This window comes from Phaseolus vulgaris, chromosome 4, assembly GCF_051622355.1.
Source record: "Phaseolus vulgaris cultivar YP4 chromosome 4, ASM5162235v1, whole genome shotgun sequence".
Taxonomy (NCBI): Eukaryota; Viridiplantae; Streptophyta; class Magnoliopsida; order Fabales; family Fabaceae; genus Phaseolus; species Phaseolus vulgaris.
Window position 1 is genome coordinate 10,030,260 of NC_143501.1, and position 144,179 is coordinate 10,174,438.

The 144,179-nt window shown below is 30.5% G+C and overlaps 10 protein-coding genes and 1 pseudogene across 15 annotated transcripts in view; 4 read left to right on the forward strand and 7 right to left on the reverse strand.

Moving 5' to 3' along the window:
• The window catches only part of LOC137837173 (uncharacterized), an 80,594-nt gene extending 76,578 nt beyond the window's left edge, over positions 1-4,016 (forward strand). For 2 of the 4 annotated variants that reach the window (XR_016520456.1, XR_016520458.1), the window contains exons 8-9: positions 3,275-3,342; positions 3,668-4,016. The gene's annotated coding sequence lies outside the window, so the exon portion shown is untranslated. Of the gene's footprint in view, positions 156-3,274; positions 3,343-3,667 lie in introns of those variants that run through there. The other 2 variants (XR_016520457.1, XM_090301395.1) reach the window with 1 other exon arrangement.
• LOC137837174 (uncharacterized) lies at positions 289-2,077 on the reverse strand. The gene has a single exon (XM_068646062.2). It carries the CDS (start codon positions 2,068-2,070, stop codon positions 1,180-1,182), a length of 891 nt encoding a protein of 296 aa, XP_068502163.2. The 5' UTR covers positions 2,071-2,077; the 3' UTR covers positions 289-1,179.
• A 10,487-nt stretch (positions 4,017-14,503) lies between the features above and the next one.
• LOC137838255 (uncharacterized) lies at positions 14,504-15,266 on the reverse strand. Its single transcript, XM_068647507.2, has one exon. It carries the CDS (start codon positions 15,104-15,106, stop codon positions 14,744-14,746), a length of 363 nt encoding a protein of 120 aa, XP_068503608.2. The 5' UTR covers positions 15,107-15,266; the 3' UTR covers positions 14,504-14,743.
• Positions 15,267-29,060: 13,794 nt separating this feature from the next.
• Positions 29,061-33,814, reverse strand: LOC137837177 (E3 ubiquitin-protein ligase RGLG2). Of its 2 annotated transcripts, XM_068646066.2 has the most exons (13): positions 33,362-33,622; positions 32,597-32,633; positions 32,138-32,461; positions 31,791-31,875; positions 31,556-31,696; positions 31,350-31,463; positions 31,145-31,242; positions 30,820-30,899; positions 30,636-30,741; positions 30,400-30,527; positions 29,978-30,296; positions 29,457-29,513; positions 29,061-29,364 (listed from the first exon to the last, which is right to left on the reverse strand). In XM_068646066.2, exons 3-13 carry the CDS (start codon positions 32,447-32,449, stop codon positions 29,284-29,286), a joined length of 1,521 nt encoding a protein of 506 aa, XP_068502167.1. In that variant the 5' UTR covers positions 32,450-32,461; positions 32,597-32,633; positions 33,362-33,622; the 3' UTR covers positions 29,061-29,283. The 2 variants fall into 2 exon arrangements, with proteins under 2 accessions (XP_068502167.1, XP_068502166.1); XM_068646065.2 differs by lacking the exon at positions 32,597-32,633 and having other exon boundaries at positions 33,362-33,814.
• Positions 33,815-42,008: 8,194 nt separating this feature from the next.
• On the forward strand, positions 42,009-43,079 carry LOC150027892 (uncharacterized). Its single transcript, XM_090300939.1, has 2 exons — positions 42,009-42,468; positions 42,847-43,079. Exons 1-2 carry the CDS (start codon positions 42,009-42,011, stop codon positions 43,077-43,079), a joined length of 693 nt encoding a protein of 230 aa, XP_090157065.1.
• A 15,685-nt stretch (positions 43,080-58,764) lies between these two features.
• Positions 58,765-70,903, forward strand: LOC137837179 (plastidic glucose transporter 4). Of its 2 annotated transcripts, none has more exons than XM_068646070.2 (14): positions 58,765-59,118; positions 59,292-59,555; positions 60,728-60,842; positions 61,012-61,079; positions 61,571-61,703; positions 61,786-61,885; positions 61,970-62,082; positions 63,245-63,338; positions 65,659-65,812; positions 66,769-66,915; positions 67,026-67,099; positions 69,486-69,574; positions 69,705-69,819; positions 70,440-70,903. In XM_068646070.2, the coding sequence occupies exons 2-14, from the start codon at positions 59,297-59,299 to the stop codon at positions 70,620-70,622; spliced, it is 1,644 nt and encodes a 547-aa protein (XP_068502171.1). In that variant the 5' UTR covers positions 58,765-59,118; positions 59,292-59,296; the 3' UTR covers positions 70,623-70,903. The 2 variants fall into 2 exon arrangements, 1 of the variants encoding a protein (XP_068502171.1); XR_016520501.1 differs by having other exon boundaries at positions 58,833-59,118; positions 65,625-65,812.
• Positions 70,904-76,054: 5,151 nt separating this feature from the next.
• Positions 76,055-77,627, reverse strand: LOC137837178 (uncharacterized). Its single transcript, XM_068646069.2, has 4 exons — positions 77,454-77,627; positions 77,217-77,277; positions 76,949-77,135; positions 76,055-76,443 (listed from the first exon to the last, which is right to left on the reverse strand). The coding sequence occupies exons 1-4, from the start codon at positions 77,589-77,591 to the stop codon at positions 76,401-76,403; spliced, it is 429 nt and encodes a 142-aa protein (XP_068502170.1). The 5' UTR covers positions 77,592-77,627; the 3' UTR covers positions 76,055-76,400.
• A 3,406-nt stretch (positions 77,628-81,033) lies between these two features.
• On the reverse strand, positions 81,034-85,290 carry LOC137838256 (protein PUTATIVE RECOMBINATION INITIATION DEFECT 1-like; annotated as a pseudogene).
• Positions 85,291-89,478: 4,188 nt separating this feature from the next.
• Positions 89,479-90,624, reverse strand: LOC137838257 (uncharacterized). The gene has a single exon (XM_068647508.2). It carries the CDS (start codon positions 90,622-90,624, stop codon positions 89,479-89,481), a length of 1,146 nt encoding a protein of 381 aa, XP_068503609.2.
• Positions 90,625-93,901: 3,277 nt separating this feature from the next.
• On the forward strand, positions 93,902-94,915 carry LOC137838258 (uncharacterized). The gene has a single exon (XM_068647509.2). The coding sequence runs from the start codon at positions 93,902-93,904 to the stop codon at positions 94,913-94,915; it is 1,014 nt and encodes a 337-aa protein (XP_068503610.2).
• A 24,201-nt stretch (positions 94,916-119,116) lies between these two features.
• Positions 119,117-120,823, reverse strand: LOC137837180 (xyloglucan endotransglucosylase/hydrolase protein A). The gene is made up of 4 exons (XM_068646071.2): positions 120,539-120,823; positions 120,322-120,422; positions 120,039-120,232; positions 119,117-119,757 (listed from the first exon to the last, which is right to left on the reverse strand). Exons 1-4 carry the CDS (start codon positions 120,720-120,722, stop codon positions 119,358-119,360), a joined length of 879 nt encoding a protein of 292 aa, XP_068502172.1. The 5' UTR covers positions 120,723-120,823; the 3' UTR covers positions 119,117-119,357.
• Positions 120,824-144,179: the final 23,356 nt, after the last annotated feature.

Below are 144,179 nucleotides of genomic sequence, written 5' to 3' on the forward strand. Positions count from 1 at the left end.
TGTCATGCCCAAATGTGACCACACTTTTCATCTTTCTTGTATTGATATATGTTCTTTTGTTCTATATATATTTTTTAAATTTCAATTATTGAGTCTTTCACCAAATATCCACCCCTTATGAAAGGGTAATGTAATAAAAGTTGTTCTCTTTTCAAGTGCCAAGTAGTACACATCATTGTTCATTGTAGCATAGTGAGATTGTGAAATTTTATAGCTTTTGAGGGTAGACTACACACCTGTATGACAGTCTTATTTACTTTTTCTTTGCTTCGAAAAGTTCTATTTCCAGATGTTTAACTGTGTGAGTAACCTTTTCTCCCTTTCTTTAGAGCTAAGACTCAGAATTTTCAGTTTATATCAGAGTGACATTTAATCAATGAAATGAGTTATTGCTTGTGAAATTAGATTTTTACTGCTGAATCTGATATTTGTAACTACTTTTATAGTCTGCAAATTTGAACTACTTTTATTAGGAAATATGACAGTTTAATCTTTAGATCCTAAGGTACAAAAAAAATATAATTTTAAATATTTTTGAAGTTCACATTAAAAGAATTCACACAATTTAAAGTCCATTAATATAAGTCACAAAAATAAAAAGCTTAGGAGTAAATATTTTGGATAATTTTGAAAAGATAATCTTTATAAGTAATTCTATATAGTATATAAAAAATATATACGAACATTTTGATTTAGTAAATAATAATTTACGATAAATGTTAATAATTAGTTTGTTTATATTAAACACAAATCTTGCATATTTTGATTTTAAAACACTAAAGAATGAAACCTATTCTCCTTTAAGGTAAAGATGCACACAGTGAAGAAAAAGAACATCAAGTTCTTCTTCTAACCATATTATTCACATTTTCACAAAATTTTGCACTCTTTACTGTAAGATCAAACCTACATTACCATCAATTTAATAATCATAAAATAGTATAATCTTTAAACCATGAGTTAGAAAAAATAATATTGCAAAAAGAAAACTGCTCTAAATCCATATATGGAACCAAAATTCTGCACTTTTTATTGCAAGATGAAACCTAGATTACCTAAACAAATCAGCATCAAGAAATGAAGCAAATTAACGTCAAAAACTAATTTATTGTTGAAGAAACACAAGAACACATATAGTGTAACAATAAGATAGAACCAAGTTTACTCAAAATTAAACATTCAGAAATACATGTTATAGTAATTTGTTTGAAATACATCTAGTGGTGGTGGCAAGGCATGCAAATCTCCTCCTCCTTGCTGCTCATTTGGATATTCAACACAAATATTTGGCAAGACATATTCATCAGCTTCACTGCTACAACCCACAGGATCATCACATGCTTGATAAGGCCAATCACAACTACTAAGTCCCATAATCAATTCCTCAAACTCCAAGTCACTAAGTTCATTGGTTGAATTTAGTGGCACATCAACTGTATTACTAAAATCTGCCATTCCATAATTCTTATCATTAAGTTGATTCAAGAAATCATCTAGAAGGACTTCGCTTTGAGAGATGCTTTGCAAGTAATTGACTTGGTTTGGATGTGAGGTGGTAGCAGTAGTATTTTCTTGAGACATGTTTGGCACAAAACCCAAAGGCTTATTCTTCAACAATTGAATTCCCTTATCACAAGCTTCAATTTTGGCTTCTACATGAGCACAAAAGGCCCTCAATTGATCCTCTTCCATGTTTTTCATACTTGGATCCCAAGTGGGATACTTGATGTTGCTAATCTGTTTATCCACTCTAGAAATCTCAACCTCAATCATGTTTTTCCTATTCTCAAGAAACTCATCAATACCATAAGTCTTGTGAGGTCTCTCATTTTTTAATTGACTTTCATAATACTTTTGAATCATGGAATGTATCTCTACCGGGTTTTGGGGTGAAGTCATTGGCCCAAGATCACCATTATCATCATCAAACACAATCAAACAGTGCTCACCACCACACTTCTTGGATAATTCAGAGATCTTCTTCATTAGTCCTCTTTTTCTTCGCAAGAAAGTTGTCTTGCGAGATCTTTCATTTGAGATGTGTTTTAAGGTTATTCTTGCACGACCCATTTTCTAAGAAAACAAAATATGACAAAAAAAAGTTCAAGAAGAAACAATAAACAAAAAAATTCAACTTAGTCATGTATAGTACAAAGTATACCTTGGAAGAACAAACACGTGAGAAAAGGAAGGAGAACAAACAAAAAGGAGAGAGTGAAATGGAAAAGCCAGAAAAAAGTTAAAGAGGAAGAGAGAGTTAGTTTTGACACTTGTTTCCTTTTGTTGTCTTTTAAAGGGCAATGAAACTTTCTCAAGAAATGAAATCTTTTGAGATATTTAATGCATAAAAACCAATATCATAACTCTCTTTAAATTAATTTTAATTTGATCAAATATATCATTAATAAACTTGTTAATTTAATCTAAATTTGATTATAATCAATAAATATATACTACCTTCAATATTAAAAATTAATCTGTATTAATTGAAATTCAAATGTTACCTTGACTGTGTAATAATGATAATTTTGGATGAAAAGTTATGCAGTCTAAATAAAATATTTTACAATGATTGACATATTTAATTAAAATTAATTCAAATGTACAATTGTTGTGGCATGGGACCAAGAAAAGGTTTGGTAAATGTGTTTTAAAATAAATAGATTAGATTTGTGTTTGATACTAAATCAAATCAATTTGTTATTACAGTGATTTTATATTAACTTCGTCAAATTACGTATAAAGATTGTTTCTTTATCAAAATAAACGAAATATCTTTTTTATCTTTCTCCACAGTAAATCAATATTAAGTTTCATTATAAATTAAATTTGGGTATATTATTATAATTTAATCTGATTATATTACAAGAGTCTTAAATTTTTCTAAAATTATTAATCATAAAAAAATCGATTAAAAGTTAAAATAAACTAAATAATTGGAATTTTTTATAATTTTAGAAAAAAAATTTATTATACAGAATATTAATTTATTTAAAATTTAACATTGAATCTAATATTAATTTCAATGAAGTAACGAAATTTGAGTATTTTACACTGGGAGTGTAAAAAAGTGACTCGTGTGAAACTGTTGAATCATCAATCATCGGCATCCTCTGCAACAATGAAAACTGCATCCTCTTGTATTCTCTCTGCATTCACGACACAAATTTTAGATTTCGTCATTTTTCTCATATCTCTTTTGATCCTCTACTTTTTAACTTCAATACATTTTTTTACTAATAAATTTGTGATTTTTTCGTATTGGCTCAAATAGGTGAAGGAATTGCAAATTAGGAGGTGTTCTTTGCGTTTCTAGTTCCTAGTTTCTGGTTCGTGGTGAAGGTGAGTTATTAAATGTCAAAAGAAGTAGTAATCTGTTTTCTCATATAATTATTCTGCTCATGTTCCTCAGTCTGTTTTCTCTGTTTAATTTGCCTGAGCCGTTATAGTAATACTTGCAATATTATAGTAAATGATCTTTATATCCTACAAGTTGCCAAGTATGTTACTTCTCAACAAGATAAATTGATGTCGTCGGGGTTGCATACTCACCTGGGGAAACTGCAGTTATACATCACTACCTTTTCTGCATTTTGATGTCTAATAGTTATGGAAAATTTTGTTTCATATAGCACTTTAGGAAATTACTATTTAACCTATGTTGCAGAAATTTTTTTGTTGGCTCTTTGTGAAAGTGGACGGTAAGAGGAGATTTTGAAGCTCTTGGAAATCATAGACATAAAAAACCTTTCATCTGTTGAATTTGTAGCAATTGTATATCAGGCATTAATACTGGAACCTGTGGCAGAGAAGTTACTTTCTTACTTCAAAAATAGTGGTAATTTGATATTTATATTTTTTCACTGTGGTGTACTTAATTAAAGATTTTTCTTACATTATACCCATTTGTATTTGAAGTATTATTGTAGTCATATAGTGAGATTAGGTATTGCTTCCTCTATATCTTTATCTCCTGTATATATACAGACTGAGGTTTTCTTTCATCATTTTGCTTCCAACTGTGTTATATGTGCCATTCTCCCTATTCATAGGCTTTATTGTTCCAAAAGTACATGTCATATGAAATTGTTTTGTTGAATATTTATACATAGGTAATATGTGTGTGGTAGGTAAGTAAATATCGTTCTTTGCATACCACGTTTTCGATTATCAAGCACGTAGTGGTTAGAACATCCTTCATGCCAAAAAAAAAAGTTAGGTATTTTTTATTTTGGTCGTTGTATTTTTTTTTGTGATTTTTTTTGTGTTCATGATTCATGGTTTAGGAGATATAGTTTATTTGAAAGTAGTTAAGAAAGAAAGAGACGAACTTTGAATGAAAATTGTAAATATTGAGAAGCTTTCTAAAGAAAACAATGCAATAATTCAACGATGATGGATGCATGTGATAAGTCGTCAATCCATACCACCAGGCTTTGAGGAAACCGAGGCTTTGAGGAAACCGAAGATGAAGATGCACCCAGTCGACCCCTTGGTTCTCTAATTTTTTTACACTATTCTATATATCTCTCTATGCTCTTGTATGTTCCCCCACCAGCCTCCTTTGAATCACACCAAAACCACTGTGATTCCATTCCATCTCTTATATTTTCATCTGAATACTTCTAAAGTTTCCATTCATTTTTCTTCTCTTTTCTGTTTTGACTTGTCAAGTGTGGACATTGTCTGGGTGCCGTCATGCGTTTGGGTTAAACAATCTGTGAAATGGGGGTTTGACATGAGGGCCACTTTCATTGTGTTTGTCATGCCCAAATGTGACCACACTTTTCATCTTTCTTGCATTGATATATGTTCAATTGTTCTATATATATTTTTTAAATTTCAATTATTGAGTCTTTCATCAAATATCCACTGCTTATGAAAAGGTAATGTAATAAAAGTTATTCTCTTTTCAAGTGCCAACTTGTAGCACACATCATTTTTCATTGTGGCATAGTAAGACTGAAATTTTATAGCTTTTGAGGGTAGACTGCATACCTGTATGACAGTCTTATTTTTTTCCCTTTGCTTCAACAAATGTTCTATATCCAGATGTTTAACTGTGTGAGGAGCCTTTTCTCCCTTTCTTTAGAACTAAGACTTAGAATTTTCAGTTTATACAGTCACATTTAATCAATGAAATGAGTTAATGCTTGTGAAATTAGATTTGTACTGCTGAATCTGATATTTGAACTACTTTTATAGTCTGCAAATTTGAACTACTTTTATTGTGAAATATGACAGTTTAATCTTTCGATCCTTAAGTTGCAAAATTAACATATTAGAGCTTCCTCAACCTAGTCACTATTTCTTATTTTCCTTGCTTATATATATGTATATGATTAGTGCTACTACCTTGCTACCCCTGTTCTCCACCCTGCAGATCAATTTGGGAGGAACAGTGAGTGAGTGAGAGAAATGGCGATGCATGGTGTGGGATTTTAGAGAGAAAGAGAAAGGACAATAGATGTTCATTAAAAAAGACGAAATAAAAATAAAAATAGAAATAGAGACTTTGTAATATAACGTATAAAAAGATTGTTATTATCATGATTTTATATTCGTATAAAGATTGTTTCTTTATCAAAATAAATGAAATATCTTTTTGTTCCTAACTGAGATATCTTTTTCTTCTAAAATGTTTTCGACAGTTAATCAATATTAAGTCTCATTATAAATTAAATTTGTGTATATTATTATAATTTAAACCCATTATATTACAAAAGTTATCCTAAATTCTTCCAAAATTAAATAATTGCATTTTTTATAATCCTACAATAAAAAACTTTTATTTTGAAGAATATTAATTTATTTAAAAGTTAATATTGAATGTAATATTGATTTCAACTTAGTAATAGACTTTGGATATTTTGCAGAGGGAGGGGAAAAAATAGAAGTGAGAGATTTGATAAAGATGTAATTGGTAAAAATAAAATTTTAATAGAAGAGACGCATAAAATAGATATTAAAGAAAAACATAAATAAAGATTTAGATGAGGAGTGAGAAGTGATAAAAGTTGGAGAATTTATTACATTTGATATGATATCTTAAAATAAATTGAAATAATTAATGCAGTAGGAAGAGAAAAGTTTAATAATGTATAAAAAAAATACTTGTCTTATTACATTAATGATGTATATTAACCTAAATTTGATTTCAATTAGCCAATTTTAAAAATTAGTCGTTATTCTTTTAAAATTGATTTACATTGATTGATGGGCTATAATAAGATATTTGCATTGGAATTTATATGATCTAATTAAAAATAATTTATAAAAAATTACTATATTTGTTTTTATGTATTAAATATCTTAAATTTTTTTTTTTTTTTTTGGAAAGCTTAATTGCACTTTAAAAGACAAGAAAAGAAAATAAGAGTCAAAATTAACTTTCTTTTTCTCCTAAACCTGAAATGTGGATCCCTAGAACATAAGGGAGGTTCAGTAGCTTATACGGCGTCTTAACGCCCTCTCTAAGTTTGTCTCCCGACTGGCCGAGAGAACCAGGTCGATGGTGTAGTTGCTCCGCAAAGCAACCAAGTTGAGTTGGAACGAGAAGTGTGAAGAAATCTTCCAACAGTTGAAGAACTTCTTGTCATCGTCATAAGTCATCCAGAAGTCGAGACCCGACCAACCCATTGTGGTGTACCTGGCGGTCTATGAGGAAGCGATCAATACCACACTAGTTCAAAAGGTGGAGAATGAAAAACGGCCGGTATACTTCGTCAATCAGACGCTCCATGCAGCCAAGACGAGATACTAGATGATCGAGAAGGTGACCCTCGCCCTAGTCCTAACGACCAGGTAGATGCGCCTATACTTCTAAAACTATTCCATCATGATAAGAACTGACAACCCAATTTTTAAAATTTTGTCTAAACCCGACCTTGCAGGACGAATGATAGAGTGGTCAGTTGAGCTCTCAGAGTTCGACATCTGGTATGAGCTAAGAGGTGCCATAAAATCCTAATGCTTGGTCGACTTCTCTGCCAAGCTCACACCTCTACAAGACTTCTCGGCCGGATGGACGCTGTACGTGGACGACTCCTCAAACAAGACAACATGTGGAGCAGAAGTCGTCCTTGAGGGACCTGGTGACCTCCTCTTAGAGCAAGCCCTCCAGTTTGGGTTCAAGACCACCAATAACCAAGTTGAGTACAAAGCTCTTCTTGTCAGGCTGAACCTGGTGTATGACATGGGAGCTCGTGAGGTAATTTTTAAAAGCAACTCCCAAGTTATGATCGGCTAGATCAAAGGGGAATTTGAAGTGAAGGAGCCTTTGCTCCAAAGGTGCTATCACACGGTCTGCAACAACATCGCTCGGTTCCAGAAGGCAACACTAGAGCACATCCACCGACAAGAGAACAAACGTTCCAATGCGCTGTCTTGGCTATCAACAACCAAGAAGAAAAGCCACCATAGGTCAGTCATGCATATTTGGCTAAGACAGCCTAGCATGGCAGAGGCCGAATGCCTAGCAGTCACAAACGCTAAGACTGAGACCTGGATGACCCCGATCGTCCAATGCCTTGAACACGACACGTGCAAGCCCAAAGAGGAGAAAGCCATGAACCAGCAGTGTTCAAGGTACACCATGATCAATCAAGACCTGTACCGAAGGGGCTACTCGACGCCATTGTTGAAGTGCATCACCAAAGACCGAGTCGAGTATGTCCTCAAGGAGATCCACGAGGGGGTATGTGGCAGTCACTTGGGCGCTTGGACAATGGCTTCCAAAGTCCTCAGGGCTGGTTATTAATGATCGACCCTCTAGGGGGACTGCACAAAATATGTGAAGAAATGCGCCAAATGTCAAGAGTTACCCCCTACACCACCTAAAGCCAAAAGTGTTACACAACATGACATCTCGATGGTCATTCGCCATCTGGGGATGGACATCATCGGTCCCTTTACTCCAGGAAAGGGACAAACAAAATTCCTCATAGTCGGAGTCATTTATTTCATCAAATGGATCGAGGTCGAGCCACTCGCATCCATCTCCGCCAAGAACGTGCAAAACTTCGTATGGCGAAGTATCGTGTGTCAGTTTGGCATGCCACAATAATAACCGACAACGGTCGACAATTCATGAGCATTCCAATCCTTCTACTTTGACCTCAATATCAAGTCCATAACAGCCTCGGTCGAACCCCTCAGACCAACGGACATGCCGAGGCTACCAACAAGGTCATCTTGAATGAATTGAAGAAGCAGCTCGGAAAAGCAAAGAGTCGATGGACTGAAGAACTATTAGAAGTCCTGTGGGCATATCGCTGCACCCCCCAAACGTCCACCCAAGAGACACCGTACAACCTAACATACGGGACTGAAGCAATGATCCCGGTCGAAGTAGGCGAGCCTACCGTCCGAAGGCAGATGTACCCTAAACCCTAAACCACCTAGAGTGGTTATCGGGAAAAACTGTATCAAGGACGTGAAATGCCACGCACATCAAATTTTACTATAATTAATAATTAAAATCCATGCACTATTTCATCATTCGATCGTTTTCGGTCGAACTGGTTTTAACGAGGCATTTTTCTCCAACTGTTTGCAATTTAAAGTTCACGCATCCTTCAAAGATCGATTCGATCTGGATGAAGCCTTAACCGGCATACCCTACCAACACCGTACAAAGTTTGGTTCAGTCTGGATGAAGCCTTAACTGGCATACTCTGCTGTCGCACAAAGCTCGGTTTGGTCTGGATGAAGCCTTAACCGGTATACCCTGTCGACACTGCACAAAGCTCGATTCAGTCTTGGATGGAGTCTTAACCGACATTCCTTGTTGATACCGCATAACCTTGGGTCGGTCTAGACGAAACCTTAGCCGACATACCCTACTGATACCCAAATACATGGTGCGGTCAAATATAAAGCCTTAACCGACATACCTACTGACATCCTGAAGACGAAGCCTAAGCCAACATACCCTGCCAAAAACTTGAAATGCATTACAAGCACAACCAATTCTCTTATTCAATTAAGTCATCTGATTGCTCACTTAACTTGTTCTATTCTCTATGTTCAATTAAGTCATCCGACTGCTCACTTAAATTGTTCAATTCTCTTTGTTCAATTAAGTTATCTGACCACTCATTTAACTTGTTGAATTCTCTTTGTTCAAATAATTATCCGACCGACTATTCGACTTAATCAAAAAGCCATAATATGCAAAGAAGCGACCATTATATTCATGAAGAAAGATAGGTGGAGGCCACACCCCAGCCTCAGAGGAAACGCGATAAAAGGCCACATCCCAGCTGAAGAAAACAAAATACTAAAAGCCTAAGACCTACTGATCTTTGCCTTCGGCACCTTCGGTCGTCGCAGGTTGAGTTATGGTTTCCAAGGCCCTCACCTCGGCCCTCGGTAAGATCCGACCCTCAAACACTTCACCTTCAGGGTCGAATTCACCGGACGGTGGTGGACCATTGTAGAGGACGTGAGCCTGTCGGACGGCCTGGAAGAAACTTTGGTTGAGCAACTCCAAAGTGTCATCAATGTTCCTATCCAGCTCCGCCTCGACCGCTCCCTTCTCGGCCTTCAACTTAGAATTCTCGGTATGCAGCACCGAGTTCTTGTTGTCTGCCTCCTCCACAACTTTCTTCATGCAGGCATTCTCGACCGCCATCTCCGCGACCTGCTGCCAAGGACTCAATGCTTGGCCTGTCCTTGCGTTGGGCGACCCTCTCCTTGAAGGCATTCAACAATCCCTTTGCCCAAGGAGCGTCTTGGTCCATGATTTCTGCAAAGAAAAAACTAAGTTAGTATAAGAAAAAGCTATCGACCAAAGCTAGAAAAAACCAACATACCCTTGAAGGCCGCCCAACGAGCTGTTTTCGTGTACACAGTTATCAGCTTCCGTGTAGGGGGTTTCCTCGGGAACCGCCGAAGAGAGAGAGAATCTCTAACTCCTCGACACTCATGATCAGACGAGGCCACTCCTTAAACTTATGAGGCTTCCTAGTCCAAGGCATAAGAACCTCGACCGACCAAATTCGTCAAAGTAGTACGACATGGCTCCCGGGCAGACGGAGACTTTTGAAAAATCGCTCTTTGAATTTTTTGTATGAGGTGGTGAAAGAGTTGAAGAGTATGTTGCCCAACCGACTAATCAGTGAATGCCATAGAACAAGCTTGGTTGGGTGGGAGGTATAATAACTTAAAAAACAAGAGGGGGTAGGATGAAAGTGCAAAACATCGCATATCAAGCGAAAGGCCCGAATGGATGCCCGAGTATTGGGGTAAAGCTGAGTAGGAGCTACGTTGAGCGCCTAAAGGTTGTCCATCGTAAAGTTATCAAACTACAGGGAAACATGCAGGTCTAAAAAAAGGAACGAGTACATACAGAAGAAGGGCGACTCGGTGGGAGATCGACAAAGACATATAGTCTCGGTCGGTGAGCACGGCTCGACCCCTAAAAAAGTCACAACTGGCATCTGCCCTCAAAACCAGAAACTTGTCCAAAAAATCGGCGACAAAGGTCTCGGTCGTAAAGGTAGACGTGATCCTAGTTACCTTAGGATCCACCCAGTCAATCTACAGTGGGGAGACGACCTGCTCAAGGGAATCGAACCGGTCGACAACATCGCCCGGGTTGTCCCCTCTAGCCACCTCTACAGGGTGCAACACTTGGATTGCACCGATCAACAAAGGCTCGGTCGTGGAGGATTTAAAAGCGAAAGAGGATGATGTAGACGAAGACAAAGACGAAGAAGGACGCACAGGACGAGGGGAATGGGGAGCTGAAGAAGAGGGAGAGGAGGTCGGCTGAGACAGAGAAGACATGACTAACCTTATGAAAGTCGAAACCTAGCAACTTAGGAGGATGATAACCGTTTAGGCCTTAGAGCAAATGTCTGAGTAATAACGCAGTGTTTCGACACTGTTGGGACCACTATTTATAACCCCCTAGGGTCTCGGGAGGCGAAACATCGCAACCATCTCAACCATTAGATCTTTTTGATCCAACGGTCCTCGTCAGCTCCCTTCCAAAAAAACCCTCATCAATGCGGATAACGTCACGTCAGACATCGAGAACCCCAATCGTCACACCAAGCTCAAAAGCCCGACCGACACATCACTCTCAAAAGACTCTTTGGATTAACCATCCTCGAGCCTGGGGGCAAGTGTACTGGTAAGGGTCGTACGACTAATGTAATGTCTCAGACCCCATCATTGGATCAACCGAATGTAGTCAAGGCTCACGTCCGTTGGGTCAACTGATAACTCAAGTCTAATTACGCTCAACCAAGGTTAGTAAAGCTAATCCATGATTAGGAGCTAGGTAATGTAGCCTTAAGCACAATCCAACTCTTTAACTTGACCCAATAAGGAAAGTCCATCAAAGGTAATATAAATAGCACATATTTCAAGAATCAGGTACGTCATCATATACAAAGCTCTGAGAACCAAGTATTGAACATTTTTGTTGAATTGAGTGTCGGAGTGCCTTCTGCAGGTACCCTTTGAGTTTGGATTACGAGAAGACCGAGAGTCGAGGTCAAGAAGGAAGAGCGAAGGAAAGAAGCTTGTAGACAGTACGATCGATCAATAGAAGAATCCTCTCAATAGTTCTCCTGCCCCAATCCTCACACGAGAACACATGGTTTAAAGTTTATACTATTTTATGATTATTAAAAATGTAGGTTTCTTCTTGGAGTAAAAAGTGCATAATTTTATTGAAATGTGGTTAAAAGAACTTAATGTTCTTTGTCTTTACAGCGCCCGTCCTTTATTGAAGGGAATTTTGTTATGTAGTGTTTGAAAATCAAAATATGCAATATTTATGTTTAATGGTTTTTTTTAAAGTAGTGTAATTTTTTTTTCGAAATTTTCAAAATGGATCATTTTTCTTTTCTTGAATTGGATAAATTATCAAGGTAAAGTACGTTTATTGAATACTAAAATCGTCAATCAATGTTATGATTTAAATAAAATCATATATGTGATATACAATTTCAATTAAAAATTATATATCTCTTTTAATTTTATAATATATGAAATTAAAAAAAATTAAAAGTATTGAAAACTAAAATTCGTATATAATACGATTTCTAGTTAAAATCGTATATGCAATACACTTTATAATCTTTTAATATATAATAAATTTAATATATGCTTATTAATATTTAAAATTAAAAAAATAAAAATAATAGGAAGTTAGATAAGTTTAATTTACTGTTTATAATTGTTTAATATATAATTAAAGAAAATTAGTTTTTCATAAAATAGTTTTTTAACTGAATAAGTTTTTATAAAATATTTTTTAATTATATATAATTAAAGAATGACTTAATTTTTAGAAAATAATTTCTAATTATATATAATTAAAAAATTAAATATATTAAAATTATTTTGAATTCTTAATAAAATTAATAATGTTATACTTTAATAATATAAAATAATATAAGATCATTATATTAAAAAAATGATTAAAGTAAATTTAATCCATAATAAAAAAATTAAGTTGGTAAAATCCTAAATTCAAATCGCTCAAAAATAAATAAAAAACTTTAATGTAAAAACTAAAAATGTTAATCGAAAACTTTAAAGACAGCGACTACCACTAATAGTCGCTTTTGTAGATCAAGTGTTTTGATCTAAAATGACGAATTTACCTCAAAGCGTTTTACACTCATTTTATTATCCTAATTCGTAGCACGTCACTTATGCTTTTGTATTTTCTTTGTTTTCCTTTTTTGCTTCGTGCTCTGTTTCTTCTTCATCTTTGAGCTCTTTGCCATTGTGTAAGTTTCTTTCATTCACTCACCATTTCTTATTTTTTTTTCTCTTATTCGTTTTTGGTCTCCATTGTTGGTGAAGGTTTTCATTGCCTACTATTCATTGCCTTCCACCACCGTTGTCTACATTGGTTGTTTTCTGTGCATTGGTTCTTCGTCGCTGCTAGCCATCACTACTACCGTTCGTCGCCGCTACTCTTCACCACCACCGTGCTGAGATTAGGACACCATGTTTTTTCTCATTCAAAACATGAATAACTTTAATTTTTTAAAGGTTGTTAATTGAAGGAAATAAAAGGGCAACTTTTACCATAATCGCCGATTTAGACAGAATGTAACACGACGACTAAATAACCGTCTTCTTTACTTGAAGAGAATAGATTACGCGCTGAAAAACAGCGATTAAAAAGTCGCCGTTTTAATGCTTAAATAACCGTCATTTTTCACCTTTTCTACTCCAATATGATGAGTTGATCAAGATTTTTCCAACTTATTAAGGTTCATATCATTTATTCATAAAACATATATAAAATTATTTAAAATCATATAATAATAATAATAATAATAATAATAATAATAATTTTAAACAGTGTATTGAAAGAGTATTATTTTACAAATTTGGAATGTTTCAGGGGGAGTTCTTTGGAGGATGTACATTCTATTTGGACAGTAAAACCTCCATTTTTGCTGAGTCAATGATTGTCATTCTTCCTATTGAGATATCTAAAGAAAAATAAAATTATATACGCATATGACTTGACTGTGACTCTTCTCTGGTTTGTCTTGGTTTCCAAAACTTTAGTGATGATCCTTGCAAGTTGAAGACTCACTGGCAGAGGACTCTTTAAGGAAGGAAATAGATGTGTTGATACTGTTAATAGAAAAGAGTTTTTATGGTATGATTTTTCACCTGTAAATATTAGGTTTGATTTCTTCATAAATCGTTTAAATCTCTCTAAGTTCAGATTTTATTAGTGCTTAGGTTGTTTTTCTCTTGCATGATTTTTGGTCATGATCTCCTATTTTATCTTTTTATTTTTCTTTATATGGAGTTTTCAAGTAGTGACATATGATGCCTCACATAATTTTATGAAAAAAGTTAAGAAATTTCCTAAACCTAGGTTGAACTTGTTTGTTAGGGTATCATGCCATTTCCATGACATGAAGTTATAATTTTTGTAGTAGTTAAAATGGTCATATTTTTGTTATTATTCCAATCAAGTGGAATTATAAAGCTTGCACTTGGAAATAAGATTAGGTGGTAGTGGTGATCTTAATTGTTTATTGCTTGTTGGCTATATATAAAACATTTAATATAACATGCCTAATTTTTGTACTATGTTTAGACATAAGAGTGCACCTTCCTCTTTCTCCTCTTCTGCACAAGGACCACATATTATGATGCAAGAGGAAATGTTTCTGACATAATATTAACAACAACCTATAATGCTGACAGATCACCCTGTTTCTATGCAGTTACCTTAGTCTTTGCAAAATGGTGTTTTATCTCATTCTCTCATAATATATTTAGCACAAATTGTGTTCTTTTGTATCTACCCTTTTGTTCATAAAACTTAAAAGAGTGCATCATTTCATCAAAACAGAACAAAAATATTAATTTTGTAATTTATTGGTTAATAATCCACCATGGACCTCTGGACTTAACATTTGAAAATATAAAAAGTATATGTATGCAAACCAAATTAAAGTGCCTGGGGAGATCTACTATTGTGGCATTTCATTCACAACACAACTCATATCTAAAGCATTTTTTATTGATTGATTCCTAAAAAATTTCACATAATGTAAACTAAAAGCTTTGTACCTATCTTAATGTTAACAAATGAGAGGCTAAAAAGCTTATACAGGGAGAATCAGGAAGCACTTGCATTTGCATATGAATCAAAAGAAAACAGAAAAAAATGAACAAAAACAAGACTTAGCTGGAAGAAGAACCCAGTCATTATAGGAATCATGACTATGAATAATAATAGACATCAAGAAACTTTTGCTTGAGCCAACTTCTTTTCAAGATACTTGAGTGATGTTGGGTTGATTTGAGTGAAGACATAGTTCCCAGCAAAGAGTTCACCAAAATGACCATGTCCCTCTTTGAACCTTTTCTTCACCTTAGCACACACAAGCATCAGTTTCTTTATCATCCACACTCTCCTCCAACTTCCCACTTTCACCCTGAACCTTCTCCTCAAGGGCACCCCTCTAGGCCTGCCCCACTTCTTAGGCCTTTGGTTCACCCTTTCATCTCTCTCACCATCAGATAAAGGGTCATCATGCCCTAGAATTTGGTAAGGTACCTTAAAATTGATGGCACTAGCAGAAACCATTTGTACAGATGACATGGTGAGAGTGGAAAGCAATGGAGACAAGTTGGAGTGTGCTTGTGATTGTGACAAGAATGAGGAAGAGGGTATCCCTCCAGAAAGGTCGTTTGGTGAAAGAGTTTGAGGTGGTGTTGGTAACTACATGGTGGTGTGTTATTACAAGAGGAAGGAAACTACAGTACTGGTAGTTGAAGTAGCATTGTATTTATTGTATTTTGGAAACTTTTCTATGCATTTATTGGCCCTTTACGTACACATTTCTTTATTAGCCAACAAGAATAAAATATTTTCTGCACCATTCATTTACGTCTCTTTACAGTTGGGAAGAAGGAGAAATAGTACACTTTTTTAGAACAAAAAAAGTTACGTTATAATTTAATTATGGATTACTCGACATCATACTATTATTGATTTTTGACATAATTACTCTAAATTTTCATTGTTCAGAGTAAAAGTAATTTTAATAAAAATATATAAATTACTACAAGTAAATTATTGAGTAGAAATTAATTATATATATATAAAATAATTATTTACTGTATTAACTAGATTAGATACTATTTTAGACACTAAAAAAGTTATTGATATTTAAAATAGTTTTTATTAATAATAAAATTTATAATAAGCTATCATTGTTTTAGCTACCATCTATTTTAGATTTTAAAGTTAGTAACTAATTAAATACTAATTTAAAAATTATTTATTAATAATATAAACTACTTTAAATAGTCTCTAAAATAGGAATGACAATACATGATGGATCATGTGGGTCGACTCTAGGCCTCTATAAAAAGTACGGGATAAGCTCGTTAATCTAGCCTGCTGAACCACTTAGGCACACCCTGCATAATCTGCAGCCCGCACGGGCCAACTGCGGGACGGGGAGGGTTGGCCCGTTGACCCGCATAAATAAAAAAATAATTATTTTGTTTCTTCTGAAAAAAAAAATCATATCTTGCTCATTATTGCAATGTGACATTTATTTTATTTTATTTTAAAAAAATGAATTTAATGTACTAAAAAATGTAATATTTTATTTTGATCATCTAAAATTAATATTAAGAGTGACATTGGATCTAGTTTTAAGTAAAGTCTTATATTTAAAATTTGTTAATAAAAAATAATATAAAGAAGAGATCTCAATAAAATACTTTTTAAAAATTAGTCATCTTTATTAAAATATTTGTAGCAAAACTTTGTTTTGATAAGATATTTTGATACATTTACATACATACAGAGAAAAAATATATGCAAAACAAAACTTTAATTATTTTTAATCAAACATTCTAACAACCATCATACTTGAATTCAATAGAAGAAATAAGTTTTTTTATAATGAATGAAATTTTAATTATTTTTAAAAAGATATTTTCCTTATACAGGCTAGCCCATGGGCTACCTCTTATGCGGGACGGGACAGTAAAATGAGGTCGCATTCCTTGCGCGGGACAACCAACTCAACCTGCATTTTACGGGCCAAACATAGGACGCGTCTATGCGGGGCAGGTCAATCTGCATTGTCATCTCTACTCTAAAATAATATATAATTTAGTCAATATAATAACTAATTATTTTTTTTTAAAGTTGACTTTTATTTAATGTATTTAATGTTTTTGTTGTAATGAATTATGCTCATAATAAATATTAGATTAAATTACTTCGTAATCCTTTCAATTACTTGACTATTTTTTTATTTTTTTTCCTTTAGCAAGTTTTGTTCAATTTTTTCATGGTAATATAATTTTTATATAAACTTTTACATTGAATCCATTATAAATGTATCTTTACAATCTAACATTCCACTTTATTTAGAGTGGAAAATGAGATAATAGACACATAACAAATAAGTACAAAATGGAAAAAGAAATGGGATATATTTTTTTTCCTTTTTTAATATTTTTTTTCATGGTAATATAATTATTATATAAACTTTTACATTGAATCCATTATAATTGTATCTTTACAATCTAACATTTCACTTTATTTAGAGTGGAAAGTGAGATAATAGACACAGAACAAATAAGTACAAAATGGAAAAAGAAATGGGATGTTAATTAGTAATTTAATTGACGTGATAATCAATACAAGAAAAAAGAGTTTTAACTTTTAGTGGAGATTAATATAATCTTAAGAATTGTTTTAATTAATGGAGGTTTTTTTAACCTTCATTAAATTCTAAAGGTTTATTTTAAAATCTTGACAAAATAATGAAGATTTTTTTTAACCTTCGTTAAATCCAAAGGTTTATTTTAAAATATCAGTAAAATAATGAAAGTTTTTTTAACCTTCGTTAAATTTCAAAGATTAGTAGAACTTCAATAAAACACTCCAGATTTTTCAAACTTCAATAAATAAATAAAATTAAATCTATTTATAAATAAATAATTAAAAACTATATAGTTTTAATATATTTTATAACTAAATTTTCTAAAATTTTGAAAGTGTAACTCTATATTACAAATATGTTTTCTAAAGTTTCAAAAATTTATTTTAAAAACTCACAAAAATAACTTTGGATAATAAGAATTTCAACAACTAATCTTGGATAATAAGTATTTCAACAGTATTTGATGGTAGTTGGTTTATATAATTCCTAGTTTTTTTTGTTACGATCTCATTCTTCAAAACGTCTGACTTATTTTATTTTAGCTTTTGATGTACATATATTTTATGTTCAATTTTGTTTTAGTTATAATTTTTAATATTTAATTCTCATAATGTTGAAATGCTTTAAATTTTAAGACCTTTATTTTAAAATGCATCCAATAATTAATTCACTGTGAAAGTGAGAATTGATAAAGTTAATTTCTCTTTGCAATATGTTTTTGCAATTTTTGAAGCCCTCGAAGCCAAGAACACACGTGACTTTGAAACCCACATCAGATAAATAATACAATTATTTAGGATATATAAAGTAGTGATAAACACCAATTGTTGCCAAGCTAGGTAACAGTGACTTGTGACCCGAGTCGGGGCAGTAAGGTGATGGAAGAAGCAATGATAGTGTCTTATTTGGTTTTTTTACTATGATGGGTTTTTTTTTTTTTACCAAAATGGGGTCCGTTTAAAAAAAATTACAAATTTAGACAAGTCGTGCCAATTCGGCACGACTTCATATGCAAAAGTCGTCCCAATTAGGCACGACTTCTGCCATGTCATACTAAAGTCGTGCCAACTTGGCACGACTTCTGCCCTGCCATACTGAAGTCGTGCCAACTTGGCACGATTTATGCCCTGTCATATTGAAGTCGTGCCAACTTGGCATGACTTCTGCCCTGTCATACTGAAGTCGTGCCAACTTGACACGACTTCTGCCACGTCATAATTTTTTTTTTAATTTTATTGTTTATATATTGGGTAGTAAGTTATGTAATGTTAAAAATTAATTTGATACATAATTTTCTAAGAGTGTTAGTTTTAAGGAACAAAAAATTGGATAATTGTGTATGGATCATGTTTGAATTGAATGAATAAATACATAGATAAAGAAAATGAATGTTCTAAGAGTGTTATGAATGAATAAATACATAGATAAAGAAAATGAGGAAATTAATAATCAAACTTGAATTGAATTTTATTATTAAGAAAATGAATGTTCTAATAGTGTTATGAATGAATAAATACATAGATAAAGAAAATGAGGAAATTAATAATCAAACTTGAATTGAATTTTATTATTAAGCTTGTCTGTGCGGACAATTATGACGTGGCAGAAGTCGTGCCAAGTTGGCACGACTTTAGTTTGACATGGTAGAAGTCGTGTCTAATTGAGATGACTTCTGCATATGAAGTCGTACTGAATTGGCACGACTTGCCTAAATTTGTAATTTTTTTTAAACGGACCCCATTTTGGTAAAAACAAAAAAAAAACCCATCATGGTCAAAAAACCGTCTTATTTAGTGTTTCTTCTCCTTAGATATAATAAACATAAGTGTGGATGAATTATGATTCCTTGCGAGACTATCGTTGGCGGCCATTGAGCTTGCGTTGGAGAGTAGTATGTCTATGGTGGAAGAAAGAAGTCGGGATGATCACTAGAGATGGTGGAAGATGAGGTTGAGGTTATTTCAGACGGCAAATCAATTTACGGAAATTTTAAAACTCATAATATTTTACAAAGGTTCTTAAACTCATGGTATTTAACGGAAGTTTTAAAACTCATGGTATTTTACAGTGGTTTTTAAATCTATAGTATTTTATAGAGATTTTAAATTCATGATATTTAACAGAGGTTTTTAAACCTATAATAATAATAATAATATTAATAATAATATATTATTATTGTTATTATAATAATAGGTCTACTGAAAAGTTAGTCACATAACACAAGTTGTTCATGCAAATGCAAAGATGAATAAAAGTAGAAAGTAATGAGCTTTATTAAATGTGCAGTGTAAATATTACCGACAATTTGTGGTATTAGTTGTACATTCACACTCCATACAGATATAGCAATCTTATTATATGCTTCACTCTCCAACCTTACCTGCCAATTTAATTATTGTGAACAGTACTGATAATGACACAACATTTAACACGGTTACTATGTTATATAATATAGGTATAACAGTTACCCTTTTTCTGATGAATAACCTTTGTTAGGTTAAGTCGTTATTTGAGTTTATGTTTTTCCGAAAAAAATTCTTTTGTCTAATCAAATATGGGACAATTTTATATACTTACTTTTAAAATGTGAAATGGATTGGAATAAAGGAAAACTTTAAAATATTTATTACTTTTTTAGTTTTAGATTTATTAATTTTACTTACCAAAAATCTACTCAATATTCATTCATGGTGTTTTTACTTGGTGGAAATGCAAATTTCATCCAACATGTTATTTTAGTTGAAAAGAATTGATTAATTTATGGACAACTGCACTTAACGAGATATTTTTGTTTAATGAAATTCTCCTAAATAAAAACAGGTGCTTTCTTTTTTTTATCTAACATAGTACTGATTTAAAACATTATTCATTAAAAGAATCATTTTTGTATAAAAAAATAAAATTGTTTGTTCTTCTCACAATTGGCTTATGAACTATATATGCACAAATCTTAATACACAACTATAAAAACGTTTCTGTACATTTTGGATGTTTGTTCGTGTTTTTGTACTTGGTGTTCATCCTCTTCAAAGTTTTTATATAGTTTTTGGTATATTAACCATTAAAACTAAGCATTATTCTTTATTCCATAGTCGTTCGATACTCAATACAAAAAAAATTCTCATTAATTTTGCACATCTTTGACATGTGAGCCATTTCGATAAATAAATATTTTATCAAAATTAAAATGACTAGATAAATTTCCTTTAAAGAACCATTCTAAAATTGAAATAAAATAGTAAACATATTTTCGCCACGAGTTCACTATTTTGATATGTTGATCCGTTTAGATCCGTTTCGCATAATTTGTACGAGTCAAAGACGGAACGAGTCAACCTGCAAGTCCGCATAATAATAAAAAGGGTGTTTTTTTTCTGCATCCTCTCAAATCTCTTATTGCACTCCATTAATTTCAGAAATCAAATTCTAAAAGTCAAAATAGTTGTTCTAGATTTTGGAAGGTAAAATAACTGTTCCATAAAGATTACTTTGAAAAAAAAAATTCTCTTCTAAATTTTCATTTTCAGAATTAAATTTTATGTAATGAAAATTAAATTTTAAAATTAATGAGGAAAAAAAATTTAATTTTTATGTGAACTGGTTCACAGATCCACGTTTCATCTCTGGTGTGATTGAACCATTTTATGACTGTAATAATATCTCTCAAAAAGCAACACAAAACAAACCCTTTGAATGCTGATGGGTTGAATCTCGAAAAGTTGGTCCATAAAAAATAGTAACCGAATTGGATATTAAAATTTAGGCTGATTCTCTCTGCACCATATCAATTCAAACCTGCACCCAACACACTCACATGAAATGTTCATTTTATTCTTAATAATTTTAAATTTTTGCCTTCTGGATATTCATATCCGTAAGTCAAATTACAAAGTTCCGGATATACAAATCCATAACTAATATGTCACTTCCAAATTTCACCATCCGAAAGCTTATTTGGACAACATAAATGACCTTCCGGATATCAAGATCCGTAAGCAAACATAAATGAGTTTCGAATCTCAATCCTCAGCACCATTTATAGTACACCATCCTGGATACAAAAATCCAGAACTTATAACTCACTTCCAGATATGACCATCCGAAAGCTTAAATGAAATATGAAAATAACCTTCTGGATTTCGAAATCCGAAATGTATAAAAATGACTTTCGGATATTGAAATCCATAAGCAAATGTGTGAAAAAGGGTAGAATGGAATTTTAAAATTTTTGTTGGGTGCGAGTCAAAATTGATTGGGTGCAAGAAGCAATTGCCTAAAATTTATCAATATAGACTGAGGTGAGTAGGCCTACTGGACCAATTTAATGCTAAACAAAATCCTTTCAATATCATTTACATTCATTTATTTATTCATCTAAGTTTTTACTTTACTTTATAAAATTAACTTATTATGAAAATTTATTTTCAAATATATTTTAGGAATTTTTATTAACTTGTGGATTTGAGTTAACGTCTTTAAATACGAATTTTGAATTTTTTTCTTTAAATAAGAGTTTTGAATTTTGAGTTAACAAACACTGCATAAAACATAAAACGAGACAGGCATGTTTTTTCAATTTGTCCATAGAAGTCGAGTCAACTCATTCAAATCTTATTCATAATAAAACATATTAATGTATAAGAAAGTTATTAAATAAAGACTAGTTTTAAAAGATAAAAATAATTACTTGTTATATTTATTAAATTAAATATTATTTTTAAAATTAAAATATTTTTTATTGTTGATAAATAATTTTAAATTTAGTATCTAATTAGTTACCAAAATTTAACTCTCAATTTTAAAATATAATTAGTTAGTAGTTAAAACTTTTGTAATTAATTAAATATTAATTTATAAATTATTTATTAATAATATAAAATACTTTAGATATCAATATTTTTTATAATTTTAAAATAATATCTAATTTAATTAATATAGTAATTAATTATTTTATACTTTTAAAATTAATTTTTATTTAATTATATTTTTGTCCATGGCTAGAGTAACTCAACTACTCCCCCTTAGTTTCTAACCACACACTCCCCTCATTTCCTTTTTCATTTCGAAGTTAAGTATAAGAAAATAAGGTGAATGATAATTAGTTGGTATAAGAGAAACTAAATAAACACAAAATCAAAGGAAAACGATAAGGGTCTAATAGTTTACATCATTGAAGCTCTATTGTATAATTTTTAATAGTTAAAACTTGAAAATAGAAAAAATAATTTGAATTTTTTTTAATGAAAGATAATACTCTTTTATGTAAAAGAAAATAAAAAAAATATTATTGTATGTCGGGAAAGTTTCACATCAATTAGAGCTTAGACCAATAACTTTTTTTTTTCTTTTAACTCACTACAACACCTTTTAACGACAATTAGTGTAGCAAATACGTGACAGATAAAAGAGAACTTGTCCTTTTTCATTATTTAGACTAAAAAAATGGAATTAGTTTTAACTTATTTATATATTTTTTCCAAATTTTTTTATGTAGAAATTCGTTCAAATAGATTCACTTCATAAAAATAAAGAATAAATAAGTATTGAAATGAAAAGATTGATAAAAATATGTGACTAATAGAATAAAAATAGGCTAATAAATTTTACTACTTTTAAAAATGTATCTCTCTTAAATCTTCATCACCAAATATTATTTATTTCCATCATCATCCACTTTATTCAATGTGAGAAGAGAAATCATATATCAACATAATCTTATTTCAGTTCTTACTTTTTTTTGTTGTAAAAGAGACACAATACTCTCTTACTAATATATACCAAAATCTTTTCTTTTTCTCTCCTTACTTTAGTATTTAGGAGGAAAGTTAAGAAAGGAAAAAATTATTTCTCTTTTAAGTTTCTCTCAATAGTTTTATTTCCTTAATAAGAAGGTGTGATTATTTTGTCCTTAAATTTTAAGAAAAATGTATCATATTTTTTTTCTTTAATAAAATTATATTATTACCTATTATAAGTTTTGTTCTCTTTTCAGATATTGGAAGTAATGGTTAAGATCCGATATAAGTAAAATAAAAACAATATTTTAGTTATTTGATTTAGATGAAGGTGTGATAAAGTAAAATAGTTTTATTTTTATATTCTTGAAAATAAATGATAAAATTATTAAGTGAAGAACAATTTAGTTAGATTTAACCAATGGAAGAATCTTAATTCACTTTATATTCACTGAATTTGGTTAAGAGAAGGAAATCGAGTGCATTGTCTAACTAATCGACATTAACAAAATAAAGTCTTCCACAAAATTACATCCTAAATTTGAATAAGAAAAAAATAGCAATTATTTATTATTTGGCTTTTGATCTAAATTGTAATAAATTATAAAATAATCAAATCTAATTCAAATATGTATTAAGTATCCGACTTATTAATGAGTACTTATGTTTATGGCAGTTGATTATGGGAGCTTAATCTTTGTCATTAGAGTTAGACCGTCTACGTTTTTTTTTTCTTTTCTTATTGATGAATAGATTCAATGGTTGGTTTGTATGAGAATGATCTTATGAGATATTTACTTAGTATATTAAGTGACTTTCTCTGGGTTAAGTTATGAGTGTTTTGTATAGACATATGAATATGTCTACTTAGAGTGATTAAGGTTGTCATTATGTATAAGGGTTGAACCACTCCTAAAATAACTCATATTTATTCATTTTTTATTATCGATAAAAAAATAGAGTTAGACATGAATTTAATTGCATCCATTTAAATTTGTACTTTATGTAAATTTGTCTAAAAAAAGTGTGTTTATACAGTTCATGTTAGGAAAAAAATAACAAACTTAGGATTATCTTTAGTGATTTTGATTAAGCATTTTTTACAATAAAGTATAAAACATAAAAAAGTATATAACAAATTTAAATCGTATCTGTTATATAATATTGTATATTAAATTGATGGGTGGTGCTTTGATTGAAATTAATGCAGGGTATTAAATTGATGGGTGATGCTTTGATTCAATGTGACATGAAAAAGGGAAGATTAAGTGTGACTATTAAAGAAGATGAATGGTGTTATTTAACCTTCGACTTCAACTTCTAAGCACGACCCTTCAAGTTTGCAAGAACTGTGTGAAGTGAAGAAGAAGATAATAGACAAGTGGCATATGATAATCAATAAGAACACTGCGCATGAATAATTTAAGGAACTTTTTTTTTTAAAATTAAAAATATATATATGAAACAAGTTAAAAAGTAAATAATTTTTTTTAATGTTGCATACTATACATGCTTTATCTTAGTGAAATATTTTTAATGTATTTATTGTTAATATTCTTTATATTATTATTTATTATTTATTATATAAATTATTAAAGTTAATATTAATAATTTACAAATCGAACCATGTCTACTAAAAGTACATGAGAGAATATACTAAAATTTATATATTTTTTATTTTCTTTCACTTTATGTTACTCAAAATAATATTTATATATTCTTTCACTTTATTCGCTACACAATTTACCGAGTTTTCTATTAACAATTTTCTCTCTCTCATTATTTTGGATACTTTTGCTAATATTTTAGTCTCCATGAGAAGTTAACTTGTACAATATACTATAAATAAATGCTTAAAAAAGTGTTTTTTTTGGTACTCAACTGATATATATATATATATATATATATATATATATATATATATATATATATATATATATATATATATATATATGGAAGGAAGTGATCAATGTAACATCTAATTTTGTATGTTTTGCTTAGAGTTTTTGAAAATTTTTCTAATATACATCAATAAAGCTTATAGAAACAATATAAATATTTACAATTCATAACTCAAAATAAATTCTAATGTCTTTCAGGCTCTCATGAACTTGTATGATCATTTGTTCGTGAGTCATCGCATTTCAAACACAACAAAAAAAAGTAAGGTAAACTGGTAAAAAATAAAATTTTATAATATACACAATTAAACCAAAAGAGAAAACCAAATTATATGGATCAATTTCTTAATTATTAAATCTTTTTCAAATCCTAATATAAAAATCACATAGATCTCACATGGATCTACACATCTAGGATATTCAACAAACAAAATAACAATTGACGTCTTCCGGAAGACCCGTATTAAGTAAGTCCTACCAGAGACTAACACCTGATCCAAATATTACCAGCGAAACCAACAAAAAGGATCAGGGTAAGTTCAATACAACTCAAGTCGTGCATATCATATGTCACAATGTGCATGAACTCCCCCATCAGCTTCTCACCACTTGATATCTTAGTCTATGTGACTTAGATCATCAGTGAAGCTCAAAGATATTTGTTACCACGTAGGCATCAATACTTAATACACAAACAAACATTAGTCCATACATTATCCCAAATGTATGAATTCAATTCCATACAATTTTCATCATACAATATCATTCAAGATGCAATTCACGATACTTAAAATCTTATTTAACATAAAAAAATAACACTTAAATACTAAACCATCAAAATCTCATATTTTTACAAGTTTAAACAATATATAAACAAACAACATCCATGCAAGATAAATTGAACATTGAGACCACGTCCCCTCCACATCCAGATCTTCTAGCATTATTAAAAATTAAAGTTAGCTTCCCTTACCTGAAATTCCACTGATGAAAATTCTACTTCAAACAGGGGACCACTCCAACATTTAGGAACCTAGAGCAAGTTATCCCAATATTACCAAATTTTAGTATGAGCTCAATCCAGTAGAGAGAAACAATTTTCTCAACTGACCCCACTAAGATTGATAACTAAATCATTGAGAAAAACATAGAATAAAAGATCTTTAGAGTAAAAATGAACTTACTCTATTTGAAAATTTGATCGAGTAGAAATGTACCCTAACTCCTTATCTATAACATGACGTGATTAGATTTTAAAATAGATAAAGTATGGGAGAGAAATTAAAGAAAGAAGGGAGAGATAACGAGTGAGAAAAAAAAAAGGAATGACGAAGTGGGGACACTGACGGTGTTACAATCAAGCTGAAAATTCCTTATCCTCTAACTTAGAAATGATTAATTTATGGCACATGTATAATTTAGAGGAAAATTAATAATATTTAAAAATTAGATGGGTTAAAAAAATTAAATTAAAAATAGTTAATAAACATTCATTATGAATTCTTAAAATTACAAAAAATTTAAGGTGAGTTTTCAATTATGAACTATAATTAAATCTAAGATGTAAAAGTTGTTAGGATGGTAAAATGGACTGGAATTGGAATTGATCAATTGACAAAGTTAGGTGTTTCAACTCTTAGATTGCCAATATGATTGGTCATGGTGCATGGTGGACAAGTTCTTTTACATTTTGTAAAAATATTATAAAAGAAAATAACTCCTCTCTTTGTGAAAATAAAAAACTTATTTGTTTTAGTACATAAAATAAGTCTTTTGTTTGGTTACAAAAATAGAAAGAAACACATTTAAACATTAGGATAATAGTACGCAAAATAGGAATGTTTGGATATACACTATAAAAAAGTTATTAAATAACAACTAATTTAAAGATAAAAAATAATAAATTATCATATTAATTAAGTTAAATATCATAATAATGATTAATATAAAAACTTTTATAAAAAAATTAAGTTAAATATTATTTTATAAATTAAAAGACTATTGATATATTATTAACAAAAAAATTATAAAGTTATTTTTAAATTAATATCTAATATTAGTTATCAAAATTTTAATTACTTTAAATTTTAAATTAATATTTAATTAAATTAGTGATTAATTTATAATTTAAAATAATTACTTGGTAGTTAATATTAGATATAATTTAAAAATTATTTTAAAATTTTTAATTATCAATAAAAAATATTTTAGATATTAATAATTTTTAAGTTTATAAAATAATATATAATTTAATTAATAATAATTAATTATTTTTATTTTGAAATTAATTATTATGTAATAATTTTTTTAGTGATAAAATAGAAATACGAGTATTCGACATACTAGAAGATAAGTTAAACTTTATCTTAGACTATCTCCAGAGGTGGTTACGTAATGAGTTTCTTATATTAGAAATGATTCCTTGTGTTTCTTAAAATGGTGTAAGAGTGTGGGACCACAAAAAATACTATGAAAACCACAAAAAATTTTAAAAAAATTATTGGAAAGAGTCTTATTAGAGATGCACTTAGAAGCTTAGATTAATTAGTTATTACTTAGCTTCTTGGGTTGTCAATAAATCACACAAAAATATATAAAAACCAAATGTTTTGTAGTATTGAGTGTTTTAAGAATTGGATTTTGCTAAGATTTTTATTTGGGTGAGTTTTTTCAGCTGACTAATCAAAGTTTCAACCTATCATTTCAATCTTCAAAGATAACGTGATTATTTTATATATATATATATATATATATATATATATATATATATATATATATATCCTTGTCATATTAGTATCTATCTCTGGTTATAGACACTTTAAATCCTTTAAAAGATTCTTATTGTGAAGAAGAATATATACAATAATAAAAAAAAACGCATAATAAAAGAGAGAAGTTAATTTTGTAATATTATACAAAAATATTTAAAGTGTCGCATCTGCACGTACATATTTTCTATACATTATCTTATTTTAATGTAATAATTTGTCTCTTCTAATTTACTTGACAACATATTTTTTTTATATTCATTGTGAGTTTTACGTATTAGTGGTGGTATTAAGCTTAGTTACTATGAAAAGTTTTATTTTGCCTATTCTGTAGTGAAATAAGTTAAGATAAACATTCGATAACTTTTTGTATCCAAAAAACTCAATCCAATATCTTATTTAAAGAAAGACTCGACTCTACTCAAACCAATGACATTGATATAATATTATTTTAATTATACATGGCAAACTTTTTTATGTTCTATGAAAAATGAATATTAGAAATTAATGTTAAAGGAATGTATTTTTAAGAAAATGCAATGTTATTAAATACAATGTTCTGCCTTATTAAATGGACGTATCTGTGTCGGACACACGTATCGGTGTCGACACTCGTACGACACTCATAGGACACTTATCAGTGAAGTGTTCAATTCAAAAAATATTTGTTGGATTTTTGAAAATTCTAACACGGTTCTAACACAATTTTAAAAGGTATAAATACAATAATTTTCTAAAAACTCAAATTTATTGTATAAATTTTTATTATGATTATAAAAATAAGGAACAAATTCTTTTGAACCAGTCATGAAAAATATTTTCCTGCTCCCAAAAGAATCTAAAACATACTTTTACACATAAATATTTATTTTCAATTTATATAATTTAAAATTATATAATATATAGATCCGTGTTCTCCTGTCCTACATTTTAGAGATTATACGTATATCCGTGTGTGCTACATAGGTTTCTTCCCTATACTTTTAAAAATATCCAAATTACTCTAATATTTTTTAAATCCAGAAGCTTCTCAAATTATAAAATTCAAAGTTAAAATTTGTGACTTATTATATTTTAGATTGTACAACTAAATTTTTTTATTAAACATTTATTTTAATTTTAAGATGTAAAATCCAGAAACTTATAGAACTCAAATTAAAATTTATAATTTTATTTATTTATTTATTTTATTGTAGAATCCAAAATACAATATATTTAAGATTTTTACTATTCAAAATACAAATTTTATATTTCATTCTATATTCTAAAATTCAAATTTTTTTATTCCAAATTAAAAATCCAAATTATAAAAATTTATATTCCAAATTGAATTGTAAAATCTGAAATAAATATTTTTGGAAATTTTGAATTTATGGGATGCAATAAGAAATCGTCCTATATTCGATAAAAGAAATTAGAATGAAAATGTAAACATTTCTCTTCCTTTGGACAACCCTGAACTAAGCAGAACCAATCCGCTTTTAATTTAGATTTCAGTTTGGATTTGAAGAACTTTTTTTTTACAAATCCAAACCAAATAAAATTAACTGGTTGGGATTTTTTTTTACTGTATTATTTGTCAACAGAAACTGAGAGATGATTTAACGTTGTATACAACCAGAAACATAAAAAAATCAAAGAATTTTTGTTCACACCACAAAATTACTTCACAATGAAAGAGGCCCTAGTAAAGCTTAATTCTGGTATTAATGGGGCTTCTACAGATAGGACACGTCTGAAGATCTGGTCCACACTCACAGCATGTCTGTCATTTAACATAAACAAATATATCATTCATAAGCACTTATGTCATTTTTCCTTAAATGGTATTGTAAGAAATTTAAAATATTGTTTTACCTGATGCCCACATCCAAAGGCCATGTCTTTTGAATTGGTCAGACATATGGGGCAAAGCTGAAAAATACCAATTGAATTCGTTAATTGTGCAGTATGACAAGGACAAATTCATAACACATCCCTTTCAAATTTAGTCCCTATATTGCATATATAAAATGCAAAACAGGAAACAAGACAATAAAACTATGTAACTATAACCTGGATTCAGGACAATCACAATTTCAGACACTGGGCATAGAAGATAGAGAGTATGAAAATATTCATCAAAATTAAGCAGGTAAATTGATACCATTAATCTCCCCCCATTAGACCAGGAAGAATCACCTATGTAATATCATTTCTCAACTAAGGCACGTAAAAATGACGCCAAAAATAACAGCAAGATTGGAACAGGGAAAAAACAATGTATATTCCCGTAAGCAATGCCCTTTAATTTGCATTTGCATTTGCTCCAAAAAGACTTGATCAAGAACATGACACATATCTCTATTAGAGCACTTTGTACTTTGTAGGGGTCGTACCTGATTGTCATATGTGGAACTTGAGACAGGAGGAGCTGTGCCACCTACGTTGTTGTTGTCATAATAAGAAGGGGTACTTGTCTCAAAGCTAGTACCATGAGAAGGTTTAGAACTGCCAGAAGATGCTGAACCATATGGTTTTGAGGTGTCAAAAGATGCTGAACCGTAAGGTTTTGAGGTTTCAAAAGATGCTGAACCATAAGGTTTTGAAGCACCAAAAGATGCTGCAGAACCATAAGGTTTTGAAGCGGCCATAGATGGTGAACCATATGTTGGAGTTGGAAGGGCAACTCTCTGAGGAGCATTGGCATTTCGACGACTATTTAATAAAAATAAACAGAGCAACCGAAATTTTGTCATAAAATTAACTGAAGGCTTATTTTAGAAAAGAAAATTATGAATGGTATAGAACAAAAGTTTACCCCAACAGATTAAGCTCTATTGCTGCCTTATACTGAGAAGGAATTTCCATCAGTGCTGCAAGAGCAAATGCTGCCTCTTTTCGAGAAGGAGGAATGTTCTTTGACATAATTTCTGTAAAATTCACAAACTAAAGAAGCACAGAGAAATCACAATAAATCAGTCAATGAAATCCCACTGATTAGAACATTTTAACAGTTATTAATCAACATTATTATGTATGCTCCTCATCAATTACCTGAAAATTATCGAAGGCCCTAGACGGAATATTGTCGTCAAACTCCTTCATCATGTCCCAAGGACCATCTCCAACTCCAACCAATATGATTGAAAGAGGAAATTTACTGTAACAGCGCAGGTCAATAAGAAAAGATATTCAAAAAAGATAAAACATCATTGAACAAAACCTACAGGATACTCACCTCGCCTCAACAATGGCATCCACAGTCTTCTGCTCCTGTGGACTCAGCCTCCCATGTTCAGTGTCAATACTTCTTGTTACCTGAGGAAAATATCGATGTAGGTGGGATTACACAAAGCTAAGTACCATTATAACAATCGAAAGTCAGACAAACTACTTTAAATTGCATTGTAGCAACCATGACTTCAAATAAAAGTTACAAGATTGGAGTTTCATGAATGACAAATATATATTTCCTCTCCATTTAAAGTCTATGTCTCATGGATCAGAAAAATTGTTTAATTGAAGACAACTCTACATTCTGGATATACAAAAGAATAGAATACCTGGCCATCTGCTATTATCACCAAAACATGGTACTGGCCTCCACTCTGCTCAACGATTGTCATGGCCATTTCAACTATTGGTGCAAATGAGGTAGGACCTGACATAAAACCACTAGTCCAAATTAGTAAGTCAGTACTACAATAACTACAACAGGAATAATTAGAATTTGCAAATTAAGAACAGCACAAGTAGTAAAAATATAACCTGCAAGTCGAATATTAGGAACAATTTCCCTATAACGACCCAACACTTCTTCAAATCCATTGCAAAATCGTTCATCTGGATAAAAACTGAAGACATCCTGATCATGTGTTGATGCTGCCATGATATCACAGTAATGCCCATTACCACATTTAAACAACAAACAGAACATCTATAAAATAGAAAGTTATCAGAACTCAGAAAAATACCATCCCCAAATCCAAAACAAGGAATCAAGTTATCCTCATCAAATGCAGCCAAGGTTTTCCCAATAATAGATATTGCTTGTTCGTAGGGATTTGGACCATTCCCAATGTGATGCAAACTTTTTCTGTTAAATGAATGCTTTCCTGAAAGGGGCATCAAGTTCAGCACACATTTCACAAAACACTGAATAAATTCCAATTTTATCTAAAATTTAAATGTATATCAATAAGGCCTAACCTGTCCATTCATTGCTCTTAGTGCAATCAATACCCATAATAAGATTTGATGACTCAAGGCCTGCACGTGCAAGAGCCTCAGTCACCTGTAATAAACATAAGCAACAAATGTGAAAACATAAGAATTAAATTGATGACAAAGTATACAAATATTTCCCAAAATATGAAAATGAATAGCAAATTGGAAGACAGTCTCATGACCAGGTAAGTCATGCCTGATCACACAACAATACACTTAACAGTAGTCATCATAAACATGCAGAGTCTCAGCCTTTCATTTAAGTGAATTCAGTTCTGTACAGTAAGTTAAACACGAGTGTACATCAACTATATTAAAACATTTCTTACCTCATCTATGGAATTGTAGTTATCTGCGATTCTTGAGTACTTCCTGTCCAACTGCTTCTCATTTCTATGGCTGGCCACTCTACCACTATCATGAGGCTGAGGTTCATACCCATAGTTTTGCTGCGGAGGTGGAGGGGCATAATAGTTCTGCTGTGTAGGGTAAGAAGGCTGTTGCGGCTCATAGGCGTAGCCCCCCTGACCATAACCCGAGTGGGGGTCAGGATATGCACCCCAAGAAGAAGAAGAGGGCCTTGAACGCACAGATGAATTCTGCCTCCAATTATTATCCTCCTTAGAATTGTTACCCCCCATCAACTCAATTCTCTAAAAAGTAAAAAATAATATCAATAAATAATAACAAAACTCCAAACACCTCAACAAAACTGAGAAGAACACAATCCAAAATCAAAATCCCAACAAACAGCAAATACTCCAAAGCCAATTCCAGATGCTATATACCGTGTTTACAAACCCGTAGAGAAGGAACAGATCACGTCTGCAATGTGAAAGCTAGAATGAATAACTAGAATGTGGAACTTCAGATGCAAAAGCTATAACAATTGTCCTCCTATAAGAAGCGAAAAAACTACGTCTGGATGTCTGAAACGTGAAACCAAACACTCTAGAAATAAAAAATAACAAAATTTCCAAACCCCGGTTATCTCCTTAACAAAACTAAGAGGAAACACAGTCCAAATTCAAAAACCCAGCATGCAGTACAAGAACTTGAAAGTCAATTTCAGGTGCTATAAATGGAGACAGAGAACTCTCCTCCAACGTTGAATCTTCAAAATTTCGAGGCAAGTGCTCAATGTAAGAGACAAGGACCAATTCATAAAACTGTCACCGACTCAAAGAAACACAGCCTTGTTAAGTAACCAACTTAAATAGCAAGAAAAACCCTGTAGCCGTCATGTGTCTTCAAACACAATCAAAACACGGAACCTCTGTTTGGCCGCACACCGAAAGCAATAACGTGACAAAATCCCGTTCAACGGTAAATGGAAACTGAACAATTCAAAATCGAAAATAAAAAACAAAAAAATTTCCTTAACTATCCATTCAATTTCCTCACGAACACTATCGATTACCACAGGATTGCAAAAAAACCCCTATATTAACTCGTGAACATAAAAAATCTATGGCGTAATTAGTCAAAAACATGGATACAGAAGGATAACGAAACGACATGGGCGAAGAGTGGAGGTTGCGTTTGGGAGATACCTGGATCTGGACGGCGACGAAACATGGCGTTGGGAATATTCTGGAATCGGTGTGGGACTTTGATTAATAGCGAAATGGAGAGTGTGTGAGTGAGAGAGAGATTACGGAAAAGTTATGGAGTCTTGTGAAGGAGAAAAGTGGATAGCAGAAGAGACACACTTTCTCTCTGTTTGTTACGTTTTTTTTAATTTGTTAATATTTGTTTTGTAGCGTTGAAGATGAAGGTTGCAGAAGAAGATGCACATGGAGGAATAGACGTGTGAGCAATGACATGGTTAACTCTGGTTTACAACAAAGCTGAAAAACCAAAACTAATGAATGTGCTTAATTGCCTAATTAAGTTTTAAATAATTTTAATTGAAGTACTTAATTTTTTTAATTAAACTTTGTTATTAATTTTGGTTTGTGTGTTATCTTATCTCATAAATAGAAAAAAATAATAATTAAAAATATCTAAATTTATAAAAAGAATTGAAATTTAATGAAGTGATTAATGTATAGAATATTATTTAAATTTGTTTCAACAATAACTTTTAAGTCATTAAATAACTTATCTCACTTGTTTCCTCTCCCATAGGGAAGTGCAGGAGTTAGAAAACTGAAGTAAAACTTGAACTGAAAGACAAACATGCGTTGACCGTAAAATAATTAATAAAAATAAAAATTATCTTGAACCTTAATAAATAAAATAAAAGCTTTTAATAAAAAAATTAATTAAAAATATTCAAGTTTATAACGTATTAAGACTTAATTCAGTTTTTCTTATTATCTTTTATATTATACTTACATTTCCAAAATTTAAATAGTTTATTAAGACTAGCGGAAAAAGAGGTGTGTGTATCCACATTTTTCTCAGTTACTCAATTTTCACGATAATAGAAATTTAACATACATACAAAAATAATTTTATATGAGTCAAAATTGAAAAGCAAAAAATGAATAGTGATTAAAAATGGAGATTATTTTATTTGATAAGTGAGATTTGGTATGGAAATGTGTGTGAGAGTATATTCTCTCTTTCTTCTTGTTGTTGCCTTAAAATAATGAATTAAAAAAAAGTGGGAGAGTCATATAAAAACGGTACATTAATATTAATTTAAAAATAATTTTATTTTTTAAGTAATTCATATGAAATGACAAAATATTTCATTGTATTAATAAAATGAGATATATTAAATAAGGTAGAATCAGAAAAAAATTGTATACACAAAAAAGGAGAATAATTTCTTTTATATATAGGATATTATATAAAATATAAATATAAATAAGATATTAATGTAACGTATTTATGATACACTATTAATATATAATTTATAACTAAAAATTAAATATATAATAAAAACATCATAAATGCACATATTTTATTTTCCCTTATTAATATGATTATGACTTTATATGAAATTTTTAATGGAAGAACAATAAATTAAAATAAATGTTTTATTATATCTAAATTTAAATAATTAAAAGTTTAGAAAATGTACATATTAATATATATATATATATATATATATATATATTATCTGTTAATCTTTTGAGAAAGTAATGATTTTTTTTTATCAAATTTGATATTAAATTTTATTTGCTGTTACCGTGATGTTGTAATAATCAATGGAATAAATTTACAAACCACAAATTTAAAGTAAAGAATGTAATTCATATAACTAAAAAAATGTTATTGTCGTCGTTATTAAATCATTAAAATTTGAAACTCTTATTCTATATATAAAAATAATTTTTTAAACTATTTTTGTGATTTATGGTTTTCTGGTTTCCATTATTTCATTTTATATATATTTAATTTTTAATGATAAAAATTCATATTTTAATATTTTCTATTTTTAATTAATTATGTTTTAAATAAGTTTTAGTTAAAAGAATTAATTTAGAAAGAAGAATAATTTCTTACAAATAAGAATTTTTTTTATTGGAGTTAAGCTAATTCTATTTTATATAGGAGTTGAAGTGTGAGTACACCTATTTATAATAAGGTATGTTGGTAGAACTTCATATTAAATAGATGGAATGATCTACATTTACTTTTATTATTTTGTTTTTGATATACTGGGATGTAAGTGGGGATGTTACAATTTAATGTTCTATTTAAATATTTTAAATTAAAAAAAAGAGAGATAAATAATTTTTAATGATAGTTTTTAAATATTTTTATTTCTTTTAAGTATCTAAAAAATATATATTTCTATTATAATAAATAAGAATTATTTATTTTTTATTGTCAATTTATTAACTCAATTATACTTTAGGTTTGTATGGTTTAATATGCATAATTTTAATCATTCAAATTTAGTTCATAATTTTTATTTTATAGTTGTTATAGTTCTATTTTAAGTGTAATAAATTGACAATAAAAAATAAACAATTCTTATTTATTATAATAGAAATATATATATTTTTAGATACTTAAAAGAAATAAAAATATTGTAGAGTTGTTATAGTTCTATTTTAAGTGGATTTGGTTTCTCTTAAGTGAGGAAAATCAATTTTAGAAAATAAAACACAATAATAGTAATACTAATTATCGTACACTAGTGAAATTTCATGTATTTGTATCCACATTTTTTTTATCAAAATAAAGTTATTTTAAAAATTTTAAAATAAATAAATTTGTAAAAAAATGAGAACTAGACTGTTATTTTTAAGTAGATATTATCCATTTATTTCTAGGTAAAGAGTATTTTATCACATAATAAAATTATTTACTTTAATAAAAGGTAAATTATATTTTTGAAAATAATTAAAAGTAGTTATAAAAAAGCAATATCCGGTAGAAATTATATAATTATTTAATTCATCAATTCATCACATAATAAAATTATTTTAATCTAATAAAAAAAATTATGTTTTTGAAAAAGGACACTAAAAATAGTTAATAAAAAAAGTTACATTCTCTTTTATATAAAGATATAAAGCTACATTTCTATTATAATAAAAGACATAAATATTAATGACATGTTCAATAATTTAATTAAATTTAATATAAAATATATATTTGTGAAAGGTAGAAATAATTGAGCAACATTTTTGGTTTTTTATTGAAAAGATGTTCTTAAAAAGATTCTTTTGTTTTAGTACAATGGTAACACTCAACCAAACTTAGTGGGTCTTACTTAAAGAAGAGTTAACAATTTAATATTACTTTAATAACCACAAAAGTTAAATGTAAAGTTCTTTTTGTTGACTTTTGTGACCCTTATCCCTTTCCTCACAAACAATCATAAGTTCTCCTCAAAATAAGTATTCGAGATCAAGACTTTAATATCTTTTTTCTTATAATCATTACACGTGAATCATTCAATTTTTTTTCTAAATTAAATATAGTTTGCACAGGGAATAAGAAAAGTTGAGAAATAAAAGTAGAATGGTAAGAAAAAGTGTAAAACCTTTCTTTTCAATTGCATGCCACCCGTCCTTCCTTTTATCTAGTTTTTCTTTTCTCTAATATTGTCACCTTTTGGTGAACAAATTCTGCCCTTAAATAGTTTCTGAGTTTATCAGAAGAGAAGTTGAATTAAAATAAGTGTATATTTATCCTTAAATGTTGTGTTTAGATTTTGAAATCCGAGTTTTTTTAATTCTTTCTTTCTTGTGGTCTTTTAAGTTTAAGCAATTTTTTAATATAGATGTACTATACCAGAGTGTTTGGTGATCAGATCTCAGCATATGTTATAAACACGTCAGTTTGGTTCTTGGGTCAATCTAGTGGGTTATGTGATGGGGCCTCGGATGTATGTATTAGTTCCTTTTTCGTATAAACTCTTTGTGCATAAGGCCTAAGCGACTAGCGAAGGGTAGTTTTGGACCTAGGGATGTGCTTAGTGCGTTGGGGGTCTAGCTTAAGTAAATATTTTCTTTTAAACCTAAGTCCATGTGTGCTAGGGCACGTAGAGGTTAGGTTGCATGTGTTCAAAAGACAGTGTAGCGCCACATTGAGGATGGCTACATAAACATATTGGACCCCTAATGCTGGTACATGAGTTAGTAACTTGGTGGTTATTTTGTTATTATTTTATGCACTCCATGAAGGAAAGATTTTGTTCTGTTGCAACACCGTGAGGCTGTGCCCTTAAGCAAAATATTTGTCGTTGAGTATGCTTTCAGTTGAGATTATATTCTCGTGATATAAAGTTGTTACAAAAGGTAAACTATAAAAGGGACTTGAGATCCCAGGTTAAGGTATGTTGTTTCTAAGATTGAAACTAATTGTTTCTTGTTTCTTATAAGCTTTGTACTGACTTGATCGTCGGAGTGCAATCAACAGGTAGGGCCCATTTGTCTCAACGGAGCCACTTTCCAACGTAACAAAGGGAATAGCAGATTCCAATAGAGATAGACGGAGTCAGAGCTTGTCGCTAGAGTCAACCGGCAAGCAGGTCAACTGGTAAAAACAATAGATAAAGACACTATCATTATTTTCTAATCAATAAGAATTAAATGTTTAAGTTAGTATATGATTATTGAAAGTTTAACTTTTAGTTGAGATTGAACGTGGAAGACATGTGGAACATTAAGGTTTGGAAGAAATTTTGATTAGATATTTTTGGAGTTGAATTTTGTATCCTAGTTGAATTGATTGGCCAATTATGCATGTGTTATGAAAATCGATGTTGTTAAGGATGAAAATTATGACAAAAATATTAGATTGTCATGAATGTTGATTTGTATTATAAAAATTGTAACTCAATGTGACAAGTTCATCTTGAAAATTTATTATTTTATTTACATTGTAAAATTGAGTTTGATATGGTTAACTTTAGTTATGTTGATATAAGTTTGGAAATAGCGTTTTAGTTAATTGGTGTTGACCGATTTAAGCAATTTAGGTAGTTGATGTTGGCCTATTTAGTATGGTTGTAATGTATTACAAGAATGTAAAAGTTAAGTATCGATACTCTCTAATATAGCAGACTATCTAATGTGTAGAAGGCGTGATGATCATCTGTTGTGTGCGTATTTTAGATACCTTCTAATGAGATTATGAAGTACTGCATGGTTGAGTTTTCACGCACTTTGAGTTCGTCCAACTAGTAGTACCTTTTAAGATCATCGAACAAGATCTTCTGATGTATCCATGAGTAATAGGATCATCTAACGAGACCTTCTAGCGAGAAAGTTTGATCTAGTCCTATGAGACTGTCTGATACGTCTCTTCATCTTTTAACTATCTTTTTGGGTAGCATTCCTCGATTCTAATTTTCTCCTTATGTCAAATAAACACTTAGAGATTTGTTCAATGTTAAGACAAAAACTTGAACCATTTGATACGTCTTTACTATATTGTTTAATGGATCTTTTTATAATAAGATTGTCTAGTGAGACTTGATCATCTTCTTTTAGTAAGATTGTATAATATTATATTATACATTAGTGAACTTCATTATAGAATATAACACTTTCTAATATTTTTTATCATCAAAACATTTAGACGTTTATATAACAAGACTGATAGAACATTTAGTATCTTAACATACCTACTACCTTTTATATTTCCCTTAAACCTTTTCTCTTAATTTCTAAATCACTTTTTCTTACATGACTCTTTAACATAAATCGACTTTCTTAGGAGACATTTTTTTTACTGCAACTATTAAATTTGTTTACTTTTCTTCTATTGGAAAATGATTTTTTTAGCTGATTTCTATTAAGTGTGGATAAAAATTCAAATTACAAAATTCAATCCATAATTATTCAAATCCATATTAGTTTTAATCAATTTAAATGGATTTATCTCAAATCCAATCCATTTAATTGGATATGGATTAGATATAGATTGGATACATTTTTGGATTATCCAATTTGTAATTTGGGTTGGAATTTGACTTGGCCCGATCCAAGTTGATCCAAGACAATCCGGGCCTAGGTTGAGTAAAGTCGACCCAAATCCACGTCGAACCAAGTCGTCCGGAGTCGATATCGAGCCGAGTTGGCCTAGGTCAATTTCTAGTTGAGTCGGTCCAGGCCCATGTCGAGTTGAGTCTTTCAGGTCCGATATCGAGTCGAGCGGGTCCGGGTCGATATCCAGACGACCGAGCCAGGCTGATGTCGAGCCCAGCGGGCCAAGGCTAATGTCGAGTCGAGCAGGTCCAGGTCAATGTCGAGCCGAGCAAGCCAAGGCCGATATTGAGCTGAGTGGGCCCAGGCCGATGTCGAGCTGAGCAGGCTCAGGCTGATGTCCAACCGAGCAGTGTCGGGCCCATGTCGAGTCGAGCATGCCCTGACCCATGTCAAGCCGAGCAGTCCCGGATTGATGTCAAGCCAAGCGGGCCCGGGCTGATGTCCAGTCGCCCGGGCCTGGGCCCATGTCGAGCTGAGCGAGCCCAGGCCGATGTCGAGTCGAGCGGGTCCAGATCGATGTCGAGCCGTCCAGACCTAGTCAGATGTCGAGTTGTTTGGGCATGGACCGATGTTTAGTCGTCCGAGTCCGGGCTGATGTTGAGCCACTCGGGCCCGGGTCGATGTCAAGTTGTCTGGCCCGGGCCGATCTCGAGTCGTTCGGGCCCGTGTCAATATCGAGTCGAGCCCGTGCCAATATCGAGTCGGGCCCATGACGTTGTCGAGTCGTCTAGGCTCAAGTCGATGTCAATTCGTCTGGTCCCAGGCCGATGTCGAGCCAAACAGTCTCAGGCCAATGTCCAACCGAACAGTGCCCGGCTGATGTCGAGCCGAGCGGTCCCGAGCCGATTTCGAGTCATTCGAGCCCGGACCGGTGTCGAGTGGTCCTGGCTCGAGCCGATGTCGAGCTGAGCGGACCTGGACCGATGTCGAGTCGAATTGGTCCACGTACAGGTTGAGTCGGTTTAGGCCCGGTTCTAACCAAGTTAGTGTGTCAATATCAAAAAGTATTTAATGTAATTGATAAAGTGAATTTAATCTAATTAACAAAGTGGATTTAATTTAGATTTAATCCACTTCAAATAATTTTAAAAAAAAATCTAAATAAATTAGATCTAGTTAAAATGGATATGAATTTTAAGTCCAATCCATTTATTTGGATTTGGATTGGATCCAATAATTTCTATATAGAAATTTACCATTTTTCCATTTGTTATGTGATAACATGAATAAAAGTTTTGAAAATAAAATATATTTAATTAATAAATTTTTAAGATTAGTAAAAAATTTAATTTAATATAATAAAATATAAATGCTATTAAAAAATATTTAATATATTTTTATAATGTAAAAAGTTATTATAAAATTTAAAATATTATAAATTCTTCATAATATTACCAAATATTTTGAATTTATGAATAATATAAAAAATATATAAATACAATTAATAATAATAAATTTATAATTTATAATTATTTGAAAGGTATGTTAATATAAAATTAATAAAAATTATTAAAATATTACAGGTATAATTAATGATTTTTAATATTTAATTTAAACTTTGTAATAAATATAACATAATAATTAATAATTATTTTAACATATGTCAACATAAAAATAAAAATAATAATTAACATTGATAATTAATGTGAATATAAAAATAATTTAATATAAAATTGAAATTTAATAAGTTAAATTATTAGTACAAAATTAATAAATTTATTATTATTTTATATTAAAAATACTAATTTAATACTTAATCATTATTAATTTCAAAATATTTGTAATTAATCAATATTATTAATTTAAATTAATTTTTTGAAAAATAATATTTAAAAATAATATATTAACAATATAAATATATTACGACATTATAAATTCATTGTTATCATTCAGTTTAGTTTATTAATATAAATTAGTATAATAATTTATTTTAATTACATTTATTAGAAAAATTAAATATGTCCTTCTTAAATTTGAGTTACATTATTAAATTAAATTTAGTCCATTGAGAATCCAATCTTGGTCAAGGCAAGGTATGCTTTCTTTGAAAACACATCCTCAAAAATTTCTAGTGATAGAGATATCCTCTATTTTAGTTTTCACTTTAATTTTGAGAAAAACATTAAAAAGAAAAATTTATTTCCCCTATGATTCTTTGATAAACTTTTAGAAAATGAGATTGTGAGATTTTTGACACAATAAATTGAAATGAAAGAATGAGATTTCCCAGAGTTTTGTATATTATATAAACTAGTTTATTGTTTTGAAAACTTTTACCTTGAGCCAAATTATCTATTATTTTTGCTTATTCTCCACTTAGGGTGAAAAGCCTTGCCTTTGGCTTGGGTATTTAGTGTAAGTGTTAGTTAGCATATTTTTTTTATTATTTTGGGTTGTTTGGGCTTTGGGATCTTGGACCTTCTTTTATTTTTGTCACCATGTATCTTAGGTTTAGTGGGTTTTTACTTTACAGATTGTAACTTTTGTAATTATGTACTCTCTCTTAATTGAATTTCACAATACGATTCATGTTTTTTTCCCTTTTTCTTTGGTCAGATCCTTTCAACCCTTTTAGGGTTTATCTTCCCTTCATCTCTACATCATTCTCATCACAGGTTTTTTTCATCATTCACGGAGTTCTTCCACATAATCAACACAGAGGATTTATTTCTATTATGGTATCAAAGCTCTTCTTTGAAGAGCTCTACTGTGCACTCTGAATTTCGTTTTCTTCTATGAATTTCGTTCTTCGCGGTTTCTTGTTCCAAATCTTGAATTTTTTGTTTCTCTTTCAGATATGGCTGAAACCGCTGGAACTGAAGAAACCGCAGTGCAATTGTCTCAGCCGAATGCAACAAATCAATCGGTGGAACAATTGAACTTGATGAACAACTACCTTTATCTCCATCCCAGTGAGAACCCTGTTGTCTCTTTGGTCTCGCCGGCGTTGGACTCTACAAATTATCACTCTTGGAGTAAGTCAATTATAACGGCGTTGAGCGCGAAAAATAAGGTGGAGTTTGTCCTTGGCACGTGCCCATGTCCGCTCAAGAACCATCCCACTTACTCGGTTTGGTACAGATGCAACAATATGGTCGTCTCATGGTTAGTCCATTCTGTATCTATTTCCATTAGACAAAACATCGTATGGATGAATATAGCTTTAGATATATGGAATGATTTGAAGAGTAGATATTCTCAGGGGGATTTATCTAGAATTTCAGATTTACAACTGGGAGTTGCTTCTTTACATCAAGGTGAATTGACTGTAACTGACTATTTCACTAAGCTGAGAATAATTTGGGATGAACTAGAAAACTTTAGACTTAATCTTGTATGCATTTGTGAGACAAAATGTTCTTGCTTTGTTGCTTTTACTTCTCTTATCAATCAAAGAAAATGTGAAGACCAGGCCATGTAGTTTCTAAGGGGGTTAAATGAACAATATCATAACATAAAATCTCATGTACTTCTTATGGAGTCTATACCTCCTATAACAACAAAATTTTCTTTTGTGGTGCAACAAGAACGTCAACTGGCCAGCAACTTTTTTGTCTCAAATATTAATAATGCTAATTCTAATCGCATCTCTTCTTCTGTGATATGAACCTTTTGTGGTAAAAATGGCCATACAGAGAACGTTTGTTTTCGGAAGGTTGGGTTTCCTAATCAAGAAAATAAGTCCTTCAAAAATAACGGGAATAAGAAAATATGTACCCATTGTGGAAGAAATGGTCACACCATAGAAAATTGCTACAAGAAACACGGGTATCCTCCTGGATACAAGTTTTATGGTAGTAAAACCAATCAGGTTAATAATATTGTTATATCTGATGATGTGTTTTCTGAGCCTTGCCAAAAAGAATAGGAAAAAGGGGAATATCACCTCACAACACAGCAATATCAAGTTTTGTCATATTTGTTTAGACAAAGCACCAACAATAACACTACAACCAATATTCAAGTAAATCAGGTGGGCTCTTTCACTGCGGACACCAATCATAAAATGGCAGAGAGGTCTCTAACTGGTGATATTCTTACCTTAAATAATTTACAACATGGTAGAAATTATTGGATTCTAGATTCAGGAGCAACTGATCATGTGTGTTCTTCTTTATCTGAGTTTACTTCGTACAAAAGCATTAAACCTATTCCTATTAGTCTACCTAATGGCCATCACGTGTTTGCAAAATATTCTGGAACTGTGATTTTTAATCACAAGTTTTACCTCATTGATGTCTTATATGTTCCTCAGCTTTCCTTTAATCTTGTATCTACTTCTAAACTTTCTTTAAATATGAACTGCAGTTTAATTTTCTCCTCCAATAATTGTATGATACAGGACAATACAACCAAATAGAGGATTGGTATAGTTAGTGTCAAAGCTGGCTTGTATGCTTTTGAATCTTCTTTTTTTCGTAATACTGCTACACACATTATTGCTCATTCTTTCAATTGTACTGTCAAAGACATTAATCTGTGGCACTATAGAATGGGGCATCTTTCAGATGAAAGATTAAATGTTTTGAGAACTAAATACTCTTATATTCCTGCTGAAAAACCGCATGTATGTGATGTATGTCATTGTGCCAAACAAAAGAAACTCTCTTTTACTTTAAGTAAATCTCATACTGCTAACATCTTTGAATTACTGCATATGGACATTTGAGGTCCTTCTTCTATCATTTCAATGCACGGTTTTAGATATTTTTTAACCATTGTGGATGATTTTTCATGTTTTACTTGGGTTATTTCTTTACACACAAAATCTGAAGTTAGAAATCATATTGTTAATTTCATTGCTTACATTGAAAATCAGTTTAAAACTACCGTTAAAACTATTCGCACTGACAATGGTACTGAATTTTCCATGAAAAATTTCTTTTCTTCTAAAGGCATTGTTCATCAAACCACATGTGTAGAAACGCCTGAACAAAATGGTATTGTTGAAAGAAAACATCAACACATTTTAAATGTTACTCGTGCCTTGCTTTTTCAAGCAAATTTACCTCATTTATTCTGGATTTTTGTTGTACAACATGTTGTTTTTTAATCAATTGCACTCTCACTCCTTTGTTGCACAACATTGCACCCTATGAAAAATTGAATGGTAGACTATATGATCTTTCTTCTTTATGCGTATTTGGATGTTTGTGTTACTCTAGTACGGTCACTGCACATAGAAAGAAACTTGATGATCGTTTTGTGCATGGTATCTTTCTCGGTTTGTCTTCCAACCCAAAGGGATATATTTTTCTAAATCTTAAAAATCATAGTATTGAGGTATCAAGGAATATTATCTTTTATGAAAACCATTTTCCATATCATTTGAACAAAGATTCCTATGTGAATTCCAACAACCTTTCTTTGCCTATTCCTCACAATTATGATTCAAGTTGTGATATTAGTTTTCAAAATGTTTGTTATCCTCATGAGACTATGGGTACTGCACAAATTGATGTGGACATGGATCCTAACCAAAATGGAGAGACCCTGGATGATACACAAATTGATGATTTGAAAATACCACTGAGGAGATCAAATAGACAAAGAAAGGCACCAGTATACCTTGCAGATTTTCAAACTGATTTGACCACCACAAACAGTGTAAGTACTAAATATCCCATTAATAATTTTGTTTCTTATAAATCTTTATCTCCTGCTTTTAAATGCACTATTCTTTCTATCTCTTCCCATTCGGAGCCTCACACTTACAGGGAAGCTTCAAAACATGTCTGCTAGAAACAAGCTATGCAAGAGGAGTTGACGACACTTGACGCCAATCACACTTGGCGGACTACCACACTTCCGCTTGGGAAGACGACTATTGGTTGTCGTTGGGTTTACAAGATAAAGCACAAATCAGAAGGGGTCTATTGACCGGTACAAGGCACGCTTAGTTGCCAAAGGGTACACACAATTAGAAGGCCTTGACTTCATAGATACTTTTGCCCCTATTGCAAAATTGACAACATTGTGTCTACTACTTGCTGTTGCTGCTTCCAATGATTGGATTCTCAAACAACTTGGTGTTAATAACGCATTTTTACATGGAGATCTCCTTGAGGAAGTGTATATGCAACCACCACCCGGTCTCACTCTCCCCTCATCAAACCACGTTTGCAAACTCCAAAGATCTCTCTATGGTCTTCGTCAAGCTAGCCGACAATGGTATGCCAAATTATCTAATTTCTTGCTTTCACATAATTACACATTATCATCTGCTGATCATTCATTATTTTTAAAACGCACTCATACTAAACTCTCTGCTCTTCTTGTATATGTGGATGATATTGTACTTGCTGGAAACGATGATGAGGAAATCACTCATATCACTAAGTTGTTGGATCAATAATTCATAATTAAAAATTTAGGGGACCTCACATATTTCTTGGGATTGGAAGTAGCTCGCAACAAATCTGGTTTACATATCAGTCAAAAAAAGTACACACTAGATCTTCTTCATGAAAGGAGAATGCTGGATTGTGCCCCCATGCCTACACCCATGTTTCATTCCTCCCGCCTTTCTTCCACGGACAACGTCCAACTAAATGAAGAAGAATCATCTACCTACCGCTGACTTATTTGACGGCTGATCTATCTCACCAACACACGGCCTGACATAGCCTTCAGTGTCAACAACTTAAGTCAGTTCGTCTCTTCTCCTACAAAGCACCATGAATAAGTTATTTTTCGCATCCTAAGGTACCTTAAGGGTAATCCTGGCTTGGGAATTTTTCTCCACAAGAACAGTAACAACCAACTTCGAGGCTATAGTGATTCTGATTGGGCCACATGTTCTGAAACCAGAAAATTTGTTACTAGCTTTGCCATTTTCTTGGGTGAGTCTCTTATATCATGGAAGTCCAAGAAACAACCTACTATCTCAAGAAGTTCTTCAGAAACCGAGTATAGAGCTCTTGCAGCAACCACTTGTGAAATTCAGTGGCTGACTTACATTCTTAAGGATCTTGGTATCCCTTACATTGAACCTACAATTATATTCTGTGACAATCAGTCAGTAATTCATATTGCCTCAAATCAGGTTTTTCATGAACGGACGAAGCACATAGAGATTGACTGTCATATTGTCCGAGAGAAAATTAATGTTGGTCTTCTCAAGCTGCTTCCAATCACTTCCTCCATGCAAACTACTGACATCCTCACTAAACCACTAGCTGTTTCCACCTTTACTGCTCTCAAGTCCAAACTGGGAATGCAAAATATCTATACCCAGCTTGAGGGGGGGTGTTAGTTAGCATATTTCATCATTCATGGAGTTCTTTCGCATAATCAACACAGAGGATTTATTTCTATTAGTAAGTGCCTACAAATTAGTAGGTGCCTACAACCCCTATAGGCTAATTCTTCCCATACCAGTTATGACATACATCCAACACTGAAAAAAAAATTGTCTGTTTTACCCTTACTTTTTTAATATTTATATTCACAACATAAGTAAGACAGTTCCGAATATATAAATCTGGAACTGAGATTTGTCTTCCGGATATGACAATCCGTAGAATAATAATGTCTTCCGAATGTTAAATTTGGAAGTTTTTTTTTTATTCTAAATGTAAAAGCCTGAAAAAGATGACAATGATAATTTGAAGTTTTAAAATAAATGATGGGTGTAAATCAAAATTGATGTGGTGCAAGAAGAACTAGCCTCACTTATATAATGGCCTAACTGCGGCTACCCAATCTACACTCTCTAATCATTTTTCTTTGAAATTATCCATCTTAACTTTCTAGTTGGAGAAAAATTGATAAGGTGAAAATATTCTTTTGGTACTACTTGCAGTTCTAATTCAATATTCTTCATTTAAATATTATTTTTTTCAAGTTTCCTTATACTATCAAGCTCTTTTCATTAGTTGGAAGAACTCTGTAATTTTCAAAGTTTCCACTAAACTCTTAATAGTTAGTCATCTTAATATTTAGTCATATCAATCGTAGTTGTTTTTACAATTTATGAGATCGAATATCCACTATCAAAGCACTTTGAGTCTTCCGTCTTTTTTTCTCCTTCAACCATCTTTTCTATATGTGAAGTATCTGCATTTACGGACACTCACATTCAAGTCAATTGAGATGTTTATATGATTAATCAGATCAAAAATAGAAAGTCTTCCTCTATTTATACTGTTTTATTTGATTTTATATTTTACAAATAATTCCTTAATATACTTTATAATTCTTAATTAGGATTAACTCAGCTAATCAAGAGACTTTGTGATGAATAAGTTGATCAAGAAGCCGAGTTTTCATATATATGTATGTGAGCAACTCGGTCTCACGGTTCCGGATAGAACAATAGCAATTAGATTTTTTTTTCTTTAACACTTTCAAAATGTATTAACTATATATATATATATATACATATATATATATATACATACATATATATATATATATAATTTTTAAAACTTAAGTTTATATGTTATTATATTAAATTTGTTAAATATTAAAAGAACCTCGGTTCAAGGGTATCAGATTTCCAACACCACAAAACCAAAAAAAAAATGCAGATTTCTGTTGATGTAGAGTGAAAGAATCCATTATTGTAAATAAATTGGGTGGTTTGAATAGAGTATCTCTCTTATTGCGTTTATTAAAATCTATGAATATATTCGAAATAAAAAAAGAAGAAGAAAGACTTTAAGTTTAGTTGAAAAGTAAATCAAATTAGAGTTATTGGGTTTACTTGAATGGGTAGTTTTCCTTTTAAAAAAGAGAGTTTGTGTAATATATTGAGAATGGAAGATGATTGAATTTAGTGGATAGACATGAACAGGTGACAGAGTGGAAAGCAAAATGATAAGGATTTCCATGGCATCCACCACGCCCTTCTTGTCAACTCATGCTTCTTCACAAACCTACCTTCATTCTTAGTTTTGCGTCACTTTCCCGCCAAACCCGCACCACACATACTATTATGTGTATATGCGGAGTGGTCTTAGATTTCTGCAAAATTTCGCACTGTTTCGGTTTTTTTTTTTATGTTGGTGTTTGAAATTTTTGAAATGTATGTGTTTGGTTATTTGGTGTTTTTTAGGTTTTTAGGTTTTTAGAGTGGACTGTGCATTTGCCTGTTTGGTTTGGAGAGTACTCTTAAACGTTGAATTATGTATTTATTGTATAAATGTTGATCTACCTCTGAAGTGGTTCACATTTATATATCTGTTATTGTTGATAAAAAAATGTATAAATACGAATAAATACACATATTTTTAAAATAGGAACTTTACTCATTTAAACGTACTTTTTTCCATTTTTTTTATCAAAATAGATAATTTTATAAGCTAATTATTAAAATAACACAAATTTTAAAAGATTATAGAAAGTTGTGACAAGTTCACACGACTTTACCGTAAAGAAGATATGTTAAGTTAGCACGAATTCAATATATTTCAATTGGAATTGTGATAAGATGACACGACTTTAATGTTATAGTGAAGTCGTATTAAGATAACATAATTACAGTGTATTTGATTCGAAATTGTGCTAAGGTGACATGATCACAGTGTAATTGTATCTCAACTAAAAATATCAATTGAAGTCGTGTTACCGACTTCAATAATAAATAAAATTTGATTACTCTAAAATTGTATCAAAATAATATGACTTACCAATTTTAATATTTTTTAAATTTTTATTATTTTAGTAATTAACCATAAAATTATCCTAGTTGAATAAAAAACTATTTTTACTTAATTTTCTTCTCATTAAATATTAAACAATAAAACAATATATGATAAGTTACATCATTAGATACGTCTTAGGTGTTTGCATAAATGTTTGTCAACAATTATAAGGGTGTTCATGACCAATTCAAAAATCTAAAATAAACTAACTTAATTAATTAAGCTAGTTTACTTTCTACGTCAAATAATTTAATATGAACCAAATTAATTAAATTAAATAGAGATTGAATTGGGTGTAAATTTGTAATGCTAATTACACATGAAATCAATCATTTAACTTTTTTAATGCTAATTACACATGAAATTTTATAAAATAATTATGTATTTTTTTATAATTTTTGTTATTATTTACGTGATGTAAGTCAATATAATACAAAAGTGTTGTTTTTTTTAATACGTAACTATGTATGAATTTTTTAATCAAATTATTTATTTTTATTCTTTATCTCAAAATATAATTTAGTTTATAATTAAATCCCGTAAAATATTTAATGGGTCATTTTAATAAAATTTCTCTTAATTTACCTCTAATTTAGTTTAGTTTGATTTAATGAAATATTAACCCAGAAGTAAATCAAACTAATTTTGCATTAACCAGTTGTGTGTTTGTGAGTCGTATACATCTTGTAATTGTAGAATTTGTTCATGGTTTTTTGAGCTTTAAGATTACAACAAATTAAACTAAAATTGGATTTTGATTTATAAGTTATTTTCATTCTTAATATTTAATACATGGTTTGATTTCAAAATTACTTTTAGGAAACCAAAAATCAAATTATTAATGTAGGATGAAGATGTACTAAGATGTCAAATGTGTACGTGGTCGAGATGTTCTTGAAATATTATTTGCACAGTCTAATTACTAGTAATATTAATTTATAAAGAAAGGGATTAGTCTAATTATTAGAAAATTTAATTTATAAAGAAAGGAGTCTACACAAAAGAAGTTTATCATCTATAATAAAACAAATAGAATTTATTGTCCGAGTAACTTTTCTCAAAAAAAAATTCAAAACAAAAAACAATTAAAACTTTACCAAAAGTAGAAAAGAATTGGGCGAATGACTTATTTTGTGTACGACATGTGACACACTGGAAGCACGTTTTCTCACATGGCTTCTTCACACATCACGTTGTCTTCTCACATGCATTCTTCACATACATGCTAATTGTTTTAGCAAAAATGTGCTACATAGTGTGTAAATTCTGAGCGGAATTCAAAGCCAAGTGTCTTTCACCAAAGAAATTTTAATCACTAGACAATTTTTTTTAATATAAATATTATTAATATTATTAATATCATTTATATTATTAGTATTATTTATATTGTTAATTATTCATAATATATACTGAATTAAATATATATGTAAAATATCTGTATGTAATATTCACTTTATATACGAATTTAGATCCGTATATAATAATCGGTATGTAAATGGACAATTTTTTTTTATAGTATTTGGTGTCATGAGATTTTTTTACGGTTTTTAATTGTATTTAAGTATGATTAACTTTTCTTATTTCAAATCTTAGTGACATCAAATTTTTATTAGGATTTTTAACTTCATTTCTATATGATTATCTTTTACCTTTGATTAAATTCTTTTATTTTCTCATGGTCTAGGTTGAGGACATGATGTTGATGCTACTTCTGAGAGAAATCCTAAAATTGTAATGTAACATTTCATAAATTTGTCAATTGTGCACATGTCGAATACTAAAAATTTGTTACAGATTTTCCCTAATACATGTTATAAACTTTTATTGGATACTTTTGTTAAAGCTTTTTCGTACATTGTTCCTTTCGGTTATGGTTATATTGGCGGGTACATTTGAATTTCAATTTGAAATTTGAAATGGTAAAGTCATTAGTGTCATAATTAAGTAATATTACATATAAAAAGATAGACACTTATGAATTTTAATTCATAAAATAGTTATAATTCAAACCCTAATTTAGGAATTTGAACATTTTTACATATTTTTTATTATAAGATGAGTGTGAACGATTTATTCCTAAATTTCTGTTAATTTCAGAATTCTAAGGAAAAATGAAGATAAAAGGGCTAAAGGAGGGTGGATAAGATGAAAAGACAAAGTTGGAACATCCAAAACTCGCTCAAACTCGCCTAAGTAAGATCACTCTAGAGGAACTTGCCCAATACTCGCCTAAGCGAGTTCACTCCAGTGAAGTTGACCTTTTTCTCGTCAAACTCGCTTAAGGGAGATGTCACTTAGCCCAAGCCCAATTAGGTTAAATAAAAGGCGTAAGAGATAACCCTAAACATCATTGGGAGAATATAGAGAGATAGAAAATTCTAGAGGAGGTAGTTGTCAAGGAGAAATATCTTGGATCTTCTTTACTTTCTTTCCATGTTTGTAATGACCAAATTGAGTGGTTAATTCTTCCCTTAGGGATTGAGGGTAATTTGGTCAAACTCTTATGTATTGAGGTGATATTTATTTATAATATTATGTTTTTGATTGATGATTGATATTGTCATTTTATTATTAAAGTTTGAATCTTTATTCATGATTTTGATCTTTGTAACATTTGTTCATAATGATAATGAGTTTTTATAAACATGCGAAGAATTGATATTTAGGAGACTATCTTAATAATTTTGTATGTGAGGAATTAATATGAATGATTTTTATATGAGTATCAATGTCAATCAAGATGAAATGTTATATGTTTTTATTCATTGAAAATACAAATAAGTGAGAAGGATGAACCTCAATCCCAATTTTCCTAATTGACTAATCCAAATCATTTACTTTGCTTGTATTTAATTTCTTACAAATTCATTATACAGAATCTTTCAACAAACTTTTACATATTGTCTTATATTTAGTGAATGTTATACTTGAGATTTTAGAATTGTTCCTTGTGAGTTTGATATCTGTCCTTAGAGACAAATTATTACTTCTTACTCGATACACGTACTGCAAAATAGTCACCATAAAGACATATATTTATTAATTTTTTATTTATTTATTTTTTCTTTAACAAGTAATAATTTTTTTATTGTTGTTTAACCACTTTCTTTCGCAACTACTGATTTGAGTGTACTTTAATGACTTGAACACAATTTTGTCATTGGGAGAACTACAAAACGTTATGACTAATATCGAATTTGTGAAAGTCAAGGTTTTTCAGGGTAGGTAATTTTAAAAAAGAATTATGTTTTCTTTGTTAGTTATACATAAATTTTCCATCATTTCAATTCAATTATATGTTATTTTAAGTTTAGATTAGGTATGTCTCCAAATTGTTTGGACTATACCAAAATTGTTTATAACATGGACTCCAAAGAGAAAGCAAAACTTAAGAAAATGTGAGTTCAAAAAATTATTTATTTACAAAATTTATTATGATAATTATTATAGTATAAATGGGTGACGTAATATAACCAGATGTTTAAACTATGTAGGATGATTCAATCTACTAACCATCCTTCATAGGGATTGAGTCAGTTGTCTGAAGGTGGTAAATATAACCTCGAAGATGAGTTCCTGCACTTGAGTCCTTAAAATACTATTCAAGGACTAAAAGATTGCAAGGAGGTACGACTATATTGTTGTGTCATTCAAATCGAAAAGGATTATGTACGTTTTAAGGTGATAACTATTTTTATTTTGTCAGAGGAAACACTTTTGTGGTTATGGATACTATGCAACATATTGTAGATCATGATGATTGGTGGTAGACAACTTTTATGCAATAAAGTAGTGTATCCAGATTCTAAGATGTTCTTTTGTCAAAAGTGTAACAAACATGTAATCAAAGTTCAATTAAAGTATTCTTCATATCTATTTTTTACTTTTATTTTTTATTGATATTTTAGTTTGTAATGAGTTTTTAATTGTTAATTGTCTATTTCAGGTATAAGATCAAGGTGCATGTTATTGATGATACAAATTCAACTACTTTTGTTCTTTTTGCAGGAATGCTACAACCCTGATAAAAAAGCTTGTGCGTAAATATTTGAATCTCATGGTAAAGTTAAGTTTTAAACATTTTTTGTCTATTGATGTAGTTATATAATGTTTATCTATTGAATTACTTAATCACTTTATGGATTTATTTGTATGAATTCAGAACATTGCATCTGGTGTTATATCCAAAGAGTTTGTTGTATTGATGATAAAGTTATTTTGTTTAAAGTTCACTACACAAAGGAACAATCTTTCAAATTTGATCATTCATTTTGACTAAAGAAAGTTTGTACTGATAATTCTATCATACAAAACTTCTATGATAGTGGTGTGGAAATTGTGGTACGAACGTTATTATTGTTAGCTTATTTTAGTATGTATTTGGATATTGATATTGGTATTTTATCTTTTGAAGGATATATATTCACATCATATTTCAGATGTTCAATTTTGTCATAGATTATGCTTTCATTTGTATAACTGATTTTTTCTAACTTTTTGTAACTACGTTGAGGTAATAAGTTCATTTGGTCAAAACTCAAATTCTGACACTTACAAAAATAAACATTTATATATTTTTATTATTATTTTTGTGTGATTGTTTTTGTTGCTTTCGTTATGTTTTGCCATCGTTGGCAAACTTACATGTACCTTATTGTTTTAAGTTCCATACTTTAGTTTGACAATTTTTTGTTGTTGTCTTTTCTAAAATGTGTTGGTATAATAATGTTATATGCATAACACACAAAAATTTATAGCAACACAAAGACACCTCAACACAAATTATTTTTGTTCATATGCACCAAATGAGCAAGTTATCGACTTCCTACTAGCACACTATGAATCAATCTGAAAACCACGTACTGACTTATAATCAATAAAAGAGAGTTTCATAGGTGGAGGTTTGCATTCTGAAGCTAAGAATTTGCAGGTGAAGTTAGGGGTTCAAGTCTTACATTATATAAGGCGAAAATTGATTTCCTAGAATTGATTCATGATATGCTTGGACCTTGATTTATGTTGTTTTTATTATGTTTCGCACTTTTAATAATAACTTGCATAATTCATTTTTTACTTTTATTTTTTAAGACATCACATGCTCTCTTATTTAAAATGTGTTAAATTATAAACTCATGTGTTTAACACAAAAATAATGGTAGTTAGAACAAAACCTCATTCATATTTCATGTTTTATTGTTCATCTTTTTTCTATTATGTATCATCATTTTGCTTTGTAGGTTTGAGTTTATTATGTATGTTATTGTAATAACTTGCATAATTCTTTTGTTCAGTTTTATTCTTTAAGTCATGATGTGCTGCCTTATTTATAATGTGTTGAATTATAAACTCACGTGTTCAACACAAAAATAATGGCAACTACACCTTAAACACAAAAATATTTCATGTTTTATTCTTCCTGTTTCTTTTTTTATGTTTCACACTTTGATTTGTAGTTGTGTGTTTATTTGTTGTCACTATTAGATGTATGTTATTATAATGTTTTGTAGGTGTGTGTTTATTGATTGTCACAGTTAGATATATGTTATTGTAATAACTTGCATAATTTTCTTTTTGACTTTTATTTTTTAAGTTATCATGAGTTGCCTTATTTTAATTGTGTTGAATTATAAATTATAAATATAAATTTGTGTGCTCAACATAAAAATAGTGGCAACTACAAAAAAAAAATCATATTTCAAAGCACATTCATTTTTCATGTTTATTGTTCCTGTTTGTCTTGTTGTGTTTTGGCACTTTGCTTTGTAGTTATGTGTTTATTCATTGTCAGTGTTAGATGTATATTATTGTAATAACTTGCATAATTCACTTTTATTTGTAAAGTCATCTTGTGATGCCTTATTTAAAATGTGTTGAGTTACAGGCTTGTGTTTTATCCGGAGATACATTATTTTCATTGTAGTTTATGCTTACGCTATGCAGAACATTTAAAATGACATAACCCATTTTTCAGTTTTTTCCAATACATATAAAAAGAGTGTCTTAGCTTTCAGAGTCGTGGAAAAATAATCTTTTAGAGTGATAAATAATTTATGCATGATTTAATAATATATCAATTCAATATTAATGTTAGTACATTAGTATATTAAATATGTTATTAAAAGAAAATATAATTATATTAGATGCATATATATATATATATATATATATATATATATATATATATATAACATCTTGAAAGTTGTTTCATGCAAACAAATTTTATGGAAAATGTGGTATGTTAATGTTACTGAGTCAACCAACTAAATCATATCTTTGCTTTTCGTTGAAGAGGAAAAAAGCAACTTGTGAAGGCTTGTTTAACTTTATTGTGTTTAGGAGGATTTGTTAAAGAAGTCACACACATTTAATACTAAAGAGAAGAACATTTAATGCATCTCAAAGCTTCAAGCACGGTCAGACACAAGAAGAAGTAGAAGTAGAAGAAGACCCTCACAACAAATCCTATTCAAAGGATTTACAACGATTCTTTTCTTCACAACTCTATATATAGAATATCTTTGTGAAGAATGAAGGTTGAAAAAAGTCTTTCAACAAAAATGAGAACAAACTCTTGAATTTCTTGATTAATCCTTAGTCTTGTAGTTGTGAGGAAGAACATTGTTTGTATTCCTAACTATCTAGAAGAGTGAATAATCTTTGCATTTTTTGTAGGAGTAACCTCTCTTTCTAGTAACAACACTATAATTTTTTAGATCACTTTTAGTGTAAACCTTTGTGTTTTAACCAATAGTATTCATGTTCTAAACAATACTTGCTGGTTTAGTTATGAGAGTTTGTGTTCTAAAGAATATTCAATTTTAGTCATGAGTGACTATGTTCCAAAAAATATTTAGTTTTAGTCATGAGTGACTATGTTCCAATATTTAGTTTTATCCAAAAGTGACCATGTTCTAAATAATACTTAGTGGTTTAGTTAGGAGTGGTTGGATTCCAAATAATACCCGTCTTAGCTAGGAATGATTATGCTCCAAAAATATTGAGGGTTGTTATCCCAAAATGGTTTAATGTCCAAAAAATACTTAGGTTGTTTTAGCCAAGAGTGATTGAGGTCCAAACAATACTTACTTGTATCTTCGTAGTATTAGTTTGCTTAATAAAACTTGTATTAACTAAAAAGAGATAATTTGGATTATTAGGTATAAAAATATTGTGTAAATCTCTTTAATTCCTTATTTTTTAGATTAGATATTATTAATATACTTCTAACCTAAAAAAAATAGTTTTAAACGATTTTTAAAAATGTGTCTATCAAACTTGATGTTGTGTTTGGCATTAAACACGTTTAAGAAAAAAAACTACTTAATAATACATTTGTAAAGTATAAAGTTCACACTGATGTATCCATTAAACAAAACTTTACAAAAAATCTTCAAAATTCTTAAAACACAGTTTAACCTTATTATATTTTAACCTAATATTTAAATTTTTACCACAAAATCATTATATTTAAGTAGAACTTATTCTTTATTCTTAATTTTAACTCCAATTGAACTTTGCATTAATTGGCAACATATAATATTTATAATAAAATAATATTAATTATGTAACTATTTTGTATTATCCAAATACAACTTAATTTCTTATTTTAAAAAAAAAATTGCAGTAAAATTTATTTATATAATGTAACATTTCAAAATGACAATTTTAAAAAAGGTAAAAAATAATAAAAGAAACTCTCATGCTTCCTTTGATAAAGAGAAAACGAAAAGAAATGAAAAAAAGTGCTTATTTAGTTGAAAATAATAAGTAAAAATTGATTTTGTTTATTATTTTTAAAAGTATTTTTAATCATGCATACGCAACTTTATATAATAGAAAATTTTCCTACCATATTTAATATTTCTATTTTATTTTTAATTATATTTAAAAGTATAAAAAAAAGAAAACATATCCTAAGGGTGTGTTGTTAGAGATCACATCGACTAAAAATTAAAGTCTTTCATTGTATATAAGTGGGTGCAAACCTCACTCCATTGAATCATGGAGTTGAGTTAGACTTAAAGTTCACTTTATAACATGCGTCTTTTCTACTAGTTAAAATAATTATAATAAAAATATTTTTACAATAAATTGTAAACGTGCTAAATTATTATATATATATAACATTAAAAAATAATTATATTTTTAAGAAGGTAGTCCTTTATTTCTTGACCCACCAGGAAGATCTTTTAAATGCATGAAAAAAATAACTGCTTTTTCCCGTGAATAGCTTCTGACACCATATTTCTTAAAATTCCAAAAATAACAAATAGTACACACAAAATTGTAACTAGGACCACTCCTTGCAGGCGCCGCCACAAAAAGACAGTATTCAAACAGAAACAAAAGTGCGACACGTGCACTCTCGCCGCCACGCCAACGCAACTCCTCATTCGGTAATCTAATCCTAAAATTACCACGTAAGATAATCCTCTGTTTTTATTTTGTCTTTTTTCTTTCTAGAACCCAACAAATTCAGATCAATAATCACAAGTATATGTTTTGTTCTTTTTGAAAATACCCAATCAATCAATTTTTTATATGTTTATCGGGTTGTTTTTAATTAAAATTAATCTTTTTATTGAGAAGTTAAATTTTATATGATTTTTTTTTTTTTATATTTTGAGTAACAGTTAGTCATTTTAATTTAAGTAATACTACAAATTAACAACTTTTACATAAAATGAATAATTTTATTAAACAATTTGAATAAAACATGTTAACTCTATATGTCAATTCAAGATTAAAATAATTCTTTAACAAAAAATTTCGAGAGAAATAATGAGAGTAGATGGTTTAAGAATTTTGTTTTTAAATTATAGTTTTCGAATGGTCATACATTTGAAAAATGGAGACAATTTATAATAGTTTACTACAATTGAAGTATATTTAAATCTTCTTCAAGACTTAAATTGTTTCACTATATTTTAAAACATTATATAAATATTTTTAGTATCATTTTGTTTCATGATAAATATATAAAATTATTCTTAACTATTGTTTTTATCTCTTAAAGATTATAAATATACTTGGACCTTCAATCATTTTTAGTTTTCACAAATATTTTATCACTATCATTGCTTTTTAAAACAAAAAACAAAAAAACATGATATAAGAATAACTCTCTATAAGATGATATAAAACTAAAAACATAAAACTTTACTAAAGTTAAAGATTTAAAGAAAAATATCATTCTCTATTTCATGTTTATTAGACAATTTAAAATAATTTACCCAAAGAGAAGCTTAATAAGAATTAAAGACCTAGTGTAATTCACATAAGAGTGAGTTATGTATGCATTGTTTAATTTCTATTTATAAATGTTCTAAATAAAAATGATTGAAGGTTGTATAAAAATATTTTGTTCACTTTTTGAACTTTAAAACAATTTTGTAATTTTTTAGTTGACACCATTCTTCTAGGACTCAACTTCCCAGTACAAATTATTTTTAGTATTAAACATTTCTTTATTGCACTAATAACACCAAATCTACGATAAATTTTCAAAATGGTTTAATGTAATGTGTTTAAATTTTCATCAGTATTCAAAAAGTAGGTATTTAGAGCTTATTAGATAAATTAACAAATTCAAAAATAAATTAGTGTCGTTTTTTAGATGATTTGTCCTAATTATTGTCTAATTAATTACTCATGTCCTTCTTAATTCAAATATGATTTTAAAGTAATTATAAAGTTAAGAGTTTATCGTAAAAAAATAATTTCTGCTGACAACGTTAGACTTTGGAGTTTAATAGATATATATTGTAATATAAATTTTTTATATTGGTAATTATTAAGAAATATTTTTGATATAGTTTTTAAAATTCTGATAAAAACAATAAAAAAAAGTTATTAGATTTTTTTATAGGAGATTATAGACATTCCAGAAACAATGTTACTTGAATTCGGATAAAACTAATATTTGTAAGAAATCAAATTCTTTAAATATTTAACATAATTATTTAATCAAAACTGAATCTGATGATGAATCGAAAGAACACGTACTGATGAGTCATCACTTATTTATAATTGGATGGATAATTTATCTAAGTATTTTTTTATAATACATAAATAGTTGAAATCTTCATCAGCTTCATCTTAGTGTTTGGTTTCACTCAAGCGATTCTTTCAAAGTTCCTTCCTTCAGAAAACGCAAATCCCGAAAAAAACATTGCTTGATCTCTTCATAGTGAACGTGAGCACTCTAAAGTACAAAACTTTAATCACCCTTTTCTTATTTCTGTGTCACCCTTTTACAAGGTAATCCATCTGTTACTTTATTTTCTTTCACGATTCCATCTTAGTTCATTTGCATTAGCGGTGGCATTTTTTTTTTTATTTCTCCGCACCATTTCAACATATTTTGTACATTTACATATAATTGTTCAAAAATTCTATGTTTTGATTTAATGGGTGTTTGAATTTTCTATCAGATAGCATGCATGCATCAACTTTTGGTGTTAAAGGAGTCACTTTGGGGGTTCCAAAACGAAGGGGGTTGGTGGATTTTGTGGAGTTCAGAAATGGGAGTGTTTTGAGACATAGTAGAGTGTCCATGGCAAAGAGTAACACCGATCTCTGCGGGTTAAGGCTTGGTTCTGCCACTATGGAAACTAAGCTAATTGGTACTAGCGTTGGTTTTGGTGGCATTTTTGGGTCATCCGTTAAGCCCAGATCAGTGAGGGTTATGACTTCGGGTTTGTATGCAGTTGCTGATGGTTTTGATTTTGTTTGGTTTATTAGCTATTGTGAATTATTTTCGGATTGCATTTGTCTTGCCTGTGATGTGTATATAATGTACTTGATTCATGTAGATGGACCGAGTGTTGTTTTGCTTAATGATGCCATTTTAGCTTTCTGTTGAATTGCATTGATGTTTTATTTCTAGCAAGGCTATACTTGTCTATGTGTGTTAACTATCGTTTTTGTTGTTGCTATTGTTTGTTGACTGAGGTAGTTAAGTCTGTTGCTCGATTTCCCCAACATGAAATCTGCATGATGAATGATGTGAATCTTGTGGTTTGTAATCCAGTTCATACATGAATGTTTAATTTGAACATGAGGGAATTCAAATTTTATGGATAATACTCCTTTGTAGAATATCTTAAAAGTTTATACTGTGGAATTCATCTTTTAGAATTGCGTTTTTTTTTTCTTGTTGGCTCTTAGTTTCATATGTGATGATTCTGAAAACACAGAATTTTTAGTGCTAAAGTTTCAAAATCTATGAACAACTTTTGCTACTTTTGTCAGCTTACAGTGTAAATCTCACTTGTATTTGTGATTTGAATCACTCAATATGGTACTATTCAGCTGGCCAGTGATACATATCATGTGATGCATAGCAGTTGATTTTGGATTGTGCAATATGTGAATGGATCAGTGGGATTCTGTATCATTAATACAAATTACATCTTTTTATTACCTCTTTTCTTTTTTACTTTTCTTTAGCCATTTCTCATAAGGAAACGATGGAGCACAACTCAATGCACTTGATTATTTTTCTGCTTTGACTTTGTTCAATGCATTATATTTGGTTTTTCCATTGCTTCATTTTTAGTTTTATGAAATAGAAGCTTCACACACTCACTTGTGACTTCTGATTTTGTTGTGAGATTTTTATGGTTAATATGTTATTATCAATTTCTAGTTTAAACCTAATACATTGAGAACTAAAAAAGATATGCCATTCATACATATATTTCAGTTTTTTTTTGCATTGCCTCTTAGAATTCTATATAATTTTATGATTCACAATGCAAAAGTTAGCTTGACAATTCAGATTTGAATTGCAATTTGATAACTTTCTAGCTGTTACATATATTTATATGTTCTTACAGATACTCATAGCAAGTAAATTGAGTTGCAGATGGAAACACCGAGGATGTTGTCCCAGCTACCATTCAAAGCAGATCTTCTGGAACTGTTCTACCCTATGTTGGTGTTGCTTGCCTTGGAGCCATTTTATTTGGCTACCATCTTGGGTATGTATAAAATCTTCCTATTTGCATGTGGGTCAATAGACTATAATGCATCAAGTCATTTCTTTGTGCTGCTATCTATGTTATAATATTTTCATGTATAACTGTGACTAATTTTCATTCAATAATATCTCTGTGTTGGATAACTCTGACAATGTGATGTTTGATGTAGGGTGGTAAATGGTGCTCTTGAATACCTCGCAAAGGATCTAGGAATAACTGAAAATACTGTTCTACAAGGTTCATGTTTTATATATGTGTGTGTATAGATCTATCTATCTACCTATGTAAATTACTTTGAAGTTTTTTATTGATTTAATAAGTAACAAAAATTTATATATGAAAATGCAATTTGTTTTGGCACTCATAAAGGGAAGATTTTCAGTATCGATGACTGTAGTGTACATGCTAATGGTACTGTCAACATAAGTAGAAAATTAACCTAGCTTTGTTGGAAAAAACGCAAGTCCCACATTGACTTGAGATAATGCAAAAATATAGCATATAAGTGGGGTCAATCATCACCCTACAAGATAATTTTGTACAGTTGAGTTAGGCCTAGACCACTTTGTAATAAGCTGTATGAAACAGGTTTGAATGAATATTTTATGAAAGTTCCAGCTTACAAGTCCCACTCTGTTACTGTTAACTTTTTAGAAGTTCTAACTTGACTTGCATATGCTCCATCAATAATTTTCTCTTGATTATCATGAGTGAAAATCCCTGAACAGGCTGGATTGTCAGCACACTTCTTGCTGGTGCCACTGCTGGTTCATTTACTGGTGGATCATTGGCTGACAAATTTGGAAGAACTAGGACTTTTCAATTAGCTGCAATCCCTCTAGCAATTGGAGCATTTCTTAGGTCTGTCAGTTAGTATTTAGGACAGGGTTTTGTCTTTCTATACTTTTGAAATCTGACATTATAAGCTATGATAAATTTACAGTGCTACAGCCCAGAGTGTTCAGCCAATGATCATTGGTCGGTTACTTGCTGGTGTAGGAATTGGTGTTACATCTGCTATAGTACCACTATACATATCTGAGGTGCTTTATTAATTATTCTTATCTTTGTGATCATGTCTACATAAGATAATAAGATATCGATCTACATGTCCTTCTTATGGGCAGATTTCACCAACCGAAGTCCGTGGTGCACTAGGTTCTGTTAATCAACTTTTTATATGTATTGGGATTCTTCTGGCACTGGTAGCTGGGCTGCCTCTGGCTGGAAACCCTTCATGGTATTTACTTGTTTCACCTTACTGCTTTTTTTCCTCTTTTAAGTGGGGATAGGGTGTGTAAGTTTTCACCTAACCTCTTTTTTGAGCTGTTTATTTCTTCTGGTGATTAATATCATATAGAGATGGTAAAATGCTACAAGAAAGTAGAGATATTTTTTTGTGGGAAATAAATGAAGTGATAGAAGGAAACATGATCATAGAAGAGAGAAATTTGTCAAGATTTTAAGGACATTCCTCTGTCCGTATCTATATCCCAAGTATTTTCTCAATAAGAATTGATGTCAGGGATTTTATTGGAGCTAAACATTAGTTATTTTCTAGTAGTTTGATTTCCTTAGTTTATAATATTAGACTTAGAAAAGATGCAGATCACAAGTCTCTGTTCTTCTCTGGAGAAATAAACAGCTCAAAAAGAGGTTAGGTGAAAACTTACACACCCCATCCCCACTTAAATAGTGATGATACAATCTGAGTTTTAGCCCTAAAACTTGCTATTATAAATGCTATCTTGCAGATCTGCTAACTACTTATGGAGACAATTACATAATTATAGCAGTACAAGATTTGTAACCAACAAATTTGCACCAATAATAACAAATATTCTGCAGTGTACACCAATTGATATAAAATATTCTGCAATATTTTTCAATCTACACCAAAGTAAATGTTATGCTAATCAATTCCCCTGACAGAAATATGAAGTCCTAATGTTAGTGGCAATTTGCAAACACGTGCTTTGCGATAAAAGTGCAGTTACTGATTCATACTTTAGATATTGAAATTTGGACACTACAATGAAGGATAGCGAAGTATTCATCAATCAAGCAATATGAAAATTTGGTGCACACAAAAATCTAGTTAATCCAATATAGGGCTTAAATATCAATATTTGAAATTAGACCTGGTATTTTCACATTACAGAAGTAATAGCTTTGACCCAATATGTATGGATTCACCGGAAAGTTTTACACCTCTGCACATATTTCTTTTAAAAAATTATTTCTTTTAAATAATTGATTGTGTTAGTTTTGAAGTTAAATTCATATTTCCATGGTGTCTTCATGGTTTACTATATAGTTTCATCTTATGGGATCCAGATAAATTTGCTGGTTAGTTTTCTATTTCCTCTAGCTCATTTGATTTTTTAATTATATTTTATCAGGTGGAGGACAATGTTTGGCATTGCAGTAGTTCCATCTGTTCTGTTAGCACTAGGAATGGCTATTTCTCCAGAAAGTCCACGCTGGCTTTTTCAGGTTTTCCTGCAATTCTGTAGTATCCTTTAAATTCATAATGACAGTTAAACTACAGTAAACAATACTTTTAGACACATCAATACTTTTTTATTAAGTCTTACAATTCACAAAGATAGTTTCTTAATTTGGTTCACAAGATACCAATTCAAGAAGCTCAAAACCATTATGTGAATATATCTCCACTATTATCCCGCAACCTGGTCTCTTTTTTTTTCCATACAATAATACCTCCCATTTCTAGACATAAGTTGAAAGTAATGTACGTAAACCAAATATTCAACCCTTTTTGGATCTAATTTGTTTCTCTTCAAAGAACAAATGAAGGACTATTCATTCCAATTCCTCTTATAGCATGAGGAAGACTATTGCTGCTCAAGCTACTATAAGACATGCTTACTATTTGGAAGTATTGATGACTACTCTAGTTGCTTAAGTGCATCAAACAAGATTTTACAATTAATATAGTGTTAAGGATTAACCTAGATCGAGTTCACAAGGTGTATTGGTGTTTAGTCTTATTTTCAATTTTAATTTTAGAATTATGTTTGGGGATTTTTTGTTGTTTCCATTATTCTAAAATCTAGGAAAACCAATGGTTAATTCTCTATTTTTCTTCTTAGTTCATCGTCTAATGATGAATTTTAGGACTATTTGGAACCACAAAACAGTACTTATATGAATTCCTAAACATTCATATTTCAAATTGCTAATACGAATTGATTCACTCTATTCAATTCAAATTAGACTTATGAATTCAATTGAAAAAAGAAGTAGTCATATAATTGAAAGAGTTTCACCGAACAAAATCAATTACACTTCAAGAACATTGAAATCTAAACATTTAGAACTATAGAAAACCAAATCTCAGCCAATGAACCAAGAATCAGATCAGAAAATTAACCTAGAAATCTAGAAAGCCATAAAGAGAACAGTTAACTGCAGAAAATTAACTTGCATGATTAGAAAGTAAAGAGAATAAAGAGAATGAATTGGTTTGGTTCCCATGTTGTTTTTCTTTTTGTTTCTTTTTTAATAATACTTTATCCATCTTAACAGCAAGTGATTGTTGAGCTGCCAACCTACTTGGGATCTCATACTTCATAGTGATGCTTTCAGGTGGGTAGCCTTTAGAGAGAAAAAAATTGATTAAAAATTGCAAAACATGAACTGAATTAAATTATTAAATCTGAAAGTGCTCCAAATGTAGAAGAAAGCTTGTAAAGAACAATGGAAACTAGAGAGAAACTTCGAATTCTAAAAGGAAAAATTTGGAAAGTGTTTAAAGAGAATGAAAACTAGATGAACTATCTAAAACAAGTCTCCCTCTAAAGTGACTTTACAAACACCTATATATAGTGTTCAATACTGCAAAAAGTCACACAAGGCCTATGTAGAAAGCCGGCTCAATTTTGAGTTGATTCTTGACTTGCTGACCTTTTCCAGATCTGCACAAATTCACTCAGTGAAATGTAATTTGTTGAGTGGATTATTCGTTAGATCTATCATTGCGCTCTGAAGTGATTTTGCTGGGCGAAGCTATATTGCTGAGTGAGTGGCAGTTAAAACAGTTATTTGCAACTTTGTTGATCTGCGCTGGGGGGGGTTCTTGTTTTGAAAGTTCTTTGCCTAGGTTTATGTATTCATACACCTATTCAAAGAAGATTAATCAATATCAATGCAAATATACATAATTAAGGTCTTTTCTTACTAATCTTTCTTTTATGACTCATTTACAAAACAAAACAAAGCTAAAAATGAATATTTATGCACTAAAAGGGGTAAACAGTCCAATTAACTATGCTAAAAGTGTGCATAAAACACATTCATCAAGTATCCAAGCCAATTCTTAGAAAAAATAAAAATAAAACATTGGATACATTTCCAATACGTATTTGGAAGCATTCTAAAAGTATCTTTGAAAAAAGTCATTTTTGAAGTATTCAGGCTCCAAAGCTAAACACCCTCTTGGTTGGGGCTGCAATGTAGGTAATCTCCAACGAGAACACAATTACACAAGCTAGGATTGATTGCAATTAAGGCAAATTTATTTTCCAACATAATCCGACAAGTCATATATATTATATATAAATGATGTGTCTTATATGTATGTTAAGATATACTTAGAGGCTTAAAAACACTATCAGTTTCCTTAATGCTCAAACTGAATTGAAACTTAAGTGTTGTGATACTAATATTTTGGTATAAAAGTCAACATAGTACATACATATTGTGCATAGATAACTAATGTGTATTTGTCAAGAGTTTAATGCCGTAATTTTATTGTAGGTTTTCTGAGAATATTCCATGTATTATTTTACAGCAAGGAAAACTCGCTGAAGCTGAAAAGGCTATTAAAACACTTTATGGAAAAGAAAGAGTTGCCACAGTTATGCTTGACTTATCAACAGCAAGTCAAGGTTCATCTGAGCCTGAAGCAGGGTGGTTTGATCTGTTTAGTAGCCGATATTGGAAAGGTATCCTAAAATTCAGTTCTGATTCTGACTGATTATAGTTTTGATAACACTTGACAAAAAATGATAATACTAACCTAAATATCTTGAAGGCCATTTCATAGAAAAATCTTTTCTTTAAGCTTGTTGGTGTAAAGGAAGTTCAATGTAAAAACCACATTGATTGTAATAGTTATCCAGCTTGATGCTTCATGCAAATCCGTTATCTTGTTTCAATGTAAACCACATTGATCAGACCTGATAATCCTTAGACTTCCCGTTGATGTTTGATTTTCTTGAGGCCCTTCTTACATTTGTATGAAGAGTTATTATTTAATCTAATATATTTGTGTGAAGAATTATTATTAAATGATAATACTATTTGTAAAAGATTTGATTTGATCTTTAGTGATTAGGGAAATATTTACAACTGATAATTAGGAATATTCTTCATTATTAGGTTTACCTATATTATACTTGGAATGATTATAAATAAAGTATTTACATGTGTGATTAAACACACAATTCATAATAAGAGTGACACTCCTTGTGGTATCATAGAGCTAGGTTTCTCATATAAAAAATTGATTCTCATTTTGTGAGAGAGAAGGTGCTCTATGGACAAATTATCACTAACTTTGTCAACTCATGTAACCAACTTGCAAACATGCTCTCCAAAGCCCTGAAGAGCTCTTGAATTTATCACATTTGTAAACAGCTTGACTCATGACATTAAGTATAGCTGATAATTAGGAATGTTCAGTATTATTAGTCTTTTATTAGGTTTCCCTATATTATACTTTGAATGATTATAAATAAAGGATTCACAAATATGATTAAACACACAATTCAGAACAACAGAGAAACTTTTATTATCATGGTTTATGTTTTAATTTCACTGACCAACTAACTTTTTAGTCTACTTTATGCATTCTTATATGAAATAGTATAGCACTTCCTTAAAATGTGCCTTGTTGCAGTTGTCAGTGTAGGGGCAGCACTTTTTTTGTTCCAGCAACTGGCTGGAATAAATGCTGTAGTGTATTATTCAACTTCTGTTTTCCGTAGTGCTGGAATTGCGTCTGATGTTGCAGCAAGTGCCTTGGTTGGTGCATCAAATGTTTTTGGTTAGTATTATTTAATCATAAAATGTTTATTCCACATATAATAAAAAAAGGTTATTGTACATGTTGTGCACGCAAATTACTGTTTCTGATTTATGTTTTGTTTGTTGCAGGAACTGCTATCGCTTCCTCCTTAATGGACAAACAAGGAAGGAAAAGTCTCCTTATCATAAGCTTTAGTGGGATGGTAATAATTACTTTCCTCACACATCTGTTTGAGGCAAAGCTCAAAAATGTTAGATATACATGATAGATTCGTGATATCCCTGAAACATCACAAGTAAAATTGTCAAAAGTTAAGCTTTGAGGGCCTAATGCCTTACCTGGCTAAACTTGTTCAGAGCAAAGGAAGTAATCTTCCATTAGTGCAGTGGCATAATGCATGGTCGGCTTTTGTGTTCAAATATATCTTTTCACCTCAAATATAATTTTGGGCACATGAGCATGTTGATAAGTTAGAAACTATATCCTGTTAGCCTTCAACACTATCGAAAAATAGAAAAAGAGTAAAATGATTTATTGATTAGATCTGAAAATGTACAAAAGGCAGTGAGTATATGTGTATAAGAGCAGAGTATAGTCCCTAACTGACAGGTGTTCAGTTGTAAACAACTACAACTGACAGCTGTTCAGTTGTAACCTACTAACAAACCACTAACTTGCAGCTGTTCAGTTGTAACTAACTAACAAACTACTAACTGGCAGCTGTTAGATGTATCAAACAAATAGAAACTTAACGAGATATTACAAGGTCAGAGAAAAGTATATCTCTAACATCCCTTGCAAGCTCAAAGTGGGTGAGACAGTGGCAACTCCACCAACTTGAGCTGGGACCTAAGAAAAAGAATGTTGTTGGTGAGGTATAGCTGAAGAGAGATGTTGAATGCCTAGATAGATCACAGCCAAGAGGTTGAATGCCTATCAGTAGCATCACAAAAGGCACTGATAGGGTGGAGGCTGGTGAGGTATAGCTGAAGAGAGATGTAAGCCACATTGTAAAGTACCTTTGAGAAATCTTAGGTTTCATTTGACCGAAATCCAATGAGATTCCAAGGTGCAGACATAAATTGGCATACTTTGTTGACAGAAAAATGAATCTCTGGCCTGGTAATGGTGAGAGACGTATTGGAGTGTACGTGTACCAACAACTGACCTATAGAACGATGGATGAGGACAAAAATTTGAACCTTGGTTAGAGAGTTTAGAACCAGAAAACATAGGAGAGGAGACCGGTCTGGCCTCAACCATATTTATTTTAGATAGTAGGTCCTTTGTATATTTGGTATGCATTAGAACAAGTGGCACCAGACTGTTGGCATACTTTAATACCAATAAAATAAGAGGCACCTAATTATTTGGGAGAAAAGACAAAGTGTAGTTTGTGAATGAGATGCTAAACCATGGAGGTGGATCTTTTAGTTATTATGATGTCATCCACATAAACTAATAAATAAACTGTGCAGTTTTTCTGATGATAGACGAATAGAGAAGGATCACACTTGCTATCTTTTTAATCAAGCTGCTGTAAGGTGATGTTGAGTCTCTCAAACCAGGCTTGTAGAGTTTGTTTCGGACCTTAAATGGCTTTTTGAAGCCTGCAAAGCCAAGAAGTATGTTTGGCTTCAAATCTTGGAGGTTGAGACATGTAAACTTCGTCATCAAGAAGCCCATTGCTAAAATCTAGCTGAAACAAAGACCACTTATAAGTAAAAGCAAGGGTTAATATCATCATCCAGATGGAGACAGGTTTGTTGACTGGAGAAAGGGTCTCATTGAAGTCAAAGCCATGTTGATTTTCTTATGAACAGTATCATCAGGGTTTTCGCTAACATGAAACAACCATTTACAAACAATTGCATGTCTGTAAGGAGAAAAGATGAACTACTGACCAGATTCCCTTGTAATGAAGAGCAAGAAACTCTTTTTGCATAGCTAGCAGCAAACCACTTTGGATCTTACAAAGCAGTTTCTTTGACACTTTGGTTCTGCAAGAGCAAGGAGAAGTGTTGGGTTAATTAACAAAGTGTCAAGGAGAATTTTGAGAAGTTGATGTAAGGAGTTACACTTTATTCTTTCCACTTCTCTCACTTCCCCTTTCTCATGATGCTTATACTTTCTATTCTTGAAGGAAGGAAAGGCAGTTTTCAAGCATTGTGATGTTTGATTTCATTTTATGCTTACATGTTAGAAGCATAATTAGGTTGGTAGGTTTGGGTCTATTCTTTGTTGCTTAAATGAACACATATATAACTCAATTCTTTTATAGTTCAAACTATTTGTTGGAGATCCCATATCAACTAGAGATAAGGACATTTCTTAAGCCGATTTTATAAGGTTGAGTTAAGCTTAAAGTCCACTTCTTAATATTATTTTAGAGAGTCACTCACTCCGGGATAAGATGATGTTTTTTGAATTTATGTTTCTGTTTGGTGTAATCAAACTAAATCTTCATCCTAATGGGTTAGTTTAATTTCTGCTGTTTTATAATTTATTTGACTTATTGAGAGCTGTGTAAATAAATTATCCTGCATTTTTCATTCATATAATTGACAGACTTTTAATCTCTGCCCCAGGCTGCTTCTATGTTGCTTCTTTCTCTGTCTTTTACTTGGAAGGTTCTTGTACCATACTCTGGCCCCCTTGCTGTCCTTGGGACTGTTCTGTAAGTCATTTAATTCTTTAAACGATAGTGATTCCATTCACTGAAAGACTTGAACTTCAATGAACTTTTAGGTTCTTTTATTAATTAAGCTTTTCATTTCTGATGACTATGATTTATGAATCTTAACCAGCTATGTCCTATCCTTCTCTCTTGGTGCTGGACCTGTACCTGCCCTTCTTCTACCGGAAATCTTTGCTTCTAGAATTAGAGCAAAAGCAGTTTCTTTGTCATTAGGCACACATTGGGTGAGTAACTTCATTGTGGAATCTAATATTTTACCTGTGGTTTATACCTTTATCTTGCCATAAATTTTTGAAATTATACTAAACTAACAAACTAAATTTTGGTAGTGTCTAAATGTAGCTGCCTGTGATCTTACCAAACATAAAAACAAACAAAGAAACACTGTTTTGCCTTCCAAATTGATTTTCAGAATGCTATGGTTGAAGAATCATTCCCCTAGAAAATAGCTTCATTATGAATTTCCTCATCCAATATTTTGCCCCAGAAGTTCCTTGGATCTTTCTCATCCAATATTTAGTTATGATGTATACTGGCATTATACTTAGGGTTTGTTTGGAGAGATCTGTGGAATTACTTATAGGAGAGAAAAATAAGAAGAAAAAAATAAAACAAGTTTCTTCATAAACTAAAATTAACTGATCCCCTAAAGTTAAAAAATAAAAATTTAGAAAAACTATAAGAGAATTTATAAAGAAATTCATTTCATTTTTCCTTGTTACTTTTATTCTAGAAGTGCTTATGAAGAAGCTAGGCTAAACATATATTCATTGCAATACTGGTTTTATTAGTTGCGTAGATAGTAATTTGACAATGAAACTATGAATGTGTTTGGTCTTAACAGATCTCCAACTTTGTCATTGGCCTCTACTTCTTGAGTGTTGTAAACAAGTTTGGTATCAGCACCGTTTACTTGGGTTTCTCGGCTGTTTGTGTTCTTGCTGTTTTATACATAGCTGGAAATGTTGTGGAAACAAAGGGTCGATCATTGGAGGAAATAGAAAGAGCTCTGAGTTCTTCAGCATGAAAATCTCCCAAAAAATGCATGTGTTCATAGTTCCTTCTCACAGAATGCTTTATGCTCTTGCCACCACTTACACTGATTGACTGGTTTACTTTAACCAAATTTTGCTCATGTGCAATATTGGAACAAAATTGTGAGCTTTGGTTAATCATCTGTATTCAGTACTATCTTTTGGAACTTACAGTTTTTGTCACCATGTATGGTAGATAACTGCAAGAACATGTCAAATTGAATAAAGTAGACATCCTCTCTTCAAAACTGAGAGTGATAATTTTCTGGATCTACTGATATAGCAAGCAAGTAATATTGCCATTAATTGGTATACTTCGAAGGAAATTTCCAATGAAACTTTTTTTCATGTTTTCCTTATTTATGAAAACAATATTTCAATGAGTTTCAACAAACATACTTAAAATAGAAATTGTTTTTATGGAAGTAAAATTTCAATTTTAAAGAACTCGTGTTTGAAGAATTTATTTAAAAATATTATTTTCATTATAAGGAATTCGTGAAATTTATCAGAGATGTTCTAAGATTTTTTTGGAATAATGAAGGAAATTACTTACACTCACATTCTTTACTTGCTTTTTGGACTTTATTCAATACTCCTCTTTTTCTTTTAGGATCTAAAAAAAATTCCTTTGCTTTACTAACATTACACCAATTTCTTTGACAGGTTACATTTATACTCTTTTTGTTTAGAATATATCACAACCTTTATTTTTTATTGTATATATTATTTTTCAAATAAGGATTGATGTGCTAAAGTATCATGTTATGGGGCAGGTAGAAGGGAAAGGTAAAATAATAAAAGACAAGAAAAAAAAAATCAAAATTTACTCTCGTTATTCTTGTTAGAAGGATAAGGTTTTATAAAAAAAGCTTGAATTATGCTTTTGTGAGTCAATCCTCAGGGATATTAGTTTCTTGTTCTATTTTATTTTTTTTAAGTTTCACAACTAAGAATTATGTAATTTGGAATGTACTTTTTCAAAAAAAAAAAAAAAAAAAATTCTACTAATTTGAAAAAAGGGATTTAAATCATAAATTGTCTTTTAAATTATGTAATTCAGAATATATTTTAAAAAAACCATTTCAAATTATACAATTTAAAATATAAATTTACATTATGAATTAATTAATTTAAAATTATGAATTAGTTAATTTAAAAGATTTTACTAGATTTAGAAACAATTTTTAAATTATCTAATCCGGAAGGAAGGTAGACAAGGTACACAGACATATCAACTAATTTTAGATTATGTCTGAATTACACAAGACGTAACCAAACTCTTAAACATTTTAAGCTTTTTTACAATATGAATTGACTCTATGTCCTATGTGAACAATGTAGTTAATGCTATAAAGTTGTCCCAATTTTCTTATGAACTATTCATCATCTTCAGGATCCATCGTCAAATGGACAATTTGTATGGAATTTGAAAGAGACATAGTTAAAATTTTGGGAAAATATTCAGTTCCATGGATATATAAGGATTAATATACCTATAAATCTAAGCAAATCAATTTTCTCTTATACTGAAATTTTCATAATTATTTTCTAAAATTTAGGATTTCATACTAGAAAACAGAGAATATCTCCCTATAAATAGGCAACTAAGAGGATCTTCCTATAGATAGAACTAAGAGGATCTATATTCCTATAGATAGGTAACATAAGGAATAAACATAAATTCATGCTCAATACCCTTAAATCTACTTTATTTGGTTAAACTTAATCCTAAACCAAAATATTTGACATAGGGTTTCGTAAAACTTACCTACCATACATACATTATGAGAAATCCACGACACACTCACTTTAGCTAGAAGAAGATGATGACATTCCCACCTTATAGTAAATCATGGATTCTATTCAAGCACTACAACGAGAAAACAAAGAGAATTAAAGATAGACAGAAGAATTCTATCTAACCTTATACAACCAATGAGCTCCTTATACAACCAAACATAACCTTTTTCTCAGCAAATTATGGATGAACTGGTGTCACCTCATTAAATGGTGTCAAATCCTCTCCATTCTTGAGGAGATCCCGAGAGTCATCTTAAAACTTTATGAGCCTAGATGTTAATTTTAAGGAGAGCGAATGTTATACAATGCAAGATGTTTGTAGGTAGGTACATTCTCAATAATCACCTTACAATGGTTTAGTAGAGTTTCTGATGGGGTCATCACTTCTCTCCCTCACTTCTCTTACATGTTCATTCAACAATTTGCTGCCAACAAGGTCAAAGCTTCAAAGACGGTCGACTTATTTAACGTCAAGAAATAAGAGAGTGAGTCACTAAAGGATTATCTTAATCGATTTTTTAGGATCACGATACACATCTACCAACCAAATGAAGAGATGTTTATGGACGTTTTCATCAAAGGTCCATGGGTTAATCCCCTTAACGAATCTTTAATTTGAAATAAGTTTTATGGTCGAAATCCCATATAAAGCCTCTTCTCATATTGAAGTCGAGGAAGTAATTTAAAAAAAAGAAAGTAGAAGAAATGAAGAGGAAGAAAGACGTCAACCTTGGGATGATTGAAAGGAATGGAGATTATGGAAAGATAGGTACACACAGACAGATCGACATGCAGAAAAGTGATATATGTCTTATGTTGCTCGAAGATCGTAGGATTGAGTTGTTTGTCCTCCCCTCACAATTTCATGCAAAGAAATCCCCACAGATGAAAAGGTGACCAACAAACTTCAATTCATCGCCTAAACACATTGAGTTCTCAGACCTAGCTGCCATGCTTTTTGCAAATTTCATCAAACTCATGGCCATGACACTGAAAAGTGTTACACTCTAACATCACAACTCGCTCGACTAGCCTTGCAAGGTGACTTGCGTCACTATGAATGAATAACGCAAGAGGGGAGATCATCCCCAAAACAACGCTAGAAGATTAACCCCTACTAAGAAACCCTATAAGAAACACCTATTGATGGAGTTCACGCTCTCCTTCTTTAAGTTCTTCAATTGTAGATGGTTGACATTGATGGAAAAGACATGACAACAAAAGATTTTATTAAAAAATGGGTAAGAATGTGAATGAGTTTGGGTTTGGAGAATGGTGCTAGGAAGAAGGTTATGCCAACCTTCTAGCTTTTTTTAAGCTTTTACACTTAGAGAGTGAGAGTAAAAGAAAAGTGAGACTTGATAAAAATTATGAAAATCATTTAGGCAAAAACTCATTACTCAATTCAAGTCTTATTTTTACAATAGAAAAGCTCTTTATTTATAGAGCTAAAAGTGACTAATGAAACTTAAAAACTCTCCAATGTGGCGCCGAAAATACTCTTTATGCATGAGTTTCCATGTGGAAATCAATGCAACCCCAAGCTCTTCATTCAGGATGTGACAAGTAGCATCAAGGAAGAGGAGAAGGAAAGTAGGAGACATCTCTTGCTCCATGTGGAAAAAGACTAGTCACTTTGGGAAAAGGAAGGAAAAATGCTCCATGTAGGTGTCCATGTGGCATCTTTGTGGATGCCATTTAAACTTTCCTTCAAGCTCTTTTATTCTAATCTAAAATTTGGCCCATATAAAAGGACTAAAAATTCTAATACATGATTTTAAAAATTGAATTAGAAAATCTTAATTATTTTATAAAAATTTACAAGGCTTCAGAAAGAGAATCTTTTATTCAACACTTCTTCTCTTCTTAGCATGATGATGATTTAGGTGGCTGGGATGGTCTTCCATCATCTATTCTTGGGGATTTTAACACCATATCCAGCGGGGAATCCACGAGCTCTAGCAGAAAACGATATTCCCAAGCTGAGCTATCTTTGGAGACAAGGTGACCATGATCCACATTTGTGAGTTCTTTCTTTGACATGGAACTTGAAGATATAGCTCCTCACGAGGATGATCTAATAGTAATATCAATTTTAATGATGAGCAAAATTGTGCATCGTGTCCTTGTTGACCAATGAACCTCAACCGATGTTATGTTTTTGGACAAGTTTGTAGGGTTGTAGATCCCAAAGGTTCAATTAAAATTTTTCCATGGATTGTTAGTCGAATTTTTGGGTGAGCAGGTTTTGGTCTATGAACAACATTTACGGACAATCAAGAGGCAAACACCATAGTAATTCAATATAATGTGGTTAATGCTCCTTCATCATATATTTTACTCCTTGGTCGGCCATCTCTCAACGAACTAGGGGTTATGATTCAGTCCATTTGAAACTTAGATTTCCAATCGCCAGTGGAAAAGTTGTGACCATAATAGTTGATCAAAAGATGACTTGAAAATGTTATGAGAATATTTTTTGCACTCACCAAAGCTTGTATCATAATCACCCAAAATTCGATGTCAATGTGTTATACATTGACCCCTGAATTATTTATGACGATAGGTGACCACAACCCCTTGGCGATTTCAAAGAGACAAAAATAAACAAGGAATGGATGATCAAAATAGGAGTCGTTTTGTTCGAACAAATAGAACACGAGTTGACAGGGTTGATAAAAGCCAACATGCATGTATTTGCATGGACAACCTCCGAGATAGCGATAATTGCTCTTGATTTCATATGCCATCAACTTAAAATTTTCCTTAAGGCAAACCTTGTCATACAAAAGAGAAGGAAATTTAAAGAAGAAAAGTGAAAAGCGACCATCCACAAACTTGCAAGCTTTTAGTGGCTGATCATATACATAAAATCCAATATCCTGAATGGTTTGCCAACATAGTTATGGTGAAAAAGACAAGTAGGAAGTGGTGTATGTGTATTGATTTCATGGACCTAAATAACGCCTGTATGAAGGACTCTTATCCCCAATCCAATATAGGCGACTCAATTAGAGATATACTTAAGGGCATCAAAACAAGGGAGAATAAGATTGAAAGCTTCACATGGGTCAAAGAATATTATCTGAATTTGAAGATCAAATGACATAAGAATATTATCTGAATTGAAGTGTTGTATTATTTTAACATGGCAATTGCTGACTTCTTAAATTGCTAAAAAAGGAGAAGTATTATTCTATTGGTTGACTCAATAGAATGGTAACAATTAAAGTATGGGTTGTTTTGGCTTTTAACAGATCTCCAACTTTTTTACAAGTCTCTTATTGAGTGTTGTAAACAACTTTGGGATCAGCTCTATGTACTTGGGTTTCTCAGCTGTGTTCTTGCTGTTATGTAGCAGAAAACATTGTGGAAAATAAGGGTCGACAATTGTGTTTTAAAACTTTATTAAATAAAAAAATTAGAATAATATAGTGTCTTTTACACAAGTTCGCGGTGGTAATTGCTTTTGCACGAATTATAAATTTTATTCAACTTAATACAGGCCAACATGTATCCTGAATCCTCCAAATTTCCTGCACTTAATTTGAAAAGTGTATATTGGTGCAATAGGAACGAACAGAGAAGAACAGATATAAAACAAACAAAATAAGAATCTTCATGCAAAAATTCTAAGTTTCTTTTTCAGTAAAGATCAAAAAACTTTTTTTAAGGATGAACTGTTTACAATGCTAATCTATTAAATATAACATTAGTTCTTTATCTAACAAAATTATTTACTACAAATAACCACAGCAGAGCTATTTACTGTCTTACTGATATCCATGATGTTACGTGACAGCGTTTAAGGCCCAACAAGAATAACTGATCTTCTCTTAGCATTCTCTACATTTTGCAACACAATGTCTCAGAGCACTCCCGTGGTCTTTTGATCAAGAGTAGTACCTCTTCTCATAATCATTTTCACCAAAATTCATGAATTTCCCACTTCAGTTCAACAATGATATCTACATGTTGGATTTCCTCTCCCACCTGTTCTTGGTGTCAAGCCTACAAAATATTATTAACACATCAAATGATTGTGAACTGCTCACATGGCAAAACAAACAAGCAAAATAGCTATATATAAGCAGAATTGCAATACTACAAACAACAACCAGTGATATGCGATGTCAAAACAGAGATTAACCACAGCTACCAATGTGTGATATGTTAACAACCCAATAGGTGTGATTCAGCTGGCAACACAAACAGAGTTTATGGGGAAGAACTTGAGATCAATTATAACAAAACACATTTATGGGAGGGTCCAGGAGTCTTGACTATAACCAAACTCCACCAAAATTGCATATTAGTTTCATAATCAATCCTAAGTGCTTGTGAAAATACCTCAAGCTGCCAACAGGAAGTTAAATGCCCTAATTACGGTTGTTAACAAAAAAAGTGACTAAATCTCAACAACTAGTCTCATAACCGACCAAAGAATCAAAGAAAAACAAGGATTAACTATTGCAAACTAAGATCTATCAACTAAAGTGTAGTTATATATATATACCCCCAATGCAATTTTTGCTTATTTGGTGCAGAAATCACAGGTATATCATCCTTTGCGTCTTCATTTCTAGAATCAAACCCTTCGCAATCATTCCAGAGGCCTGATTCCTTGTGATCAACTTTTGAAGTTTGAGCTACACTGTCTTGGCTAGATAAATCACCACTGTGTGACTTTTTGTTGGCCCCGTCTGCAGAACCATAAACGGAATTAGAACAATATGAATAAATGAACCATCATTACAATTAAGTGGGGAATAAAAGAAAGAAACCTTTGGATTTTATTTTGAACTTTGATTTTGACTTCACTTGCAAGCGCCTCTTGTGTAGTTCCTATCACAATCAAATGTTCAAACAACGTTAACACAGAAGAACACCAACAACCAAAAGTAGTAAAATCCACATACCCAAGTTTCAAAATGTTGAAAAAATCTAAAATTTTCAATGTTTTTGAACGTGGAAAATGTAAAGAATGACGAAAAGTGAATTGAATTGAAGAGGGTACTCACACGAAATTTTTGGAGCTGGTGTTGGGTGACGCCTTTAGGGTTGAAATTAGGTCGGAGGCAGGGTGTGGATGCGATTGCAGCTTCTCTTCTACGATCCTCTTCTTCCTTTTCCATTCTCTCTTTCGTTTTCACTTTCATCTCCTTTCGTATGTTCTTATTGTTATGAACATAGCTATAAAATATTATTCATACAAATTTCAAAAATAAAAGATTTTAAAAAGATTATTTCAATATAAGAATTTCATACAAATTTCTTAAGATAACACATCAAGAATAAGAATGTAAGGATTTTTCCTGGAATAAAAATAAGAATGTAACGATTTATAATATTTTAAAAAAACAATTTTAATAGATTTATGTTTGTACTGCAAACCTTTTAAAATTTTGAAAAGATTCGTGTGAAACGATTATTATATTGATTTTTTTTATTAGATTTCTATATTTCATTTTAAGAGTTTGAAAAAAAAAAAATTATAACCATTAAAAAGATATAATTTTTTTAAGTTACCTTGAAAGGAAATTATAAATGGATAAATGATAAGGAAATTATTCTAATTTGTTTTTCGCATATTCTTTACTTTAAATTTATATTTTATTAAATGTTATTGTACTCAAAAGTTCATATTTTCTACTTTATGTAATAAGGATGAATATGTGAGTTTCTTTGATAGTCTATGAATAGGGGTGGCAAAGCGGGCCAGCCCGCCCCGTATTGGTCCGTCTCGCGTTTGGCCTGCAAAAATGCGGGTCAGGTTAGCCCGCAAAGTTATTGTGGGTTAGAATTTTCGACCCGTCCCACATAAGAGCTGATTCGCTGGTTTGTGGGTCAGTCCGCGTTCTTTTTTATTTTTTTTACATTTTGTTTTTAAAAAATTGTCAAATTAAACCTATATATTTGTTATTATCAAATCCAATTTTTTTTTTCTTTTTCAAACATAGACAAACATCAAAAAATTAAACATTAAGATAAATATCAAATATCACTATTCTTCCACTTCTAAAACATTAAAAATACCTAATTCCAAAACATTAATTCAAAAATATTAAACATAAATATTATTGACATTCTTCCCTTTCAATAACATTGGATGCCGTCTCAAAAAAACTTTCATCCATTTTTTCATAATTATAATCTTCCCCGTCATTTGCACACATTAAAACAATGACAATTTTTTGTTTCTTGTGGGTTAGCGGACCAGCCCGCCCCGCCCCGCTGTTGGCTCGCACGGGCCGCGGGCTAATGCGGGACGGGCTAATGCGGGTTAGCGGGTTGAAAAGGTAAGTCCGCCCCGCGTTTTTTACTTGCGGGCCGGCCTGCAACCCGCATGGCTCGCCCCACTTTGCCATCCCTATCTATGAACTCTTATGATGAATAAAAAGTTTTAGATTAGCATGTGTGTTGGGAAAGAAATTGAGACTAACGTACAATAAGATGGTGGTGAATTGGTTTTAAAATTTTATTGAAAAAAATAAATTTTTTTAAAATTGGTTTTAAAATTTTATTGAAAAAAATATTTTTTTTTAAAATTCTTTGAAAATAAATCTAATTAAAAATTGAATGTAATTAATTGAAGATTTAAGATTGATAAATATTGCATACAATTTACAAATAGATAGAAAAATAATATATAAAGATTGAGAAATGACATTATTAGAAAATCATTAAATATAACAACTAATTATTTTTTATTTTTAAAATTAGTTTCTATTTAATGATTTTCTAATAGTGGGATGAGAAATATTACACAAATTTATACTAGTTTAGATCAAAACAAATCATATAGTTAGTCTTAGTTATGTAATCTTAGAACAATTGAAATTCACTATCTTTATATGCCTATTACAAGCACTTAATACATGCAAAACATATACAAGTTAGAAAGCAAGCAAATTATCTCCAGAACACACTCAAGAAGGAGAATATGTTCTATCCACTGGTTTCCACAATCCTTCTCGAGGTTTCAAAATTTTGCATGCATAATCTGAAGACCAATCAGTTGGGGTTTCAAAATGAACGACCATGTAATCATCAAACTCATCATAACACTCCAACAACATGATCATCACATGCACCATGTGCATTCAAATTTTCATCATGGGTGGGTTTAGAAATTGGCAACCGAGACTTTGTAGTTGGGTTGCAAGATTTTGAAACCTCGAGAAGGATTGTGGAAACCAATGGAAAAGGATTTCTGTGCAGGTGGTAGAAACATGAAGTTTAACATGTCTGTGCATGAGAATGGAGTCATCCACTTCATTTCAAATTGTCCAAAATTGTTAGAAAGATCTCTACTGATGAGAAGTGTGACATGAGCATTTTCAACTAGGGCAATGTGTCAATGGCAAGTTACTCCATTTGCTTGGTAAGACTTGAAAGATCTACTTTCAAAGTTTTGAAAGATAACAATGATAGATGTCAAATAAAAAAATTTAAATGACATTTTATAGTTGATATTGAATTAAAAAAACATCAACTTAAAAAACTACTTTATTGGTTTAGGGTTTAGGCTTTCTAATAATGTTGTTTCTAATATAGAACTAATACATAATTACTAATACAAGATAATTATTTTCTATGGCTGGGTCCTTCTTAACAAATCCACTTGTTTCTTGTTCCATCACAGAACATGTCCAATAACTAACGATTTTGTTGGAGATCCCACATCGATTCAAAATCAGTACCATACACTCCCTCATGCTAAGGCTACCAACTTGTATGTGCGGGGGATATATTAGATATCTCATGTCGACTACAGATTATGACATTTTATTATTTATAAATGAATACTAATCTCACCTTATAAATCAATTTTACGAGGTTAAGTTAAACTTAAAGTCTATTCTTACAGCTAGTTGTGAACCAAACATTTATACACGTACACAACTTGTGACATACCTCACTCTTTTTAGAGAAGCTACCCTAGCCATTACAACTGCTGCGGTTTCTTGGTCAAATCCTTGAACCAATTCCTGAAGAGAAAAATGATATAAGTAATTAAAAACCTTGTATTTATCAATTTAGTTGTCAATAAATAATTATCCTACACGAAAAATAATGCATATTAGGAACTAAACTAATTCAATTCAGTTTATTACATAGATATACACAATGAACACCCATAAATGAAAATAGATTTGAATAGATATCAGCATATTAATGGAAGGGGAGGAAAAGTAACTGTAACAGTTAATGAAGACAAATAACACTCAAACTGGTCTTAAAACCTGTGAAGAAGTGTACTCTTCCCTTCACCCTGAGGACAGAGAAAGGAAAAATGGACTTACAATGATCTCATTGCTTTATTGACATAAAACATACTGGTAGCATGACTGTATGAAACCAAGATAGGTAGTTATACCATCTTTGCCAAATTCAAATGTACCATGGATGAGATGAAAAACTGAAGCTACCTACAACCACCATCATTCTACAGACAAGGAATGCACCCACTTATATACACTCCCCTTACTCAAAATGGCTCTGATACCATATTACATAGTGGACTTTAAGCCTAACTCAACCCCATAAAACCGACTCATAGGATTGAGGTTTCCACCCACTTATATACAATAAAAAGCTCTAATCTCTAGTCGATGTGGGATTTCCAACAAGAAACTCACAAATGTCTCCCATATCATACGATGCCGTGAGGACCTTCTTTATCTCCTCATTTGGGAGACCCTCTTGAGCATTGTTAGTGTAAATGCACTTTCTGCATTCCTGTAAATATCAGAATGGCATAACTACGGGGTATATACAATTTAAATAACCTTAAGTTTTTCACATTCTAACTTCTATACCCATTTTAAACTTTATTTCTTTCTCTGTATCCTTCCTATCTCTCTTCTCCTCCCTACGGAAGTATACACATTCCAATGAGTGTAAAAAGAACCTTTTCACATTATTCTTTTGCTGAATAACCTTATAAAATGGATACGCTACGCATGAAAGAATTGTATTGTATGAGCTTTACAAATACAAGGAAATAATGGTATGTATGGTGCAAACACGGATAAAGCATAAAGTAACCGTGGAAACCTAATAGAAGACAAGGAAGGAGTTACCTGGAGAATTTTATTTATAGTTGCAATTTGCTCTGTAGTTAAGAAGTTACATTTCAGTAGTTCTCGAAATAAAACCAAAATCTCCGAACTCAAGTTACTTGCAGTAAGGTTATCCAGTATGCCAGATATACTTGAACTATCAAACACAGATCTCATCCACTGAGGGATTTTACGCAGTTTTAGCACAGCTATAGCTATGAGTACTTGAGGGCTTTGTTTGTTCATGAATGATTGTGATGCTAAAGCAGGAGCTGCAAAAGATATTGTCATCTCCTCAATAATCAATCTACACCAGCTACTCCCTTCCAAGAGTTTTGTTTCTTTTGTCAGATTTTCCCATCCCAGAATCATTGACAGGCAGAAGCAACAATTTGTAGCCACTCTCAGATCATTATAGAAAACCAGCCCTTCCAATATGCTTCTTATGGACATTAAGTACCCAACAGTACATCTCAACTCTTCATGATTACTGTTTATTTGATCTGATATTCTGTTAAATAACTCCAACAGACTATAAAAAACAGCAATCTTGATTACAGGAGAACCAAAATGCAGAAGTCTGCACAAGTCATTGCAACAGATGCCAATGAAGGCTAGTGGCTCCAATGGTTTCGATGAAACAAGGAAGCTTTGCCAATCCACAAACCCTGGTAGGATAGCATGCAAGCTAGAATAGAAGATTTAGGATTTAAAACTCATTGTTTTAAATATTTAGAAAAGACCATTAAGGGGTACAAAATATAATTTTCTTACTTTAATATGCTACAATTTATTTGCCAGAAGTGGAGAAGATAAAATATACTTTTTTTTTTCTTTTTGTTACTGATGTGAACAGCTTACCTTTTAACCGCGAAGTAATGAAGCAGAAGCACAAATATTAAAGTTTCTCCAGTGCTTGTTCCCTCGTCGTGTTCTACCAAAGCAGGTCCCTTCAAAGAAGCAGCAGAGACTACGGTGTTGACCATTGAGATTATAGAAGTATTAAAAAGAACGGCCTTTGAAGTCTCTTCAAGTGTTTTCTTGGTGGAAAGATGCAAAATTAAGGAAAGAATGTCAATAACGAAGAGACTTTGGTCACTTAAGATAACAACCTTTTCGGATGGAATTGAATACTCCATTATCTGCAGTAGTGGACGTGGTGTGAGAACAATCATTAACTGAGTCATTGTGTTTTCTAGTATGTTTAGGGATAGTTTGTCGGTTATAGAATTTTTGTAATGCTATATTTTTCCACCTCATCTGTAACAATGGTGGTTTTGCTCTACTTCCGTTTGGTGCTTATACTTGTATCTATTTATTTCTAATATTTCGTAATAATTATTGTAACACATCTCCAAATAGTTGTTGGTGGCCTGTTATGCATTATAATGTACTACAGATGTTTTTGCATGCATGGGCATTGTATTACTCAATCCTCACATCAGTTATTTTTAGCCATACAGAGTACAACTCTGCTCTGCCTAAAATGCTTGTAACTAACGTCCTCTGGCATATTCAAATTTGAAAATCGGGCTAAATGACAACGTATTAACAAAACTCAATAATGTGTCATGTCATCATTACGGATAAAGATTATGCATGAATGGGTTCGAATTTGATATTACGGGAGCAATATGAATAAATATAAGTTCAGCTACTCAAACCTTCATAGTTACCGCAACCCAATTTTGATCAGCAGACAGTGTTTCAGGATTCACTGAACTCAAAGTGTTAAAAACCAAAATCAAGATGGACATGTAAGTTGCTGTCAACAAGGAATTACTCAAATAAAACCAACTCCTGATTGTTGTCGCCATTCCATGCAGAGATAATTGCTCACAAGCAGTTGGGCAGACATGGACCATAGTTGCCATGACATTGAGAACACATACTACGTCACATTCACGCCTTTCTTCCTCCAAGAGCTGTGCTAATAGGCACACGAAAACTCTAGCTCCGTTGTTATCCTCTGTTGATACTAACTCTGATAGTGTCTGGACGTTAACCGTTTGATTATTGTTTCCGAGAATTATGTCAGTCTCTTCGAAGTTATAGCTTCTGCAAAATTTCAAAATCTGATGGCATAATGAGTTGATTATGTTATCTTGTTGAAACAACCACTTCAATGATACTGTGTGAATTCTTGCTGAAAGTAAGTCCCGTTCATCATTGTTTATGAGCTGGAATATTATCTCCTCCGCTTCTCCACTGTAGTGAATTTGGTAGTTCGTATTGTCAAGACCCCTTAATAAACTGTAAAGATTCACCAGTCGTGTCACGTTCATACTATCGGAGGTCCGACAATGAAAATCGCTCCTATTGAGAAGAATATATTGTTCAAGAGAAGCTAAAATCAACTTCTCATCTGCAAGTCTGGTAATTAAAGTCAGAAAACTGTCAGGGAAAACAGTTGCGATGAATTGCTAATCAGGGCAACAGGAGTACGAATTTTGGCAACGTAAGTACCTTTCATCATATAGCGAACTGGTGTACAAAATCAGCAAAACTGCAGATTGACAAGAAGGCAAATCCAAACTGTTAGTACTCCTTTGACCAAGCAAAAAGAGTAAATCGATAGGATCGTGAGACAGGTGTAAAACGGCCTCTCTAATTGGTTGTCCAGAATAATTTCCTAGTAGAGAATCCGTGAGTGAACTTAGCAACAAATATATTCTATTTTTCATCCTATCTCCTGTAAACAAACCCAGGCATTCATATGAAAAACTGAACCAACCGACTGAAATCAAAGTCTCCGCATATTCCGTGGCATTAATACTAGACTGCAGAAGCAGTATCGAATGAAAAGTTTCCAGCAATCCCAGGGCAATGTCCTCTTCCATTTCATTGATGCCCATTACAAGCCAAGGCAGTAAATGGGCTCTGCATGTATCTAGAATACTGCTTTTAAGTTCCAGCTTACTAGAGTTACTGGAGTTTCCATCATGACTGTATGCATATGCCTCTTTAAGTAGGTACAAGCATTGCAAAATTTGGTTGATATTCCTTTCAGAAACAGAGAGACAAGCTAAAATGGCATGTCTTGTTGCTTCCGCGATTGATTTTGACAGATCCAGAGCTCCATTACAAGATGGATAATGGATATCTTATAAGAGCCACAAAGACGGAGCAGACCATTATAAAGGTCTCGGGAATCATACCCATTTCTCCATCAGAATACTTTCTGAGGATACTTATCAAAACAAGAATCAGTTCCTCTAGTTGAGAAATTGATACAGATCCAGGGCACTCAGAAATGCATTCATAAATGAGCTTCAATGTCGCACACTGGACAGGGTGAAAAGGAATGTCCGACGAAAGTAATGGGCCTTTGATGGCTTCAGCAAACAGATTTACCAGAGATGTGCCCTTGGTTCCATCTTCAGTTTCTTTAGAGTTAACTCCTACATTGGAAGAGATGTTACAAGCATCATATGCACATTCTTCCCTGAGCAAACGTCTTCGAGCCAGAATGGTCAAAAGTGTTAATTAACAAAAATGTAAACTGTCATTCAAAAAAGAAACAAAAATGACAATTATGTTGTAAACTATAGCATCTTACAGTTGCTGGTATCTATTCTGTGAACTATGGCCATACATACTACTGACTTTTAACCATCCCTGGAATTTTAACGTTAACCACTCGTTCATTAAGCCAGCAACTTTGGTAATTCGGATGATGTAGGATATGGATGCAAACTCTTGGAGAGAAAGATACAAACAGGTAATCAACCTTTCCATTGAGATTCATGATATCAGATGTAATGCATGGCATGCCAGTGTTTTTTGTCTTCATATTGTTCTATACCACCTTTATATCTATTACTATGAGTAGTTATGTAGTTGAGTATACAAGAGACAAAATAACAAAATCCGTTTGAGACAACGTCCTAATGTCAATCTCTAGTCTACCCATCCAAAATAGGCTTCACGAAAAAGACAAAAGTTAAAACAAACAAGACAACCAAAAAGAAGTTTGGAGTTGAAGGCTCGTAACAAGAACAGAAATGAGGCTACAAATGTCTTTTATGTGTTTATGGAGATCATCATCCTTCTCACAATTCAGAAGAGCCCCAAGGCAGTGAACCTGTCCATTCAGAAATAGAAACAATCCATAAAAAAATTCCATTTATTTTAGAATTTAAAGACTACAAAATTACGTATAATAAGATTATTAACTTCTCTAATAATAACCTTAAGGTACGGTTTGCTTCTAGGATGGTACTATTTGCGTCGCCCCGTGTGGCGACATGGATGGGTGAAAAAAAGGGGTTTTTTTTATTATGATGGAGTTATTTTTTTTTTTTTACCAAATTGGGGTCTGTTTAAAAAAAATTACAAATTTAGGCAAGTTGTGCCTAATTGGGACGACTTCATATGCATAAGTCGTCCCAATTAGGCACTTAGGCACGACTTCTGTCATGTCATACTAAAGTCGTGCCAACTTGGTACGACTTCTGTCCTGTCATACTGAAGTCGTGCCAACTTAGCACGACACGTCATAATTTTTTTGTTTTATTTTTAATTTTATTGTTTATATATTGGGTAGTAAGTTATGTAATGTTAAAAATTAATTTCTTCTCATCATTACGTGTTCTGTAAAATCATTACTTCTCAAGCTATTTATTTTGCAAATTCACAACAATAATTCTCTATTTATTTTCTAAATATAATAATTTTTCATTTATCTATTTATTTCCAAATTCAATAACAATTTTCTTCATTTTTTAATTAATCAAGTTATTGTATTACATTACCGTCAAACATGATTCATACACGATTATCCAATTTTTTGTTCCTTAAAACTAACACTCTTACAAAGTTATGTATCAAATTAATTTTTAACATTACATAACTTACTATCCAATATATAAACAATAAAATTAAAGAAATAATATATATATATATATATATATATATATATATATATGACGTGGCAGAAGTCGTGCCAAGTTGGCACGACTTCAATATGACGGGGCAGAAGTCGTGCCAAGTTGGCACGACTTCAGTATGACAGGGCAGAAGTCGTGCCAAGTTGACACGACTTCTGTATGACATGGCAGAAATTATGCCTAATTGAAACGATTTCTGCATATGAAGTCGTGCCGAATTGGCACGACTTGCCTAAATTTATAATTTTTTAAAAACGGATCCCATTTTGGTAAAAACAAAAAAAAAACCTCATCATGGTCAAAAAACCGAAAAAAGGAGCTCCTATCAACTTGTTCCGACCTAGGATAATAAGCTCATGAGTTTAGTTTTACTTTCACCAGCGAGAAACGAAAGAAGACTTCCATCTCCAAATTTGATTCAGACATAACTCGCTTCTTTTTGGGTGAGAAGCAGTGTCAAACTACCCAACAAGCATTAGCTCTCCCTGAAAAGGAGGTGATCCAGCCGCACCTTCTAGTGTGACGGGCGGTGTGTACAAGGCCCGAGAACGAATTCACCGCCGTATGGCTGTCCGACGATTACTAGCGATTTCGGCTTCATGTAGGCGAGTTGCAACCTACAATCCGAACTGACGACGAAAGTCACAGTACCATCCCGTTTGCTTCCAGTTATGTATGTGGGTGAGGGAGAGACTGCAGGTAAAGTGGAGGGCATATTGCATCTTTTCCAAAATGAAGAGAAAGGAAAGAGTGCCACATCAGATGTAAAATATTACTTTTCTACCCTTCTTTTCACTTTTCTCCTACATGCCACCATAAATCACAGGACCTCCATTCTCTTCAGGTTTTTTAATTATTTATTTATTTATTTTAATGTTATAGTAATTTAAAAAGGCAAAAAAGTTTAGAGAAAAAAATTTGAATTTCTAATAATAAATGTAGATAGTTATTAGTTTTTAAAAATTAAATTGTTTTATAAAAATAACTTTTTATTTCTAAATAATATTTTTACAGAATGGAATTCAAAATTTATAATGTTTAGGATTTTTATTTTTGTAGATTTAACATAATTTATTAATGTTAAAATTAAAAAATTATAAAAAAATATTGTAATAATTTGCATAATTTCAAATTGACATGCATTTATCTCTCTCTACATCAAATTTATCTCTCTCTACATCAAATGTAATAACTTTATATATTTTTGCAACTAATTAATGTTCATGACATATTTTCTTAAATTATATTAATGTTATTATTAATAGTAATCAAAATCATAATTAATAAAAATTATATATTTATATAACATAAAATTTATTAAATAATCATTAATAATATTAAAATTATCTACTAACAAAAATTTAACATTAATATTTTATTTTCCTATTTGATAAATTTGTAATCTTACAATTTACACTATTCAAAATATATTAAAATACTTTCACAACTATCACATCATTCACACTTTTTAATAAACTTTCTTCATATATCAATTCTAACATCTCTCAATCCAAACACCCTCAACTTTCTCCACATTTTCTTCACACTTTCACTCACCCACACCCTCAACTTTCTACTCACCCACAACCTCTAATCCAAACAAAACCTAAAGACAATCATATTAGGGTGAATCTTAAGTTATGTTTAGATAAACTAGTCTATTCCATAAGTATAAACACTTCTAAAAAATGAATTGAATGTTTTAATAAAATTAAAATAAACTCAAACACTTCAGTTCATGAAATAGTTAATTATATAAATTGATTTTAGCTATCGAAGAAAGCTAAATTTATCTTACTTCCTACTTATAAAAGGTTACTACAAAATTTATTCAAACAGTTAATTGACAAGTTAAAAAAATCTTCATTATGATGGTGCTAGTGTATAAACATAGCGACGAGGTGAAAGTAAATTGAAATCACCATGTGCAGGTGAGGGAAGACCAACCTCTATAATCCGAAATATTATAGAGGAGCATTTTTGGAAATTCAAAAATTTGTGGAGGTGAAAGAAGAAGGTATGGAGGTACAGGAAGAAGGAAGAAACAGTCTCTGTTGAGCTGCGTTGTACGTGTGTGATTCGGCAAAATTGGGCCTATTGAAGGCAGAACTTCTGAAAAATTAGTAGTATTTGTTTCCTGCGCCTCCCCAATTTCGACCTGCACTCCCCTAAGTTGGGTGAAATGACCATATTACCTTCATGGTTAGTAAGCTCTTTCTGTTAAAAGCCTTTTTTTTTTTCACTTGAATAGAAAGTAGGAGTTCCTAAAAACGATTATTTTATATTTTTTTTTTAACATTAGTGATTTGTAGGGAAATTCATAACTGAATAGAAAATCTGGCCAAAATTGAAAATTAATTAAGTTGAAAGCTAAAATATTTTAACTTTTTTTTATTGTGGTTTTGTATAGATGATTTTGTTCACGTGGTTACTATTTTGAAAAATAAATTTGAAATATTTTATAATAGTAAAGAATTTTAAATGTTTTATAATACTGTGTTATTTGGATAAGAAAGTGTAAAATAAATTGAAATTATAAAAAATTATCAAAGTAAATTAATGAATTCCAAATTTTATGTACGGATTTATATTTTTTTTTATTGATTTTTCTTTTTACTGTTTCTGTCTATTTTATTCTTATTTTTTTATGGACGTCATTTTGACTAGAATATTTATTACTTTGATATTGTTAAGAATTACTAACTTTTTTTGTGATAAATTTGGTTATTGGTAACTTTCTTTTTTCACTGTAATCGGTAGTTAAATTTTCTTCAACACTATGTTTTCTCAGTACCTTAAATTGAATACTTACGTCACATACAAGATATTCTCATTTTAATAATAAAAATAAACAAAAATATGAATCTAGTAAATATTCAATAGATTTAAAAAAATTAAGATCCTTATAAAATATTTTGTAAATTTTACTTAAATTTAAAATATCAATTAAATGGAAAGAAGAAAAAAAATTAACACTGTTTTGTAGAAACAATTAGTATGAAATTTATCATAACAATATAACAAAGTATGATAAAAAAAAACATAAAAGAGTTATATTTATTTCTTCTACAAATCAAACATTTATAAGAATCCTAACATGACAAAGATGTAGCTCCAGGTCCACATGGACGAAGAGTATCCATGTATGAAGTAAGAGAAACATAGTATTTACATTTGTTTTCACATAATTCCTCAATCTTCATGTAGTTTTCACCCGTCAAACCAAAACTGTAGATATATTTTTCAGTAGCAAAAATGAGAAGTTCACCATTCATAACCATAAATCCTGTGATTGTAGGGTATTTTTCCTTCAAACCCATTTCTTTTGTTTTTATCTTCATAATTCTCCTCCACCTACTTGTTTTATAATCTTTCAGAATCCAAACTTTGAAAGTAGATCTTTTAAGTCTTACCAAGCAAATGGATGAACTTGGCATTGACACCTTGCCCCAGTTGAAAATGCTCATGTCACACTTCTGATCAGTTGAGCTCTTTCTAGCAGTTTTGGACAACTTGAGCATTGTGGATGTGCCATTCTTGAGATTGTAGGACATTATATAGGGTTCAAAATAAGGGCTCCCTTTAGTGATGTAAGAGCCACAATCTGAAATGAAGTGGATGACTCCATTGTCATACACAGGCATGTTAAACTTCATGTTTCTACCACCTGCACAAAAACATTTTTTCATTGTTTTCCACAATCCTTCCCGAGGCTTCAAAACTTTGCATGCATAATCTGAAGACCAATCAGTTGGGGTTTCAAAATGAACCACCATGTAATCATCAAACTCATCATAACACTCCAACAACATGATCATCACATGTGCATTCAAATTTTCATCATGGGTGGGTAAAGAAATTGGTAATCGAGACTTTGTAGCCGGGTTGCAAATGTAAAACTCAGAAGGTGTCTTATCTGTTGCACGGCAAAGTATCAATCCCTTGATTGAAGCTAAGATCTGACTGGATTTTGACAAGAACTCGAGAACCTCGCTAGACACACCTGATCCTTGTTGCGAAGGTAATGGGTGCAACCTAACTTCTTCGTTGAACGACCTCTCTAGTTGTAAGAAGAAACATGTATCATCTTTTTTGAACGAGTTATGAACATGATTCACTAGGAAAAAACCTTCTTCTAGAAGATTGCAAAACCCCTTATTCACAACTTTAAATCTGTAAAGAGACTTTGCTGGCAAATAAGTACAAATAGGAAATATCTCGCTTGAAATCATAGCCATGGCAGTGTGAGATTAGTGTGAGAAGCAAAGAAAAAAAGTGAGAAGTAGAGAAAAGTGTGTAGGCAAATGAAAAAAAGAGATGATAGGATGTATGTAAAACTCAATTTTATAGTTGGATGAATATATAGAAATAGATAAAAAAAACTTGTTAACAAGATAAGATAAGATAAGATAAATTTTTTTATCTATATGCACACAATTAAAAAAATATTAACAGAGAATCTTGATTTTTTTTAATTAATATGTTCTTTTATTTGCACATTTTAAAACAGAAAATAAAACGACAATATCAAAATTTCATCATTAACAAAATCTCTTCCAAGAAAATATTATATAATACATCCTAAAAGATTTCAAATTTTGGTCAAATAAAGTTATTTTTATATTCTAGTTTTGATATCAATGATAATCAACTTTTTATTCTTAACTAATATTTTGTATATTTTAAGATTATATTTACAAAAAAATATTTTTCTATTGACTAGAATAAAAACATTGGTAGCTAAATACTAATTTAGAAACTATTTAACAAATAGAAACTAATTTAGTAACCAAAATATTTTTTAGTTTTTAAAATATCTCTAATTTAGTCACTATAACAATTAATTATATTTTGTCTTTAAAAATTAGTTTTTATTTCGTGATTTTCTTGTAGTGATTTGTGTTCCAATAATTTTTTTTTAAAAGTTACTAAATTAATCAATTTTAAAATTAACTCTGAACTCCAATAATATTTATATTTATAAAAAGATTTAATTACCTCATTCGTCCCTACATTTATAGTCAATATTCAATTTAGTACCATGGTTTTTAAAAAAATAATTTGATCCTATGTTTTTTTAAAAAGTATTCAAATTGGTCCTTGGATTAAGTTTTCACCAACCAACAGTGTTAATTATTGATCACGTTTGTTAATATTTATTATTATCACCATATACTAGGGATGTTTGTTAATATTTGCGATAATAATTATCTTTTAAATATTTAGCAATGAGTTTTCAACTTTTGATTGGTTCAAAATTATTGGATAGAAAAATAAGTACTTAAAAAAGAAAATTCTATTAAAACTAGTAATTAGTTTTAAAAAAAAAATAGTTATTAATAAACTTGATTGAAAATTTAAAGATAAAATTAAATATATTTTTACCTTTTAAAATATTTGTAATAAAGAATTATTGATATAAATGTTATATTATTATAACACTCAACACTAAAAATTTATTGATTGTATAAAAAATTACTTGTAAAGATTCAGTTTTATAATTTTTTTATCACAACTAAAGAGGAGGTATAAAGTTTTGAATTAAAAATAAAAACCAAATTCAGTTATAATTACATTACAATGATAAAAAAAAACATTTAATCTTTGAAAATAAGGTTACTAAAAAATTAGTACAAATAAATATTATTATATATAAATTGTTTTAAATTAATTAGAAAATTCAAATTTAACTTCAAATCAGACAGCTGCGTTAAATATTTTAGTATATCTATTATGTATAAAATAATTCATTTTACATAAGTTGAATAAATTATTAATTTATCAATCATATGCTATATGCTGAAAAGTATGTGTGAATTTGTAAATAAAACTTAGTTACGTAAAACAAGTGAAAATATATATAGTTTTAAAAATAAAATAAAATTATAATCTTTTTAATGTCCAATAATTTTTTTTATTTTAATCCTTGATATAATTATATGATTATTGTTAATTTGACTAAATTTCAAATAATTAATTTTTATATTTCATTGAGATTTTTTCATTTTGCCAATTAATAAAAACAGTTTTAGAGAGAGGTTGGAATATATTTGAAGGACCGAAACTAATAAAAAAAAAATATATATATATATATATTTTATTATGGCTATGAATTCTATTAAAAAATTATGAAGAAATAATTTGCTAAAAAATTATTATATTGTAAAATACTAACTAAATACTTTTGGTATATTTATTATTTTTAAATTGATAGATAATTGCTTGCGCTAGATATTAGTTCTTTAAAATATTTCAAATTAAATATAAAATAATCTTAAAATATACAATATATTACTTAAGAATAAAAAGTTGAATCTAAAATAATTATGAGATTGTAATCAACTACATATTTTAATTAAAATATTTAGTTACTAAATTTGCACGATTTTCATAATGGATGAATTTATCTATATCTCTGTCTATATATATTGTAATGGATATTAAATTTATTGATAATATTCATAGAATAAAAAGTTATGAATAAATAACAAATTATTAATAACTAAATACTTTGTATATATTTACTGTTTTTAAATTAATAGGTTGTTTACACTTTACACTCCAATAAAATCATTAAATATAAAGAGAAAAAATAATTAGTCATGATTAAATTATATATTATTTTAGAAATTTAAAAATTATTGGTATATAAAATATTTCTATTATTAATAAAAATTTATAAAATAATTTCTAAATTGATATTTAAATTAGTTATTAAGGATTTAGCTACTCATATTTTATACTAAGAAAGTAATATTGACTAATTTAAAATATAAAATAGTTAGTTAGATATCAATTTAAAAATTATTTTATAATTTTTTAATAATAATAAAAACTAATTTATAAAATAGTATCTAATTTAATCAAGTAACAAATTATTTTAATCTTTAAAGTTAGTTTTTATTTAATAAGTTTTTTTTAGTGTTAATTCCTTAAAATATCTTCAATAAATATAAAATAATCTTAAAATATACAAAATATTAGTTAAGAATAAAAAGTTGATTATCATTGATATCAAAACTAGAATATAAAATAACTTTATTTGACTAAAATTTGAAATCTTTTTAGGATGTATTATATAATATTTTTTTTGGAATCAAAATTTGAAGAGATTTTATTAATGATGAAATTTTGATATTGTCGCTTTTAATTAAAAAAAAATCAAGATTTTCTGTTAATATTTTTTTAATTGTATGTATATAGATAAAATTTTCTTATCTTATCTTGGTTAACAAGGTTTTTTTTTTTTTTTTATCTATTTCTATAAATTCATCAAACTATAAAGCTGAGTTTTACAGACATTATATCATCTTTTTTTGAATTTGCCTACACACTTTCCTCTATTTCTCACTTTTTTTCTTTGCTTCTCACACTAACTTCACTCAATCATGGCTATGATTTCAAGCGAGATATTTCCTATTTGTACTTATTTGCCAGCAAAATCTCTTTATAGATTTAAAGCTGTGAACAAGGGGTTCTGCAATCTTCAAGAAGAAGGCTTTTTCTTAGTGAATCATGTTCAAAAGAGATGATACATCTTTCTTCTTACAACTAGAGAGGCCGTGTAACGAAGAAGTTAGGTTGCACCCATTACCTTCGCAACAAGGATCAGGTGTGTTTGGCGAGGTTCTCGAGTTTTTGTCAAAATCCAGTCAAATCTTAGCTTCAATCAAGGGATTGATACTTTGTCGTGCAACAGATAAGACACCTTCTGAGTTTTACATTTGCAACCCAGCTACAAAGTCTCGGTTACCAATTTCTTTACCCACCCATGATGAAAACCTGAATGCACGTACACATGTTATGATCATGTTGTTGGAGTGTTATGATGAGTTTGATGATTACATGGTGGTTCATTTTGAAACCCCAACTGATTGGTCTTCAGATTATGCATGCAAAATTTTGAAGCATCGGGAAGGATTGTGGAAAACAATGGAAAAAGGTTTTTGTGCAGGTGGTAGAAACATGAAGTTTAACATGCCTGTGCATGATAATGGAGTTATCCACTTCATTTCAGATTGTGGCTCTTACATCACTAAAGGGAGCCCTTATTTTGAACCCTATATAATGTCCTACAATCTCAAGAATGGCATCTCCACAATGCTCAAGTTGTCCAAAACCGCTAGAAAGAGCTCAACTAATAAGAAGTGTGACTTGAGCATTTTCAACTGGGGTAAGGTGTCAATGGCAAGTTCCTCCATTTGCTTGGTAAGACTTAAAAGATCTACTTTCAAAGTTTGGATTATGAAAGATTATAAAACAAGTAGGTGGAAGAGAATTATGAAGATAAAAATAAAAGAAAAGTGTTTGAAGGATGAACATCCTACAATCACAGGGTTCACGATTATGAATGGTGAACTTCTCATTTTTGCTACTGAAAAATATATCTACAGTTGTGGCTTGACCGGAGAAAACTACATGAAGATTGAGGAAATATGTGAAAACAAATGTAAATACTATGTTTCTCTTACTTCATACATGGATACTCTTCGTCCATGTGGACCTGGAGCTACACCTTTGCCATGTTAAGATTCTTATAGATGTTTGATTTGTAGAAGAAATAAATGTAACTCTTTTATGTGTTTTTATCATACTTTGTTATTATAATTTCTTTTTACTAATAGTAATATTGTTATGATAAATTTCGTAATAATTGTTTCTACAAAATAGTGCTTATTTGTTTGCTTCTTTCCATTTAATTGATATTTTAAATTTAAATAAAATCTATAAAATATTTTATTAGGATCTTAATTTTTTTAAAATCTATTGAATATTTTACTATATTCATATTTTTGTTTATTTTTATTATTAAAATGAGAATATCTTGTTTGTGGTGTGAGTATTCAATTTAAAGTATTGAGAAAACATAGTGTTGAAGAAAATTTAACTACCAATTACACTGAAAAAAGAAAGTTACCAATAACCAAAGTTATCATACAAAATAGTTAATAATTCTTAATCAAAATCAAGGTAATAAATGTTCCAGTCAAAATGACACCCATAAAAAAATAAGAATAAAATAAACATATCAGTAAAAAAAAATCAATAAAAAATTCCAAATCCTTACATAAAATTTGGAATTCAATAATTTACTATAATAACTTTTTATAACTTCAATTTATTTTGCACTTTATTATCCAAACAACACAAAATTATAAAACATTTAAAATTATTTACTATTAAAAAATATTTCAAATTTATTTTTCAAAATAGTAAATGCCACGTGAAAAAAATCATCTATACAAAACCGCAATAAAAAAAAGTTAAAATATTTTAGCCTTCGACTTAATTAATTTCAATTTTGGCCAGATTTACTATGCAGTTATGAGCTTCCCTACAAATCACTCATGTTAAAAAAAAAATTATAAAATAATCTTTTTTAGGAACTCCTACTTTCTATTCAAGTAAAAAAAAAAGCTTTCAACAGAAAGAGTTTACTAACTAACTACCTTTCAATTTAAAGATAAGCTTGGCGCCAAAAAAAACGAAAGCAGTAGCAGAAGCGTTGCGGTGATTGGTGAGTAGAGAGAAGAGAATGTACTGGTGCAGCGATTCACGCGATGTGGACGTTGTTGTCGCCGACGAGGAGGGATTTTTAGTTTCTTATTCTCATGTCATCAATTCTTTGTTTTTTATCAGTAATAAAAAATGAATAAATAGAAATTATTTTAGGAGTGGTTCAATCTTTATGTAAAAAACACCAAAATCAACTTCTGACAAACACCACAAAGCTATCAAACAAACATCCTATCCATAAAATAACCTCTTACACACCAGAGGTTCCAAACACCAATTAGAATAGGAAAGTCCAACGAGACGAGTTTTTGTCGAAATCCAAGACCAAATCTTTATTTGCATCAAAAGTAAACACTTCCAACTCGTCCGCCACGCTCCTATTAAAAATGACAGTTTCTGGAAATTCTTAAGCAGAGTGTCAAGTCAAAAGCAACGTCCCACATTGAATTCTCCCCATCAATGATCCAAAATGAACCTACACAAAGCATGAGCCCTGACTGCCATATTATTTTCTAAACAAGGCACATTGAGTAAAGTGTCAATCCTAAATTAACATTACTAATTGAATATGACCCATAAATGTTCTAAAGTGAACCACAAAAAAAGTACAAAACACTTTTCACCCACATTATTTTTTGAACAAGCCACAAATTCTTGAGCAAAGTGTCAAGCCAAAAGCAACATCTCAAATTGAATCTTTCCAGATCAATGGTTCACAATGAACATGTTGGGTTTATTAGTGTATAAGTTTAAGAGGGGGGAAGGGGTAAATTGAGCTTATAAGATTTTCGCAAATAATACAGTTTTCAGCGAAAACTGACAAAAAGAACAGATTGATTCAGAGTCAAACAAATATATTTTTCTGATTACACAAGCACTTCCAGAAATTAAACAAATTATTCTTAGAAATGTGTTTAATTTCTAACTTTACAAATTTGAGCACCAACAGTTCAATTAAACACAACAATAGGAATGGTTGAAAAAGATCTTAAATAAAAAAATACAATTTCAAATCTTTGACATTAGTGTTTAAAAGAAACTAAATCCCAAAACCAATTTTAAAAGATCTTATCACTTGATTTATCCAGCTAGTATTCACATATCCAATATTCTTTAAGCAAACAAGAATTCTTTCCAGAATCTTAAAGAACAATATTCAAATCAGCCCAGTTATGAAAAATAACAGATTCAATTTAAAATCAACATATTGATTTTATCACAACATATCAGATTTTCCAGAATTGTTTGCAGAGATCAATGAGAGAGAAGCATACACAGGTTTTATATTGGTTCACTCAATAAGAGCTACATCCAGTTTCACCTTATCCCAAGCTGAATTCCACTAAAACAATCCAATCTTTTACAAAACCTCTAGATTCTTGAACCCTCCAAGAACAAAGAGAAAAACAATGCTGAAAAACTCTATTTTAGAAACAATCCCACTCCAAGAAACCCTATCAAGAAGTGCAATACAAACACCCTTACACAAGAAAATAATAGGAATGAAAACACCTAAATTACAGATGCAAGAACACAAAAAACAGATCTCCCTTTCTGCAGTACATTGTGACAAAATCTAATATCTTTCACCAAGAGTCACTTAGCACAAGAACACTTGAAGATTTTGAGAGAAACTTTCAAAAAACAAGAAAGAATTTCAAACCAACACTGAAAGCTTTTAAAACTGTACTAAAAAAATGTAATTTTCTAAGTGTTATCTGGTATGAAATACACTTCTCCTTTTATAACTTTTATATTAAAACAATTTTTTTGAAAAACAGTTAAAAGTTGTTATAAAATAACGAATTGAAGTCTCAATAAACAGATTGTTTTTTGAAGAAATTGTTAGAAAGTATGGCTTTAAACTAGAGGGGGGGGGGGGGGGGGGGGGGGGGGAATGGTTTAAATAGGGTTTTCAAAAACTTTTAAACCAAGAATGAATTTACTTCGAGAATCACTTGATTTAGAAATCAGTTTTGCCAAAACACAAAGCAAAAAACACAGCACTAGAAAAACAATCAGTTGTTTTGCAAAAACAATCGGTATTTTATACCAGTTCACAAATATCAAAACTGAAATTAAAGAGTTAAGGATAGAGAAAAAAGTACACAGAGGTTTATACTGGTTCACTCTAAACTCAGAGCTACATCCAGTCTTCCCAGAAACCACTGAGGAATCCACTAAGCAATCAACCCTAAATCACTTACAACACAACCAAAGAAGTGACCTTGATCCCCTCAAGACACACACTTCCCTTGGTCCAACACAACCACACTAAGAATGCTGATCTTGATCCCTTCAAGAACACACAACACTTCTCAGCAAACACAGAAAGTTTCTTTCAACAGTACAAAGGATTACACTTGTTACAGAACAAATCTGAAATCAATACAAGATGAAAAATCCTATCTCACACTCTTTAATCAAACTCAATCTCTAAGCAATTCTCAAATTTTCAAAATCTCAATCTCTTGAAAACCACAAATATGTTTTTCAGTATATATTCAAAGATGTTGTTTGTTATCAAATCTTAACAAACTATTCATTGCATTTAAAGATTAGTCAAAACATTAAAAACTGGAGCGTAAACAGTTAGAAAATCATTTAATGCTCAGTCAAAGCACAAAACAGTTTTCTGTTATGGTACCAAAACAAACAATCGGTTGTTTCCACGAATCAATCAGTTGTTTTGGTTTTGACAACAAGTCAACCATTGAAAACAGTTTTCAACATTTCTAAAAACTCCTAAGTATAAAACAATCGGTTGCTTCGACAAAACAACAGGTTGTTTTTCACTTAGTTTGAAAAACACTTTTCTTTTAAAAGGATTGAGAATGCTTATGCTTTGGATTCAATCAAGAGTGGATTATACATAAAATCTACCCCAGATCCTAACTAAAAGACAACTCAACAACAACAAGCATAACTAGCCTTTCATCATCCTTCAAAGGGTTTGGATTCTTCAAAGCTTGAACATACTTGGTTCAACAAAAATAGTTGGTGGTTACATAACCACTTTCATATCAGTTTATAACGGTAACAAAGAGCTCAACGGATTTTGGTCCCAAAACAGAATTTTGAAAAGGCTTATCAGATTTGTACTAGTACAAAAGAATCTATTGTTTTATGAAATAAGATTTATTTTTTGCGCAGTAAGTTAGTTTTTTGGAAAACTTAAAACAACTTTTGTTAAAAAAAACTTTGTAAGTAATCCTTGTGCCTGAGCTCATCATCTTGATTATGAGTTATAAGATAGATCACAATGCAAAAGGCATATTTAAACAACCTCTAACTTAATATAGACCATGAATTACATAACAACAAACTTCAAAGCGATTTTCTACATCAAACACACTCTTTGACATCTTGTGAAGAATCTTCATCTATCTTCAACAATCTCCCCCTGTTTGATGGAGACAAATCCCCATTGCTCCAGTGCTTTGAAGGAAGACTCATGATCAATGTAATAACATTTGCACTTTGATGTTAATTTTTTTTTTTTGAAAAACAGAATAGACATTCCTGCAACACTGCAACTAGTACCTATATACTTGTGTGAGCTTTTCTTCTCCCCCTTTGTATTCATCAAACAGAATTGGAGCACATAATAGAGAGAAACAAGTAGTAGCCATGCATAATAGTTCAAAATAAAGTGCTTAGAGTGTTAGAGCACATTACAAGCCAGAAATAAAACCCAAACAACGTAGGAAATAAAAATAAATTGTTCAATAGGACAAAAGATATGAAGCATAAGAAAAGAGATCACATGTGCTTGTAGTACAACTCTGAAAGCTGATATTGAACACCTTCAATTTGATATTCTAGGTGTTGAAACCTAGCCCGAGTCATGTCAAAGTAAGTCCTCTGGTTAGTGGAGAGAGTTTCCATGCGATGAAGAACTTCTCTTTCAAAGCTAGAGAGTGGTTCACCACGGTACTCTGGTGCTTGATATGCAACAAGTGCATTAAAATTGTTGGCAGCAACATCCTCATGCATTGATGGGGCTGGAGAATTCTCCCTGTGAGAAGGTGAATTATGCATCTCATAGCATGATGCCTCAACAGCTTCTATAGTTTCATCCTCCATGTGATGAGCAACCTCATCCTCATCTGCATGATCACAGTTAGATGCACCATATTCCATTCTGGGAGCAGGATTTCTCCTGATACCCATGTGTTGTCCACCTTGTGAAAGCCCATCTTGATGAGAGTTGAGTTATCTATTTCACTTGCTGCCTTGATAGTTTCATTCCTCTCATTTGTAGTGTTAACCTGCATGAAATCTATTCACAGGTTCAGCTGGATTCCTTACACAACTTTGGTAAAACTGAATCTTGTTGAATTCATGGATTCCAACCGTGTGTCCTTTGCTCACTTTCAGTCCTGAGTATTTGATCCCAGTAATATTTTTCCAAAATTCAATTGTGATTGTTATCTTTACTCCCATCACATAAGAGACAAGTTTCCTGCCATCTTGAGTGAGATTAGTATAAAACACTTTTACTAGATCTGGATAGACATTTTAAAGTAGTCAGAAAATTGTTGGTCAATAACCACCATAAAGAGCAGTCAATGGTCAAAGGAAAAATAATTTATTTCTCTTTCCTAGTTATGCATGTGATCCTAAGCCAAAAAAAAACATGTTAAAATTTTACTGCTAAGAGCAACTTATTCTTATTATACCTAATTCATTTAGCAAAAAGTTGAACCTATCTTTAACAATAGGTTTTGTCAAAAGATTAGCTGATTGTGGTTCAGTTCCAATGAATTTTATTTCACAATTCCCATTAGCAATATGTTCACATAGAAAATGATGCTTTATCTCAATATGCTTAGTTCTAGAATGCATAATAGGATTTTTGTCAAATTAATGGCACTGGTGTTGTCACATAGGATAGGTATTCTACTTAGCATGATACCAAAATCACTTAGTTTTTGTTTTAACCATAAGGTTTAAGCACAACAACTTCCAACAACAATATACTCTGCCTCAGCTATAGAAAGAGCAACACATGCTTATTTTTTTGCAGTGCCAAGAGATTAAGCTTGATCCAAACATATGGCAAGTTCCACTTGCGCTTTTCCTATCAATTTTGCAACTGCAAAGTCTGAATCAGAAAAAACCAGTTAAGTTTAGAGATACATTACATGGATACCATAGGTCAACTTCTTTGGTTCTTGTAAGTATTTCAGAATCCTTTTAGCAACATTGAAGTGTGATTCCTTTAGAGCAGATTGGAACCTGGCACACATACATACAAAAACATGATATCAGGTCTACTAGCTGTTAAATATAGCAAAGAACCTATTGAACCTCTATATTTGGTTTGATCAACAGGTTTTCCAATAGGGTTTTGATCAAGGTGACAACTTGTTGAAATTGGTGTGCTGATTGCCTTGCACTGGTCCATCTCAAACTTTCTCACAAATCCTTGCAACATTTGACTTGATTTAGAGTAAACGGTCCGGAGGAAGTGTCTACCTTTGCGAATGGGCCAAATATGCAAAAGTTCAAGTTGCTTCTTTGAATTAAAACAGAAAACAAAATCTAAGGAGAAGAATAAGAGAATAAAATCTACAACATCTCAAAAATAGAATTGGAAGCAAATCTTCTATGAAATATCTCAGAAACTGAACTGGAAACAATTCTTATCAAAATAAAAGGAAACAGAATCCAAGAATTTTGGAAGGTTGGAAACTGAGAAAATGTTAACAAAATGTAAACCAAAATATTTTCCCGAGATCCTTAAAGTAGAAAAACCTATTAAAAGACTCAAGCCTCAAAGAGAAAGAATGAGATTTCACTGGATTTTCTTGGTTTCTTTTCTTCTTTGTAATTATTTTTTTTTGCATATGCATGGAAGGCTAAAACTTTTTTTGGGACTGATTCTCTTGTAATTCCCCATTGAGTTCTGAGATTTTGAGCAATAAAAATTATGTTTTTCAATTTTCTGTAACAGTTGTATAAATCCTCTAATCTCCTTGAAAACTAGTTTTTGTAAGAGATTGTACATGAACACATGATTGAGTCTTCCTTGTCTTAAACTTTGGGTTCTTAGTTAGTTTGCGTTGTTCGGATTGATTTCTTGTGTGCATGATCTAAGAGAAAGGAGAGAAACATCACATGAGTACACACATGAATACAAGTGGGTATTAAATACATTAGACACATGTTTTGCTAATAATTCAGTTGAATTGGGTTAACACATGTTTGATTTAGTTTCACCCTGTGAGAATTGAAGGGTGTTAATCTTTAGATAACTTATGAACAAGTTATTGGTAGAGGAACTTGAGAGTCAACCTGCATTTTTTACTATTTTATAATATCTTTTATTTTTCTGCACAACCATTTCAACCCCCCATTTATCTTTATTGTTACTATTAACTTTTCTTGTTTGCAGATAGATGTTGAACATTGATTTACTAATTAACTATTGGATTCATTATGAGACAATTTGGGGTCATCTGAACACAATTATACTATCATCTTTCTAGTGTTAGATAGTCTAGCACTGGTTAGATGGTATACGTTGAAATAATTTTAATTTAATTACTAAACGACAACTTTCAATATGCATCCAACACACTTGTACAATGAAGCAGAAAGTTCTCCCACTGCATTTTAAATGAATACACCACCCCCACAATTTGAATCCAGTGACCAACCACAACTACAACAAGCACAATCACCGCGATGCAACCTACCACGTAACAAACATCACCATAATAAAATATAAAGACTAACATATTTTCATGTGATTAAAATTGTTATTTAAAAAAAAACTTAAGTTATTAATAAAAAATTCAACGTCTCATGCCAATATTATCCATATGTCTAATACTCGTTCAAAATAATTTTCAAGTAGTAAACAATCAAATTAATTTTATAACACCTAATTACATTGACATAAATTTTTCGCTTAATATGATTTTAGTAATTAGCTTTGCTTTTTAAAAATTATTACTGTATTTTTTTCCATGAAATTAACATTAGATCATTAATAATAATGAAAATAAATTTACTCACACCTACTTATATTAACTTTAGATTTTAAAGATTTAATTTTGTGTGTGTTTAATTTAGCTTTAGCATTATTTACTCTCTTTATTTAATTTCAGTTCCATATACACCCGTTTTTTATCCTTAATTTATGTTTATAAATTAAAATTTATCTTATTGTAAGTTTTAAAATTCCTATGATAACTTAGTGTCAACAATAATAATAACATTATTATTATTTATATTTCAATAATAAAATTAATAGTTTTTAATTATTTTTTCTTCATTGTCAAACTAATTAAATTTTAAACTAAATCATTTCTTTTTTCAATAATTTTTTTTTTTAACTATGATAAATAACTTTTTTTAGAACGAATACATTTAATTCTTAATGCATCAAACTAAAATTATCAATCTGTTATAATTTATTAATTTCTTTTCATTTTCAACCCAAATAATCACAACTTTAATTTCAAAAAAATATAATAAATTAATTCTCCACCTACATTATTTTTTATTTTTCTTCCTTTCTTATACAAATTAAACCCAACACCACCCACCAAATTTTAATTCAATTTGCAGTTAGATTTTTTACCGCAAAATATTCTTTTCCTTTATTTCTTCCATTTTTATATATACAAATTACATTATATTTATGTTTATTCATTTTATATTTTTTTATCACAATTTCTACCAACAAATTACAGTACCTATATTTTTTTTTAATATTTCCGACTGCATTTTTTAAAATCATTTCAAATTTTATTATTTTTAATTTTTAACTTTCAGATTATATTTACTTCTATTTTCAAATTTAAAAATATTTTATTTTTCTACCCAAAAAAATTATATTCAACCTTACATAATTAAATAATTATTTTTATCACATTTAAAATTTATTCTTTATTTTTATTAAATTTTTGAAAACATAATTTACCTACAATTTTTTTTAAATATTTTATATTGTTCCACTTTCACCCACTAAAAAGTAAAAAAAAAAAAATCAGAATTCCCCACCCACCTAAAATCAGTTCACAACGAAAAATTATGAGCATCATACTCATACGAACACCAAACATAAAAAAAGTAATGATATATTAACTCTCTCTCATACACTTCACATTTTAATAAATTAATATTTTATTTATTTTTGAATTTAAATATATTATTATAAACAGTATCAAAGATAAAATTTTTTTATTATTAATGGTGTCAACAAAACTTTTCTCTAAAAAGAATTAAGTTCTTACAAGTTATTCTCCAATTACGTTATGAATTTTTTTTTAGAAACACAAAAGACAAGTGATAATTTAACTTCTTAAAAGCAAAATTTCGATCATGCACGGACAAATCCATATCTTTTCTTCGTCACTGGAAATTAAAAATAAGAATTCAAAATGATCGCTAACAACTAAATTTAGGACATATTTTCGTATTATAAACCAAAAAAGATAGATGAAAACTCAGCTCTTCGAAAACTAAATTCTCAGATATAAACAATAAATGATTCTAGTTTTAGAAATAAAATGTAAGTGATGTACTTGAGGATTTTTTTTTTCAATTTGTTACTATTCATGGAAAAAGGTCCAATCAGGGGCTTGTTTCATAAGCTATTTTACAAGCACTTAATTTTTAAGAAAATTAATTTATGTATATAATTTAATTTTTCATGTATGTATATTTTCTTAAGCTGATTGTCCAATTCTAAAGTTAAAAATGCATAAGTTTTTTAATATTTAAACAAATATAAACTTTAAATACGCATATCATATACCCAATAAAATCTAATAACTACACAATTTAGACAAATTCAATGAATTGAAAATTTGTATGTTTGTGATCCACACATAACCACCTCGATCTTGAACCCATATATCAGAATCTACTTTTTTTTGTTGAATTGAGGTGTGATCATAAAGGCAATAATAACAACAAAACTTGAAGAAAGGGGGTTTGGATTATTACACAGAGGTTCCATGAAGGGTGTTGGAACAAGTTATAGATTGTTGAATTGCCATAAAATCTGATGAATCAGAAGATAGCTTAGCCATGTTTATCAGCTTCTTGAAAGAGGCATTGGTTGTCTTGGAAAGAAACCGTACCATCATTTGGATTTGTTTTGAACTCAAAAGCAGATAAACCCAAACCAAAGGAACATGGACCCAAGTAAAAGAATCAGGTCTATTATGTATCTGACGTTTTGTTTTGTTGTTATCTTTTTGCCACTATATATGGGGATAGTACATTTGTGATTATCAAAAAATATATTTAGTTTATAAATTTAATTTTAAAATAAATATGTAATCAAAATCTTTCATAGCAAAACTTTTAAGTGTATGTTTTGAGTTTGGACTTAGATTCTCACTAAATCTTCAACCTTTAAAAGATTTGGTTTAATAATAAATTGGTATTTTAGTCGTTCATGGTATAAATGCATGCTTTTTTGTTATATAATTGTAATTATAGGTTATATTAAATAAATATTATTAAATATAAATATATTTGTATAAGTTTCTCCTTAATATGGTATCAGAGCCATTTCGAGTCTATCCTAACGAGTGTTTGTGTTGGGCCTATCATGTCACCCGCTATCGGGCCGCTATCGGACCACCCAAAATATAAAGTCCACTTCGAAATATATTGATTATTATATATTTATTAAACAACAATATCAACTAGTCAAGGAATTTGTTGTTAAAATATTCAGTTGATATCAGCTTCTATCTTTTAAATATTAACACATGATATGTTTTTTGCATGTATATATTTTTCTATAAATTTAAATATCCACTTCAAGGATAAAAATTACACGAAAACAATAAAATTATTTTGAATACAAAGACTACATAATTTTTTTTAAAATTAATTAATTGTATTTTAGTATATCGTATTCGCCTTAATTATATTTTGAGAATTTACATAAAAAATTTCAACATTAATATATAGTGATACTTACTAATAATTTTCAAATTTTTAGCCAATTATTAACAACAAGAAGGACTAAGCCAAATTGTTGGATTCACAAACGCTAATCACAACAATTAATTGAATGAGAGACTCTTCATGTATACAATCATACATGAACTTTACATCATGTTCTTATAAGATCTAACAACACTAACTTCAATGTGTATTTCTCGTTGTCTCTCATATATTTTTCTTGGTCTTTCAGTTTCTTGTCCTTCTAATTTCAGTCAAATTTGATGAGAGAGGTTACCTGTGAAGGTCACCTTCAAAGACACTCTGATGTCCAAGTAAGTAAGAGATATTAATGATTTATATATGCTATTGAACTTTTTCTTAGCCTGTCCCTTGGTTGCTGATTTTTATTGTCTCATGGTGGGTCCTTTTTATTGGGGACCTTATTTAGACCCAATCCCTAATTAACCTAGTGTTGATATCTCCCATGGATGATTAATATGGTTTGAGGTCAAGATGACGGGTTTGACGACATTCATCCAATTCATCTGGTCAAAAACCCAAAAGGCCAATTCCTTAATTGAGTCGAACCGGTTCTAACTATCCACAATGTTGGACGATACAGTAGCGAAATCGATTCCTACTATTCGAGAAGTTAGACGACCGACTACCCGAGATGTCAGATGGTACACTAGTCCCTCAAGCTTGAATGCTAAAAGGGTTATAGAGCTTGAGAATTTTGCAAGAAAAATTGTTTCTTCATCATTTAAGGTTAGAGGTGATCTCGGTATCGGATACACCTATGTGGCCCCTTAGGGTCAAACGACGAGCTATTAAATTGTTTACGAGGAGACATATCTTCTTCAAGCAGTGTAATATTGCCTATCAAATGAAACATTTGCATTTTACATATTTTGATTCACTTTAATAATTCAACTTCTTTTGTACAAAGATTCTTCATGTTTCTCACTTTGTTGTGACAAACACTTAATCAAAACTATGGGGTTGTTCGATTTTAATGGATCACTTATTAGTCTTTGGTTGGACATGTTTTATACTTGTCTTCTAGATGATGTTGAGTATGACAAATTATACTAATTCATTAAAATTCAATTAACTTTTTTTAATAATTGATTCATTTGTAATCTTGAATTTCATGATTTCAAGAAGAAAGAAAAGAACATGATAGTATGGGCAAGGAAGAAGAAAGAGTATTATGGAAAAAATGAAACTATATTCTCATACTTTTTTTTTATACACGTAACTCTTACATAGATAATGTTTTATAGACACTAAAGAAGAAAAAAACTTGGGCTTTGGAACATAGCCCATAAGAAAGATACAGGTGCAATAACATAAAAACTTAAAACTCTCCTTCAAGTTGGAGCATGTATGCAAAGACCTCCAAGCTTGCTGATAAGTTTCTGAAAACTGCTTCGCTCGAGGGTTTTTTCTAGAACATCTACATGTTGCTCTATAGATCGAATGACAGGGGATGGAATAAATTTTGCTACAACCTTTCACGAATAACATGACAGTCAATGTCAATGTTTTTTGTACGTTCATGAAAGCTATTATTAAGAGCAATATTCCTGACTGCTTGTGAGTCGCAATAAAGACATGTAGTGTTGGAGGTGGTGACATGAAGATCTCTTAGAAGAAAGGTCAACCATTGCAACTCACATGAGGTTGAGGCCAAGGCGTGGTATTCTGCCTCTGAGGATGATCTAGAAGTCGTGCTTTGCTTCTTGGTTTTCCATGAAATCAATGATTCTCCCAGAAAAATATAGAAATTTGTTGTTGAGCGTCGAGTCATGGGACATGGCGCCTAGTCAGAGTCACTAAAAGCTTTTAAATGTAAAACATAATTCTTTGAATAGAACAAACCTTATGCAAGTGCAACTTTTATGTATCGTAGCACATGTTGAACGACATGATGATGATGATGGATTATAGGCTTCTGAACAAATTGACTCAGATGTTGAACAACAAAGCATATATTTGCTCTGGTATTTACAAGATACAAAATATGTCCAATGAGTCTTCTATAACTTGAAGGTTCATGAATGTCAGCTTTTTCAAACATATTCTCTTCCTTTTTTGGGTGTGGTTGTTGGTTTTGCACCTAGCATCCCTGCATCATCAAGGATCTTTAAAGCATATTTCTTTTGACAAAGATGAATACCTTCACATGTCTGTGCTATCTCTAAGCCAAGAAAATATTTCAATTTACCTAGATCTTTGATTTTAAAAGTAACATTCAATGAGTTCTTCACAATATTTATCTCATGCATATCATCACCGGTTAGAATAATGTCATCTACATAGACTAATAAAGCAATACAAGATTTTTCTAATTTTTTTGATAAAAAGAGAATTATCAGCTTGCAATTGGATGAAACTTATAGTTAAAAGATATGAGGCAAGTTTTTCATACCACTGTCTACTGGCTTGTTTCAAGCCATATAAAGATTAGGTCAGATGAAAAACTTGATTTGGTTTTGCATTGATGATTCCAGAAGGAACTTCCATATATACTTCTTCAGTGAGATCACCATGTAAGAATGCATTATCCACATCTAGTTGTCCAAGATGTCAATCTTAGATATTAGCAACAACAAGAATCATGCGAATAGTTGTCAATTTTGCTACTGGGGAATATGTTTTGATGAAAGTCAATTCCTTTTCGCTCAGTGTAACCTTTTGCTACTAACTGAGCTTTGTACCTCTCAATATTTCCATCTTCTTTTCTTTTAATTTTGTAGACCCACTTACATCCTATGGGAGTCTTACATTATGGAAAATCCATTAACATCCAAGTGTTGTTGATCTCAAGAGCTTTAATCTCGTTGTTCATGGCTGCTTTCCATTTATCAAATTGAATAGCTTCCTCATATTAAGATTATAAAGTCTCGCACCAAGCCTAGCTCGTCCAATCATCTTGGACGTAGCTGCGTCCTGAATCTGACATTCATCACAAAAGAAAACAAATTTATAGTTAAGTGATTCCAGTTCTTCCCACAATATTATGGAATCTGTGTAATACTCATAAATGCTTCTCTCTCCCTGCCTGGTCAAATTTATTTCTTAAAGGAGATCAAAAGTGCATAAATGGTTGCTTTTGGAAAATCTATCCTTTAGATCTTCCCATAAATCCCTTGCGTTGTCAATGTAAATGGCGCTTTGAGCAATTTGTGTGATAAGACTCCGATTAATCCACGAAATCACAATGACATTGCATCATTCTCATGCTTCCTATTGCTTGCTCTTGCGTGTCAGTTCTAGAATTTCTCCATTGACAAATTTAAATTTGTTCTTCGAGAGCAAAGCCTTTTTCATTGCACGACTCCATGATTGATAGTTACTACTGTCAAGTGGAGGCAAAACTATCACCGCTCTTGGATTCTCTCCGGGATGAAGGTAGTAGGGACTCGTTGGGTCTTGTGAAGGGTCCTCGGAAGCCATGGAAGACATGAGACAAGAGGATACAAGAATAGAAAGAAAAAAAAAGGAGAAAGGGAGTATCAGAGCGAGCACATGTTAGAGCAGGTCAAACCTGCTGTGATACCATCTTGAATTTCATGATTTCAAAAAGAAAGAAAAGAACATGATAGTATGGACAAGGAAGAAGAAAGAGTATTATGGAAAACCTGAATTGTATTCTCATATTTTTTAATAGATATAACTTTTACATAGATAATGTTTTATACACACTAAAATAGATACAGCCCAATAATATAAAAAATTATTATTTTTGTAATATGATAAAGAGATGTAATTGATATATGTATATATTGTATTAAATACAAGGGGGTTATTTTAAATAGTTAGCGTACTCTTTCTGTGTATATATGAAAAAGAAGAAAGAGAGAGTTACAATAGATTTCTTCATAAAAATGAAAAGAAATCTGTGAAAAATCAACATCAACTTATATAGTTTTAATTTTTATTAAATGTAATAAAATAAAAGCATATAAATAAATTTTTATTATTTATACTATTACTATTTGCACTTTTTTTACTTTTTATTATTCAATCTAAGTATAAGAGAAATATTTCAAAGAGAAAAACACTGAACTTCATATTATGAAAGTAAAATCTACTTCACTCATACAAGTACAGTAGAGAGAATAGTAAAAAAAACCCCAAAAGCAATTATCATGAAAATTGAACTATATAATGCACCGACAGAGTCAAATAAGTTGTTCTAAAATCACTTAATTTGCCTGGTGGATGATGGAACCATATACTTTATTTGTTTATCTTTTTCCTTACAAGTCAAAAAAGTTATGGCGGCAGAGATAAGGAGTCAAACAATGGTCCACTCTGCTTATTTTTGCCTGCAAAATAGAATAACATAACATGGCCTAATAGAGTAACAACAAATCTAAATCATTTTATAATATTTATTCAGGAGTTAAATTTCTTTATATGTTTAATATATTAAATGTATTCATTTTTATTTAAGATTTTATCATGTTATACTTAACTCCAAATATTTAACACTTATGATTCTATAGTTATCAAATGTATAAATAGATCATAATATACTATTTAAACTTTTTCTATAAGTAAATGAAATTTAAACTTTTATAATAGTTTATTCAATTAAAATATAAGACCTTAAACATAAATATAACTAATAGTTTTTTCGGTATTATTACGATATTAATTTATTATAATATTTGAAATTTATACATTTATATTTATTTTGATTATTAAGCATGCATCTTAACCTTTATAAAAGGTCAAATGTATAAAAATGTTATGACCTAAATATATTGTTACAAAATATATTTTTTGATAAATGATTTATTATGATATACTATATAAAAAATTAGAATATATATATATATATATATATATATATTATAATACATGGACTATATAACAATATAATATAAGGAAAATGTACTAATAAGTTTATTTAGGTCATTTTTACAATAATTTAATTAATATTCTAAATAGTTTATAACAAAAATAAATTTGAAGATGAATTTGGACTCCTTGAAAAGCATATCGAGTCATTGAAAAAGAGTTATTGAAAGTAAACAAATTAGTCTCAAATTTTACTTTTTAAATAAAAATTAGGTTTCCCAAAAGTAGAAATGTGAAAATGAGTTTAGTCAAATAGACTAACCTAACAATTATAACATCCACACGTGTGATTATCACTAAAAAAACACACTAAAAAAATAGTGACAATTTTAATTGTTAAAAATTGTCATAATTATTTTTGTAATATAATATTTACAATTTTAAAACGACAATTTTAATTACTCTTATATTTTTTTTTAAAATATGACATTTACAATTGTCAGTTTATAAAATTAACTACTCTTTCTACCTGTATTTTTTAATCCCTTCATTGTATTACTCTTTTTCCAAAAAAAAAAATTTGACTTGGAATTCCACAAAATTTCATCAAGCTTCCATTCCCAAACCTCACTCTAAAATTCTCTCATTCACAAACCCTAACTTTGAAATCTCTCATTCTCAAAACATTTTGTTTAACCCTCTCTTTCAATCTCGTTGCAAACATTTCCTTTCTTTGAACCTCATTTCAAATGTTTTCTTTCTTTGAACCTTATCTTTGACTCTCATAACCCTCACCGGAACTAAGTAAACATCACCTCTCACCATCACAATAAATCCTTACCATCAACGTGACCATGAATCCTTACTGTTAGCCATCATAGATTCATTGGAGTCGCTCATTCCTTCCTTCATAGACGACGTTGAGAGGTAACATTTGTTCACTGGTTTTGATTTCTTTCTTCGTTCATACATGATGTTTGAAAATTGAGTCCCTGTCAGATTTAATGGCATTTGGCCAATCATGAAGCTTGAAAATATTGTGTATGAAGAGGGATGTCGCCTTAGCCACTCCAAAAGGATGTGAAAGCGACAAAAAATGAGCATACTTAGTTAAGTGATCATAACAACAAAAATCACAGTCATAGTACAAGATTTAGGGATAACAATAATAAATTCCATGGATATATATTTCCAAGGTCTATCAAAAACATCATCAAACTGATATAAAAAAAATCCCAACTGGTTTGTTTGATCTGCACTCAAACTCAGAAGTTGAGGATGTGCTATAGTCCAAAAAGTAGTTACACATTGTATTGTCAATAATATTGGTTGACCCTCCTCAAGTTTGACTTTACTAGAAATTTGAACATTATCAAGGTGTTGTTTTCTCTTACCAAGGTCACCTTAGCCCCCATATGATTGAACATCATAGCTAGCTTTAGACAATTCCATACAATCCCCCATAATTTTTTAAACCATTGCATTCCCAATATAACTCCAAAATTAGTACTAGGTAAGACCAAAAAATCAGCCTGAAAAGTTTGTTATTAGATTGCCATTGAACACCAAGACACTATTTAGTGATTTTGAGTTGTTTATCAGAAGCCACAATCACAGAGAAATCATTGATGAAAACTATCCCTAAATCCAAACTTTGTGTTATCAAATACATATCAAAATGTTTATCTGAATCATCTTCATCCCCCGTCTTATTTTGGGAAACAAAAATAACATTTAATTTTTTCCAAAACTTACATTTAGTACGATGGTTCTTATCCCATTTCTCACCACAAAACCTACATAACCCTTTAGAAATACGTTCACTAACATCTATCCTAGAAATAAAAGTTGTAGCATTAGTCTTGTTGTCCAACCCTAACATCAGCTTAAAGGAACTTGGTGTAGAATGAGATTGTAAAGTAGTAATAGGTGTAGATTTATTGTAAGACTATGTCCGGTTACCTGCTTTGAAATTTCAATTTTTCTCCTCCTATCTACTCACTGAAACCCCATGAATTTTCTTAGTCAATTCTTACAATACATCTTTTTTGGAGACGAGCCAACCACACTGCTGGTTGAAGCATAAAAGGTTTGTATAAGTGTACTAATTTTTCCAATTCCAATTTTACACCTAACCAAAAAAAAACTCAAAGCAATTTCTTCTTAAACTATAACTCTAGCTAAAATATTATCAAATTTATCCAAATATTCAATTGAATAACTTCCCTATTTTAAGCGACCCAATTCAGCCACGAGATCATCAAAGGCGTCATCATTAAATCTATGAGTCGCATCATGCAAAATTTGCATCCAAGATTGGCATGCAAAAGCTTTTTCCTCCATTGAAAGGAGCAGTAACCCTGCTCGTTGATGTATTGGGTTGTCATCCAATTTGAAAAATTGATCAACTTTCACCCTCTAGTCCCAAAAATTGCTTCCATCAAATGAGGGAAAACACAACTGATTTCTATCAAGAATCGTAGAAGAAGTTTTCATAAGTTCTTGATTTGTGCAAGAAAGGGATGGAATTTGTGGTGCGAGTGGATTATGTTAATTCAATTTCAGTTCAGTCAAATCCTCACTCTTTTACTCGACAAGCAGACCGAGTCAATTGTACTACCACTTAGGGTTGTCGTATCCATAGGGAATTAATGATATGAAAGTATATTTATCTTTTAAAATGAAGAGATACGTGATTTAGAGATTATTTGAATCTAATATTTATAGAGAACAATTATAATATTAACAACAACAATAATAATAACACTACTAGATGTTTAGATTGAGAGGTGAAATGTTAGACAAATCACTAAAGCAAGGAAGTCACAATATAACACAAATGTTGGAATTAGAATAAATTTGTGAATTTCCTTTGTTATTGTTATCTATACATGCAATGTTTTATTCAAAATTCTTATTCCTGTTTTGACAAAGCAAGTCGATTCCTTGTGCAAGGTTATCTAAAACAATAAGCCACTATTATGAATTACCTCTTCATTAAGACGAAATAGTTCACCATAGTCTCAACTTAGCGTTCTACAAACATTGAATCCTATGACTGGCTGAAATCATCTTCCGGCTTCATTCATGCCCTATGAAAAATCAATGGTCGTTCCTCACCATTGAGCATTAAGCACACTACCAGATCCATGGAATTTGAATATAAAAGAGAAATATGTAACTATAAACAACAATAACTCCAAAAATATCACATTTTCATCCAATCCCAACAAGATAGATTTTAGAATGAGAAGCTAAAATACAACAAACTTGGATCCCTGAGTGTTGTTACCAGTTTGGCTTCAAAGGTTTCCTCCTCTAGAAATCAATCTTCACTCCTTCTGAGGCTTTGGCCTTGTTAGCCTGATAGATTTTGAAGTTCAAACTATCTGAGTCTAAACTAGCAAAACCTCTATATCTAAACCTACATAAGGATCTCACATGATCTTTTTCTACTTCATTTCTCAAGTAATCTCAGTGCTCTTGGTGTCTCTCAATACCTCTCGATGCTTTGAACGTTTCCCCAAGGTCACTATTTGTATTTTTTTGAATGGGATTAGAGGAATTCATTCATTCGCTCAGCACAGGCTAATCCGCTCTGCGAATTAGCTTTCTTCATCTTTAAGTAATCTTTGGATTTCAAGCCCAATTCTTGGGCTTCTTAGGATTTCCAAATTCAAAGATTTATCAGAGATTCACTCCCAATTGAGTCCAAAACTGATATTTCTTCCCCATGAAGCATATTTGGCCTGGCTTGGGCTTCAAACAAAATCCCTTTGTTCCCAAACTTGGTGTAGATTGGCTTGAGTCATTCGTAAGAGAAATTGGGATTTCTTCATGGTTAAGGACTCTCATTCGCTCAACCCTTTTGTCATTCGCTCAGCCTATTAATCTTTGAACTTCTTTGGTTGTTCTAGTCTCAATCTGCTAAGCGTATGTGGGTGCGCTCAATGTTTTGAGTGTTTTCCAAGGAGTTTGCTTTATAGACTCAATCCGCTGAGCCATTTTCATGCATTGGGCGGATTGGTTCTTTTTCTTCATCCTTGTTTTCTTATTTTTCTAGATTTTTCTACAATATTGTTTGCATTTTTCTTCTTTTCTTCCTCTTTTTCATGTGTAGTTGTGGTTGGAGTTTTTTTGCATGCTTCTTACTAATATTTGCACATATTTTTTTATCTAAACTACATGCCTTTTTATCTATGAAAATTACTATCAATCTATTGAAAAATGCCTATAATAGCCATGGAAGAAATTAAACCATCAACAACATGTTGTAATCCTTGTAAAGATTTTTGGGTCTCTTCCTAGGACAGTTTCTCCAAAGATTTCACCTTTGTTTCTAATTCCTTATTAGTCACCATCTCCCTTAGCTAATTAATATCACTTGTTAGGGTTAGGTCTTCCAGCCAGGAACTTACCTCTCCACTTGATGCAATATCCTAATTTGCATCCTTCCTTTTGCACATTTGTTGTTTTGCACGGATGGATGGAAGCAATTTGGTGAATCAATGAAGAATGTTTTCATATTAGAGAAGATGAATTCAGTGTATGGAAATTGTAGTTTAGAATAGGTGAGGCCAACTTCTACAAGCTCCTAAGGTAGACACTTCAAAGTGCTAACAAATAGAGAGAACTAGGAGACAATTGACGCTGAAAATGTGGTAGCATTTCATTAGTCTAATCCAAGCTAATTTACAAGCGGATTGACACCTCTATTTATAGTGTTAATTGGTGTCAAAATTTGAAAAATACTTTCCACTCATAGGATGACAAGTAGTCTCCTCTCATTGGAGGAAATCCTCTCAAATTAGAAGATAACAAATGACATGTTGATGCAAATCAAGTTAACAAGGAGATGCCTAAGGATGCTAATTTACACAATGAGAAGTCATCAAAAATGGAGAGTTCACCAGAGGGAGAATTGGACATAGACTAGAGCATCTAAAGTTCTTCCTGCTGGTCTTTTTAATGATTAGAAATGTTGTAAATAACACTTTAGGGGTGCAAATAGAAAATATAGGCTACATTAAGGTACCTTTAGCATAATAGGGGTGTGAGTAGCATTTTAGTTTGTTCCTAGCCATTTTGGGAGGCATTTTGACTTAGTTTCTAGAAGGACAAGCCTAAGATGCGAGTTTGACTTAGTCAAATCCTAAAGCTGCCCATTTTTTTCCCTTTTCCCATCCTACCCCTTTTAGCTTGTTCTCCAAGGCTCCTTCACCTATAAATAGGAGGCCTACCTAGTGTATTTTACAAGTTGAATGAAATAGAGAAAAGTTACTCTACACATTTTGTGTGAGATGCTAGTGAGGCTTTTCCTCTTAGTCTTTTAGTCTTATCTTGTGAGAAATTGAGAGCTCTCAAGTGGCAGCTTCCAACACTTATCTTGGAGTCATTTCATCATCCAAGTGGCGTGCTCATCATCTCAAACTCCGTTTCTCATAAGCTTCCTTTTCCTTCATCTTTTCCTTCCATTGTCATTCCCTTCAATTTATAAATATGTTCTTGTTTTGCTTCCTTGTTTCTATTCGGTCATTTCCTTTTGTTATTGCTTTCCTTGTTTAATTTCGCACCATATCTTGTCATCATTTTCACCTTATAATTGTATTTTCCTTTTGCCTTTGTGAAATGAACTTTCACATCTACTTAACCACTTGGTTAATGTCGAGTGTGGATTTTCCTTAGATATTCACTCTTAATTGCCTTAAAAATCTCAATCATAAATCTAAAGTGTCATCTCAATGAACAATCATAAAATCAACTCACATCGCATGTCTCCATTGGATGAAGATGTTCTCCATTAAGAAGATGCCAAGTGGATGTTCATGTCTTCCTTGCCAATGTCCAGCTGGATGTTCATGCTTTCCATGTCACTTAAATGTCGCTCCATGTCACGCTCTATGCTTCTCCAAAAACCTAGATGTTCACTTCTTAACCCTAGACAGTCTAGGGTTGCATTGGGTCCAAGGAGACCCAATTGTAACCCTAAATAGACTTTCTTTTCTTATTTATACCTTACTATAAGGTCCAATATATGGCCCAAGAAAAATAACCAAAACTAAATCAATACCACTCTATAAAAATTTAGAAGACTAGAAAATTGAAAGAACAAGAAACAAATTAATTCTTTATTAAAAAAATAGAGTCTTTTAAGTCTTCTCTTCTTATTCCAACCTTCTAGTCATTGTCCTTATTAATGGTCCAATGTGAATCCTTCCAAATGGTCCTCCATCATCACTAGTCCTCTCTAACTCTCAAAGTCATGCAAGCTCTCACTCCTATGTTCACTCTTTATACATGAAATATACAGTGTCGATAACACAATAATTAATAAAATATAAGTAATTTTTTCCTTAACCATCAAAAAGCCTCTTCAAGGACTTATAAACAAAATTTCAATTAAACAGAGTTGTTCTATTTAAAATATAATCAAACCTTAACTATCCGAAAGTGCTATAAGTATGTTGACACATGTCTTTAAAACTGAAACTTAAATAAAATTATTAAGGATCAAAATTATGTAAAAGTGACTCAGAAATTTTAAATTATGAATAGTTTAAATTTTTTTATAAAATATAATAATCAAAATTATATAGTATATGGTTTAGTAAATAACTTTGTTATTTTATTATCCTCAAATTTATGTATAAAATATATAGAGAGAGTATAATCATTATTTTAAAAATATCCCTATAACTAGAAGAACCCTTACCTTCCGAGCAGGAGTACCCCACCAAAAACATTAATGATGTTACTTTAGGAATTTAACTGAATAAAATCCAAATAATGTTATTTTACACGTTGAAAAATGCAATCAAAATCAAGGCACGTGATTTTTATTTTATTTTTCTGATTCTTCTGAATAAATATTTTGCAATCAAACCATAACCAGAACTTGACCTAATAATAAGGAAAGTTCAATTAAGGAGCAAGTAACTGATCAACCACACCTTCACCAATCTTCCTTTCTATTCTTAATCTTTCACCATAACTGTTTTATTCATTTTGTGTATATAACATAAATTATCAAAATGATATTATTTTTAATTATATTATTAATACAAATTATTATTAATTTTATATTCGAATAAGTTTTTTCAAAACTTGACCAACTATTTCTAACGGAATCTATCTTCTCAATCGTTGATAATTTTTCATACATTAACTCCAATTCAATCAAAAGTCAAATTCTAAAATATATCAAAAATTTATCTTAATCATCATTTTTAATGATATTAAACCATTCATTGCTAAAATATTATTAGCTTGTCTATAATTATTCAATGATATAAATCTCGATTTCAATATATCTACTTTATGTGACGATCTAATATTTTTTATTTGATCTTAAAATATTATAGATTAATGTTTTTTACGTTAAAAATTTTACTTTTAAAAGAATTAAATACTTTTTTTCTAATATTTTTATTCGTAATTAATTTTAGTATTTAGTTTAAACTTAAATTTTTTTAAATACTTATAATAAAAAATTATTTGTCAATTTTTTTATAACAATGTTAAGATATTTTATATTAAATTTTCTGAATATTTCTAATAAAAAATTATTTTTAATCACAACCTGAAAGCATTAACTAAAATCACAACCTGAAAACATCAAGAAATCATGCACGCCAAAAGTTCCAAACACCAATCAGAATAGGAAAATGAAACATAACGAGATTTTGCAGAAATTCAAGACCAAACATTTACTTGCACCAATGCAAACACTTATGACACATTAGCCACACCCCTTTTGAAAATGATAAAATTCCTGTGATTCCATATTTCCCTCGCAACCCTCGCTCAAATTGTACTCCACACAACGCTAACCGAGTGAGAAGCCTAACTCAACCTGAATTGAGCAAAGTTGAACATAGATCAATATGAAATACAACCAACACTCCAAACCATTTATAGCACAAATATCAAACAAGCTCAAATAGTAACAAAAGATACTTATTCTTTTTAAAATAGTATTCTTAAAGTATTTCATTTACTATAATATATATATATATATATATATATATACAGCTATATAAATGGTCTCGTAAACCAATTTTAAAAAGTAAGCACAGTGAAACTTTAATCTTAAAAAGATAATTTAAATTATATATTTCCATAAAAGAAAAATAAAATAATAAGAAAATGTTAAAATATAGTGGTTCAATTCAAATCCAAAACACAGTTCCCAAAATTCGTGATTATCCACTGCAACCTCCTTACTGTCACGTGTAGAAGTGTTGCTGAGTGGAGCCAGGCAGGTACACTTGTTCAATGTTTTTTGTCTATGTTTCAGAATCACCCCCTTCTTCACCACCCCTTTCTGCTTTTTATTTTCCTTTTCCATTTACTACCCCTGTCGGTGTCTTTTCAATTCTGGGACCGAATAACAAGGATATACACAAATGCATTCCAACTCATTCATCAGAAAAAAGTACAGAACAAAAATGGCATACCAAGAATAATAATAACACCATATAAACCAGTAGTAACAGTGGTATATTGATTCAGAATGAAATAGAATTACAGATACAAATTAAAGCACATTGCCATTTCTTTAGGTACATAGCTTAGCCCAAAGAGTAGCAATAAATGATGATGATATGTGATTATCAACAATACAAGAAGCTGAAATGAAATCTGTATCAGTACTTAGGTGGGAACTTTATGGTAGTGATATATTGAACAATGAGAGCAATAAAAGTATAGGTTAAAATGATTAAATGTCACGGTCTCTGGTGCACTCTGAAGGTACTTGGGGATAGCGTTTGCGATCAGTGCAGTAGTTGTAGATGGTGTATTTGTTGCGTACCCAAGCCAGTTTTTGCCACTGAGCAGCATCAAGGTCACGGAACTCTGGTTGATCCCACCACCTCTTGCCTTGAGTGTCACAGAACTTGGCATTCACTGATGCCTCACACCCATCAATGTGGAAGCCCTTGTAAGAGGCTATGAAGGGAGCTTTGGACCAATCTGTTTTCTCCAAACCACCCCTTGTGGCCCAGTCATCAGCATTCCACAAACTATTGTATATCTTCATTGGTTGATTGAAGGGGAACTTCACTCCCAAGTCATTGCTGTTCTTGAACACCCTTATTGGGTAGTCATCCACAAAGAATCTGCACAACCCCATTTGCCTCTCTTTTAGTAATGATAACAAAAGTAATTATTGTATTCTCTTTGATACAATAGAGTCAAACACTGTTTATTTTTATATTGAGATCACAGACGTTTAGTGACAAAATTGTTCATTTAAAAAACTTCACTGACTGATCTTTTAGAATAAGTATAAATGTTTTTGCTACTACAAAGTGTTTGTGTTGGGGGTCCATGATAATGGGAAGGTGAGAAATTGTCAAGATAAAGGCAAGGTGAAATTGATGAACTATAGGGTACTCACATAATCTGGTACATGTTCCATAGCACTGAATATCTGTGGTATTGAGTTGTAGGGTCAAACCAGAGGTAGATTCTCTGTTCTCTGTCACCTTTGCCTCCTGTGAACACATTTGTTTGTAAAATGTATGGTTGCCCAGTTCTGTTCCCCAAGAACTCAAAGTCTATTTCATCGTGTTCTGCGGTTGTGGATGATAACTGCATAGTTCCAATCACAGCCAAAAGGTTACACAACAGCAAAAAAATGGTGCAGAAAATTAAAATCATAACAAACATTATTTTCTTACATAGAAAGCAGTGACTGTGCCAGCTGAATCACCAGGAACCAATTTTATATACATGCTGAAGTGACCAAACAAGTATGACCCTTTGGACTGGAAGCCAGTACCTGTTCAAATTGCATGAGTAAAAACTATAATGATAAATTTTATAACCAAGTTGCATTCACTGCATATCATATCATATCACATAGTAGCACAGTAACAGTTATAGATAGATAGATACCTGTGTACTTGTCGAGATGAAGCTGAATCTCAGAACCTCCATTGAGATATTGGATGTGATCAAAGGCCCAAGTAGGCACATAGTTTCTGCCAAATGGCACATCAATTGGTGTCCTTGGATTGGCAGCGAAGGAAGCAGAAGCTAGTGATAACAGAATCAGACAAGTCCACAAAGAAGAATCCATTTTTCTTTGTGTTTCAACTTTGCTATGATATGTCCTTGTTGTGCATTCCAAAGGGTATATATAGGCACCAGACTCTGCTCGGACCTCTGTCTTGTAGGGCTATAACGCGCTTATAGCTAACCTTCACGGCTGGCTTGTGATCAATGACTTTTAACAGAATTATAATAATGTTCATTGTATTTGAGACCTGATTTTTTATTTTTCTTTGGCCTAAAAGAGTTTTGAATAGTAGGACTAGACGACAGAATTCTGATTAGCCTTTTAGTGATTAGGTAGTTGACATGAAGCTAACACAGGAGAATTATTTCTCATAAATGTAACATCTCTCAGCTGATGAGAAAGTTACGTTGAAATATTATCCTACAGTTATGGTGTTATAAGACCGAAATAATTTTATAGGATTACTCTCTTCAATTTTTATTGTTTGGTCGGTTCCTCATCAGTGCTATATTTTATCTTGTTCTTGTTTTCGGTCTCGGACAGATTATATCTCGGTTTTGGTTTGGTTTTGGTTTTGGAAATGGTACAGAGAATTAGTGAAACTTAATTAAGTAAAATTTTGATATCGTGAGTGGATGGTTATAATTCAAATGTGTTTTTATCCAGGATTATCTTCTTATTTATATTAATTTTAATGAATTCATACTTGTATAGTACTTTTGTTAAAGACTTAAATTAGGACGTATTTAAGTATAATTTGTCAGGTATTGGAGATGTATGTCAGGTATTGGAGATAACTTTGGATGTTCTTGGTTGATCGAGATGTTCTCGGTCTTTAGTAAATTCACTCTAGTGGTATACTTGTCCTTTATCCTTTACTTGTTAGAAGTTGTGTTTGTTTTGTTTTTTGGGTTTGTGGTTTGAGTTCAGGCTCCATTTGACCTCCTCCCTCTCTCTTCTAGAGTCAATTGTCCCTATAGTTGGTATCAAAGCTAACCACAGAAGTTAATTCTTTATAGGACTTGAGGAGACAATCCTAGGTGAACTCATGGAATTCGATGGACAAACCATCAACTGGCCACCCTTGTTCAAGGGAGAGAAATATGACTACTTAAAACTAAGGATGACGACATCTTTTCTGGAATTCAATAATGTTGATCTTTTGAAAGTCATCAAGAAATGTACTTCTTCTCTACTTGATTTTTCTAGTGAGATATCATTGACCATGATTCTTGGAATGAAGAGGAGAAGGCATTATATCAACTTAATGCCAAAGCTAGACACATCCTTATGTGCGCTCTATCTAAAGACGAGGTCTTTAAAGTTCATGTTATGATAAGCTGAAAGGATATGTGGGAGACACATGCTTTGTCTCATGAAAGGTCTAAGGAGGTGAGAAGAAACAAACTCACTCTACTTAGAACCCAATATGAATGTTTAGAATGGTGAAAAATGAGTCCATCCAGTTGATGATAGTGCGAATGTAGATCATCTTGAACAACTTCAGATCCTTGGGAACTTTTATAAGCCAGTATGATATCAATGAAAAATTTCTCAGGACTCTTCCATTGAAATGGGGAGCATAATTGACTTATGATAAGTGTCATATCTCAGTAATATTTCATATTAAAATACATGAACTTATGGATATTTATTGATAAAATAACTATAATTTAACCCCTAATTTATGAATTTAAACCTTTTTACATATTTTGTGATTATAATATGAATAAGAACGATTTATTCTCAAACTATTTTAGAAGAAAATGGAGATGAAAGGGCTAAAGGAAAATAGAAAAGATGAAAATGGAAGGTTGAAACGTTGATTCAACTTGTCCAAACTGACCTAAGCCAAAAACACTACAAACAAACTCGCCAAGCTAGTCCAATCTTGCCCAGGCGAGATCACTGCAGAGAAGTTAGGCTTTTTCTCGTCCAATTGACCCAGGCGAGAAGTCACTTTAGCCCAAGCCCAACTAGGTTAAATATGAGGCGTGAGGCACAATCCTAAACATCATTGGGAGAATAGAAGGTGATAGAAAACCCTAGAGGAGGTAGTCGTCAATGAGAAACATCCTGGATCTTCTTTTCTTGCTTTCCATGCTTGTAATTGCCAACATGAGTGGATAATTCTACCCTTTGGGATCGGGAGTAATTTGTTCAAACTCTTATGTATTGAGGTGATATTTAAATATAATATTTTGTTCTTGGTTGATGATTGGTATTGTTATTTTATTCTTAATGCTTGTTTTATTATGATTTTAATCTTTAGATTTGACTGAAAAGTACTTCTAAGCATTTGACCTAAATGATAATGTTTAACATATTTGAATGATAGGAGTAGATTTGAAATGTTAATTGTTATCAACATTTGCTCATAACGATAAGGAGTTTTTATAAATATACGAGGAATCAATATTTAAGAGACTATCTTAATAATTTTATATGCAAGGAATCGATATAAGTGAATTTTATATGGGCATCAATATTAATCAAAGATAAAATATTATTATGCTTTTAAAAATACAAAAGAGTGAGAAGGATGAACCATCTAGAGCTCTTGAAGCTTCTAAAAACTCATCATAGGATTTAGAGTCTGATGACAAGGATCTTACCTTCATCACCCAGAAATTCAAGAGAATGTGAAAAAGCAAAAGAAATTTTAGGAAGGATAGACTATTTGGTATGAATGCCAAAGTTAAATTGATGTGCTATGGTTGCAGGAAGTCTAGATATATCAAAATTGATTGTCCAAAGTAGTATCAAGGAGATTCTTAGAACGAAATAAAGAAAACAAATCATTAAAGAAAAGAGCCTCATGTCTACATGGGAATACTTGGATCTATCTAACTTTAAAACATAAGAAGAAACTCATATAAGCCTTGTGGATGATAGAGAGAATAAATCACATTCTGAAGAATCTGGTGAAAAGGTGGACCTTGCTATTCTTTACTCAGTTAGAGAAGCATATCAGGTATTAGTATCTTAAATACACATATTATATATGAGTATAAAGCATTGAAAATGAAATATAAAACTATCAGTTATGAACTGGATAACCTAACTAAGGAAAATTCAAAAGTTTCACTGGTTAAAAAAAATTGTTAAAGAGAATAGGAATTTGAATTAGATTCTAGTAACTCAAAACACTAATCTTATGAAGGTCCAAAAAGAACTTATTCTAGTTAAAAACTAGGAAAAAGAACTGATTAATTTGTAAACAACAAAGCAATAGACGATCTTAGGACTAAAAAGTCTGCTCTTGAGAAAGTCCTAGCACATTCTGAAATGTGTGGTAATTCCATAGATCTTCTAATTAGGAATTCCATAGGACCTCATAATAAGACTAGTATAGGATATGAAGAAAAATAAACACAATGCATCCATATGCCTCTATCGTCTTACATTCCAACATTTGCATCATCTAATGGTCCCTCTAAAGGTGGACCAAAGAGAACTGACAAGAAATTACCCATAACTGAGTGGCTACATAAAGAGAGAATAATACCCTTAACAAATGTCCTCATTGCAAACAAGAAGACCCTGTCATGGTACCTGAACAATGGTTGCTCACATCATAAAAGGTCTATATTCCAAGACCTAAATTCAGAGGAAATTAGCATAGCCAGGTGACTAGTGATGGTCAGGTAAGTCTGAAACCTTCTATGTATATTAATAATGTTTTATTAGTAGACTATTTTAAACACAATCTACTAAGTATAATGTGATAGTGGGAAGAATGTTGTTTTTTACAAAGACTAGTGCACAATTTATAAAAATGATGGAACCAAAAGGTTTGTTGCCAATAGATAAGAAAACCTTTATAAAATTGATATGGATAAGGTATCCAATCAAAGGGTCTCTTGTCTCATGTCTACATGAGAAGATCATTGATTGTGGCATACAAAGTGTGGTCACGCTAGCTTGATATTAATATATAAGATATTGAAACATAATCTCGTGAGAGGTTTGCGAACAATGTGATTCAAAGATAATCTTCTCTAATAGGCATATGTCAATGGGAAACAAGTTAAAAATTCTTTCAAAAGAAAAAACGAAATATCCACTCAAAGACCCATTAAGCTAATACACTTAGAACTTTTTGGGCCTACTAGAACCGAGATTATTGGGGACAAAAGATATGGTCTAGTGATTTTGATAATTTCACTATATGTACATGGGTTAAGTTCCTAAGTCACAAGAGTGAGTCTTACAAGGTTCTATGTAATTTTTTTAAACAAATTCCAAATGAAAAAGGTTTGTCAACTATTTCAGTAAGTGATCATGGTGGTGAATTTGAAAATGAAAACCTTTGAGCTCTTTGCATGAACTATGGTATTAACCATAACTTTTGTACTCCCAGGATACTATAACAAAATGGTGTTGTTGAGAGAAAGAATAGATCTTTACAAGAAATGGCTTCGACGATGTTAAATGCTAACTCTACCATTAGACTATATTAAGACTTATGCACCTAGTTATCGTTTAGACGATATTCGTATATTATTGTCTTTTACTACAGTCAGTAGGATAAAACTTTATTAAATAGATGTTAAAAGTGTTTTTTTTAAATTATTTTATCTAAGAAGAAATTTATGTTGAACAACCCCCTAGTTTTGAAAATGTTGCATTGTCAAAAACATGTTTTCAAATTAAACAAAGTTTTGTATGGTCTCAAACAAGCTCCTAAGACTTAGTTTGAACGTCTAAGTAACTTTCTAATTGAAAATAATTTCAAAAGAGGCGATGTAAACACAATAATCAAAATTATTTATATTACTTCAAATCTAAGTAGACGATATTGTTTTTGGTGTAGCTAATGAATTCTTGTGCAAGGAATTTTATGATCTTATGCAAAGAGAATTTGATATGAGGATGATGGGTGAACTAACATTTTTCTCGGAACTTCAAATCAAAGAGGCAGACAATAAAATCCTTGTTCATCAATCCAAGTATTTCAAGGAATTGTTGAAGAAATTCAAACTAGATGATACTAAAATCATGAGCACTCCGATGCATCCTACAAAATCTCTCAAATCTGAAGAAAGATTCCAAATTAGTGGATATCATTGCATATCGAAAGATGATTGCACCATTGTCTTCAACTCCTATTGCTTGATCAATTCCTTATCTCATCGCTATTTTCCTATCTCAGTCTAGACCTATTTGGTCTCAATCTCCAAAGAAATACTTGTAATTATTCCAATGTTCAATTAAGTGTCATCTTAATATTCAAAGTGGACACTTATAAGGAATTATTCAAATGTATTTTTACATGAGATACCACCTTATTTATACCGATTTTAATGAACTCATACATACATAGGAGTTTGCTAAAAGTCCAAATAGATTTTAATTATAATTTTAGGACATAATTAAGTATAATTTATCTACTTAATTATGCTTAGTTATAAAAGAGAGTACACGTATCAGTGAACATGTTAGGATATGATTTACCTAACCAAGGTATATGGATATATATTGGTTGTTGGAGATGAGTTAACCTATTATGTTAATTGTTAGAAATAATTTCCATTATTCTCCGTTCACTAAGATGTTCTGGATCTTAAACAATCCAGTTTTTAAAAGTATTTTCTTTTATAAGAGTATAAAATTATTCGTGCATGTTAACGTGACAAACTTGTAAATAACTTTTTTCTATTTTATATCTAATTGTTGGTTTTTTTTAAAGACATTTATCTTTGCTGTATGAAAATTTACAATACTATTATGTCTTAAGAATCTTATTATGTGAGAGACACTTAAATTATGTTCACAATATCTTAAGAATCTTATTGGAGGAATATCATATTGAAATGTAACAATAGTATAAAAAGGTAGTTGGATAAAGAGAAATGAAAACATAAAAAAATTCTAAATATTAAATATCTCAAAAAAATTAAATGCAAGACGTGAAACTATACCCGAATAATTGAAATATTCAGATTAATGGTTCGTTCAATTAAGAGAAACAAAAGTAAAGAATAAAAAAATATAAGATAAAATAAAATTAGATCTATTTAGTTAAAAATAATAATAAAATGAATACAAACAAGTACAATATATTACAATTCATTTCACAATTTTTTAAATTATTTTTACTTTTTTCCTTCTACAAATAATATTTTAAATCTATTTATTTATTTTGCTTCTGCTCCACCAATAAGCGCAGAACTCATTCTCCAGCTTCACTGTCTCTACTAAAATTTAATTTGACACCCCAATATTAGAGAATGGGCTACCCTTCCTTTATTATAAAAGGTTTTTCCAATATTATAAATTTATTTAATCAGACAAAAATTAGATTACAATAATTTCATAAAACATATAATAAACTTTCAAAATACATAATCTTATAATAAAAATTCAGTTTATCATATAATCGTTTTGTCTCTTATATTTTTCATATTTACTTTTATAATTATATTTCGTAAACAACACCGATTTTCGCAAGAGAAAAATATTATTTAAAAATATTTAATAAAAATATACATTTTCTGGAGGCAATGCTCCTATTTAAAAACTATAAAACCAGAGAACCAAATCCCAAAATACTGATTTAGTTTGGTTCATTTTTCTTTTATATTTTTTTAAATAAAAGCTTTCAATGTTAGATATTAGTACGCAACTTGATATCTTAACACACCTCAAGTAACAACAATTATTTCTCATCTCTTGAAAAAAAATATTATTAAAAAAAAATAAATAAATATGAGGGGATTGGACAAAAACACATATGTTAACAAAAATGATATATAGATAGACTATACATGTTTATAAAGAATTATAAGAACAAACTAGATGACAATCTGTTGGAGATCCCACATCGACTAGAGATTAGAGCCTTTCATTGTATATAAGTAGGTGCAAACCTCAACCCTATGAGCCAGTTTTATGGGATTGAGTTAGGCTTAAAGTCCACTTTGTAATACATCGATTAGTAAATATCCAAGCAACATGGAAAAATATGAAAATCCTACTTAATAAGTTTGAATATTTGAAAGTGATTTTTTTTTTAATTTTTCATATTGAAGTGTATGTAGGAAACAAAGCACATTTGCAGGCACTAGTATATTCTGTTTTGGAATTGTATTGAACAAACTGAAAAAGGAGAAAGGAGGGTAGTGTAGTTACTATTTCCATTGGGGAAAAAAAGCTTTGAATTGGAAAAAATATAGAATAAGATGGGATTGAGAGTACCATTTGTCAGTCATTTTTAGGGCAATGGGCCCTGCTTGGTTCTCTTTAGGTCAGAAATGTGGCATATACCATGTCCTTTCAAACTTTCACAATTTTTAAAAAAACAAATTCTCTTATAATATTATGATTCTAGTTTATTTAATGAAAATCTGACAAAAAACTACTGTGTTGTAGGGATGTGATTTTGTATATTAATTATTAGGTAAAATTTTAAAATTTGTAATTCGTGTGAACGCTACGTTACAAAGAAATTGTGTTGTGTCAAAATCACATAATTTCAATTTATTTAAATTGAAATTGTATTAAAATGACATGATTTAAATAAAATTAAATTTTAATTAAAATTATATCACTTTATTATTTTTCAAATTTTTATTTATTTTAATAATTAATTTATAAAATTACCCTTAATCGATAAAAAGATCTGAACATTCTAATAACAAGTCAAGATAGAACATCTAAGACTAAGTTGATTAGTAGATATTGGTTGCTAAAAGGGAAAACAACCTTTTTTAGAAAATTAAATTTATTAAGTGTTTTTAAAAGAAATTATCTTGAAAAAAAAAACCATTAAAATAACTCTAGTCAAATGGATAAGATCACCACTTCGCAACTATTATATATATCTATATCTATATAATAATAATAATCGTTGTCAGAAAACATTGCTTTCATTGGGTAACTTTTCTATGAATATTTTTAAAGAAAAAAGTATATTAAAATAATTTCTTTGAATTTTGTGCCTCGCATATAATTAATTAAAAGATATTTTATTTATTTTACTTTGATATCTGATTTTGTAAGTTTTTATTAAAAGAGATGGTAATAAATATAAGAAAAGAGACAAATTCTTCAACAAAACCGAGAGTAACCAAATGCTAAATATCACAAAATGTTACAATTAATCAATACATGCATAAATCCAAACTATATAATTAAGATATTACGATAATCTCTCCCTAAATATAACTTTTGTTTAACAATTTTCATAAGACACATTTTTACTTGAAGTATAGTAACACGTTAGGTATCACTTTATTTTATTAATTCTTCTAAAATAATATTTAATTTAATTGATATAATAATTAGTTATTTTTTATTTTTAAAATTAATCTATATTTAATGACTTTTTATTAATACAACAAATATTTATATTTTTTTAAATAGGGTAAAATTAATTAATACATGTGTGCTCAAATGTAACTAAATATATGTTCAAATTAATTTTAATTATTAATTAGAACTTAAATTTAAGTTTAATTTAATATTATAAAATTTATATTTTGGATGGAATTTATATCTATTTATATATTATGAAATATTTATATATTATGAAATATGTTTATTTCTAATTGATGTGGAATTTGAAAACCTCTCAATTTGTAAATGAAATTATATATATTATGGATAATGTTAAAAGAAAATATGTTTTTTAGAAAATAATAAAAGATGCTAATATTTAATAATTTTTCTCTCAATAAATGCAATTATTGTTGTATAACATGCATATATTTATAGCTGACTGAAAACCTGGGACCGTTTTGTGCAAGCTGGCTATAGCAGAAGGCCAACGAAGTATTAGCTTGAAATCCAAAAAATTGCCCTTCTATTTTAATAACCTTAATACTTATTAGATTTTATACATTGGTTCTAGCAAAATCGAATCCTAAAAAAAACTAGAGAAAAATATCGTTTATGTATATTAAAAGTTTCACAGATAAATACATATTTATTCTTAATTTACTGAAATATTTGTTCAGAGAATAAAAATATAATAAATCAAATTTCAAGAAATACAAAAGTTTGAATAAATAAATAACCTTAAATGAATAAACGAGTAAAAAGATAAAAATGTCATAATTATGATTATATTTTGAAGATATCTAAGCTGTTTTTATATACTTTATATCTTATTTTAATTTCATTAAATAATTAAAACCATTTTTTTTATATTGTTCTCTTTATTCCTTCCATTTTCTTTCATAAACCACATACCATTACTTTTCTTTTTATTTTTCACAATTCCATATTATTTTTACATTCGAGTGTGACATTTAAATATTTATCAACTTTCCTTAAAAGTGTAATATCATACTAGCAACCACTAATTTAAAAAAATATATATAAATACGTATAGAATATTTATATTATACTTTAAAAATCTTCAAAATAAACTTGTTTTTTGGTAGAAATTATAAGTATATACATATCTTTAAAAAAAAGAAATAAAAAATAATTTGTTTTCCTCTTCTCAACTTATTTTTGTTGATATCTCACTCTTGAAACATTATTAGCTCTCATGTAATACATAATCTTCATAGTTGAAAATAATACACAATTACACAAAATACAATACAATAAGTTAGTGTTTTAAAAATTTATATACATGCATATATCAAAACTGTATATATTTCTACAATTCATAAAACTCACTCATCATTCATCTATACATTCTTGTGCACACGGTGAAAATAGGTAAAAAAAAATACTAAATTATGTTTTAAGAATAGTTAAATCTTTTTATAAAGTTTTGTTTGATAAGCATTAACAAACGAAGTTTAACCGTTGGAGATCCTACATCGACTAGAGATGAGGACATTTTATTGTATATAAGTGTGTGCAAACCTCATCCCCATTGAGTCGGTTTTATGAGGTTGAGTTAAGCTTAAATCCATTTCATAATATGATATCAGAGCTATTTCGAGTTTATCCTAGTGATATTGAACATACACACTATCATGCAATTTCTATTAGAGACTATGTTTTATAGAGTCGTTAGATGCAACTTCAAGTTGGCATATGAAATATCTAAAAACATTTTTCAAAACTTATGTTTGTAAATCTCTCATTTTAAAATTAGTTATATATTAATAACATACAATGTAAAAAATAAGAATTAAAAGAGATTTACACAAAATATTTTTATGACATTTTTATTCTTACTTCTATATGAATTCCATATTAGTAGAGTCACTTCATCACAACTTCAATACAAACTTAAACATGTTAACATAGTATTAACTATATTTATAATACATCGCATGTAATTCATAGCATAATTATTCTTATTTATAAATATGTCAAATCAAATCATATTTCATCATACAAAATTTACATTTTTTAATAAAGTATTCGTAACTAATATATATATATATATATATATATATATATATATATAATTATAGAAGTTACAAACATAGGCCTTTACATAAACAAACACATATTTTAAAGTATTTTTTTGAATAACATTTTTAACTTGAGCAAAAATTTAGTTTAAGTAAAACTCACCTTCTCTTAAGCTAAAATTCTTAACTTCGACAAAAAAATTTAGTTTGAACAACAATTGAGTGAAGAAGAAATCCATTTTTCACAATCTAGTTTTTTTGACAAAAATTAGGTCGAAAACACCTTTAAAAGCACTATATTTTTTTCTAATGACTTGTTTGAGAAAAATATAAGAAAATGATAAAAAATGGTAAGAAGAAGATATGTTTATTATTCTTATGTGTATATTACATCACACTCATGTATAGGAAATATATAGGGAGTTTCTCTCTCTCAAATTACAATCTAATTAGGTATCATGAGATTCTATAATTATTAAATTAATTGCATATAATTGGTACAATATCGTCAAATATTGCATACAATAATTGCATATAATTTGATAATTATTATTTCCATAATACTCCCCTCAAGTTGGTAGGTGAAGATCAAGAACTCCCAACTTGTGTCGTAGCGTCAAAAATCGTTCTTTGCCCACTGCCTTCGTAAAAATATCTGCGAGCTGATACTGTGTCGGTACATATAAAGGACTGATTATCCCAACGTGTAATTTTTCTCGTACAATGTGGCAGTCTATCTCAATGTGTTTTGTGCGTTCATGAAATACTGAGTTTGCTGCTATATGTAATGCCGCTGGATTGTCACAGAAAAGTTGAACTGGCAAGTTACATGACACCTTTAAATCCAGCAACAGATATCGCAACCAAACTATCTCCAAACAAGTATTGGCCATTGCGCGATATTCTGCTTCCGCTGATGATCTTGATACGTTTGTCTGTTTTTTTGACTTCCATGAGATAATAGAGGAACCAAGAAAAATGCAATATCCAGATACTGATCTTCGAGTTGTCTGACAACCTCCCCAGTCTGAGTCACAATAAGCTGTCAATGTCAGATTGTTTTCGGATGGCAATAGTAATCCTTGTCCTGGCGATCCTTTGATGTACTTTAGGACTCGAATTGCGGCATCCCAATGAGGTTTCCGTGGATCCTGTATATATTGACTTAGGGTCCGAACCGAAAATGCTATGTCAGGTGAGGTATATCAGTCGTCCCACGAGTCGCCTGTATTTGACTGGATCCTTTAATAACTCTCCATCGTCTGGTGTGAGTTTTAGGTATTGTTCCATTGGAAATTTGTCTGGACGAGCACCTGTGAGTCCCGTATCCTACAAAATATCAAGCGCATATTTTCTTTGGGACATGTAAATACCAGCTTTGGAACGGGAAAATTCAATCCCTAGAAAATATTTTAGGTCTCCAAGATCTTTAATGCGAAATTGTTGTAATAAACCATCTTTAACACGCTGAATTTCTGTCAAATCATTTCCTGTCAAAAGAATATCATCCACATAAATCAAAAGGGCAGTAAATGATGAGTTATTCTGTCTTGTGAATAGAGAGTAATCTGTCTTGGACTGTTGAAATCCTACAGATTTAATCACATGAGAAAATGTTGAAAACCATGTTCGAGATGCTTGTTTGAGACCATAAAGGGATTTGTTGTCTGGGTGGCAAGTCCATGTAAATAATTTCATGCAATGTGCCATGTAAGAAGGCATTTTGCACATCTAGCTGGTGAGTAAACCAATTTCTGGCTGCTGCAATGGTGAGAAGACACCTCAAAGTTGTTAATTTTGCTGTTGGTGAAAAAGTTTCAGAATAGTCGACACCTTCAATCTGAGTGTACCCCTTTGCGACAAGGCGCGCCTTATATCTGTCGACGCTACCATCTGATTTGTACTTTATTTTATAGACCCATTTGCATCCGATGGGTTTCTGCCCAGCGGGTAACGGTGTCAAGGTCCACGTTTGATTTAGTTGCAAGGCGGAAAGCTCTTCGTCCATTGCTTTTTGCCAATTTGGATCAAGGATAGCTTGAGCATAAGTGTGAGGTTCTTTGGTGGTTGTGATGTTAGCAAGATATGCACTATGTGTAGAAGAAAATCGTGAATTAGAAAGAAAATGATGCATAGGATACTTGGTTCCATTCGGTCGGTCTTGGGCAGTGGTCGAATGATTGGCTTGGGATCCGTTATGTAGTCTTGAAGCCAGGAAGGTTGGGTTGATGTGCGACTGGATCGTCGAACAGGAAGGTCGGTTGGAGAAGGTTTGGTAATGGGTGCTAAACTTCTTGGCATGGAAGAAGAAGGTTGGTCTACTGGAGGTTCATGTGTATTATGACGAGTAGGAGAAGAATGTTGGTTTGATGGAGGTTCAGGTGCATTGTGACGAGTAGGAGAAGAGAGTTGGTTTGATGGAGGTTCAGGTGTATTGTGACGAGTAGGAGAAAAAGGTTGGTTTGATGGAGGTTCAGGTGCATTGTGATGAGTAAGAGAAGAAGGTTGATCGAGTGAATGTTGGACAGGAGTAGGTAAGTCAATGTCAATAGTGGGCAAAATACCTTGTAATGGAGGTGAGGATTGTGTCTGTGACTGTTGGCAGAATGGGAAAACAGTTTCATGGAAGATGACATCCCGACTTGTAAAAAAAGTGTCTGCATCTATATCAAATAATTTGTATGCTTTTTGACTGTGAGGATAACCAATGAAAATGCATTGTCGGGCACGCGGATCAAATTTTTGCTTAGGTGAAACAACAGTTGTGTAACAGAGGCAACCAAAAGTTTTTAGGTGAGAAAGTGAAGGTGGTTGATTATATAGTAGCTCAAAAGGTGATTTATTTTTTAGTAAAGGTGATGGAAAGCGATTAATGATATATGTGGCGGTTAAAACGCATTCTCCCCAAAATTCTAATGGTAAATTGGACTGAAATAGGAGGGCTCGTGCTGTGTTTAAAACATGTCTATGTTTGCGTTCTACTACTCCATTTTGTTGAGGAGTGTAAACGCAAGTGCGTTGACATTCAATACCTTTTTTGAGAAAAAAATCATACATTGAAATAAATTCCAGTCTGTTGTCAACGCGGATGGTTTTAATAGATGCCTGAAATTGATTTTGTGCAAATGTAATGAATGACTCTAAGAGATGTTGGGTTTCAGATTTGTGATTCATAAGAAATAGTCAAGTACATCTAGTATAGTCATCGACTATAGTGAGAAAAAAACGTTTTCCAAAATGAGTTGGGGTTTTGTGAGGACCCCAAATGTCACAATGCAATAGATTAAATGGAGAATGAGATTTTATTGTGCTTAAAGGAAAGGGTAGCCTTGTCTGTTTAGCTTTTGGATAAATACTACAATGATTATGAATGGGAATGAGATTTTTACTGATAGGGATAGGTAGTAGGAAAGATACAAGCTGTAGACACGCCGGAGAAGGATGTCCAAGGCGCTTGTGCCATAAATCAGGATCGGTCGATATTTGAGATGCGTGGGCTTGGTTTGGAAGAGGGGACATGTAGTATAAGCCTGCGTGTTGTTTACCCGAGCCAATCATCCTCCCCGTAGCCAACTCCTGTAAAACGCAACCATGTGGAGTAAAAACGACACAACAATTTAGTGAACTAGTTATCTTACTAATGGACATGAGATTTAAATTAAAAGAAGGAACACAAAGAACATCTTTGAGAGTGATTTTGTCATTGAATTTAATTGTGCCTTTAGATGAGATGAGCGCAGTTGAGCCTGTGGGCAGATTAACATTTGAAATAAATGATGATGAAGTGTGTGTGAAAAATTGTGAATCAGATGCAATGTGATCGGTTGCTCCGCTATCCAAAATCCATGGTTTTGTAAAAGCAGAATTAGAAGAGGAGTTATGGACAAGCATACCTGCAGAGCTAACAAACGTGTCACTTTTACCGTTATTGTTGAGCGAGTAAATAGCCCTTGCCAATTGCTGAATTTGCTTGGCACTGAAGCGTTGTACGAGGTTTCTATCAGACTCGTTACTGGTGCCTTCTTTACAAGACATGATTTTTTATATTTAGGGGATAGAAATGGAGAGGCTGTCAGGGCACCAAGATCGATGCTATGATACCATATAAGAAAATGATAAAAAAAATGGTAAGAAGAAGAGATGTTTATTAAAAAATTAAGTCAAGATAAAACTTAAATTACTAATTAACAAATTTTTACTTAGAGGAAAATTTTAGAAAACTTTAATGGTACTTGATTATTATTAAAAAAATCTAAAGAAATCAACTTCAACACTTAGATTTTCAATAAGGTAGTAAGTTCCCAACAAGAGAATAATCTTCCATCTACCAGTATAAAAAGAAAATAAAACTAAAATTCAAACCAGTTTCAAATAATTTTTATCAATAACTTAATAACTATCTCATGCATCAATAATTCAACAATATAAAAACAATCATTAAAAAAATCATTAATAAAAATTAATTTTAGATATCAAAATAATTAATTATTATTTGACTGAATTAAAGACATTTTATAAACTCGAAAAACATTAGTATCTAAAGTGGTTTCTATTATTAATAAAAATTTATAAAATAGTTTCTAAATTGTTATCTAACCATTAGCTACCAAGGTTTTAGTTACTTACTATTTTATATTCTAAATTAGTCTCTATTAGTCTTTTAGAGACTAATTTAGAATCTAAAATATTAATAACTAAAACCTAACTAATTTAAATACCAATTTAAAAATTATTTTATAAATTTTTATTAATTATAGAAACCACTTTAGATACTATAATAATCTTTTAGTCTCTAAAATAGTATCTAATTTAGTTAATATAATAATTAATTATTTTTTTCTAAATTTAATTACTATTTAATAATTTTATTATAGTAAATCTTTACAACATCAAAAATAAAAAATTATATATCAAAACTATCACTACAAGAAAATCATGAAATAGAAACCAATTTTTAGAGACCAAAATAATTAGTTGCAATAATAACTAAATTAGAGACCATTTTAGAAACTAAAAAATAATTTGGTTTCTAAATTAGTTTCTATTATTGTTAAATAGTTTCTAAATTGGTATCTAATTAGCAACCAAGGTTTTAACTACCAATTATTTAGTTTCTAAATTTGGTAGCAAATACATTAGTTGCTAATTAGATACTAATTTAGAAACTATTTAACAATAATAGAAACTAATTTAGAAACCAATTTTTTTTTTTTTAAATAGTCTCTAATTTAGTTACTATTACAACTAATTATTTTGGTATCTAAAAATTGGTTTCTATTTCATGATTTTCTTGTAATGTATCACACTCGTATATCTTTATATTTTCAAAACATAAAAGTCATAATACACATAAAATATCATCAATGTATGAAATATAATTTTCGTGATCAAATCATAATCACGCATTAAAATTAGGGGTGACAAAGCGGGCCAGCCCGTCCCGCGCTTGGCCCGCAAAAATGCGGGGTGGGTTGGCTCGCCCCGCAAAGTTATTGCGGGCTAGAATTCTCGACCCGTCCCGCATAAGAGCTAGCCCGCGTTTTTTTTTTTACATTTTATTCTTAAAAAATTGTCAAATTAAACCTATATACTTGTTATTATCAAACCTAAATTTTTTTTTCTTCCTTTTCAAACATAGTCAAACATCAAAACATTAAACATTAAGATAATAAATATCAAATATCACTATTCTTCCACTTCCAAAACATTAAAAATACCTAATTCCAAAACATTAAACATACACATAAACATTAATTCAAAAACATTAAACATAAACATTATTGACATTCTTCCATTTCAATAACATTGGATGCCGCCTTAGAAAAACTTTCATCCATTTTTTTTTTGGCGGGTTAGCGGGTCAGCCCGCCCCGCTGCTGGCCCGCGCGGGTTGCGGACTAATGCGGGTTAGCGGGTTGAAAAGGTCAGCCCGCCCCGCATTTTTTAAAAGCGAGCCGTGGGCCGGCCACCCCGCTTTGCCACCCCTAATTAAAATCTTCTACCTTAGGATTCTGTCAATTTAACTAACATTCCTTACTTTTAAAACTTGTTTATCCAAGCTAAAAACCTCAAACTTCACTATCCTCACATGAAGATTAAATTTGGACATAAAATACTCTCACTAGCAATCTAAATATAACTCATGGAATAACAAAGATTTATCTTTGCCCCCAAAAATCCCACATGTAAGCTCTACGTTAAACATGCAAATTTTTCCATAAAGGCAACTCAAAAAAAAAAAAGATAAGAAGAAATGTACTAAAAAACGAGCTTTTTATTTGTAAGAGAATGAACAGCTATTTTAGAAATATAGAGAGAAAATAAAGAAAATGTGTTTTTAGATATGATAATTTTTATAAAATAAATTTGGAATAATTAGTTTTTTTATTTATAATTTTTTTATTTAAATAATAAATATTCATACTTCATCTCACTTAAACCTACTCTTAGAAAAATTTATTTCTTTATATAAAATATTTAATTTTATTTAAAATCATATTGTTTCATCGTTTAATTTTTTTAGACGCAATGTTAAGAAAAATAAGAAATTACAGATTATATAACTTCCAATCAACATTTTTCAATTCACTAATAGGAAAAATCATATGATATATTTTAATTATTAAGCTCCCTTTAATAAAATTTTGATAATTTTTCACAAGTTTCCAAGTAAATTAAGCCTATTTTTGTATTATAATAATTATTAGCTTTACGAGTTTTTACATGAATTTTCGTCATATAATCGTGGCACGTTAAATGATTTATTTTTTCCAATGATACATACAAAAGTGATATATGTGCATGTTGTGATGATAATATATGACATCATACATCTAATATTTATTGTTTTAAAATATCATATCAGTCCATACATAAATTAATTTACATGAGTGTCTTTTAATTTAATGACTAGTTTTGAATGTAAATGTAAATTATAATTATACAGTTGCATAATATATTTAGAATTTTTTATAATTTATAAAGGAAATTAATGAAATAAAATTGTTTAAGTAATGCATATGTTTCTTTTCAAAAGTTATGCGAAATTTTATATATCAGAAAACTCAACTTCTTTACAAAAGGTACCTATAAATTTTTACATATGTTCCTAAAAAAGTGTTTACTAGTATTTAAAAGCAAAGTTGATACAACTATTCAGAATTTTTTTTAAATTGTTACATGTTTAAAATGTCCACGTAGACAAATTGTGAAACTTGGAACTTCATGGCATGAATTTCCAAACTGAAGCCATTTTCAGTGTTTGAGTAAAAGCAAAATAGTGATAGAACCGAAAAAAAGTTAAGAGAAAAGAAGTATCATAAACTATTTGTAGTCTTAATTTTTAAAAGATCTCAGACTTTTCCACATGTTAAAATAAATATTATAGTTAAGAGTTTAACACTTGAACTCAAGTAGATTTTTTTTTCATATCCTATTTTTTTTCCCAACAAACATTATGGATTAAATATTTTTTTTTTCTTATCCTATCACTACAAGAAAATCATGAAATAAAAACTTATTTTAGAAACCAAAAATAATTATTTGTTATAGTGACTATATTAGAGACCATTTTAGAAACTAAAAAAGAAAATGATTTTTAAATTAGTTTTTATTGTTGTTAAATAATTTTTAAATTGGTAACTAATTAGTTACCAAGTTTTTGCTTACCAAATTTAGAATCTAAATAATTGGTAGTTAAAACATTGGTAGCTAATTAGATACCAATTTAGAAATTATTTAACAATAATATAAACTAATTTAGAAACCAAAATTTTTCTTGTTTCTAAAATGGTCTCTAATTTAGTCACTATAACAACTAATTATTTTTTTTTCTAAAATTGGTTTCTATTTTATAATTTTCTTGTAGTGTATAATGCGAAAACTAATGTTTGTTTCTAATCCAAATTTTAGTCCTATTGAATACTTGTAGTAAGAAAACTATTAGAATAAGTTATTATAAGTGTTTTTTTTTATGTAACAAAAGAATTTTCAGCATAAACTGTATTATACTATAACATTCACATCAGCGATAAATCAATATGAAATATTTTAACATCTTAGTCTACACTTGAAATTTATTTGCCATATACAAATAAAAAAACTGAGAAAGATTCTTTTCAATCATTTTCTTATTACAAATATTAACAAAGTATAAAATTTGAACTAGGAATTAAAACTAATTTTGCGTGAAAGTAAAGAGACAAAAACATATTTAATTCAAACATTATTGATATTTTCTCAAAGAAATATTGATTATATTTTTTAGCCCAAACATTATTGATATTTTCACAAGAATATAGGAAATATTGATTAGGGTTTGAAAGGAAGTTTAATATTTTTGAGGTAATTAAATAAGTGGACCTACCACACCGATAAAAGTCAGAATATTGATTACCCTATAACCAAATTCTTAATTTCTCATCCAATGAAACAGAAGTGGTACAAGATTCATTGGTAAATCGAAGAATTGTACTTAACATTATTCATGGCCAGCATGTAACAGGTCCTTGTTGTGTTGCATGAATAGCCCTAATTGTCCATGTGCATGGTATTTGAAAACCTGACAGATGAATCTAAGGTCTCATAGAAACAAAATTAAGACTGAAAAGCAGTGCATGTGAGTGCATGAGTTGGATACAAAGATGTGACTCAGTTGTTCAGGAATAGCAGCTAGTAGGTGAAACGTACACAACAGGATCACATGATTTGGTGTGAGATAAGCCATGTTTATGGCTATTCTGTAATGGAGTTGAGCAATAATTAGAGGCATTATTAGTTGTTATGGAAATTGAAGGACCAACCATCACCTCTTTCCTTCATCATCATTGTGGTGGTGTAGGGCTCTTCTCTCATATCACCCTATTGTGGGGAAAAACTAAATCAGGAATCAAATCCAGAATTAAACAAGTTAGGATGCCTTCTCAACTGTTCCAGGATTTGTTTAATGCATTATCATAATACAACTCAACCTCACTCTTGAAAAGAAGTAGAAAAAAAAAGAGTGAGTGTTAATTATATAAAATAAAATTGGTTTTTTACCATATTCAAAGAGTAGATCTTTTGAATTTTTATTTTTTTTTATCGACAATAAGCAATTAAATTAAATTGGTCAACTTAAGGGTGGTTCAACTCTCATATAGAGAATAAAAGATAAAAGTTCATTTGCACCTTCGTATCTAAAATCCACATATTAATCATTTATTTCCTTTCCAACACTAATAACTGAAGAATAAAACAACACACCAGCATTAAATCGAGTACATACATATCAAGGGAGATCTCCTCGATACTTGTAATAAAAAAACTATTGGAATGAGTTCTTACTTCGGCAATAAGCAATTAAATTAAATTGGCCCACTTAAAGGATGGTCCAACCCTCATACAGAGAATAAAAGATAAAAGTTCATTTCCACATTCGTATATAAAATTCACAGATTAATCCCCTACTTCCTTTCCAACACTAATAACAGAAGAATAAAACAACGCACAAACATTAAATCGAGTACATACATACCAAGGGAGATCTTATGGATACTTGTAGTAAAGAAACTATTAGAATGAGTTTTTACTTGTGTCTTTTTTACATAACAAACGAATTTTTAGTATGAATGATTTTATAATAATATAACATTCATGTCAACTATAAGTCAATATAAAATATTCTAACATCCTAAAACTTTGTTTGCCCATAAAAAAACTGACAATGATTCATTTCAATATTTTTCTTTAAGATATTTAAAATTTATACCGGAGACAAAAACTAATTTTGCATAAAGTATAAGGAACAAAAACACGCAAAAAGAAAAATATAGTTGTAAAATTGTTTGATTGATTAAAGAAAAATAAAGGAAAAGAAGACAAAAACAGACCAAAAAAATCATGCAACACAATAAAGTAATTGTTTGTCATCGATTATGTTCTTCTCAATACAATATAATCGTTGTCTTTATTTTATCACAGAGAATATAATCATTGTTTTTGCATGTAAAAACTTACCATAATTAATTATGTTACAAAACATAACTACATATTACGAGGAGAACAACTCTTCTATCCACACTCTATTTCTTCGGCATTTTGTGTATAAATAATTTTATGTAAGAAGTTATATATTTTTTTAAAAAAAATCATAAAAATTTTCACTATTGAATTGATAAAATTCACACTCGCTCTTCAGTTCACTTTTCTACTAGTTCTTCACCATCAATAAGCAAAAGATTATTCTTACTTTATAAATAATTAAAAATTTAAGTTCTAAATATGTAACTGCATTTATATTTAAAAGAAGAAATCTATTTATAATTAGCATATTCACTTGAATAGTATTATTTTCTACATATCATGCTAGTGGTTTACTAGGCATGATTATATAGGACAAATAGAAAATAAATTTGACTAACCTTGTTTCTTGTTGATATAAAAACTTTGAAATTTGAAGATGTGATGTTTATTAATAGTGTTGGTGTTAAAAGATGTTAATCTGTTGTTTAATTTTAGATTTGAGTTGTATTTTGTGTATTTAATACATTGTAAGTGATTTCTTTATTCTATTCTTGATTTGATTAAGTGGGTAATTCATTTAGAAAAAATTAAACCGTATTTAAAATATTAAGTTATGTTTTAACGTTTTAAAAATACTTGTAATTATTCAAAATGTTCTTAAGTTCGCTAATTTTACGAGAAAAAATATTTCAGTTAATTAAAGTTTTGTTTTAATATGTCAATTTTACTTGAACATTTCGAAATCTGATAGTTATATTGTTTTAATTGATTAAAATAATATTTTAATCCATAAAGCCACATTTTAATAAATTAAATTTTGCAACAAGCCCCATTTTTTCTTTAAATGGATTTTAATTTGTTAAACCTTACAATTTTAAATAAGAGTCATCTAAATATATCTTTGTGCAATTAATTTAGAAAATATTTTAAATTATTTTAAAAATTTGAAATAAATTCCAAAGGTGAAAAAAACACTTCTTGGAGTTTGTCTACTAAATTAATGACATCAAGATTATATATTGAGTAAATCACATTGGATATCATATTCGTATATTTGCTTCATATTTTGTGTTTCAACTTGTTTAAGTGATTTTTTTCATTTTATAATTTTTTGGTGTATTTGTTCTTGATTAGGATGATCAAGGTATTGCTCGTAATAGATTTTCACAAGGGAGAAGTAAGAGATCTTGTACAGTAATTTTTTTTTATATTAAGTAGGTTTGTGTTGCTTATCAGGTTTTAGAAGTTGTAAGAAGATTTTGTAGGGTTAAAATTTTTGTTGTGTTGTATTATTTTTTATTTTCTTTTGAGATTATTTAAAGCTTGAAAGTATAGTAGATTGGCCTATTATGAGTGATTAGGAAACTAGATATAATTCTCTCTTGTTGGGACAAACCAATATAACTCTTGATATTTTTCCACTTTCCTTATTTGTTATACATTGCATTCGATTTAAACATCTTACACGTTTATATAAATTAAACAACATTGATATTAACATATTTTGATTGATAAAAGTTGATTTTCTTGAAAGACTATCTTGATTCAAAGAAAATAATTTATTTATTTGTGATTTTTTTAAAGTTCAATTCACCTTTTAACAATTGGTTTAAAAACTAGTTATTGAAAGTTATTTAAAATTTATAAATTCTTTTAATAGACCTGAAAACACTGAAGGTGCTTCAATCAATAAGTAAGTTATCTATGTTTTGTGGGATGAATTGTCAATTTTAGGATGTAAGAAAGGTAATTTTCATTTAATAATTAATATAGGGTATTGGGATGTCATTGTTCCTAAACATACAATTGGTGGTCTTAAGAATGATAAGACATTGGCTTATTGGAGCAATGTAGAAAGTATAAAGCTCAATTTAATTCTAAGCTAAAAACATCATAACATCTACATGGAATTTTTATGAGCTTTTATATATTTATCAATGTAGCAATACTAAGGAGATGTAGGATAGCTTGAAAGTAAAATATGAAAGCAAAATAAATATAAAGAAAGGAAGAAAGAATATTATAGTGCAAAAATATGAAATGTTTAGAATGTAGAAAAGTGAAGCAATTTCAAATATTCATAAAAGATGGACACATATCATAAATAATCTCATTGGATTAGACAAAGTATTTCAGAAAGAGGAGATGAATATTTAAGTACTCAATTCTCTTGTAGATCTTGTCACTCAAAATTTACCATAATATCTTAGTCAAAAGATTTATCCACTAAGAATCTTGCATCTTTGTTTGGAAAGCTGAGACACCCTAAACTCGAAATGAGTAGACTTGTTGAACAAGTTATGACAAAATAAAAAAGAATTTTTGGTAGTTAAAAAAATAATATAACAAGAAGAATTAATTGGAGAGGAATCAATAGAAGTAAGTGACGTTAAAAATCTACACTTTCTTGCAACTTGTAAAAAAGTTTAGAAAATTCTTGAAAAAAAAGAAACAAAGGAAAGAAGTCATTCCATGTGAGATACAATAGTAACAAATACAATATATTTATTGTCAGTGCCACAATTGCTACTCTTTGATTTTTTTTAATTGAAAGTAATTCAGGAAAAACTCTGTCTAGGAAAGACTTGATTTTTAAGTTTGTCCATACGTAACTCACCTCTCTTTACTGGGGGTTTACATGGAATGGTACATGATCAATTCAATATATGTCTTGTCAGTGCCACAATTACTAAATGATCCACGCACACAACAAAAGCCATTATCGGAGCCCACATTCCCAGCTGCAACTAATTACAACAATGAACAACATGATCCTTATTGACATTCATTTGCAGCTGCAACAAATTATTATCAGTCACAACAAGAACCTTATCGACAATTGTTATTAAATAAAGAACTTCAATTTCTCATTTCAATATTATTTGTATACTAATTGACTTTGATTTTTTTATAATTATGTACTGTATATTTTACTTGAAATTAAAATGATTACATCATCAATAATAATAAAAATAAATATTAGTTTATGTTTATAGATTCAACTTTTATGTTGTTGTAGGGTTTAATTTTTTATTTTCTTCATTCTTACAAAAAAAAATTAAATTTTAAACTAAACATTTTTAATTTATTACTTTTTATTTTTATTTTGTAAAAACTCATCTATTTCTTCAATAATTATATTTCTAACTATTTTAAATATTAAAAATACTTTATTTTTTTACAACCAATA

Excerpts from the sequence above, each read along its gene's own strand:
- LOC150027892 (XM_090300939.1), top strand. The coding sequence starts at position 42,009 with ATGGCTGAAACCGCTGGAACTGAAGAAACCGCAGTGCAATTGTCTCAG. Across the intron at positions 42,469-42,846 it reads AGTTGCTTCTTTACATCAAG|AGAACGTTTGTTTTCGGAAG; the intron begins GTGAATTGACTG and ends ATGGCCATACAG.
- LOC137838258 (XM_068647509.2), top strand. The coding sequence starts at position 93,902 with ATGTTCAAAAGAGATGATACATCTTTCTTCTTACAACTAGAGAGGCCG.
- LOC137837180 (XM_068646071.2), bottom strand. The coding sequence starts at position 120,722 with ATGGATTCTTCTTTGTGGACTTGTCTGATTCTGTTATCACTAGCTTCT. Across the intron at positions 120,233-120,321 it reads GCACAGTCACTGCTTTCTAT|TTATCATCCACAACCGCAGA; the intron begins GTAAGAAAATAA and ends GGAACTATGCAG. Across the intron at positions 119,758-120,038 it reads TGGAACATGTACCAGATTAT|ATTCTTTGTGGATGACTACC; the intron begins GTGAGTACCCTA and ends GGGGTTGTGCAG.
- LOC137837179 (XM_068646070.2), top strand. The coding sequence starts at position 59,297 with ATGCATGCATCAACTTTTGGTGTTAAAGGAGTCACTTTGGGGGTTCCA. Across the intron at positions 60,843-61,011 it reads TTATTTGGCTACCATCTTGG|GGTGGTAAATGGTGCTCTTG; the intron begins GTATGTATAAAA and ends TGTTTGATGTAG. Across the intron at positions 61,886-61,969 it reads TACCACTATACATATCTGAG|ATTTCACCAACCGAAGTCCG; the intron begins GTGCTTTATTAA and ends TCTTATGGGCAG.
- LOC137837174 (XM_068646062.2), bottom strand. The coding sequence starts at position 2,070 with ATGGGTCGTGCAAGAATAACCTTAAAACACATCTCAAATGAAAGATCT.
- LOC137838255 (XM_068647507.2), bottom strand. The coding sequence starts at position 15,106 with ATGTCATCTGTACAAATGGTTTCTGCTAGTGCCATCAATTTTAAGGTA.
- LOC137837178 (XM_068646069.2), bottom strand. The coding sequence starts at position 77,591 with ATGAAAGTGAAAACGAAAGAGAGAATGGAAAAGGAAGAAGAGGATCGT. Across the intron at positions 77,278-77,453 it reads ACCAGCTCCAAAAATTTCGT|GAACTACACAAGAGGCGCTT; the intron begins GTGAGTACCCTC and ends TGATTGTGATAG. Across the intron at positions 76,444-76,948 it reads AAGCAAAAATTGCATTGGGG|GCTTGACACCAAGAACAGGT; the intron begins GTATATATATAT and ends AATATTTTGTAG.
- LOC137838257 (XM_068647508.2), bottom strand. The coding sequence starts at position 90,624 with ATGGCTATGATTTCAAGCGAGATATTTCCTATTTGTACTTATTTGCCA.
- LOC137837177 (XM_068646065.2), bottom strand. The coding sequence starts at position 32,449 with ATGGGGGGTAACAATTCTAAGGAGGATAATAATTGGAGGCAGAATTCA. Across the intron at positions 30,297-30,399 it reads ATAGAGCTTAATCTGTTGGG|TCGTCGAAATGCCAATGCTC; the intron begins GTAAACTTTTGT and ends TTTATTAAATAG. Across the intron at positions 29,514-29,977 it reads GTTCCACATATGACAATCAG|CTTTGCCCCATATGTCTGAC; the intron begins GTACGACCCCTA and ends GGTATTTTTCAG.